This window comes from Canis aureus, chromosome 8 (genome assembly GCF_053574225.1).
Source record: "Canis aureus isolate CA01 chromosome 8, VMU_Caureus_v.1.0, whole genome shotgun sequence".
Lineage (NCBI taxonomy): Eukaryota > Metazoa > Chordata > Mammalia > Carnivora > Canidae > Canis > Canis aureus.
Genome location: NC_135618.1, coordinates 58,249,440 through 58,366,340, shown reverse-complemented (window position 1 = coordinate 58,366,340; position 116,901 = coordinate 58,249,440). Strand labels below are relative to the sequence as shown.

General features: G+C 48.1%; 1 protein-coding gene, 1 long non-coding RNA gene and 1 pseudogene across 7 annotated transcripts; 2 read left to right on the top strand and 1 right to left on the bottom strand.

The window, feature by feature from the left end:
• The first annotated feature begins 10,172 nt into the window (after positions 1-10,172).
• LOC144319253 (uncharacterized) lies at positions 10,173-85,832 on the top strand. 6 transcript variants are annotated; one of them, XR_013385138.1, is made up of 8 exons: positions 50,848-51,025; positions 51,704-51,922; positions 52,293-52,409; positions 52,654-52,781; positions 53,900-54,004; positions 77,534-77,846; positions 79,677-79,766; positions 81,084-85,832. It is a non-coding gene; the product is annotated as an uncharacterized LOC144319253 (long non-coding RNA). The 6 variants fall into 6 exon arrangements; XR_013385137.1 differs by having other exon boundaries at positions 50,849-51,025; positions 53,900-54,051; positions 77,534-77,644; XR_013385135.1 differs by having other exon boundaries at positions 50,851-51,025; positions 53,900-54,051.
• On the top strand, positions 32,967-34,118 carry LOC144318143 (proliferating cell nuclear antigen-like; annotated as a pseudogene).
• C8H16orf82 (chromosome 8 C16orf82 homolog) lies at positions 43,665-50,189 on the bottom strand. Its single transcript, XM_077904967.1, has 2 exons — positions 50,183-50,189; positions 43,665-45,716 (listed from the first exon to the last, which is right to left on the bottom strand). The coding sequence occupies exons 1-2, from the start codon at positions 50,187-50,189 to the stop codon at positions 45,181-45,183; spliced, it is 543 nt and encodes a 180-aa protein (XP_077761093.1). The 3' UTR covers positions 43,665-45,180.
• Positions 85,833-116,901: the final 31,069 nt, after the last annotated feature.

Sequence of the window (116,901 nt, the reverse complement as noted above, 5' to 3'; positions counted from 1 at the left end):
TGAGCATCCTGCTTCACTCCTGTTTTGCAGGCCTCAGGAAATAGGGGCGCAGCCAGGGGAGTGACTTGCTCAAGGTAACACGCCCACCTCTTCTTCCTTCCCTAACGCACTGAGTCTGAGGCCAGCTGGGTGTCGGTCGGACTGCAGAGTGCAGTCGTTAGAAGCGTGGAGCTGAAATCAGGGCGTCTTTGTTCAAGTCTTGGCTCTCCTCCAAGAGAGGTATGACCTTGGTTTCCATATCTGTGAAATGGAGGTAGTAATAGCATCTCTCTGAAAGGCTCTTGCATGGATTGACGGAGATGAGGTATGCAATGGAACAGAACAGGGTTCCGGGCACCTTGACCATCACTGTGATTTCTGTTCCAAAACCAGTGTCGAGTGCAAACCCCTGGCCGGAGACTCCCCAGCCCTCTCTGAGCTCCCTTAGTCAGCAAGTACCAGAGCTGTCACACCTGGCTGGGGCGACAGGTGCAGACGTAGGCAATAGATCTGCTGGTAAAGGTGAGTTAAAGAAGAGCAGTGACAACAAGTCCCCTATTCCACCCCGGAAATGAGTCACCTTGTTTCCATTTCATTTATTACAGCACTTCCAAGCATCTAGAATCCTCTTGCATTCCCTGGTCGGCAGGTTTGTTGCCTGCCTTCATCACTAAGTAACTGTCAGCCACCGTCCCCTCGCTGTCCAGCGCTGTGCCTGGCATCTGCAGACACTCTGTAAATTGTCTACTGATCTCAGGAATGGGTGGTGGGGTGAAATGAAACCCCACGTGTCCCTGCCATGCCTCTGGACATGGAGGAGGGAGGTAGGAGATGGGTGGGGAGGGATTGTGTGGGCTCAGGCCAGCCCCCTGATGCCCGGCACAGTGCCCTGCGCACAGCCTGTGTCATCAGGTTGGGACTGAACCCTTTTGGGTCATTTGGGGACACTGGATCCCAGCACTCCACCAGCTCTGAGGTTCTATGAGCTCCCAGAGTTCTGGGGAGGATTTCAGGTGTGAGGGTGGGATAAGGGTGTGGGCGGCACAGCGTAGACAAGTGGCCTCGGATAAGCCTCTCGGGGCCTCGGTGTCCTTATTTGTAGGATGGGAGCCGTCACAGCAGCCACTTGCAGCGGAGCCCTGTAGACAGTGAGCTCCGGATGGACCTTCATGGCTTTAACACCCGGGCATGGGCACGTCCTGGCTGTGTCCTCAGCTCCTCTGGGCTTCTGTTTCCTAACTGCCAGGTGGGGATAAATATTACCCACGTCGTGGCTTCCCGGGTGCCTGGCCAAGGGCAAGCCCTGTCAGTATTACCCATGTCCTTTCAAGGGGCCAGGCCCCAGCGCCCCCGCCTCCCCACCGCCAGGCCAGGCGCTGCTGCTCCCCGGGACCCCTTTCCCCGCGGTGCCTCCGCCTCGACTCTCCAAGGTCTACCAGCGGCCGCTGGGCTGCAGCAAAGAGCTTCCCTCCATACTCTGAAAAACAGGGAAAAACCTTCTCTGGATTGTTGCCCGCGGCAGACAGTTTAAATTAACTTAAACCATTTCCTGCTCCCACCCCCATCTCGTTATCCTTTTTTTCACGGAGGCGAGAGAGAGAAAACCTTTGCGGGAGAAGCCACGGGAGACGCTCCTCGCGCTCTTCCCTCCAGCGGATGCCAGAGCCGGGGATGCTAAAGTTTGCAGCCGGCGCGCGGCGGCGGGAGCGCGGGCTCCGGAGCGGGGCGGGTTGCTAGGGAACGCGGGGGCGGGGCCGGGGGCGGGGCCGGGCCGGGGGGCGGGGCCGGGGCCGGGGGGCGGGGCCGGGCCCCGGGGACCGTGCTGCAGTGCGCCGCGCCGCCGCCAGGGTGCAGCAAGGCCCCGCGGATGCCGAGCGCCCGCTCCCGTCGCGGATGCCGATGCCGAGCACGTCCCGGCCGGGCGTGGGGGCGGGCGGCGGCCAGAGCGGCGGCGGCAGGGGCTGGAGGGCGGCGGCCCGAGACCCTCTTCCCGCCCACCTCAGCTCGGGCGGCTCTGGTCCCCGGGGAACAGAGCTCGCCCAGGGCAGCAGCTCGCGGCCCCTTCGTCCCCGTTCGTCTCTCCCTCATTCATTGACTCCTCCTCTCTCCCTTCATTCCTTCAACCCCTTCAACCCCTTCCCACCCTACTATTCCGCGCGCTCTCTCTCCCCGACTTTTCTTCCCTTCCTCCCTTCTTCCTTCCTTCTTTCCGCCTGCCCACCCACCACCCATCTGTTCTTCTGTTCATCCATCCATCCACTCATCCATCCACCCACCCATCCATCCACCACCCACTCATCTATCTGCTCTTTCATCCATCCATCCACCTACTCATCCATCCATCCACTCATCCATCCATCCATCCATCCATCCATCCACCTACTCATCCATCCATCCATCCATCCATCCATCCATCCACTCATCCATCCATCCATCCATCCATCCATCCATCCATCCATCCATCCATCCACCTACTCATCCATCCATCCATCCATCCATCCATCCACTCATCCATCCATCCATCCATCCATCCATCCATCCATCCACTCATCCATCCATCCATCCATCCATCCATCCACCTACTCATCCATCCATCCATCCATCCATCCACTCATCCATCCACCCACCCATCCATCCACCACCCACTCATCTATCTGCTCTTTCATCCATCCATCCACCTACTCATCCATCCATCCACTCATCCATCCATCCATCCATCCATCCATCCACTCATCCATCCATCCATCCATCCATCCATCCATCCATCCACCTACTCATCCATCCATCCATCCATCCATCCATCCATCCATCCACTCATCCATCCATCCATCCATCCATCCATCCATCCATCCACCTACTCATCCATCCATCCATCCATCCATCCACTCATCCATCCACCCACCCATCCATCCACCACCCACTCATCTATCTGCTCTTTCATCCATCCATCCACCTACTCATCCATCCATCCACTCATCCATCCATCCATCCATCCATCCATCCATCCACCTACTCATCCATCCATCCATCCATCCATCCATCCATCCATCCACTCATCCATCCATCCATCCATCCATCCATCCATCCATCCACCTACTCATCCATCCATCCATCCATCCATCCATCCATCCACTCATCCATCCATCCATCCATCCATCCATCCATCCATCCACTCATCCATCCATCCATCCATCCATCCATCCACCTACTCATCCATCCATCCATCCATCCATCCACTCATCCATCCACCCACCCATCCATCCACCACCCACTCATCTATCTGCTCTTTCATCCATCCATCCACCTACTCATCCATCCATCCACTCATCCATCCATCCATCCATCCATCCACTCATCCATCCATCCATCCATCCATCCATCCATCCATCCATCCACCTACTCATCCATCCATCCATCCATCCATCCATCCATCCATCCACTCATCCATCCATCCATCCATCCATCCATCCATCCATCCATCCACCTACTCATCCATCCATCCATCCATCCATCCACTCATCCATCCACCCACCCATCCATCCACCACCCACTCATCTATCTGCTCTTTCATCCATCCATCCACCTACTCATCCATCCATCCACTCATCCATCCATCCATCCATCCACTCATCCATCCATCCATCCATCCATCCATCCATCCATCCACCTACTCATCCATCCATCCATCCATCCATCCATCCATCCATCCATCCATCCACTCATCCATCCATCCATCCATCCATCCATCCATCCATCCATCCACCTACTCATCCATCCATCCATCCATCCATCCATCCATCCATCCACCTACCGATCCATCCATCCATCCATCCATCCATCCATCCATCCATCCATCCACTCATCCATCCATCCATCCATCCATCCATCCATCCACTCATCCATCCATCCATCCATCCACCCATCCATCTCTCCAAATTCTTCCCTCTCTCCCTGTCTTCTTTCTGGATTCTGGAGTAGGACTAACTGCAGACTCCACCGCCAAACAACTTTTTCTGGGCAAGTTGATAACTTTTCTGTCTCGCCCCTCCTGCATCTGGGCAGTGGGGACGCCAGGGCCAGCTTCACTCACAGGGCCACTGTGAGGATGTAGTGACCATCCACAGAGGAATCTTGTGTGAAGCCTGGCACCCAGCGAGCACCCCATGTGGGGAGCAGCACCATGCTCTGCTTCTCTGCTCCTGCTGCGCCCTAGACACACCTGGGGGAGCTTTTATTTTATTTTTTATTTTTAAAAATATTTTATTTACTTATTTGAACAGAGAGAGAGAGAGCACAAGCAGGGGAACAGTACAGGGAGAAGGAGGAGCAGGCTCTCTGCTGAGCAAGGGGCCAGATGTGGGGCTAAATCCCAGGACTGTGGGATCATGACCTGAGCCAAAGACAGATGCTTAACCAACTAAGCCACCCAGGTGTTCCCTGAGGGATCTTTTAAAACACAGCCAAGAAGGCACCGGGCTGGCTAGTCTGGGGAGCATCCAACTCCTGGTCTCAGGGTTGTGAGTTTGAGCCCCACATTGGTTGTAGAGATTACTTACAAAAATAAATAAATAAATAAATAAATAAATAAATAAATAAATAAATAAATAAATAAATAAATAAATATACATTTAAAACAGTGCTGATTCCTGGGCCTCCGCACAAACTCTGGTGGAGCCCGGACACAGGTACATTCTACAAGCTCTGTAGGTGATTATAACAGGTAGCTGAGTGGAGACCTGCTGGGAAGACTGTTTGATGGATGCCAATTAGTGCCAGGCTCTGTGCCAGGTGAACGGGGGGTGAGGTTGGGGAGTGGGGGCTTAACTACCTTCCTCCTTCACCTGTCTCCCCTCCTCCTGCTTCCTGGTTCCCAAGAACTCCGGCCTCTCGACAGCACTGCTCTCCACTCAAGGAACCAAGCACAAGCATGCCTGCAGACCTTGTACACACTTGCACACACAGTCCCCCTGCCTGGAAGATGCGTTACTTCCTGGGCAGGTGCCCCTTCCCTGGGCAGCCTTCGCTGGCCACATTCTCCAGGCAGGCCACATCCCTTCCTCTGCATCCCCAAATCTGCTATGGCAGTGACCTGTTTTCCTGTCTGCTCTCTCATGTGTGGGAGCTCCTCTGGGGCAAAGCCTGGATTTGATTCTTTTGAGTGTCCCAAGCTTCGCCTAGAGTAGGCCCTGATATAGTCACTGATGTTTCTGTTGTTAGGGATTGTTTTGTTGTTGTTGTTTTTAAAGATTTTTTTTTATTTATTCAAGAGAGAGAGAGAGAGAGACAGCATGAGGGATGGGGAGGGGCAGAGGCAGAGGGAGAAGCAGACTCTCCACTGAGCAGGGAGCCTGATGGAGCACTCGATCCCAGGACCCTGGGATCATGACCTGAGCCAAAGGCGGATGCTTAACCGGCTGAGCCACCCAGGTGCCCCAGGACTTGGTTATGATAAAACCAGCTGCCATAGTCACCAGCAAATCCAATCCCCCAACCTCCTACTTCCCCAGGATCAGCTGTCCAGTGACCTTTCTGGGAAAGACCACGTCCTAGGTGTGGCATCTCCTCTCCTGAGAGGGGAAATAGTAAGGTGCATGGGCCCAAGAACACCTATTCAAAGGGAAAATGTACTACTTCCAGCCTCTCACAGACCCAACGTGTAGACAGACCCTGTAAGCTTGCCAAAGCTCCTCCACCACCAACACGTTGACACATTTTGTTTGGTGCACATAGAGTTAATTTTCTTCCTAAGAAATATCTGTCAACATTAAAAAGCTGGCAGATTTCACACAAAAAATGGGGATTTTCACCTTGTCTTGAAAAACAAGAGCTTGGCAACATGCCAACCCCCCAACTGCACCCCCCTCCCCCAACCTGTGTACCTGGCACCAGTGGGCCAGAATGAGAGTGAGGAGCTGTGCTATGACTCTTTACTTTATGGATGAGGAAACTAAGGCCCAGAGAGGGCTGCACACTTGGCAAGGGTCACACAGCAAGTGTTCAGAGGTGCCTTGATCAGATGGCAGAGATAGAGAGAAGTGATTAGTTCTTATGAAGGTTTCTTCTGGGGAGAGACCTGCATGGAGAGGAGTCTGAAAATCATGAGAAGGAGATGAGGTTGCTGGGACTCTTTCATCTGAGAGTAGAGATGCCATGGGGAGTGACATTAGTTGTTTCTAGGTGGGAAGGGAGTTTTGTGTGCCTTTAGGAGGTCATGATACATCACAGCCAGCATTCACCGAGTGCTTACCATGTGCCACGCAAAGCAAAGCAAAGCATGTCCCATGCATCATCCTTCATAGCAGCACAAAGAAATAGACACATTCATAACCCTCCTTTTGATAAGAAATGAAGGCTCAGAGGGTTTTAGCAAATTGCCTAGCGTCACTGTGCTGGACTTTGCTATTGCCATGCCTACTTTGGTTTTTTTCTCTTTCCTGAGTACACAGAAAAGCACATTTTTGAGCTCCTTGCCATTGAGCAGGGCCATCAGACTGGTTCTGGCCAGTGAAATGCGGGTGGAAGTGATGGGTGCCTGTTCCGGGCTGGAGCTGGGAAAGCCCTTCTGTAATCATGGAGTCTTCTTGTCCTACCCACCCACCCACCCAGGTGGCAGTGGACTGGCTTTTGTTGAGGTGGTGGTTAGCCTTTGTTGAGGGGGGACGGCCACCCTGCCAAGTCACCCTGACCTTGAGTAGTTTGGCATAAAACTAACTTTTATTGTGGTAAGCTACTGAGATTTGGGGGTTGTTTGTTACTATGGCAGATGCCAGCCCACCTTGGTGAATACATCGGAAAGCTAGGAAGTGGAGTGGCTGGGATTTGAACCCACACCTTTCTGACCAAAGACGCTTTTATCTATTACTTTAGAAGCAGGATCAGTAAGGGTGGGTGCAGATTCTGTTGATCCAAAGCCACACATTTCCCCCTCCACACACATTTTAGCCTTTCCGAAATCAGATTTTGTCTTATAATCAGCAATGTCTCACAATCATCGTTGGCTTCGTGACAGTGACACAGTTGCCTGATAACTTCTGGCAAGATTTAGAAAAGAAGTGCCAGCATCAAAACTTGAAGAGTGAGCATCTACTTGAAACAGAATCTCTGGGACAAAGTGGCATGCTCTTTTAAGAAATGTCACATCACCTACACTCTTGAAGTCCCAGAAGATGATATTGTGTGAAAAATGCAAACATCAATGAGTCTGAGTTGAAAAGAGATTCACAAGAGTTGAACTCTGAATGTGAAGATGTTTTAGGATAACTTAACCAATTTATTTTGCTAATATTTTCTATTTTATCTGTGCATGATAGTGATATAAGATAAAAATCTATGTCTAAATAAGTCTAAATGAGCCCTTTCAATAGATATAAAATAAAAATTCTAAGTGATAATAAAGCATCATGTCTTGGTTTAATTGGCTGTGTTTTTTCTTTCTTAGTGGTACATAAAGATGCACCCTTCAATCGATGGCATCTTATATTTACAGAAATATAGTCCCTGTGGATCCCAGCAGGCAGACTTGCCACCGCAGGAAGCCTGGGGCCCCTGCACAGCCTGCTCATGTTGGGTAACTGGCACCATCCTGGGGGTCCCATTCTCAGGGGTCCCTTCTGTGGCCCAGGAACCTGGCTTTGACTTTCTTCTCTGCAGATTCTCTTTCTGACAGCTTCTGGTTTATGGCTGCTCAGTGGAGCTGATAGAGTTCGGGATAAATGCAGCCTACAAGGAATGAATGAGGAATTCTCAAAATGTAGTAAAAAGCAAGAGAGAGGGCTCCCCAGGCCCCTTCCAGGGAAATCAAATGAAATTCCTGGAATGAAGATGAAGACTACTGGTGTCTTTTTTTGTCTGTCTTCCTTAGTGTTGGGGGCCTGGACTGTGGTCGTGGCTCAGACAGCAACACTGTGGGATCAGACCCAGAAAGGGAGACGCTGTAAAGGGGGTAGAATCTACTAATTCCAGTCCTTTCCTGTTCTCATCCCTGCTCCGGGTTGTCCCCGTCTCTGACTGTTTCAGTTAGGGCAGGCCATGTCATGCGGCAGTAACAAACATCCCCACATCTCAGTCTCAGTGGCTTGTGACCACAAAGGTTTCACTCTGCTCCTCACAAGCCCCCCTTCATGCAGGGACCTGGTGGACAGAGCACCCACCATCTGGGACACCCAAAATTGTCCACTCAATAGCAACATCTATCACTTTTGCTCATATATCATGGCTAACCCAAGTCCTGCGGCCACAGCTCATGTAAAAGGAAATGCAATCCTACCACATAACCAGAAGGTTGAGAGACAGATATATTTCTGAAAAACCCTATTGACTGTCACACTGACCACACCCCCATTTCTCGCCAGGACCTTGTCTGTAACCACTCTCATTGCTGGCCATGCTTTGTCCCTCACAGTCTCCATGTCCTTGATCACGTGCCCATGAGAGAAGCTGTACTTCTGAGACCATGAGTCCTGGCATTTGCTTCTGGAAATGTAGGCTGTATCTGTTGTTCTCCTCTGACACCTACCATATCATATGCTTATTTCCATGGCTGATTTCCCTGCTGGGCTGTGAGCTTTCATTCTACAGGATGGTGGCCATTCATTCTGTGCCCCCTATGCCCAACACAAAACCTAGCTCAGAGGAGGTTAGCATTTGGAAGAAGAATGGGTAATTACATGAAAACTATAATAAGACTGTGTAAAAATGAAGTTCTCATGTAGAAGAGTCCATACAACCTAAGCTGAATCCCATTCTCTGACTCTAGATTGACACTGTCTAAATGCCCAGGGATCTCAGAGAATATGTGTGTGTGTGTGTGTGTGTGTGTGTGTGTGTGTGTGCCACTTGTGGAGACTCTAGTACTTTGGACACATCCTTAGGAGCTGAGCTGTGGCCTGGCTGAAAAAAAGGCAGGTTTGGGTAGGTGGATCTCCCTGTGTCATTTCATTCCTGAGAGAGGGTGTCACCAGATCAACACAGTCTAGACCAATAGTTCTCAACCTCCCTGCCCCACCCCCATGGCAAACAGCATCCATGTAAGCACCTCATTTTGGAACACATCTGGCCTATGATCAGAAGCACAGATAAAGCAGACTGTGGGTGACATGCAATCCTCCATAACTGGCTGTGTATACACTGATTTCTTCCTCTGCAAGAAAGCTGATGTGAAAGCAAGGGAGAGGGAGAGAGAGAGAGAGAGAGAGAGAGAGAGAGAGGGAGAGAGAAACCTTTTAATCGTTATTTTTCTCAGGACACTTTTTGCCTGCAGGCGATATAGAACCAGTTAACACATCTTGTGCAAACAAAAGGGAGTTTATTTATCCAAAAAGTTCAAGGTAAATGACTTTAGGCAAACCTGCATCAAATAATGTGGCCAGGTGTCTGCTGATGAGGTTCCTCTGTTCAAAAGAGCACACTGCCATTTATTGAACATTTACTTTGTTCTGGGAGCTGTGCTAACGCTTTACATCGTGTCCCATCACACTGAATCCTGAATCCTGAATCCATCACACTGAATCCTCACAACCCTACAAAGTAGGTTCTATTATGAATCACATTACTCAGCTGAAGAAATGAAGGCTCAGAGACATTTATTTTGTTATTTTTAAAAAAGATTTTATTTATTTATTCATGAGACACACAGAGGCAGAGACACAGGCAGAGGGAGAAGCAGGCTCCCTGCAGGGAGCTGGATGCAGGACTCCATCCCAGGACCCTGGGATCACGATCTGAGCCAAAGGCAGAGGCTCAACCGCAGCCACCCAGGGGCCCCTCAGAGACATCTAGTAACGTGCCCAAGGTCACACAGCCAGCTGGTGCAGAGGCAGGATTGGATTGCTGACTCTCCGGTTTCACTGTTAGTTCTTGTCATGTCCCTGATTCTCTCGCTCAGACTCCAGCAGGCAGGTTCCTTAGGACCCTCGGGACTAGAGATGTTAACTGTCACCGGCCACGGGCCCCTTTCCTGCAAAAAGCTCCTCGCAGCCCTTGCCACACCTTCAACCTGCACCGCGTGCAGATGACTCCACCCCCTCTCTCACCCGCCGCGGCTGATTGGGCCCACCGCGACCACGTGACCCGAGAGCTGCGGGCCTATAGGCTGGCCCACCACCTATCACTAAGTGGCTTGGGCGGGAGTTGGCCAATCAGATCTTCTCCTGCGATTTGAATTCGGACTCGCGGCCGCTCGGGGTCGGCGGTGGCGGTCCTTCGCGGAGCCGGTGGGTTACCGGGAGGAGCCGCGCCGGGGACAGCCGAGCCCGCGGAGGTCTTGGCGCCTGCGGAAGGCGGGGTAGAGGCAGCGCGGAGGAGCGGACTTCCGAGGCGAGCGTCCTCCTCTACTTTGCGCTTCGGCACAGGGCAGCCCTCCCGGCGGCTCTGGGTGCTCCCCGCGCCCACCTGGGGACTGAAGCCTTTCCTGTCCTCCGCCTTTATCCAGAGGTTCACGGGGTTCAGTGGGTGGAGTCCAGGCGAGCGCAGCCAGTGGGCGCCGGGGCCGGCCTGTGTGTCGGGGACAGCGCCGGGCTCCGGGGAGGGGCTGGGATCTGGGGGGACACCTGGACCCTGGTCCCATTCCTGCCTTCTGAGGTTGGCTCAGGGGCTGCCCTCAGTCGGTGCTTCTCTGATCATGGGCTGGATATGTCCCTGGGTCCCAGGGCTCTGGTGTGGAGGGCACTGTGCAGGGCCCCGGTGTGGGGGTCACTGTGCAGGGCCCCGGTGTGGAGGTCACTTGCAGGGCCCCGGTGTGGGGGTCACTGTGCAGGGCCCCGGTGTGGAGGTCACTTGCAGGGCCCAGGTGTGGAGGGCACTGTGCAGGGCCCCGGTGTGGAGGTCACTGTGCAGGGCCCCGGTGTGGGGGTCACTGTGCAGGGCCCCGGTGTGGGGGTCACTGTGCAGGGCCCCGGTGTGGGGGGTCACTGTGCAGGGCCCCGGTGTGGAGGGCACTGTGCAGGGCCCCGGTGTGGGGGTCACTGTGCAGGGCCCCGGTGTGGAGGTCACTTGCAGGGCCCCGGTGTGGAGGGCACTGTGCAGGGCCCCGGTGTGGGGGGTCACTGTGCAGGGCCCCGGTGTGGAGGTCACTGTGCAGGGCCCCGGTGTGGGGGTCACTGTGCAGGGCCCCGGTGTGGGGGGTCACTGTGCAGGGCCCCGGTGTGGAGGGCACTGTGCAGGGCCCCGGTGTGGAGGGCACTGTGCAGGGCCCCAGTGTGGGGGTCACTTGCAGGGCCCAGATGTGGAGGTCACTGTGCAGGGCCCCGGTGTGGCGGTCACTGTGCAGGGCCCCGGTGTGGCGGTCACTGTGCAGGGCCCAGGTGTGGCGGTCACTGTGCAGGGCCCAGGTGTGGGGGTCACTGTGCAGGGCCCCGGTGTGGAGGTCACTTGCAGGGCCCAGATGTGGAGGTCACTGTGCAGGGCCCCGGTGTGGCGGTCACTGTGCAGGGCCCCGGTGTGGCGGTCACTGTGCAGGGCCCAGGTGTGGCGGTCACTGTGCAGGGCCCAGGTGTGGGGGTCACTGTGCAGGGCCCCGGTGTGGAGGTCACTTGCAGGGCCCCGGTGTGGAGGTCACTGTGCAGGGCCCCAGTGTGGAGGTCACTGTCCAAGGCACTCATAAGGAGGTCATCAGCCATGTGGGTGTTGGTGGTCAGAGCAGGCAGGGAGGTCCAGACCCATTGGCCTAGCCTGACCAGCGATGTTGATCTGCTGACACCCTCTCTCCAGTCTTTGTGAGGCACAGTGGTTGAGTCTGCTGGGTCCCCTATGTCTGCTGGCCTTTCAGAGCAATGGTGACTTGGGGGAGACAGTGGGCATCCTCCTTCCCTCCAAACTCACAATGGGCAAGGTTCGAGCAGAGAATGGAATAGGGGGTGCAGCCTGTCCTAGCTGGCCTCTGTGCGCATGGCCATGCCGACCCTTGGAGTGTTCAAGAGGAGAAGCCTGAGGTCTTCTCTACAGGGACCCAGGAGTGAGTCAGAAAAGCCTGTGACCTCTCCTGGGTGCAGGGACACACCTGGGATGGCCGTCCGAGGATGCTCTGTTCTCTCTCTTCTTTTCATAACTTTTTCTTATTTTCAATTACTGAAAAGAGCATATAAAGCACACACACAGGTTTAAAAAAATGACAGTAAAATAAACACCCAGGTTGAGAAACAACATTACGGATGGAACCTCCATGATGCTCTTTCTCAATGACACTTTCACCCTCTTTCCAAAAATTACCACCATCCTGAATTTTGTGCTAATGTTGTATTCATTTTTGCTGCTGCCTGGTGTACTGTTGCATGAACTGACCACAGATTCTTTAGTCTGTTAGATGGACATGTGGATGGCTTTTTGTTTGGGGGTATTATGAACATTCTGGCAGATGTGTTCACAGGTTTATTCAGGTATGTGCCTTGGGTTAAGACTGTTGGATCATGGGATTTTCTTACCTAAACCTTGAGAGCAGAACTCCAACCTGGTTTCAAAAGTGGTTGGACCAATTTACACCCTACCAGCAGTGTACCAGAACTCATGTTATTCCACTTGCCTGCATTTACTAATACTTTAAAATTTTTGCTCATCTGTTTGGTGGGGATTGACACCTCATTGTGGCTTGAATTTGCATTTTATGATGACAAATGAGATCAAGCATCTTTTATATGTTTATTGGTTGTTTGAATTTCCTTTTCTGGAAAATTCCTGTTGATGTCTCCTGCTTTTTTTTTTTTTTCCTGATGGGTTTTGTCTTATTACCAATTCATAGGAATTCTTAATATAATTTGAACAATAGTACTTTGTTGATTTGTTTTATATGATGTAGAAATCTTTTCTTACATGGATACAGTGTTGAAAAAAATTCAAGTATGGCTAATACTAAAGTTCTGCTTGAAATCCCCCTCCATCCATCCCCCTTTCTTTTCTTTAAGATTTTATTTATCTATTTTTTCATGAGAGACAGAAAGAGAGAGAGAGAGAGAGAGAGAGAGAGGGAGAAGCAGGCTCCATGCAGGGAGCCTGACGTGGGACTTGATCTTGGGTCTCCAGGATCACGCCTGAGGCTGAAGGTGGCGCTAAACTGTTGAACCACCAGGGCTGCCCTCCATCCCCCTTTCTTTCCAGATGTAACAACTCTTATCAGTTAAATGCCTTTTCTTTCAACCGTTTTCCATGTATTTGTGCACACACACCTATACACACATTCCTATAGGAATACTGTACATGTTTTCTTCAGTTTGTTCCAATACAAATAGGATTATACTGTGCTTATTATTCTGCAACACTCTGACGTCACTTAATGTCTTGGGTTTCCTCTGTCTATGGTCATTCATGTAGATCTAGCTCATTTTTTTTAATCTGCTCTATAGTATTCTATAATATGATTGTATTATTTTAAAGTAGTCATTTCTGAATCTATAGACATTTAGATTGCTTCCAGATTTTCAACAGGTGATACTTGCAGTGACCACCCCCATTTATGCCTCCTTGGCCTGAATATGAGTAGTTCTCCAGGATACTTAGCAGTGGCTAAAAGAATATAATCTTTTAAAATTGCAGTAGGCCAAAAGCAAACAAATACATAAATTAATTAAATAAATTTTAAAAATAAAATAAATAAAAGAGGCACCTAGGTGGCTCAGTCAGTTGAGCATCAGGCTCTTGATTCTGGCTCAGGTCGTGATCTCAGGGTCCTGAGGTTGGGCCCTGCCTTGGGCTGGGCTCAGCACTCAGCAGAGAGTCTGCTTGAAATTCTCCCTCCTTTTGCTGCCTCCAACTCATGTTCTCTCTCTCAAGAAAAAAAAAAATTGCAGTAGGCACTGTTAACTTGTACTCCCTAAATGTACCAGTTTTCATTTCTGGTAACACTACATGTAAATACCCATTTCTCCACACTCTTACCAAGCCTGGATACTTTCTTCTTTTTTAAAAATATTTTTAAAATTTTATTTATTCATTTGAGAGGGAGAGAGCTTGAGCAGCAGGGAGAAGCAGAGGGAGAGGGAGACACAGACTCCCTGCTGAGCAGGGAGCCAGATGCGGGGCTTGATCCCAGGACCCCGGAATCATGACCTGAGCTGAAGGCAGACACTTAACTGACTGAGCCACCCATGTGCCCCTGGATACTTTCAATCTGCAGGGTTTTCTTGCCCATTTGGTAGATCTGAAAGGGTTTGTCATGGTTTCAAATTCTAGTCCCATGATACTTTGCTGGGTTTTCATCTATTAGTCATCTTTACTCTTTTCTGTGGATGAGTTGCCTTTTCTCTGCTTTGTCCATTTTACTTCTTCTTGTTGATTGATATATATGAGTTTTTTGACAATTATGTCAAAATCATTTCTGTACCTGCTGGAATTTCAGTCAAGAACTTTTACCTAGTTTGGTTTAATGCAGTAATTTCCCAAGGGATCTGTTTCCAGACCAGGTCGGTCGGGAGTGATGAACAAACTGAGGCACCCCAGCCCGGATACATAGTGCCTCCCCGGTGAGCTTAAGCTGTTGGCAGCTGCAAGCCCCCGTCCACACACGGAAAACTCATGTTGCTTCTCCATCTATCCCCAAAGAAGGGGGTGGAGTGTCAGGTGTGTGGGGCTGAGTTACCTGGGATGGCATGCATATTGTCTCGAGAGCCACCATTTAGTGTGGGCCTCCTCTGTCCCAGTCACCACACCTATACCTCCCCTGTCCCTACAGCCTCCCTGGGAGACATACAGTGTTATCCCCATCATATAGACGTGAAAACTGAGGCTTAGGGAAAGGAGATCCAGCGGCTTCACAGCAACCATTTAGCTGGGCCAGGATTCAAGTGTAACTCTGCCTGGCTCAAAATCTTCTTTTCCATTGTGACACAGTGCCCTCACCAAGAGCGTTGCCCATGGCATGAATTGCTAATATTCTTTCTTTATTGCTACTGCTGCTAATATTACTACCCCTATGACTAATACTACTTAACAAATATTACTCTCACTGCTACTTCTATTACTATTAGTATTACAAATGAACTCAATAAACGCTTTTTATTTTATTGTGATAAGAACGCTTAACATGAGATCTATCCTTTTAATGAATTTTAAGGGTTCCGTGCATGATTGTTGACTGTAGATACAACTCTCAGCCAAACTGTCCTTCAAAATGAAGAAGAGGTGAAGACTTTAGCAGTGAGCAACACAATAACATGAGAAAATATGAAACTCGTTAATTTAGTCAACTCTTTGCATGTGCCAGGCACAATTCCTGCAAACTTAGACTTGCTCCTAGCTATAAAGGAGTGTACGTTTTAGTGGCTGATAATAAAGCCAATATTAGTTTGAGTTCTGCCTATGTGCTAGGCACTGTGCTAGGTGGATTAGGGACACTATTTTGTGTAGTTCTCACAACCCCCCGGGAGTTAGGCACTATTTTTCATCTTCTGGTCTTGGCTCAAATGTCACCTCCACCAAGAAGCCTTCCCTGATTCCTTATGTAAATAGATCCCCCCCCACCCCTTCTCTCAATCCTGACACGCTGTGTGTTTCCATCATTGTTCTAATCACATGTGATCATTGTCTGTGGGTTGATTGTCTGTCCTGCTAGGACTGAAAGTGACCTGTGTCTGTTGGGTTTATCACCAAATGACAGGCCACCCAGCACAGCACCTGCCACACAACAGGCAGCCAATCAGCATTTGGGGATAAATTCTCATTTTGTATTTGGAGAAGCTGAGGCTCAGAACGGTGAGCAACTTTCCTAAGTCATACTTCCAGAAGAGGCAGAAGCAGGACTCAAATCTGGGTCTTTCCGATTCCAGTGCCCAGATCTTTCTCACTGTACTGTATAGGAACTTCCCAACTCAGGACTGCATCTTGGAGTTGTGGGATGCCACTGAAGATGTGGTCACGTCAAAGTGCTGCCTCTTCCTTGGCTTTATAAAAGTCAATCAGCAGACCACACTCGCCCTTCAAAGCAGGTGTTTTGAGAGTCACCATAGGCTTCAAGAGGCCACCCGCAGGTTCAGATTAGCAAGGTCCTGTCTGGGAAGATTCCATCAACCTCTCTGATGTGAGAGGACACTGCTCATTCTAGTTGTCTTAACCTCTTGTGGCTAAAGGGGTGGGTGCCTACGAAGCCCTGGTGCCTTTGTGGGCTGAGAAGGAAGGACTTTGCTCTAGATGTGGTGACCTTTCTATACTTCTTTTTTTTTTTTTAAGATTTTATTTATTTATTCATGAGAGACACACACACACACACACACACACAGAGAGAGAGAGAGAGAGAGAGAGAGAGGCAGAGACATAGGCAGAGAGAGAAGCAGGCTCCATGCAGGGACCCGATGTCTGACTCAATCCTGGGACCCCAGGATCATGCCCTGGGCTGAGGCAGATGCTCAACCGCTGAGCCACCCAGGCGCCCCCCTTTCTATACTTCTGATGTGCCCTGGTCTCTTACCTCAAGGTCCCACTGCTGGGGAACACAGCCCCCCACTACCATCTTTACTTCCTTCACCTGGAAAAATGACCTGTAATCATTTATTGTCACTCAGCTGGAATGTTACTTCCTTGGAGAAGCCTTCTAGGGCTCTCCAGGTCCTGACTGGTGATGCTCTGATGTATTCACACGGTATCCAGTGCTTTCTCTTGGACCTTCTAGACTCTGAGAGCAGGAAGCTCTTGTTTACCACAAGAGCTGCAACACTGAGCTCAGTGTCTGGGATATAGTAGGTGCTCAGTAAACATTAGTCGCATAAGCTTGAGATGTCTGACTAAATAACTATCCTTCTAAAGAGAAGATTTGGATCACCTCTGTTTAGAAGAATGCATCTGTACAAGACTAGCCTTGGGTAGGCATGCAACCATACTTTCTGACACTTGGATCTTTTTGATCTCAGACTTCTAGCCCTCAGAACTTCTAGAAAATACATTTCCATGTTAAAGCCACTCAGTCTCTGGTGTTGTAGCAGCTATAGCAGACCAAAGACTGATTATTCCCCCCAGGGAAACTGAGCCAGCTCCCTAACTCCCTTTGCTGTAGCTCTGGCACCTTGGTTTATCAAGAGGCTCTTTCTCAGGGATGGCTGGCCTGGGGCCAGTGCCTGTGGCCAAGGAGAACCAAACCACCAGCAGTTTCCACCTTTGGAGCCCTTGCAGTCTGGAAAATGCATTTCCTATAAACCTCATTAGGGCCAAAATACACAGGAATGTGCCACTAATATATTTAGCTAACTATTTAATTGGGCTGTTGGCAACAGTTTCAGAGGAGTCAGACTGAGTAACAACTGAGTATGTCTGACTATCAAGAAAAAAATGATAATGTGTCAGCAGGTAGGCACTACAAGAGTACTGCTAAGTGTGTCATCAACATGGTCTACCTGAATCCCTGAATCACTTTCTTCAGGTGGGGACCTTTGCTTTTCTGAAAGAAATGCTGCTGTAATTATGTTCACTTTTAGAACACTGTGAAACAAATGAGAAACCCCAAATACACTAATATTTCTCATCTTAAACTGCCTCCTACAGAATTAGTTGCTTTACCATTTGCAAAGGAGGCTTAGTCTTGGAAGAGTAGTAAGGGGACCATTTGCTGCTCTTCTGGACCTTTGCTGGCAGCAGATGTAAGGGTCCAAACTGTGCCCCATGGCACTGGTTAGCTCAGTACCGCAAAATGTCACCTGTATAACCTATGGCCCTCTCCAGCACACCCTGCTTGGAGCCACTCACCCCCTATTCCTAATCTGATACCAGGTTCTGTTGATTCTCCCTCTGTGGTGGACACATTCAGTACAGCGACGGCAGACAGCTCTGCTCCCGCTAGCGCCTATATTGTGAGTGCACTGTGCTATATAGCAGCTGTGACCACATCTGACTATGTAATTTTTAATTTTTTAAAAAGATTTTATTTATTTGAGAGAGAGAGAGAGAGAGCATGTGAGTGAGAGAACACAAGAAGGGGGAGCAGCAGAAGGAGAAGGAGACGTGGACTCCTCACTGAGCAGGGAGCTCAAAGTGGAGCTCAATCCCAGGACCCTAGGATCATGATGATTAACCTCCTGAGCCACCCAGGCACCTCTGACTATGTAAATTTAAGGTCATTAAAATTAAGTAAAAATTGAATTTCTCAGTCATATTAGCTATATTTCAAGTGCCAAGTAGCCACATGGGGTGAGTGGGTACCAAATCAGACTGTAGAGATAACAGAATACTTCCATCATTGTAAAAGTCCTATGAGACAGCGCTGCTCCAAAGCTTCCAAAGGTCACTGAGCTGTGTGCACATACCACCCAGATGCACAGGGGAGCTACCACACCTGGGGGAGCTACTTCGTCCAGGGGGGATGGGAGTTCCTCAGGTTCCCTGTCCTCCAGTGGGCCAACTCTGTCTCCTGGAGCAGTTCTGTTTGGTTCCTCTGCTGGTCCCCAGTGGGACTGAGCTGGATCCAGGGGCCTACAGGGCTCATTTGTTCCTTGGCATACAGTTCATCTCCCTTTCCTGTCACATCTTCGCTATGGGTCTGTAGCATCAGTGAAATAGTAGCTTCATAAAGTGAATTGGAAGTGCCATCCTCTTCTATTTTCTGGAAGAGATTCTGTAGAATTGTTACTTTTCTTTAAATATTTGATAGAATTCTCCAGTGAAACCCTCCGGGCCTGGAGACTTTTGCGAGTTTCAAATTACAGATTCACTTTTCTTACCAGTTAGAGGACTATCCAAATTACTGGTTTCATATTGGGTGAGTTGGGGTCATTTGTGTTTTTCAAGGAGCTGGTTCATTTCATTTAAGTTATCAAATGTGTGTGTGTAGATTGTGTATGTTGTTTGTAGTATTCCTTTATTATTGTCCTTTGGATGCCTGCGGGGTCTGTAGTAATATCTCTGCTTCATTCCTGATATCAGAATTTGTGTCTTCCTCCTTTTTGTTTTTGTCAGTCTTCCAAGAAATCTGTCAATTTATTGATTTTTTTTCAAAGAACCAGATTTCTGTTTCATTGATTTTTTTTCTACTGTTTTTCTATTTTTAGTTTTGCTGATTTTTGTTTTTATCTTTCTTCTGCTTTCTTGTAGGCTTATTTTTTTCTAGGTTCTTGAGATGGTAGCTGAGATTATTATTTGAGAGTTTTACTCTTTTCTCATGTAAGCATTTATTTCAGCTATAAATTCTATGTCAACATTTATCTGTGTCCAAAAATTTGGTTATGTTGTATTTTCATTTTCATTCATTTCGATGTATTTTTTTTCATTTTGATGTATTTTTAATTTCCCTTGATACTTCCCCTTTGACTCATAAGTTATTTAAAAGTGTATTGGTTAGCTTCGAAATATTGAAGATTTTATTGTTCTCTTTCAGTTATCCATTTCTAGTTTGATAGAGAACACATACTATATGATTTAAATTCTTTTAAATTTATTGAAGTTTGTTTTCTATTCTAGGATGCAGTCTGTTTGGATATATGTTTTGTGAGCCCTTGAAAAGAATATGTATTATGCTGATATTGGGTGGAGTGTTCCGTAAATGTCAACTAAATCCTGCTGGTTGATGGTGTTGAGTTCTTCTATATCTTTCCTGATTTTCTGACCATTGTTTTATGAGTTGTTAAGAGGGGTGTTAATATCTCCAGCTGTGTTTATGTATTTGTCTCTTTCTTCTTTCAGTTCTGTCAGTTTTTGCTGCACATATTTTGCAGCTCTATTGTTTGCTACATACAAATTTGGGATTATAATGTCTTCTTGGTAAATGGATGGTGTTCCTTTCTGTCTCTGATAATTATTATTATTTTTTTTTCTGATAATTATTTTTGCTTTGGAGTCTATTTTATCTGACATTAATATATCTTGTTTTCTTGGTTAGGTTTTCAGGATACATATCTCTCCAACCTTTTACTTTTTTAAAAATTATTTATTTATTTGTGGGGGCACAGAGGGATAGGGAGAGAGAAACTCAAGCAGATGCTGCACTGAGCATGGAGCCTGATGTGGGGATTGATCTCAGGATGCTGAGATCATGACTTGAGCTGAAGCCAAGAGTCGATGCTTAACCAACTGCACCACCCAGGTGCCCCACCATCTTTTTATTTTTAATCTACATATATTGTTACATTTGAAGGGAGCTTCTTGTAAAGAGCATGTAGTTAGGCCACTCTGCCAATCTCAGTCTTTTAATTGATGTATTTTTGACTACTTATATTTAATGTAATTTTAGGGGTTAAGTTTGCCTTTTTATTTTTTTTTTGTTTTATGTTTGTTCTCTGTTTTCTTTTACTTGCCTTCCTGTGGGTTACTTGAATAATTTTTAGAGTTCCATTTTGATTAATTTATAGTGTTTTTGAGTTTATATTGTATGCCTTTTTTTAGTGGTTTTCCTGGATACATTATATATACATTATTTTAAACAGTCTACCAGCGCCAGTATTCATCAGTTTAAGTGAAGTATAGAAGCTTTTCCTTTCTTTACATCTCTTTACAATATTATTTTAAATATTTCTTCTACATACATTTAGAAACACATCAGATAGCATTATAGTTTTTTGAATAAACCATCAAACAGAATTGAGAAAACTCAAGGGGAGGTGTAAACATACTGCATTTACTCATATCTCTTTTATTTACTCTTTATTGTTCTTTCTTCCTCCTTGACATTCCATGGTTCCTTCTTTAATCATTTCCTTCTGTTTAAAGAATTTGCTTTCATTGTTCTTTTAAAGTAGGCCAGCTGGTGACAAATGCTTTTAGTTTTCCTTTATCTGAGGATGTCTTGATTTCCCCTCATTCCTGAAGGATATTTTTGCTGAATTTAGAATTTTGGGTTGATAGTTCTTTTCTTATGGCACTTGAAAAAATGCTACTCTCTCCTATCCTTTGTGGCTTCTGATGAGAAATCCACGGTCTTTCAAATTGTTTTCTCCATAGGTTAAGTATAGTTTCTCTCACTGACTTCCATTTTTTTCTTTTTCTTTGGTTTTTAGAAGTTCAATATGATAAGTTTTTGTGTGGATTTCTTTGGTTTTATCATATTTTGCTGAGCTTCACGCATCTGTGGGTTTCTGTCCTTTGTCAATTTTGTTAAGTTTCACATCTCTAAGCCCTTTTCAGTCCCACCCTCTTTCTCCTCTTCTGGGACTCCAATGTTAGAGCTTTGTTACAATCCCAGAGATTCTTGAGGCTCTTTTCAATGTTACTTATTTTTTAAGATTTTATTTTATTTAAGTAATCTCTATACCCAATGCAAGGCTCAAACTCAACGATCCTGAGATCAAGAGTGGCATGCTCCACTGACTGAGCCAGCCAGCATCCCTATTCAAGTTTATAAAGTCTGTTTTCTCTCTGTTGTTCAGATTGGATAATTTCTATTGTTCTGTCTGCAAGTTCACTGATTCTTTCCTCAATTTCCTCTTTTCTGCAGTTGAGCCCACCCATTGAGTTCTTTCATTTATAGTATTTTCAGTTCTAGAATTTCCAATTGGTTCTCCTTATATATTCTGTATCTTCTCTAAGACTTTATTTCTTTGCCAAGACTTTCTATTTACTCCTTCATTTTAAGTGATTTTTAAAAATTGCTCTTGGAAGCATTTTTGTGATTACTGCTCCAAAATCTTTGTCGGATAATCATACATGTCTGTCATATCAGTATTGGCATCTATTGATTGTCTTTTTTTTCTTTCAAGTTGAGCTCTTTCTTGGTATGATAAGTGGTTGTCCTTAAAGTAGGCTCTATGCCCAACTTGGGGCTTGAACTCACAATCCTGAGATCAAGAGTTACATGCTCTACTGACTGAGCCAGGCAGGTACTCCTACAAGTGATTTTTGATTGAACCCTGGACATTTTTGTATTATGTTCTGAGAATCTGAATCTTATTTAAACCTTCTGTTTTAGCTGGCTTCCTCTGACATTTCTCTGACAGGGGGTGAGAGGGTCCTAACCTCATTACTGCCAGGTGGGGATAGGAGTTCAGGTTACCCATTTGACATCTGTTGATACCCATGTGGGAGTCTCCTTGTTACTTCTGGGAAGAGTTGGGAGTCCACCTCCTCACTAGATCTCCATGGATGTCTTGCTAGATGAGAATGTTTGAAGTTCCTCATCTTTGGTGCCCACTTGGTCTTCATGACACCATGGGCATGGTGTCATCATTATTATTGGCCAGTAGTGAAATGTCTGACTCAGGGGTAATGAGAGGTGTCTAATTACTGTCTGGTTGAAGTTCAGATTCTCCACATGGTCTCCATTGATACTGATGTGATGCAGAGCTCTTCACCCCCTTGTGGGGTAAGTTTCCCCACTGGACCTTGGAAGACTTTGGCGTCTTGTTCCAGCCTGTTGAGTGTAGCAGTCTAGGCTCTCCAATAAGCCTTGCTGGCATGGGGTGGGGGGCAGGCCTAGAACTTTTCTGTGGTGCTTGGATGCACTAGAGTGGTTATTGTCCACACATTTTCTGCCTTGTTAGCTAACCCTTTTACATTCCTTTGGCTAGAAAGAACCATCTTCTGTTGGGGCTTTTGGTCTGTGACTGATGATGTTTCTGCATTCTTGGCTTCTTCAGCCCTAAGTCTGGGATATATGAGGCAAACCCAGAGAACTCACTGTCATGTTGCGCCTTGGGTTCCAATGTCCTTAGCCATTCTGCCTCCTCTTTTCCACCTTTCTGAGTCTCAAGATTGTTTTATATAAAATGGCTGGGGCTTTTCAATAGAGCTAAGTAGGAGGAATAGGGAAAAGGATACCTACTCCATCTTCCTGGAAGCATATGTTGATAATATTTCAATGTGTATTTTTATTTTTATTTTATTTTTTAAAAAAGATTTTATTTTTTATTCATGAGACACACACACACACACACACACAGAGGCAGAGACACAGGCAGAGGGAGAAGCAGGCTCTATGCAGGGAGCCCATGTGGGACTTGATGCCAGGACTACAGGATCACACCCTGGGCTGAAGGCAGTGCTAAACCGCTGAGCCACCCGGGCCGCCCTCAATGTATATTTTTAAAAATCAAAGTTATTGCAAAACAATATCCAGGATGAACAGAATTCAAACATTTTAAATAAAGATCATCTCAGTATTATTGACTTTTCCTTTTGTCTTATGCTCTGGTATGGCTTGCCGCAGCACTGTGACTGGCCTTATCTTCATCAAAAATGTTTATTTTGTTCCTCATATAATTTTTGATTTAATTTTGATTTTTGGAAATAATGCATTAAAATGTTTGTTATGGGGGCACCAAGTAGCTCAGTTTGTTAAGTGTCTGCCTTTGGCTCAGGTTATGATCCCAGGACCCCAGGACTGAGCCCCACATCAGGCTCCCTACTTAGTGAGGAGCCTCATCCTCCCTCCTCCTCTGCCCCTCCTCCAACTTGTACTCTCTGGCTCTCTCTATCTCTTTGTCAAATAAATGAATAAAATCTAAAAAAAAAAATGTTTGTTATGAGGGACCCCTGGGTGGCTCAGTTGGTTAAGCATCTGATTTTTGATTTTGGCTCAGGTCATGATCTCAGGGCTCTAGGATCAAGCTGCATTGGGCTCTCTGCTTATTGGGGAATCTGATTATCTTTCTCCCCCAGCCTCTCCCCCTGCTTGTGCTCTCTCTTTCTTAAATAAATAAATAAATACATAAATCTTTTAAAAAATGTTCATTGTGATTTTTGAAGGTTTTTTTGAGCCCCCTAAATATTATTCATGAGGCAAATGCCTCAGTTGCCTTACCCTGGTTCGAGTTCTGGTACATGTGGCCTTTTAAACCACCCCACCTGGGATGGCAAGTGGTCCTTTGGCTGGGGGACCATGTGTTTGTGAGTCCAGCTGCCTGAGTGTTGGTCAACAGGCCTCTTCCCTCTGGTGCCCTGCTCCAGGGATGTGGCCATAACAGCCCAGGGAGCACATTTTCAGCTGTTTTGAGGGCAGAAGCACTTGGGGCCGATGCAGGGATAGCTGCTCTTTCTGGCTACAGTAGGACTTTGAAAAATCCTCAAAGGCTGCCAAAACTGGTGACACAAATTGCTAAAAGTTCATAAATAGAACAGAAACAAAGATTTAGGGAATTAATTACCTTGTAAATTGATCATTTGGCAAATTGATTCTTCTATGAATTTGTGAGCATCCCTTGAGAGGTCACTGTTGCCTTAAGCCTGAGGTTGTCTCTAGTGACTTCCTTGCCTTCCAAACAGCGCCTTTCCTGGGTCTCCACCATTTTGCCTATACTGGAACAGGTAGGCAGAAGGTAGCTTCAGAATGTCCCATGGGAAGTGAAGGAAATGAAGGGAACAAAGTGACAATAGGTGATAAGCAGGAGGTAGCTGCTACATATAGGCAGGGTCCCTTTGAGAAGGTGATCATTGGGCTGGAGAGGGCGCTGGCCATGGGAAGAGCATTCCCAGCAGAGGGAACAGCAGGTGCCAGGGGATGTGGCAGGATGGAGAGAAACCAATGCTGTTTTGAACCCTTCCTCTGCCGCTTCTGAGCTGGGTGCTCTTGGCTTGGGCATATGGCTTCTTGGAGATTTACTTTCATCATCTGTAAAGTGAGGATAATACCCACCTCTGAGGGATGATACGAAGAGAAAAGAGATTAGAGCTGCTGTGGACTGAATTGGATCCCAGTCCTGCAAATGCATATGTTGAAGCCCTAAATCCAATATGACTGTATTTGGAGATAAGGCTTCTGGAAGGCATAAAATGAAGTCATAAGCATGGAACCTTAATCTGATAGGATTAGTGGCTTTACAGAAAGAGCAAGAGCACTGTGAGCACCCACCAAGAAAAGGCCATGTGAACACACAGCAAGAAGGTGGCCGTCTGTGGGCCAGGAAGAGGGCTCTCACCAGAACTGGCTATGCCAGCACCCTGATCTCAGACTTCCAGTATCCAGAACGGTGAGAAAGTACATTTCTGCTTTTAAGCCAACCACTCTGTGGTATTTTGTTATGGCAGCCTGAGCCTGAGACTAAGACAAGGGCTGAGCATGACCTGTTATTTATTTCTGCAATTCTGTAATCAACACCTATTGAGCTCTCCCACTAATTAGCACGAGGTAGCATTCTAGTCACTGAACAAAAATCCTAAATCTCTGCGCCTGCACAGTTAGTGGGAAAGACCACAATGGATAAAATAAATGAGGAAATTCTAGATGTCAGATGTCACTTCAGGAAGAGGAGAAACTGAACCAGGGCTACAGGATGGAAGAAGTGAAAGGATGTAGTTTAACATAGAGTGGTCACTGGGGCCCTGGCTGGCTTAGTCGGTGGAGCGCACGACTCTTGATTTTGGGTTGTGAGTTCAAGCCCCACGCTGGAGGTAGAGATTACTTAAAAATAAAATCTTAAAAAAAATAAAACAGAGTGGTCAGGGAGGGCCTCTTTGAGAAGGTGATACTTTTTTATTTTTTATTTATTTTTAAAATTATTGTTTGTATTGGAATTCAATTTGCCAACATACAGCATATCACCCAGGGCTCATCCCGTCAAGTGTCCCCCTCAGTGCCCATCACCCAGTCACCCCAATCCCCCTCCCACCTCCCTTCCACCACCCCGTGTTCATTTCCCAGAGTTAGGAGTCTCTCATGTTCCATCACCCTCACTGATATTTCCCACTCATTTTCTCTCTTTTCCCCTTTATTCCCTTTCACTATTTTTTACATGCTCTGAATGAATGAGACCATGTAATGTTTGTCCTTCTCCGATTGACTTAGTTCACTCAGCACAATACCCTCCAGTTCCATCCATGTCGAAGCAAATGGTGGGTATTTGTCATTTCTAATGACTGAGTAATATTCCATTGTATATATAGACCACATCTCCTTTATCCATTCATCTTTTGATGGATACCAAGGTTCCTTCCACAGTTTGGCTATTGTGGACATTGCTGCTATAAATACTGAGAGGTGGTGCAGGGAGCTTGGTTTTTCGAGTATCTGCATCTGTATCTTTGGGGTAAATCCCCAGCAGTGCCATTCCTGGGTTATAGGGCAGCTCTATTTTTAACTCTGAGGAACCTCCACACAGTTTTCCAGAATGACTGCACCAGTTCACATTCTCACCAACAGTGCAAGAGGGTTCCCCTTTCTCCACATCCTCTCCAACATTTGTGGTTTCCTGTCTTGTTAATTTTCCCCATTCTCACTGGTGTGAGGTGGTATCTCATTGTGGTTTTGATTTGTATTTCCCTGATGGCAAATGATGCAGAGCATTTTCTCATGTGCTTGTTGGCCATGTCTGTGTCTTCCTCTGTGAGATTTCTGTTCATGTCTTTTGCCCATTTCATGATTGGGTTTTTTTGTTTCTTTGCTGTTGAGTTTAATAAGTTCTTTACAGATCTTGGATACTAGCCCTTTATCTGATATGTCATTTGCAAATATCTTCAACCATTCTGTGGGTTGTCTTTTATTTTTGTTGACTGTTTCTTTTGCTGTGCAGAAGCTTTTTATCTTAAGTCCCAATAATTCATTTTTGCTTTTGTTTCCCTTGCCTTCATAGATGTATCTTGCAAGAAGTCGCTGTGGCCAAGTTCATAAAGGGTGTTGCCTGTGTTCTCCTCTAGGATTTTGATGGATTCTTATCTCACATTTAGATATTTCATCCATTTTGAGTTTATCTTTGTGTATAGTATAAGAGAATGGTCTAGTTTCATTCTTCTGCACATGGCTGTCCAATTTTCCCAACACCATTTATTGAAGAGACTGTCATTTTTCCAGTGGATGGTCTTTCCTGCTTTGTTGAATATTAATTGATCATAGAGATGAGGGCCCATTTCTATTTTCTATTCTGTTCCATTGATCTATGTGTCTGTTTTTGTGCCAGTACCACACTGTCTTGATGGTCACAGCTTTGTAGTACAACCTGAAATCTGGCATTGTGATGCCCCTGGCTCTGGTTTTTTTTTTTAATATTCCCCTGGCTATTCGGGGTCTTTTCTGATTCCACACAAATCTTAAGATTACTTGTTCCAACTCTCTGAAGAAAGGCCATGCTATTTTGATACGGATTGCATTAAATGTGTAAATTGCCCTGGGTAACATTGACATTTTCACAATATTCTTCCAATTCATGAGCATGGAATACCTTTCCATCTCTTTGCGTCTTCCTCAATTTCTTTCAGAAGTGTTCTGTAGTTTTTAGGGTATAGATCTTTTACCTCTTTGGTAAGGTTTATTCCTAGGTATCTTATGCTTTTGGGTGCAATTGTAAATGGGATTGACTCCTTAATTTCTCTTTCTTCAGTCTCATTGTTAGTGTATAGAAATGCCACTGATTTCTGGGCATTGATTTTGTATCCTGCCACACTGCCAAATTGCTGTATGAGTTCTAGCAATCTTGGGGTGGAGTCTTTGGGTTTTCTATGTACAGTATTGTGTCATCTGGGAAGAGGGAGAGTTTGACTTCTTCTTTGCCAATTTGAATGCCCTTTATTTCTTTTTGTTGCCTGATGGCTGAGGCTAGGACTTCTAGTACTATGTTGAATAGCAGTGGTGAGAGTGGACATCCCTGTTGCATTCCTGATCTTAGGGGAAAGGCTCCCAGTATTTCCCCATTGAGAATGATATTTGCTGTGGGCTTTTCATAGATGGCTTTTAAGATGCTGAGGAATATTCCCTCTATCCCTACACTCTGAAGAGTTTTGATCAGGAACGGATGCTGTATTTTGTCAAATGCTTTCTCTGCATCTAATGAGAGGATCATATGGTTCTTGTATTTTTCTCTTGTTGATATGATCTATCACACTGATTGCTTTACAAGTGTTGAACCAGCTTTGCATCCCGGGGATAAATCCCACTTGGTTATGGTGAATAATCTTCTTCATGGGATCCCTGGGTGGCGCAGCGGTTTGGTGCCTGCCTTTGGCCCAGGGCGCGATCCTGGAGACCCGGGATCGAATCCCACATCGGGCTCCCGGTGCATGGAGCCTGCTTCTCCCTCTGCCTGTGTCTCTGCTTCTCTCTCTCTCTCTGTGTGTGTGACTATCATAAATAAATAAATAAATAATATTTAAAAAAAATCTTCTTCATGTACCGTTGGATCCTATTGGCTAGTATCTTGTTGAGTATTTTTGCATCCGTGTTCATCAGGGATATTGGTCTATAATTCTCCTTTTTCGTGGGGTCTTTGTTTGGTTTTGGAACTAAGGTGATGCTGGATTCATAGAACAAGTTTGGAAGTATTCCATCTCTTTCTATCTTTCAGAACAGCTTTAGTAGAATAGGTATTGTTTCATCTTTAAATGTTTGATAGAATTCCCCTGGGAAGCCATCTGGTCCTGGACTTTTGTGTCTTGGGAGGTTTTTGATGACTGCTTCAATTTCCTCCCTGGTTATCGGCCTGTTCAGGTTTTCTGTTTCTTCCTGTTCCAGTTTTAGTAGTTTGTGGTTTTCCAGAAATGCATCCATTTCTTCTAGATTGCCTAATTTATTGGCATGCAGCTGCCATAAAACATATCATGATATGTTTTTAAATCGTTTGTATGTCCTTGGTATTGGTGGTGATTTCTCCTTTTTCATTTGTGATTTTATTAATTTGAGTCTTTTCTCTTTTGTTTTAATAAGGCTGGCTAATGGTTTATCTATCTTATTAATTCTTTTTTTTAATTTTTAAAATTTATTTATGATAATCACAGAGAGAGAGAGAGAGAGAGAGAGAGAGAGAGGCAGAGACACAGGCAGAGGGAGAAGCAGGCTCCATGCACCGGGAGCCCGATGTGGGATTCGATCCCGGGTCTCCAGGATCATGCTCTGGGCCAAAGGCAGGTGCCAAACCGCTGCGCCACCCAGGGATCCCTATTTTATTAATTCTTTCAAAGAACCAACTCCTGGTTTCGTTGATCTATTCCACAGTTCTTCTGGTCTCTATTTCATTGAGTTCTGCTCGAATCTTTATTAACTCTTCTTCTGCTGGGTGTAGGTTTTATTTGCTGTTCTTTCTCCCGTTCCTTTAGGTGCAAGGTTAGCTTTTGTATTTGAATTTTTTCCAGTTTTTGGATGGATGCTTGTATTGCAATGTATTTCCCTCTCAGGACTGCTTTAGCTGTATCCCAAAGATTTTGAACGGGTGTATCTTCATTCTTGTTAGTTTCCATGCATCTTTTTAATTCTTCTCTAATTTTCTGGTTGACCCATTCATCTTTTAGCAAGATGGTCTTTAACCTCCATGTGTTTGAATTTCTTCCAAATTTCTTCTTGTGATTTAGTTCTAGTTTCATAACATTATGGTCTGAAAATAGCAGGGGACAATCCCAGTCTTTTGGTATCAGCTAAGACCTGATTTGTGACCCAGTATGTGGTATATTCTGGAGAAAGTTCCATGTGCACTTGAGAAGAATGTGTATTCAGTTGTGTTTGCATGTAAAGTTCTGTAAATATCTGTAAAATCCATCCAGTGTATCATTTAAAGCTCTTGTTTCTTTGGAGATGTTGTGCTTAGAAAATCTGTCATTTATAGAAAGCACCGTGTTGAAGTCTCCTAGTATAAGTGTATTATTATCTAAGTATGTCTTTACTTTGGTTATTAATTGATTGATATACTTGGCAGCTCCCACATTAGGTGCATAAATATTCATGATTGTTAGGTCCTCTTGTTGGATAGATCCTTTAAGTATGATATAGTGTCCCTCTTCATCTTTTACTACATTCTTTGGGATAAACTTTAATTTATCTGATATGAGGATTGCTACCCCTGCTTTCTTTTGAGGACCATTTGTATGGTAAGTTGGTTCTCCAACCTTTTATTTTCAAGGTGTAGGTGTTCTTAGGTCAAAAATGAGTCTCTTGTAGACAGAAGATAGATGGGTCTTGCTTTTTTATTCAGTCTGAAACCCTGTGTCTTTTGATGGGATCATTAAGCCCATTCACATTCAGAGTTACTATTGAAAGATATGAATTTAGTGTCATCATAATACCTATTCAGTTCCTGTTTTTGTGGACTGTTTCTTTGGGCTTCCTCTTTCTTTTACAGAGTCCCCCTTAATATTTCTTGCAGAGCTGGTTTGGTGGTCACATATTCTTTCAGTGTCTGCCTATCTTGGAAGCTCTTTATCTCTCCTTCTATTCTGAATGAGAGCCTTGCTGGATAGAGTATTCTTGGTTGCATGTTCTTCTCATTTAGGACCCTGAATATATCCTGCCAGCCCTTTCTGGCCTGCCAGGTCTCCGTGGAGAGGTCTGCTGTTAATCTAATATTTCTCCTCATATAAGTTAGGGATCTCTTGTCTCTTGCTGCTTTAAGGATTTTCTCTTTATCTTTGGAATTTGCAAGTTTCACTATTAAATGTTGAGGTGTTGAACAGATTTTTATTGATTTTAGGGGGGCATCTCTCTATCTCCTGGATCTGAATGCCTTGTTTCCCTCCCCAAGTTAGGGAAGTTCTCAGCTATGATTTGTTGAAATGCACTTTCTGGTCCTCTGTCCCTCTCAGCGCCCTCTGGAATCCCAGTTAAACGTAGATTTTTCCTTCTGAGGCTGTCATTTATTTCCCTTAACCTTTCATCATGGTCTTTTAATTGTTTTTCTCTTTTTTCCTCAGCTTCCTTACTTGCTGTCAACTTGTCTTCTATGTCACTCACTCGTTCTTCTACCTTGTTAACCCTTGTCGTTAGGACCTCCAGTTTGGATTGCATCTCATTTAATTGATTTTTAATTTCGGCCTGATTAGATCTAAATTCTGCAGTCATGAAGTCTCTTGAATCCTTTATGCTTTTTTCCAGAGCCACCAGTAGCTTTATAATTGTGCTTCTGAATTGGCTTTCTGACATCAAATAGTAATCCAAATTTTGTAATTCTGTGGGAAAGAGTACTATTTCTGATTCTTTCTTTTGTGGTGAGTTCTTCTTTCTAGTCATTTTTGTCAGTGCAGAGTGGCTAAAAACTAGTTGTACTTGTTAGAAGCGCAAACTCTTCTCTTTTTAGCGTTCCAGCTGTTCTCTCTTTAAATTTCAGGTTGAATTCGTAGGTTTTCAGGATGATTTGAAATTTATCTAGGTAAGTTGGTGGGGAGAGGTGACTTGGGGACCCTACTCTTCCACCATCTTGCCCCGCCCCCCTCTGAGAAGGTGATATTTGTGTGATCTGAAAGAAGTAAGGATATAAAAAGTATCCCAGGATGGGGACGCCTGAGTGGCTCAGTTGGTTTAGTGTCTGCCTTTGGCTCAGGTCATGATCTCAGGGTCCTGGGATCAAGTTGCTCATCCAGCTCCCTGCTCCATGGGGAGTTTGCTACTCCTCTCCCTCTGCTTTTGCTCTCTTGAGCTCTCTCTGTCAAAGAAATAAAATCTTAAAAAAAAAAGGAAGTACCCTGGGGTGGGGGAACAGCAAGTGCAAAGGCCCTGAGACAGGAGTCCTGGGGAGGCGAATGTGACAGAGCATCATGAATAAGCAGGAGGGAAGTAGAAATGAGCTCAGAAAGGCCACCATATGGACTTTTTATCAGAGAGGTGGAAGAGCAAAGAGGAGTTAGAGCAGAGGGGGAATGTAGCAAAGTGGTTTAACATGTCAGTCTAGCTGCCATGCTGAGAAGACACTATGGAGGGGCCAGAGTTGGCTGGAAGTACAGAGACCAGAGGGGCTGCTGCAGTGAGTCGGGTGACAGATTCTGGTGGCTTGGACCAGGCTGGGAGAGGAGGCTGTGAGCAATGGCATCTTGGATGGACTTTGGAGATAGATCCAGCAGGGCTTGCTAATGAATCAGGTATGAAGGGTGAGAGATCCTTGCAGAAGTGAACTTGTCCAGCTCTTGGGAGACAGCCCCTGACCCTAGAAGGCCCTGAGTGCATGTCTATGGCCCTGGTGAAGAGGAGATCACCCCAAATGCCTTAGAGATTGGCCACTAAACAAGAATGGTGGTAACATGCAACTCTAATTGCTTTGCATATTTGCATCAGTGGAAAATCCAGCTCTTTTTATAAAAAATAGATTAGAAAGAGCTGCTCCATGGACACAGCAGGCAGGGCTGGGACGCAGGGAGCATGCTAGAGTGTCAGTGCTTATGGGACACAGGTGAGGTTATGAGAGCTAGGGTGTCTAATACTCATGGTCACAGTCTACAGCCTTCCTTGGAGCCACAACTGGACGCACACTGGAAAGGGGGCAGGGATATCACCTAGATCAATCTTCCGGGCCAATGCCCTGAACAAAAATCCCAAATCTCCGCTTGACCTCACCCGAGTGGATGCTCCTCCCAGAGGCAGCCATGGCCAGTAATAGGCTGGCTGGGGGTGTGAAGGTCTGGTCCCTTTGTTTCTATTCAGGGCAACTCTGAGGAGCCATTCAGCTCCAGAGCTCAGCGTGGGACAGTCAGCAGCCTCACTTGTAACCACACCATAGGCCAGCTTGTCCCTCCACCAGATCCTGCCTTCCTCACTTCCTTCTGGTGCCTCTCCCCGCAGAGAACTCCATCCGCCCCACTGAGCCTGCCTCCCAATCTGTGTCCAGGGGCCCCGATCTAGCACAGTGGGCCACCACGGTTTCTAACAGCTACATTGGGTGCTCCCCTGGCAATTAATACTTGGCTTGTCTGGGACTAAGTCCACCATCCTCCCTGCCTCCTCCATATCTGCCTTGGGATCTTCCTCATCTGAGGAATGGCATAGTCACCTACCCAGTTGCCCAAGCCAGAAATACAGATGTTGTCCCTGATACAGCTTCTCCATTCAGAATTTCTTCCCGTTCGTATCTCCCAGCCACGGCTTATTCCAAGTGCTCTTTGAGAATAACATCATTTACTTCCAGAAAGTTCTTCCTTGTATGCAACTAAAATCCCTGGTGGTGCCATACTGTCGAGGTGGAGAGTGTACTGGCTGTGAAGTCACATAGACTTGGGTCCAACTTCTGTTCTCCTCATTGAGGAGCTGAGGAAGCACAGGCAAAGACTGTGTCTCTCTGGGTCTTTTTCCTCATCATAAAATGGGACTGATGAGCCTTACTGCAGTGAGTTTTTGTAAGTTACATAAGTAGGTTGTGACCTTCCTGGGTCACAGGATCTCAGCACTGGGTTCCCCGTTTGCTGTCATCCTGTGACACCTCAGCTGGCTACCCCTTCCTCCTTTTCTCCACCCATAGCCTCATCCTTGTGACTCGGCCACCATGTTCCAAGTGTGCCTAGTCCAGGGCTCCATCCTGAAGAAGGTGCTGGAGTCTCTTAAGGACCTCAGCATCGAGGCCAGCTGGGACATCAGCTTGAGCAGCATGAACCTGCCCAGCGTTGACTCGTCCCATGCCTCCCTGGCGTAGCTCATCCTGCGGTCCCAAGGTTTCCACACGTCAGGCTGTGACAGTGACTTGGCCATGGGCGTGAACCCCACCACTCTGTGCAACATATAAAACTGTGTGGGCAATGAAGACATCATTATGCTAAGAGCTGAGGCTGATGCAGACACCTTGGCACTGGTATTGGAAGCTCCATTTCAAGAAAAGGTTTCAGGGGCTCCTGGTTAAGTGTCTCCCTTCAGCTCAGGTCATGATCTCAGGGTCCTGGGATACAGCCCCACATCAGGGCCCTGCTCTGACTCTGCGCCTCCCCCTGCTTGTGCTCTCTTTCTCAAATAAGTAAAAGCTTTACCAAAAAAAAAAAAAAAAGAAAGAAAGAAAGAAAAGTTTTCAGCCTATGACATGAAGTTAATGGATTTATTTATTTAATTTTTAAAGATTTTATTTATTTATTAATTTGAGACACACACAGAGAGGCAAAGACATAGGCAGAGGGAGAAACAGACTCCCTGCAGGGGATCCTAATGTGGGACTCAATCCCAGGACCCCAGGATCATGCTGAGCCAAAGGCAGGTGCTCAACCGCTGAGCCACCCAGGCATCCCAAAGTTAATGGATTTAGATGCTGAACTTCGAATTCCAGAATCCGAGTGAAGCTGTACAGGAAAGATGTCTTCTGCTCAATATGCACCTGTACGCCGAGATCTCAGTCATCCTGGGGACCCTGGTGTAACCAGTTGTGCAAAAGACCTAGTGAGATTTTCTCCAAGGGCAGAAACCTGGGAACAGAAATATTAAGTTGTGATGTTGGTAGAGAGGAAGAGGCTGTCACCATAGAGACGAGTGAGCCAAGTACAGCTAACTTTTCACGGAGGTCCCTGAACTTCTTCACAGAAGTGGCCCCACCCTCCCCTGTGATAACACTCAATATGCTGCGCACGGACCCCTTGTTGTAGGGCATCAGATTGCTGGTGCCAGACAAGGGATGCGCTATCTGGCTCCCAAGATCGAGGATGAAGAAGGATCTTAGGCCTCTTAAAATCCAAGAAAATAAGCTAAGCTCTCTGAGGATTGCTTCTGAGATGCTAGCATATACTTTTTAAAAAAGATTGCATTCATTCATTTGAGAGAGAGAGAGTGAGTGAGAGAATGAGAGAGAGCATGAGCAGGGGGAGAAGCAGAGGGAGGGGGAGGAGCAGAGGGAGAGGGAGAAGCAGTCTCCTCGTCAAGCAGAGAGCCCAATGAGGGGCTGGATCTCAGGACCCTGGGATCATGACCTGGGGCGAAGGCAGACGCTTAATCGGCTGAGCCACCCAGGTGCCCCTATATATACTTCAGTGTCTTCCGCAACTGAGTGTGTGCCTCTGAGTACATGTGCAGATAATAGTTTTCTGTAAATAACCATTTTTTCCTCCCATTCTCTATAATTTGGTTAGAGAATCAAGTCTAAGCAGATCTAGTCTTGTTCATCTGGAAATACTTCCGCCTTACCTAGAAATACTCCTCAGGATTTTTAGAACAGAAGGGGTTTGACTCTATGTGCAGTTTTAAGACTTGTTTTCAATTTAAAGGAGTTATTTGAATTTCAAAAGCAAACCAAGAGTTAAATAAGTAGAAGTAAATTGTTTAGCTTTACCCTTGGCGCATAAGATGCCAGTACATAGTAATCATAAAAAATTTTGCTATTTTTATCGTTTCTTTTGTTCTGGGAGTTCCTGATACCTGTCTCTGCATGGGCTTAATGGTCTTTGTCTGGCTGCGGTGCCGGTGCCCTGACACACTCCTGACCCCTCTGAAATGCTTCCTCAGCAAGACAAACCTCTCTGTGGGAATTTTAGGGGCAGGATCACTCGTAGGAGGCCTTGGTTGTTGCTAGATGCCGAGAAAACAAATATTGTTTTAGAAACATTAATAATTGAAAGGTTTTCAGCACAGAATTGGCCAGCATTAGGGGAATTGAAAATTAAGACTAAGACACTACCTCAAGCAGACTTTCTGATGAATAATTCACAGAGTTAATGCCCACAAAGATCTAGAAGAGAAAATACCTTCTGTGTCTGTGCTCCCCACCCCCGCCACTGGCTCCATCACCTTGACTTTTCCCTGAGCCCTTGGCAGAGGGGAAAGGGGCAACTGGGGAAGTAAATAAAAGGCAACAACACAACAGAGTTCTGATTTGAATTTGCATTGCAGTTTTGCCCACATGTTGCTGTGCGACCACAGATAAATTGTGTCCTTCTCTGAGAAGCAGTCCTACCAACCTTGAACAGACTAGGATTCTTTGAGGTCCAAGTGATGCAAGGGACTTTGAGTACCCACTGGAGGCCTCCATTCCCAGAAAGAGCAATCTCCCAAAGCATTTACAGGATCAGGTTTATTCCATTTCAGGTCTCCCTCCTTCCTTCCTTCACAGGTTTGCTGAGTGCCTGCTGGGTGCTAAACATAGGGGGTTTTGTTTCCCCAGTGGAGAAACTGCACAGGGAAGTGGAATTCACAGTGACCTGGACAAAGATAGAGTGAAGCAGAGGTAGTGGGTGCAGGAGTGACATCTAAATTCAGCCTGAGGTGTGATCAGGGAAGGCTTTCTGGAGGAGGCAACACCTGACCTGAGTCCTATGGAGAGAGTTGGGTAGGAAAAGAAGGGAAGGAGGAGGGTATTCCAGGTTAGAGAGGAAATTTGTGTAAATCTCCAGTAGAGAGAGAAGGAAAAGTACTTTTGTGGGGACAGCAAGGGGACATGGGGCATGTAGGGGAGGGGCCCGGATAAGAGGCTGGACCCTGTAAGGCATTAAGGTCAAGTTAAGGCACTTGCCTGGACTTGATTCTGAGGGCAAGGGAGAGCCAGCAAAGGTGTAAGCAGGGTGCTGGGAACTCCATTGATTTGTTTTAGAAAGATCCTGGGAGTGGCGGGCAGAGCACTTGGCGGTGCGTGTTTTTTGGTGTAAACCCTCAGACTGTTGGTGTAAACCCTTCTCAGCCTGATCAAACAGATTGCCTGTCACTATTTTTGAAAAAATTTATTCTTCCTGTTTCTATGGTCCATCCAATCTCAAGCTGCGTTCCTGTCTCAGTTCATACATTACATCTGATCTCTGTGGCAGGCGGAGGGAATTTGTTTGGGTTCCCAAGATGGACATCCCCCTGCCATGCCCCCCAGTTGCAGAGTTAGCTCAGACTTGATCTTGCCAAGTTCAGGGTAGGAAGGCAGTCAGTCCCCAAGGAACACTGGCTTCCTAGACCAGACTTAGAGTGGAAGTCTCAAACTGGTGGCTCCTGCGGCAAATCCGGAACTGTGGTATGTTTTGTTGGAGCAGTGTTTTGTTTGGGGGAAAAAAATCAATATTTAAAAATCAGATTTCTCATAAAAAAGTCTGAGATTCTTATTTTCTAGAGGTAGCAGACATGGTGATCCCCTTCCTTCAAGGCAGCCACTGGCGGACACTGAGCGGCCTCTGCCCTGTGGATGGTCCCCTCTACTCCCTGTCACCTCCCTGTTCTGGGGAGTGGCTTCCATCACTCTCTGCCAGTTGCAATGCTGGTTTTCTCCTCCAAAGTGAGGAAGAATGTAAACTATTTCTTGGTATCCACCTCTCCATCAAACACAGAAAAACGAGAGATGACAAAAAGAGCCACATATTTCAAGAAAAATGAGCACATATTTCTTTTTTTTCTAAAGATTTTATTTATTTATTCTTGAGAGACAGGCAGAGACATAGGCAGAGAGAGAAACAGGTTCCCCGTGGGGAGCCCGATGTGAGACTCAATCCCAGGACCCCAGGATCACTGCCTGAGCCCAAGGCAGATGCTCAACCACTGAGCCACCCAGGTGCCCCGAGAGCACACATTTCTTGATGGAAGTAAGAAAATCATTGTTTGATGTGTATACCACATGGGTCGGCTTGAAGGAGTACAGTCTAAGATGCTCTGACCAGTAAATCTGGCTCATGGGGCACTCATGCCTGTTACTCGTCTGGCCTGACCCTTGTGGGTTTGAGCCCTGGGGGACTTCAGAGTCCCAAATGTCAGAACCATCTTTTCTGTTGTTCTTCCCAGATTCCTGTGGCCTGGGTTCCCACCAAGGGGACACGTGTGGGATGTAGAGGTCTAGTTGGCTCAAGCCCTGCCTGGCTGCCCAGCCTTCTCCCAAGTGAGCTCTGCTCATACCTGTGCATGTGTCTACTTTCATTTGGGTTGCAGGAGGAATGGATTCAAGGACTTTTAAAAAAATGCATAAAAGCCATTTGTCTGCTAGAGCTCCTTCACGTACCTTCAGGGCAAACTAAAGCCAAGGAAGGGGACTGACCTACCCATTGTCGCCTGCATGGTCCTGTGTGGGAACAGAGTCTGTGCCCTGCTTCTTTGTTCCCCTGGCTGCAGGCTGAGTGAGGCCCCTGCCCTCTCGGGCTCTATCCTCTGCTCTGCTGTGCTGCTAAACTCTCTGCACAGTTCACCCAGTGTTGTAAACTCTACATGGACCAAGCCAGAAATGAGTTTGGAGCGGAGGTGGTCAGCCTCAGGGTGTGCTGGCAGGTGGGGATGGAGGCTGGGGCTGCCGGTCTCAGGGAGCCAGCAATTCGGGTCCTTAAGTGACATCTGTGGGCGGGCACTTCTGATTTCTGGCCCCAGCTCGGAGCAACTTGCAGGTGGAAGTGGTGCCCTGTTCTGCCCTGCTTCCCTGCCGCCTGGCGGACGCCTTAGCCAGTGAATGCGGAGTTCATTCATTCATTCATTCATTCATTCATTCATTCATCCCTCTTCAGTTTCTCCTGTCTTCAGCAAACATTCACCTCCATCCGCATTGTGCCAGGCCGTGGGTGGGTACCTGGGGCCAGGGCAGGGAGGGGCTGGGCAGAAAGAGCAGCCAAGTGACAGCAGTGCAGCTTGAGTGGGGAGGAAGCTGCCTGTGAGGAGAGTCACGCAGGCCCTTGGGCTCATTGCAATGACAACTGTCATTGAGGTTTATTGAGGGCCTACTGTGTGCGCCGGGCCCCACAGGGCTTTACACAAATGAGTTTACCCTTTACCATCCCTTGGAGGACCTGCTTTCATCCCTTTTACAGATGATGATGATGGATGACCCTGAGGATCCAGAAGGTGAAGGCACATGTTCCTTGCATGTGTCGGAGCGAAGACTGGTGCCCAGGGATTCTGCATCCAGAGTCTGTCCTCAAAATCACTGCCCAGTCTAGGATTGGCTTGAGGCCACCCTGTGCCCACACTGGGGTTAATGTGTTATGGAAGCGAAGGATTTTCATCAGGAAGAAAAGGATTCTAGGCAAGTTTTCACAAAGTCCAACTGACATCCATTGAGGAGAGACTCAGATGAGCCCACAAGGTAACTCTTGTCAACAGTCACATTTATGACCTTGACAAACTTGATGAATGTGCGACTTTCAACCTCTGTTGCTTCCCGTATTGTCACCTTTCATATTTTGAGAACTAATATTACAACCAAGGTTTGACCAGTTTCCCCAGCAATGCTGATTCAACCCATTCATTGTGAAGTAGGTATTGAGCACCTACTGTGTGCAGAGCATGCTTCTAAAGATGCTGGAGACACAATGATACACCCACTGTGAAAAGCAATTATTCTAGGCTCCAAGGACACAGCAGTGAGCAAAATCGACCCAGTCCCTGCTCCTATGGAGTGGGAGACTTATAGGCGAGGCAGATTTTAATCCCAGAATCACACAAGGAAGTGTAAGTGACAACCAGCACTACGTGCTGTAAAAGAGAGGGACGTGGTGGCCTGAGAGTGTGTCCTGGGGAGACTGGTGGGGTGGTGGGAGCAGGACAGCCTTCCCCAGGGAAGTGACATGGGAGCTGAGCTCTGCAGGAAGAGTAGTCAGTAACCAGGTGAAGGGGCAGAGCATGTTCTAGATAGAGGACTTGCTGCTGCAAAGGTCCTGGGTCGGTGGGTCTGTGGAACTGAAGGCCTCACAGAGAGGAATGAGTTTTGTGATGAGGCTGGAATGGTGAGCAAAGGTCAGACCCTTGATGGTGGTGGCGGGAATTTTGTTCTTTACCCTGAGAGCAGGGGAAGGTCAGCAGAGCATTATCAGTTAGCTTTGGCTGTGTAACAAACTATCCCCAAACGTAATAATTTTAAGCAACTACATCTTATTTAGCTGGGGCTGGCCTGTAGGGCAAAAATTTGTTCTGGGCTCAGTTGGTGGCTCCTCTGGTCTGAGTCAGGCCCGGCTAATCGTAGGTGGACTTGTTCAAGCGTCTGTGCTCAGCTGGTGGGTCATGTGGGGCTGGCTGGTTTATGATGGCCTCGGTAAGGATGGCGGGGGGGGTTGCTGGAGACTCTCCTCAGGTGACAGGGTAGCCCAGGCCTGGTGATAGGATGGTTGGAGAGTGTAAAGTGTGTGAACAAAAGCCACAGGCCTCCTAGGGCCTAGACCCAAAAGTGCAGAGCATCACTTCCTGTTGGTCAGAGCAAATCACGAGATCAGCCCAGGTTGAGGGGATGAAAAAGTAGACTCTTCCTCTCCATGCAAGGAGTTGCTAAACATTAGGGTCATTTTTGCCCACTACCATGAAGATTTTAGGTAAAAGAGTGATTCTTTTTAGAGGTTTAAAAAGATCCCTTTAGCTTCTGAGGGGAGAATGGATGGGAGGCAGTACTTACCTAATATCTGTTCCTTCCGCCATTATTAGTAACAGAAAGCCAGTTTTTATTCCTACACATTGCTTCCTAGAATAAAGACTGGACTTCCTCAGCTCCATGTAGCTGTGTTGTATGAGACTTTTGGGGAGTCTCCTCACAAAAGAAGGTCAAGCCTTTCTTCTCTCCTTCTTCCCCCTGCTCTCCTTGATGTGTTGAATGGAGATGTATTGGTGGAGTTTGGGCAGCCACATTGGACCATGAGGATGCAGACTTCATCCTATGGAGGGTGGAATGGAGATCCAGAGGAGCTGGGGTCCTGATCACTCTTTGGAGACACTGTACCAGTTTGGACCGCCGGCCCCACATGGCCACTAATGGCTCACAGCTTTCCCTTCTCTGGAGAGTTGCCTGTTTGGACTGGAGCTGTTCCACCCAGGAGGTTATGTTTGGTGAGGGTGTGGAGGTACAAAGGGCCTGCCTCCCTTTGGCTGATGGTAGGACCTACTCCAAGCTTCAGTAGATGCTCCAGAGCCCCCCACGGGGTCTGTCTGAGGCCAATCTCCAGCCCCATCCTGTGTCTCTTACTGTGCTTCTCCTTGGAACACCCTTTCCATAAACCTTACAAGAACCCCCATCTCAGGCTCTGTTTCTAGACACCCTGCTCTGCTCTCTCCCCACAATGAGCCACAGACTAAGAGTCTGGCTTACCCACCAGGCTCCTGGCTCAGAATGAACCTTAATCACTAGACTCAATTCATTTCGCTCACAGTTTTGCAGTGGACAGGGGAGGAGAGGTCCAGTGCTTGACTCCAACAGGGCAGGCCCCATGGTGTGAAAAACTCAAGAAAAATAAACTTCTTCCAGGCTGGGCCGGGAGATGGAGGCCAAGGGAGTGCTCAGGAAGGGAGGCTTCAGATCTGGTCAGTGTGTGAGGCCCACCAGCCGAGCGAGGCCCTCCCCTTCCCGCCTCCCTGCTCCAGGACTGTTTGAAGTCTGTGAGTTGCCTGGGCTGCTGGATGGACAGCATTTGTAAGCAACTCTCTCCCCGGCCCAGTTAATAATTCAGGAGCCAGCGCCTGCAGCCAACCCATCATTCCAACCCCGCTGCACCCTGAACGCCAAGCTAGTGGACAGGAAAGAAAAAATCACCATACCCACTTGAAAAATGGTCCTTGCTTCAAGTGCTTGCTGTGTCCCCCGTGCTGGGGTGGGAGAGAGCTGAGTTGAGACATAGCTGCTGGGCAGACAGTGAGAGAAGGCTGGAGCTGTGCCGAGGGTGCAGGCGTGCACATGGAACGGTGTTTAATTTTTGAATCCTGAGCCACATTTGTTTTCGGACAGTGGGATGTAGTTGCTAGAGTGCAGACCTTGGAGGACCCAGCTTTCTTCTTCTGATTCGGCTGTTTATCCTTCACTCACTGTCTCTACCATTCATTCATTCATTATGCAACCATTGTTGCCACTGATGAGCAAGGGGCATTGATGATAAAGGAAGAGTAAGGGAGTGACACCTGTCAGGGAGGCAGACACATACAATGAGAGCTGCCATGCTTAAGGGGCTCGAAGCACAGCTGGCTGGGGGCTCTGCATGTGGGGGAGGCCTGTCGCCTGGGTATGCCATGGCCCTAAATGCCCAAAGCAAGGAGGGCAAGGTAGAGCAATTAATGGTTAAGATCATGGACTCTGGGGCTAGACTGCCTGGGTTCAAATCCCAGCCCCACCACACATGTACACAGAATTGGCCTCTGTGTGCCTCAGTTTCCCCATGTATAAAACTGAGTTAATAATGGGAGACTGAGACAAACTACTCCTTATTGTTAAGACAATGAATAGAGACTGAGAGCAAAATGAAAAACCCAAACCCTGACAAAGACAAAGTGCTGACAACTGTAAGTAAAGCTACTTTCAGAAAGTGACTTGGCAGGTTCTTACAATGTGGTACGCACTTACGTACCAGCCAGCAGTCCCACCTGTGGGTATTCACCCAAATGAAATGCTAAACTTATGTTCATACAGAAACCTGTACGTTAATGTTTATTACTCGCTTCGTAACCTCCTCGATTGGGAAACAACCCAAATGCCTCTCAACCAGAGAACTGATGGACTGTGGAACATTATTCAGCACTAAACAGACAATGTGGCTGTTTAAATGGCTAAGTGAAGGTGGCAGGCTTATAAGGCTCCTATGTACTGTGTGATTCCACGTGTGTGACATTCTGGAAAACCATATGGACAGGAAACTAGTCAGCAGTGCTGGGGTGGGAGGAACTGGCCAAAAGGGGCAAGAGGGAGATTTTGGGGGTGTGATGAAACTTATTTGGTATTCAGGGTGTGGTGGCAGATGCCTGACCATCATGTGCATGCTTGTCAAAAATCATAGAACCGTATGCAAAAAAGGGTAAATTTACTGCGTGTGAATTCCAACAGGTTTGAGGTGGTATATATCGAGGTTTTGAAGGAAGTAGCAGGAGTCCAGGAAGGGAAATGTATTTAGGTCAGTTTGTTGAAGATCCTTGAATACTGTGTCAGACCCTTTGGACAGTAGGAGGATTCATAAGTTTTTAAGCAGTTAAGGAATATAGGTAGATTTTTGTGTCAGAAAGATCTCTGCGTTCTCTGTTCAGGAGCAGAAGCCTTTGAGTGTGTGGTCCTGCAACTACCTTCAGAAATGTTCATTGACTCCTCCCTCTTTTTGAAAAGAATTAGAATTAGTGACTAATATTGAAAAATCAGGAGATTTTACATAGAATTCTGGATTTCTGGCTTGTGTTTAGACAGGGTGCATGTTCTCCAGTGTGCCAGAGCTCCATACCTATGTCAGTTTTAGGCTCCAGGGGGCTAAAGGGCATTTGAGGGGGAATAGAGCAAGGGCAACGGTGCTTCCCAGCCCTGGCTACACATTATCATCACCTGGGGAGCTTTAAACACTTCTGATGCCCGGGCATCTGTATCTTGTAATTGTTCCCAAGGTGGTCCTGCTGTGCAGCTGGGGCTGGGAACCACTGGTCTGGGGGGCAGGGAAGAGGACAGCCTGGATTAGGGGGTCAGCAGTGGGGGAGGGGAGATGCTAGGGACTGATGGGACCAGGGGCTGAGGCAGGGGCAGGCTCCATTGTGACAAGGGTCCCTGCTTGAACAATGGAGGGGGATGATGCCGTTTGCTGAGAAGGGAGGCAGGAGGCAGCGGTCAGGGGAAGGTGGTGAGCTCGTTTTGGCCACGCTATGTCCAAGGAGTCTGTGGCCTCCAGGCTGAGGGCTCCAGTGTGCAGTGCTCAGCTTTGCTGTCCCTACAGCTTTGCCTCTGTGCACCCTCTGCCCACCTCTGAGAAAGGAGAGCAGGGCAGCGATGGGGATGTGAGGAGGTGAGGCAGCCCCAGAGCCTGCCGGGAGCTTCTCTGGTCTGCCTAGGTCATGAGTGCTCTGCTCCTGCTGAACGACTTGGCCTAGACGAGGAGGACACGTGGTGCTCTCCAACCGAGAGAGCTGGGTTGATGGCTGAAACCTATCGAACCATCTGCCGATCCATCCTGACTCCTAAGCAGATGCTATGGTTCTATTGCTTTTTGTGTTTGTTTTGTTTTGTTTTGTTTTTTGGTTTTTTTGTTTTGGTCAATACATTGTCCATGTTAGCAGTCCTGATCCTTGTGTGCCTGTGAGTGAAGCAAGGCAGAAACTGCCATGCCCATTTTATAAACGAGGAAAGGGAAGGGTCTAAACATTTAGTACGGCATAGAAGATACTTAATATACATTTTCACATAACCATCCTACCTATGCATGAAATAGGGGTTATTGTTCCCATATTCTAGGTGAGGAAACCAAGCTCATAAATGTTAAGCATTTTGCCCCAGATCACCAGCTGGAAGGTAGCAAAGCTGGCAGCTAAGCCCTCCTCTCAACATAGTTCTTTGGTGTGTTTGCAATTCGCTGCTGACTCGGCCGGGAACACACACACATACACACACTCAGCCTCTCCAGACACCTTTTATTGTCTTTGGTGCCCCCTCTGCTTTCTTTCTGGAACCTAGTGGACGTTTTTGTTGACTGTTCTGACTTCCAGTCCTCAGTGGACACCCTCACTCCCCAGGGTCTGTGTGGTCAGCCCCCAGGGAAGGGTTTCATTGTCCTGAGAAAGGGCAGACAGAGGCCTCAGTCTTCCCACCCAACTAGGACACGTTCGCTAAATGGTCCAGAGCTGACTCATCCCGGCCATTCTTGGCTGGGTTGGTTTCTGTCACCATTTAGGATTGATCATGGCATTGTCTTGCCATAGGAAGCACTGTCCAACCGTCTCCACAAAGACGATCTCTGGCCTCCCTTCTTGTCTCTTCCTCCTCTGAGATGCACATAGAGATAGATAAGGGGCACTGGGGAGCGTTTGCTTCTGGGAAGTTTCTGGGCTGAAGCTACCTGGAAACACTGCTCAAAATGAAAGGGAAAAGCTCTCTTGGAGGATGCTCTTCAGGGATGGGGTTCCCGGAACACAGCCGTCATGAGTGTCCTCTCCGAATGCTGCTGGCTCTTGTGGGCAGCACATCTGACCGAGCTTGACAGGGATCCAGCAACCCCAAGGCTGCGGTTCCCCGCGGTTGGTGCTTCCTTCAGCTGGCTCTCGACATGGACAGTTCCGGCTGTGGCTGGTGCTTGCTTCTTCGGAGCTGATCACGGTTGCTATTGGTTATAGATGGTGTTCATCACTTAGCATGGTTTCTTCATGGGAGTTTCTAACTTCAGATGGTTCTAAATAGAGTTGGTTTGCTGCTGATCACAATTGTCCCCACCAATGAGTTTTGGCACCGGTGGTCCCACCTCGATGTTTCTCAATACAGATGGTTTTGTCATTGATGGTTTCTGTCAGGGATGGTTGGTCACTGGGGCTCACAATGGTATGGCCAAGGGAGGTTGATGCACGTAGGCCTAGCATCAATGGCTCTTCATACAGATGTCCTCAACAGTGCTTCTCAGTAGAGATGGTCTCACCGTCGATTGCTGATTGTCAGTGTGGATGGTGCTCATCATCAATAGTTCTCGCTACACGGGACCCTGCTACAAATGAGGCTTCTCCATGGTTCCGAACTGTCAGTGTATACTTTTTTAAAGGCATTTGTATTGGCAATAACCACTCTGGGTGAAGTCTAGGTTGGCTGGGTCCTCACGTCTGTATTTTTCAAGAACCTGGTGGCCAGTGGGCCTGCTCATAAAGGCATACACATCTGGGCAGGCTGCTCCCCCTTGGCAACCTGGTCGCCAGCTTTGACCTTGCCCCCAGCCTTGTCCTCCTGAGGACTGGTGTTACTTTGCACACCACTTTGCACATTGCCGTCCACTGGGATGTTCTGGCAGCTGCTGGCCTGGCTGGTGGGAAGGCTGCTGACGGAGCTGAGCAGCCCACTACTCACCCGGTAGTTTAGGGCACTGCTGCCCAGGCTGATGAAGCTCATGCTGGTCAGGCTGCTGTCCCTGCTGCTGGGCAGGCTGGTCTCACTTTTCCCCTCCAGTCTGCTTGACGCTGTGGGCTTGGCTGGCTAGCCGGTTCCCTATCTGGCTGGGCGAGTAAATAGCGCACAGCTGGCTGGTCAGGGTGCTGCCGGCCTGGGTGAGGAGCCTTCTCTGCAACCTCAAGATTGGAGTGCTGCCCAACAGGCTGACCTCACTGTTCTCCTCATCCCCTGCATATCCGCTGCTCAACAGGCTGATGTCACTGTCACTGCATTTCCCCAAGCTGGACTGTTGCAGGCTCAGCAAGCCGCTCTCACTGCTCCATGGGTTTCTTAGGCTACCCCCTGAAACTCTCAGGGGCTTCTGAGTTGCTCCTGTGTCATGGTGTGGCCAAGTGGGTGGCTGGGACTCTACGCTGGGGGGCAAGAGGCTTGGAGCTTGGCCCTGAGCATTCCAGGCAGCAGACTCCTCGTTTCTACCCTGGAGGAAGGTGGGGGGCAACTGATCTGGTTTATCCAGGGGGAGGAGGCCCTGGGAGGCCTGTGAGTGGTGTGTCTGGCTTATCTGGGGAGAGGAGGCTCAATTTATAGGGTGGCCTTTCAAAGGGGAGTGTTCTGATTGGCTGGCCCGGTTCCCATGGTGATGGGTTTATGAGGCGGGGTGGGGTGGGAGGGAGAACAATGCTGACCTGGCACCAGTTACATCAGTGGCTGGGGCTGGAGGTGGGCAGGAAGGGGCTTAGGGCCAGAGAGTGTGGCGAGAACCACCTTGCTGGGGACACTGCATGCAAGGCCTATGACCTCGGCTTTGTCATGTCAGGAGGCCTGGGTGTGCATCCCAGCTGAGCCCCTTCTGAGCTGTATTTCTTTAGGATGCCACTTCTTCCGAGCCTCTTGTTCCATGCTGAGAACTTTGGGAGGACAGAGAGAATATGACAGTCAGGAGTTTATCCTATACTCTGTGCCAGACCACCAAGGCCCCGGCTTGTCTGGCTCCTCTCTCTCAGCCTGGTCCCACATCACACCCTACTCCTTCCTCACCTCAATGGGGGTCACACTGGCTGTTTTCTTATTCTGAGCTCTGGCTGGCTATAGGGCCTTTGCACTGGCTATTCCTACCACCTGGAATGCTCTTCCCTCAGCCCCTTGGCCTTCAAGCTTCACCTCAAGTGTCCCCCAGGAAGTTTCCCTGGCCTCTACAACAAGGTCCCTCTATAATTTTTTTGTGTCACTTCCTAATTTATGTGCCTCGTGGCATCAAACGCAGTTTGCAAGTCTTTTTATGTGTCGGTTACATCCTGCCAGTTCCCTCTGCTAGATATCTTAGTGAGGGCAAAGATTTTGATCTCTTATTGTCTGCTGTGACTCCGATGCCCAGCATACTGCCTGACACATAGTAGATGCTCATTAGACATTTGCTGAATGGGTGAATGAATGAACTGCTCTGGGGTGTGCATCCCAACCACCTAGGGAACTTTTAAAAAACACGTTTGGATTTTCTAGGACCATGGTTCTCTACCCTGGCTCTACATCAGGATGGTCCACAAATGCCTGGATCCCACTTACAGAGGTTCTGAGTTAATTGATCTGGGTGAGGCTTTGCACCAGAATTTTAAAATGCTCTCTAGGTGATTCCAATGTGCAGCCAGCACGGAGCACTACCGTGCCAGGAGGCTAGGTTCTGCCTGGTGTGCTTCTCGTTGGTGATTCTGTGTGCTACTCTGGCTAAGTAGCATTGTAGATGAGAACACCTGACAGGGTACTTATTAGTAGATGCTGAATAGATTTCTGCTGAATTACTGGATGAGTCAAAACAAAATTCATTGTCCCCTAAAGGGTTCATAGTTGGGTTTTAAGGGCTTGGGGAATTCATTGAAATTGTAAGCAGAATTTGTGATGAGCTACATATATGCTTTCCCACCAGGAAGGAGTCACAGCTTTTGTCAGATTCTTAAGGGTAGCCATGATCCGCAAAAGAGCAAGAAGCATAACAACTGAACTGTTGTCTTAGCATTTGGGAGACAGCTGGCCCTGGTGCTTAGCCTGACTGTATAGGTCTAGAGAGGGCTGGCTGGCTCTGTTTGGGATGCAGTGTGTGGGGAGGAGGAAGGCCCTCCTTGGAGAGTGTGCCACTCAGCCCCTTGGCAGTCATCAGTGCGTCTGTGTTAATTATCACTGTCGTCTTTATTATGAATTCCTTTCCTGTTGCCTGGGGCCATTCAGCTTCCCTCTGCTGTACACGGAGGCATCTCTTTTGCTGTGGAAATCCTGATCCTTCTGGGAGATATGAGGGGCTTCTCATAGCTGCTAGGGGTCAGAAGGGAAGGGACAGACATGGTGGCTTAGCAGTGATGCCAGAGGAGGTAGTGTGGTGGGACTGAACTGTTGTGAGAAGCAGGGACCAGGTCTAGCTTTAGGGGGCTGGCAGGAGAGAGGCAGGGTTGGGTACCAGGCACGTAGGCTGAGGCTCAGGACTGGCTCTGCCCCTACATGAATACAAAGCAGGGCAGGTGCCCCAGTGCTGGGAATTAATGGGGAGTATACTGTGACTCACTCCTGTCCCCATCCCACCTGCCCCAGTCACAGTGCACAGTGGGCCAGGGGAGTGGAGTGAACACCTGGGGGTTTGTGCCGAGACCAGAACCCCACCCCTACTCTCTGGCTTATGTAACACCAGAGTCAGTAGTAGCCCATGGATATGGCCGGACTGTGTCAATAGCTGTGGCTTGGACCCTGAACTTTATGGTCAACTAATATTCGATAAAGGAGGAAAGACTATCCATTGGAAGAAAGACAGTCTCTTCAATAAATGGTGCTGGGAAAATTGGACATCCACATGCAGAAGAATGAAACTAGACCACTCCCTTGCACCATACACAAAGATAAACTCAAAATGGATGAAAGATCTAAATGTGAGACAAGATTCCATCAAAATCCTAGAGGAGAACACAGGCAACACCCTTTTTGAACTCGGCCATAGTAACTTCTTGCAAGATACATCCACGAAGGCAAAAGAAACAAAAGCAAAAATGAACTATTGGGACTTCATCAAGATAAGAAGCTTTTGCACAGCAAAGGATACAGTCAACAAAACTCAAAGACAACCTACAGAATGGGAGAAGATATTTGCAAATGACATATCAGATAAAGGGCTAGTTTCCAAGATCTATAAAGAACTTATTAAACTCAACACCAAAGAAACAAACAAACAATCCAGTCATGAAATGGGCAGAAGACATGAAGAGAAATCTCACAGAGGAAGACATAGACATGGCCAACATGCATATGAGAAAATGCTCTGCATCACTTGCCATCAGGGAAATACAAATCAAAACCACAATGAGATACCACCTCACACCAGTGAGAATGGGGAAAATTAACAAGGCAGGAAACCACAAATGTTGGAGAGGATGCGGAGAAAAGGGAACCCTCTTACACTGTTGGTGGGAATGTGAACTGGTGCAGCCACTCTGGAAAACTGTGTGGAGGTTCCTCAAACAGTTAAAAATATACCTGCCCTACGACCCAGCAATTGCATTGCTGGGGATTTACCCCAAAGATGCAGATGCAATGAAACGCTGGGACACCTGCACCCCGATGTTTATAACAGCAATGTCCACAATAGCCAAACTGTGGAAGGAGCCTCGGTGTCCATCGAAAGATGAATGGATAAAGAAGATGTGGTTTATGTATACAATGGAATATTCCTCAGCCATTAGAAACGACAAATACCCACCATTTGCTTCAACGTGGATGGAACTGGAGGGTATTATGCTGAGTGAAGTAAGTCAGTCGGAGAAAGACAAACATTATATGTTCTCATTCATTTGGGGAATATAAATAATAGTGAAAGGGAATATAAGGGAAGGGAGAAGAAATGTGTGGGAAATATCAGAAAGGGAGACAGAACGTAAAGACTGCTAACTCTGGGAAACGAACTAGAGGTGGTAGAAGGGGAGGAGGGTGGGGGGTGGGAGTGAATGGGTGACGGCACTGGGGGTTATTCTGTATGTTAGTAAATTGAACACCAATAAAAAATAAATTAAAAAAAAATAGCTGTGGCTTGACCCAACACTCTCCTTCTGGAAGTCTCTCTTGGTTGCTTGTGAAGTCTTGGGAAGGCATATTAGGTGAGCTTTTCATTCTTGGGTCCAGTCCTCTCATTCCTATGTACACCTGAAGCCACCTGAGGGCGGTGCCCTTGTCCCTGTCCAGGCTAGGGGTCAGACCAGAGCTGACCTGCCGAGACGCTGTTTCAAGATACCCTCAGGGAGCAAGTGCTTGAGGGCCAAACAGAGCAGCACCCTTCTAAGTGCATGGTCCCAGAGCCTCAACACTCCCATGTCTGGGGAGAAGTGGGTTGGAGGGTGCTTCTCCACAAGGCCCTTTCTCTTTCTGTGGGCCAGGTATCAGCTACCTCTCTGATTTCCAGTCTTTCTTGCTGTTTGCCCCACCTCGAAACCTCTCCTGTGCCCACACACACATTCCAACCTCTTTCTCCAAATTCCCTTTCCCTCAAGACTTTCAGATACTTCATACAGATGATGGACCCACAGGACCTCAGCCTTCATCCCGGGCAAGGCTCAGACAGGAAACCTGGTGACAGACCCCGTGATCTGTACATTCCGGAGACTGGCCCTTTCCTGATATGACAGACAATGCTCTGTGTTCAGCAAACCATCCCATTTCTCCTAGGCCTGTAGAAACACATGTCACCCTTCTAGGCCTGAGATAGAAACACCTCATGTACATCTGCCTCTCTCTCCCCTTTCTTCTTCTTTCTTCTTCTTCTTCTTCTTCTTCTTCTTCTTCTTCTTCTTCTTCTTCTTCTTCTTCTTCTTCTTTTTTATTTATTCATGAGAGAAAGAGAGAGAGAGAGAGAGAGAGACAGGCAGAGGGAGAAGCAGGCTCCATGCAGGGAACCTGACATGGGACTTGATCCCGGGTGTCCAGGATCATGCCCTGGGCCGAAGGCAATGCCAAACTGCTGAGCCACCCGGGCTGCCCTCTCTTCCCTTTCTGCAGGGCCCTGGGAAGCCCAGCACCGAACATGGCGGGGCCTCCCAATGGCTGGAGCCTGAGTCCCCGAGTAGCTGTGTACATAGAGAACCCCTGCGCCCCACCAAATGTATTTGTAATGTCAGTGGGCAAGAAAAGATGTCTGTGCTAAGCCACCAAGATGGGGGATTTGTTACCACAGCAGAGTGAGCTTTACACACCTATGTGCCACGTGCTCAGACACTGCCAATGCATTTCATTGGACTGAGCTTTATTTCTGAAGGTGTCTGCCGGGGCTTCTGGGCTGCCTTCCTGCCCCAGCGTCTACCCTCAGCATCTCAGCATCCGTGTGCCCTGATGGGGATGAGAAAGAGCTTCAGTAGCCCAGAAATGCAACCCCCTTTATATTTATCCCTAATATTCCAGCAGAAGCCCTGGCTAAGTCAGGCATTAGTTCTCTGAGTATGACACACTGGGATGACTTCTAACTCAGATGTTTTTCTGATTTTCATTCATTCATTCAACAAATATTTCCTGACATCCTGTTTCTCCTTCCCTTCCACCAATACTTACTGAGTGCCTGCTCTGTGTCAGGCAGTGGGTGAGGCTCTGACCTCAGAGATGGGTAGACAGATGTAAACAAGTATCTGTTGTGTGATCATAAATGTGAGAAGGCAAGTAGAGCAGGGGCACAAGGACAGAGATTGAGGCTGTGTGTGTACATGTGTGTGATGTATGTGTCTTTATGTGCCTGTGACCATCCCGGGCCACTGTCCCTCAGGCAGAGCCAGCTGGCCCCAGGAGAAGAGGTCATAGAGGCAGCCATGGGGAGGCTGGGATCTGTGGCTCCAGTGAGTTGGAAGACAGTGGAGACTTTTCAGCATTGATAGGTGAACTGGAGTTTGAACAGGCTGCTGTGGTGGTGGTGGGGTAGTTGGGACAGGCATGGTGCGTCTGAGAGCTAGTCAGGCTATAGCACAGGAGTCCCAGGAACAACAGGAAGGGCCCAGACCAGAGCGGTAGGAGAGCTGGGCAGCAGTGCTGGGATCTGGGGTGTATTTGAAAGGCAAGTATCAGGGCTCATTGAGGGACGGGATGTGGGGGTTAGAGGAAAAGCAGGGTCAAGGCCAGGTGTGGAGTCCAGGAGCCTCTGGATTATGGGGCAAGATGGTCTTCTAGAAACAGCTCAGCTTCCTTCTGAAGCACATGGAGTGATGTGTAGCTTGGTAATGACCCAGACAGGGGCAGAGCCTAGTGACTTAGAAGTCAGATGAACATGAGCTTGAGTCTCAGCTTCCCCACTTTAGAGTCATGCTTAAAGATGTCCCAAATGAATGGTGAAGGTTACATCCTCCACAAACATGAACTGCGAGGAAATAAATGCAAAGTGCCCTGTGAGACCCTCCAGAGACAGCCAGGAAGAAGTCTCTCCCTGGTAGACCCCACAGTCCAAGTGTGGGTTGGGGCCACAGGCCCCTGGGGCAGGAAGTGGATGGGAGGGTAGCCTGGACAGGGCTCTGTGAATAGCAGAACATCCCTCTCCATCTTGGGGCTCTGGCATCCTGCAGATCACATCCCGTGTCCTCCATCTGCGGCATCCTGTGGCCAACCTAACCTCTCTGAACCCCAGCTTCCTGGCCTGGGAAATGGAGCAACACTGGTTAAAGCACTCCCCGGAGGGACGCTCTGAGGACAGGAAGCACCTGGACAGGGTCTGCCCAGAGCTTCCAGCACACATCGCTGCTGCCCAGCACTCATGGAACCTTCTACTTCAAGATGGAATATAGGTGTTGTTGTGAAAAAATACATAAATGCATACACAAGTATATATAAACACATATATGAATATATATGTAAGTACGGATGTATATGTGTGCAAATACATTCACAGTATATGTGTTTATATATGAATACATAGGAATATGTGTAGATGAATTCATAATATATATCTGTATGTATATATACATAGGTAAGTATAGCCACATGAAGACACATCTAAGTGTAGTAAATGTGCACACTTTTGAAACCACAAAACCCTCTGGCCCTCAGCATCACCCTCCAGGAGCATCCACTCTCCCCTGAGGTTCTTCACGCAGAGGGCTCTTATCCCAGAGCCTCCCCTGTGATCCTCTGATAGATGCCTTGTTCTCTTTCCAGGAGCCCCCATCATCTGGCTCCATGTGGATGAAGACCTGCATTTATTGCCTTTACAGTCATGTGCTCCCTGGACAGTGAGATGAGTGCTCCACCAAGAGACAGAGTCAGCGCAGGCAGGTAAGCACAGGGACCTCCCTGGACCAGTGCTAGGGCCGTAGAAGGACCACAGAGGGAGGACATGTTGCACATTGGGCACTGAGCTGGATGTTGGCGTGCATGGTCTCATTTCACCTCACTCCATTCTCCATCTGCCCCAAAGCTCAGCTCCCGACTATCTGACTTGGCTGCTGGGCAGTGCTTGTCATGGGGAGAGGGGGAGGCATTTCTGGGGGCCTGACATGGTGGGCATCTCCCTACTCAGGTGCAACTTGGCCCTTGAACAGTGGATTCCCGATGGCAGGATCTTGGACTTTTCTACTTTCTCTGGAGAGCAAGACAGGGAGAGCCAGCTTAACCATGGCCTGGAGAGGTGATCTGCCAGGAAGAAAGGTAATTCTTCCTCTGGGTGGGTCACATGATTGATTCCCCCCTCCCCAAGCTGTTAAAATTATTTAAGACATACAAAAATGAAAAGGGAAGAATAGGATGAAAACATCCTTGTCATCCTTGTGCTCATCACTCAAGAAAGAAGACAATACTGATAAACTCCAAACCCATTTACTGCTCCCCATGGCATTTCTCTGTGGCAATCCAGAATCTCATGCTCACCATTGAACTTGGTGTGCACTGAAAAGGATGTACCCCTGAACCAACATGGAATTGTTCTACATGCTATCAATCTTGATATAAATGGCATTCTTTAGGTACGCTTCAACAATTTATTTATTTTATTTTTTTTAAATTTTTTAAATTTATTTATGATAGTCAGAGAGAGAGAGAGAGAGAGAGAGAGAGAGAGAGAGAGAGGCAGAGACACAGGCAGAGGGAGAAGCAGGCTCCATGCACCGGGAGTCTGATGTGGGATTTGATCCCGGGTCTCCAGGATCGCGCCCTGGGCCAAAGGCAGGCGCCAAACCGCTGCGCCACCCAGGGATCCCTACAATTTATGTTCAATATTGTGTGTGATTCATCTGTGCTACCTGCGTGGCTTAAGTTCATTTTCACTACCATAGAGTATCCTATTGATGAGTGTCATAATTCATCCATTCTAACTGTTGAACATTTAGGTCATTTCCCCCTTTTCCCTCACAATAAGCGTGCCTCTGTGTGTGTCTCTCACATGATATTTCCCTTACGGATTTCTGAGAAGTCTCCTCCCAAACAGACTGTGAAAGCTTCAGCTTGTTTTAATTGCACATAATGAATAGAGCAGACACCTCTCCCCAACCCCTGGGCCTCATCGTCTATCTGAATGTTTCTGTGAGGTTCAGCTTAGGGATGGGCCGAACCACTGGGATATCTTCAGCGTGCATTACTTGGTCATAAAACATGGCCATTCAGAATGTTCAGCTTTAGCCGAAGATGAGGTCACAGAGTTGCCCCACATGGGTGGGGTGGGGGGTGGGGGCAGGAAATGGGGGGAGGCTGGGGGCACTGAAAGCCCAGGGCTCTTCACCCAGTTCCTGGGATCTGTGGCAAAAAAATTGTCTTGTGTTCTTGGTGTGAAGGGGGAGAGGCTGCCTAAGGATGAAGAGGGGCACACGCATATTCCCAAGAACAAACGTGAGAACTGTACAGCACCTGAACCGAGCACTCAGTGTCTGAAGCCAGAGGTGGGAGTTCAAATCCAAGATGTGCCGCTTATCAGCTGTGATCCTGGGCAAGTGACCTAACCTTCCTGCCTTGGTTTGAGTTCCCTCCAAAGCAGCCCTAAGGCATGGACTTGGATCCAGTAGTCCATTTGGGAAGTGGTCCCAGGAAGCCCCGTGAAGAGATGGGGCAGCAAGACAGAGAAGGAAGGAAGGAAAGCCAGTGAAGGCGGTGTCATAGAGAAGGTGCCAGTAGGCTTGGGTCTCTGTTTCTGGGTCCATCAGATGCTGCGTGGAGCACATCTCAGGCTCAGCCTGGAGGTTTAGCCATTGGCTCCCTGAGCAAGCCTCTGGGGTGCCTGAGGAAGCCCTGAGGCAGAGAGGGACAGAGGGAGGAGGGTGGCAGACGCAGTGCTTGGATAAGAAGCCGTCACTCAGCACTGTCTGTACCTGAGGCTGACCCCAGAGGGTCAAGAGGACATGGATGGGAGCATGTCTGCCAGAGTTGTCTTGTCTGCAGGGTGATTGTTCCGTAGGTTGTAGTGATGATTCTGCGAGGCAAGTCAGCACTCAGGAAGCACTAAGTATCAGTACTCCTTATGCTCCCTTGTACGCCTCCAAGGTCGTGGTAGGACCTGCTTGGAAATGGAAGCCCAGAGAGATGAGGTAAAATAGGCCCTGGCCACCAGAATCTTGGATAGCAGGGCCACGATTTGGGCCTGAAAGCCTTCTTAGAGGATGCCGTGCCTCATTCTCTGGGGGCTTCAGGCTGCAGGACATGGAGAGGTCAGCACCCCCAGAGCTGGATGCCAGGCGGATGTTTGCCTCGTCAGCCTCAGGTGGCACATAAGTACCGACTGGAGTGGGTCTCAGGAGACCATCAAGGAGACAGCAGGGTCCCCTGCACCAGGTAGGGAGTGGGGGGGGGGTCCCCTCTCTGGCTAGCAGAGGCCACTGAGCACAGAACACAGTGCAGTAACCAGTCTGTGCGAATCAATGTCTCCATTCAGCACTTTACTGAGAGGGTTTCTGGGATGTGGGACTTTCTGTTTTAAACTCAACAGTACTGAGAAACCTGGGACGAGTTGGCCATCCTAACCTGAAGTCACATATAGTCGAAATGACCCCAGAAAACCTATTTGATCTGTCAGGCCCACAGTTTTGTGAAGAGATTCCTCCTCAGATATTCTCAGGCACGCTCAGGCTCGATAACTGTCTGGCGAGATGTAAGGTGGTGGGAAGTCTGTTCTCAGATGCCCTGGCATGCCAGCCCCCAGGCTCTGAACTACCCACAAGTCCTTGCTGGTGTGGTGGCTCTGGCGAGGGCTCTGTGGTGTGGGCTCTGGGGTCACACAGACATGGATTCCACCCAGGCCCTGTCTCCTACACGCTGTGCCACCTGATCAAGTTATCCAAACCTCCTCAGCCTGGGTTCCTCTTTCATGCAAGAGGGCCAGTAAATGCTCTTGATATTCTTGAGGTCAGGGAGTGTGTGTTCGGACACTGCTGAGTTCCCAGAGCCTGCAAGAGGCTCTTGTGTTCCAGAAAGTTTTGCTGAATGGGTAAAGGTAAAGCATCTAGAGCAGTGATGGATACTTGGAGAGTTCATTATGTTTAATTACTATTCTTATTCTGTTCTGTTAAAAAAACCTCTTTGTCATCAACAGAAGGCAAGGTAGACTTGCTCATATCGGGGGTGAATGAAATGACAGGGCGGGGCGGGGGGCGTTATACCTTAAGCAGGTGCTGTGTCCTAAAGCCAGAGGGATTTGAATGCGTGTTGGGTGGGATTCTGGTTGCTGGAGTGGGGTGTCAGGATGGAGGAAGCTTTGGGGAGCAGCCCGGGCTTATGAAGTCCCAAGTTACAGATAAGGAAACTGAGTCTCAGGGGAGAAGGAGATGTCCTAAGGCCACATGGCTGGCATATAGCAGAGCTGGGATTTGACCCAGTCTTCTGGATCCCAGTCTACTGTGAGAGGCACCCAGGAATTACAGGTTTGCAGGAGAAGCAGTGCCTGAGCCATGAAGCAAGTGGAGGGCAGAGCTTGAGGGAGAGGCCACTTATATCATGGGAGGATGGGTGTAGAAAGTGTGTGTGGCTGCATGCCCAGGGATATAGGGAGTGGCAGATGGCACTGGCACGGAGCCATTGCCTCTGGGCATGCTGGATTCTGGTGCCTCGGTTTCCCTAATGGTAAAGGGAGGCAATGCTGCCAACTGCCTCTCTCCCTGGGCTTTTGGGGTACAGATGGGGAGCCCCCTGAACTCCTGGAGGAGAAAACATCACCTAGTCTGAAGATGGGCCCTGGCTGCCTGCCCTCTGGCTCCCTGGTTCTTCTCAATTAACAGCCCCCCTGCCCAACATTGGGTGGCTCACAGGCAGAGTGCACCAGCAAGGGGTTGGCCCCAAGTTAGCACAGCCGGGGCTGTCCTTGGAAAGGGGCCACCACTGAAGGGCCAGCTTCATTTTCATCAAATTATTCCTCCACGTTCGCAGAAAGGAGGAATTATTGGCAGAAAATGAGGATAGAAAGCCCCGCTAGAGCTGAGCACCTTCTAGGGGCACTGAACACTGAGCACTTGGAAGCATTCCAGCAGATTGGTTCATTTTTAATGGTCGAGGACTATAGTGCATCTGTTAATTCAAACGAGGTGACATAATATCTTTCATTTGGACTTACTACCAGCACGGTGGTGATTCGGCTCCCAGCATTCTCTGGGAAGGATCCTCTGTCATTACTGCCCATTTTCTGTTTCTGGCCAAATTGAAAGTCCACGGGAAGGGCTGCAGCCTTGGAAAGGAGAGATCAACCGAGAATAGGTCACATTGGGTATTAAGGAATGAAAATGAATTCATTCTTTCCTCCTTGAATAAGCAGCTGTGCTTGCGTCTCTGTGATCCATGAAATAGGCTGTCAGGAAAAGAGGAAATGGGCTGCATTTGAACTTCACCTGCTGATGCTGCCCCGTCGCCCTGGAGACGGGCACTGCAGCCCGGGCAGGGGCAGGGCCGAGGGGCACTCAGCCTTGAGGGGCACCCACCCCATGCCAGATGCCTGGCTTCAGTAGTCCTGGGAGGGGAGCTGCCCGAGTATCCCCAGTTTGTGGATGAGGACAGCAAGGCTCCAAAAGATCCAGAGACTTGCTCCGGGTCACTTAGGCACAGGACCTGGCTTCCGTCTGAGGTGCCCAGCGTTACAGCTGTGAACTTGGCCTGGAGAACCTCGAACCGTCACTCTCCCGTGGTCAGGCTGCTCAGCGTCAGGTGTCAATGGGCCACATGATAGAAATCCCCACTGTTGCTGCCCTGAGGTGAGGGCGACAAGAGGGAATGGACATGATGGGCTTGACACTGGGCTCCCTGTAGAGTGACTGCTCACAAATGTCTTTGTTGTTACAAACTTCTGCTTTTCCATGTGTGAGATAATGGAGTGCAAGAAGGAAGCCCAGAAAGCAAGTGACTTCCCCTAAGACCTAGTGCAAGTGGGTCACGGGACTGGGAGCCCTCCTTGGAGTGACCCAGGAGTCCCTGTTCCTTCTTCTACACTGGGTAGTAGAGAGCTTGGGGTGGGGAGGGGGTTTTGAGATGTTGATAATGGAATTACCCCTTGTCTGCTCTTTGCCTCCCTAAGACCGTTCACCAGCCCTGTGTATTTGACTCGGTTACTTGGTTCATTGTTTGTCTCCCACTCATCCTGGCACTGATGTGAGGGAGAGTTTTGATCAATTTTGCTATTTTGTTCATTATAGATACTTTTGCATTCATTTTTTATTTTTAATAATGTTGCATAAAATACTGGTTATCCTGATTGCTGAGGGTTTTTTTTAATCACTCTCTTAAATTTTTCACTTGAGTTGAGTACCTCACTTGCCTTACTCTAGTCCCAGTTCTGCCCTAGAACAGCACCTGTCACCTACTTAAATTTAGTAAAGATTTGTAGAATGAATGATGCCCTATTATGTATCAAGACATTTCCTGGATCCCCAGGGAAGTCTTCCAAAGGGAATTCAAAGTTCTTTGCATCTGAAGAAAGAAAGCCAGAGTCCCACACTGAGCTGCTTTTACTCAGCTCCATAATCTGGGAGTGACTGAGTATTTCTGCTGGTGGTAAGCTCAAGAGTAAGGGCGTGTCCCTTCCAGGATTTGATTGCGGAACCAGTGAGAACTCAGACCTCTAGGACTGCCTAATGGAAGAATGGAATGCAGGAAACCCATGAGGCTCTGAAAACCAATGTGGAATTTCCTGCTGTCATTAGAGACCACTGCACCTGTCCCTCTCCTGGATGTTTCTTGCAATTAAAAGCCACATCAGGTTGTACTGACAATCATTAGTGTAATGAGACCCGGCTCTGCAGTGCCATGAAGCCCCTTCGCCCAGGTTGAGCACCTAGGCGGAGTCAGTTTGAGGTCTGCTGTGATACCTGATGCTCCATTTTGATGAAGTATCAGATCTTGCCTCTACCTTTGGCTTTATTTCCCTCCAAATCTGAGATTCCATCGAGATGCATTTTTCTAATTAAGGCGGGAGTAAGAAATAACCTCCTATATAATTTAAAATGGTAAAATCATCGATACCTTTTCCAGCCTCAGCTTTAAATCTTAGCTACCAATGACTCCCCTATTAACGGACCTAATTAAATCCATTTTTCAGGACGTCTTTGGCAAATTTCATTTTAGTAAAACTGTAGGAAGTTCAGTCTGATTTGTCTCTGCTCCCCAGAGCTCTCCTGTGAAAATGAGGACAGGGTGGATGCTTGTCTCTTGTGTCTTATACTCACTGGTTCACTTGACAAATATTTACTGAGCATGTGCTATATGCTTTGGCATCGAACTAGGAGAGGACGAGGGAAGAGTGAAATGAAAATAAATTTCCTGTCCCAATGGCCAGAAGGGAATGGGGCCCATTCATAAATTTATTCAACCAACATGTTTTGAGTCTACTAATAGTCTACTAACTGCTAAGTCCTGGTGTTGGGGTGATGGGGTGCTGGAGACAGTTCATACTCAATGTAGTAAATACTCAATGTGGACAGGCTAAAGCAGAGGGTACTGTGAGAGCTCAGAGGACAGCTCCTAGCTCAGACTGGGAACCTAGAGGTCAGGAAGCTTCCCTGGAGCTGAGCTTTAAGGGATAAGTAGGTGTCAGCCATGTGAAGCAGAGAGAGAGGAAGATGATGCAGATGGGCAAAAGGCTTGGGAGAATACAGGAAGTGTGGAGAACTTTAAGCCATTCATTGTGGTTAGGACACTGCTTCTCAGCTCTGGGTGCATGTTAGAATCATGTGGAGGCTTTGAAAAATACCAATGCCTGCACCTCATCTCTGACCATGTCAATCAGTTTCTGGGGGGTAGGGTCAGGCTTTGGCAACTTTTTTAAAGCTCTTCAGGTGATGGTAGTGTTCAGTCAGGGTTGGGAGTCACTAGGCTAAAGCATGCAAAGCAGTGGGAGGTGAGGCTGGAGAGGTAGGCAGGGGCTAGATCCTGGAGGGAGCTGGAAACCTGTGAAGGGGTTTGAACCTTACTTGTGAGCACTGACATCACTGAAGGGTTGAAGGCAAGGGAAGAAGGAGCTCATATTTGTACTTCAGAAGGAATTACTCTGCCAGCAGTGTAGATGATGGGTGGGGCTGGAATCACTGGAGCCAGAGAAGCTGGTAAAGAGGCTATGACAGTGACCTGAACAGGAGATGATGTGGCCTGGGCCTAGGGGATCATGACCTGGGCATGGAGAAGGGAGATATTCAGGAGGGGTTGGGTTGTGTAGTGACAGGATTGGGTGGTGAAACGTGCACCCTGGGTGAAGGAGGGGAAGCAGTTTAGGATGGCTCCAAGTGACTTGGGTGACTGGGTGGGTAGTTGTGACATTAATCAGGGAGGGGTAAGGAAAGGATGATTTGTGTTCAGGACATTGTGGAGGGATTTGATTGGTAGTTGGAGCTGAGATCTGACACTTGGAATTGTGCCCTATGTGGACAGAGCAACTGGGAAGTCAACTGTGATTCCTATTGGAAGGTGTCATCCAAGGAGAGTGTGTAACCTCACAATAAGAGAAGAAAGTGAAGAGTGGTGGAGTCTTTAGGAATCTCAACGTTTAGAGGGTAGTTGAAGTTTCGAGGAGCTGAGAAAGAACTTGATGGAGAATGGTGGAGAGGGTGATGTCATGAAGCCAAGAAGAGAGAATTCTAAGAAGAGTGGGGCAACACGTGGAAAGTTGTACTGGGGCCAAATAAAATGGAAGGCAGTTCTATACATTCAAGAAAAAACAGTTTTGATGAGACACTGAGGGTGGAAACCAGACTGGAATGCATTGCAGATTAAATGGCAGAGAGATGAGTATATATACATGCTGATCCGAGACAGAGAAGCAAGAGATCCAGTAGCACCCAGAGGAGATGTTGGATTGAGCAGACACAAGACAGGATTAAGTGTAAGAAGTTTATTTTGGAGGTGATCCCAGGAAACACTAGTAGGGGAGTGAAGAAGTGAGACATAAAAGGTAAGGAAGTCAATAAAGGGTGTGTCCAGTGAACAAGTAATCACTGAGAGAAAATGGAGCTTAATCTCACTGGGTAACTCTGGAAGACGGTACAGAACATGCACTGAATTATTGTCTGAATGGTGAGGGAGCTGGGGTATTTATCCTCCAGTTCTCATCAGTCATTGGTTGAGGGCTGAACCTCATGGGTTGAGGAAGCCTCAGTTCCCAGGCAGGTGGCCTGACAGGTGCATGAGGAGCATGGGCTCTGGCAACCAGATAAAGTTCTTGTGTGAAAAGACAAGGGTGATGGTATTGGACGTTGGATCGACGACTTAATGCCAACAATAAAAACTGAAGGGATATGGGTAGGGTACCAAAGCATCTGCTACTGAGGGATTTCATTTTTTCCAGACTGAAAATAGTTTGTCATGACTGAATGGAAGGAAGAGAGGAAGAGAGGAGATCAGTGATGGAGAGTGGGCCAGGAAGAGATGGAAGGGGTTATGAATACGAATATAAGTGGAGGACTTGGCTGAAATGATAGGAAGTTGTGGTTTATAAGGAGGAGGTTGGAGTTCAAGCTCAAGCTTGAGCACATCATAATCATGGATGTGGATCGCTGAAGCAGATAGAAAGGGAGATCCATTGGACTTTACCTCCAAGGAGGTGAAAATGGAAACTGGTTCATTCACACTGGATGTCAAAGTCCCGAAGGGCTTGGGGATGGAGAGGAAGACTAAATCAGCTGCCAAGTTATTAATGAGTATTAAACATCACCATGGACCCCCCCCCCACACACACCAGGCCCACTCACAGGGTAGGGTGAACCATTTGTCAACCACTGGGTCCTGGATCTGAGAGGAGCCATGTCAGTCAGAGGAACAGATCAGTCTGAAGAGGCCTTGTCTAACTGGTGTGTCTGGCTGGAGATTTTGGAAAGAAGTCAGAGGACAGAGATGAAAGGTGGTGGTGGTACAGAGAGTCTCAAATTCAAGGGCTAAGCAGAAGGCCTTGGACAGGAACCAGGGTTGGGAACCAGGGAAGTCAATAAGAGGTTGATAGCCAAGTTCAAGATTAGTTGAAGTGCATGGTTCTGGATGAAGGCTGTGGATAAGGAGAGGAAATAAGGGCTCCTGACTCCTGGGGGAACACATGCAGTCAAGGAGATAAACCAAAAGTACAGGGTGCTGACTCTGCTTAGCTTTTCCTTGTTCCCTGATGCTTTGTACCCACCAAACCCCAGAGCTCCTGAGAATCTAGTTAGCCAACCATTGGTGAAAGGCAGTGAGTTCCAACTCTGGAGTCAGATCAAACAGGGAATGGAGAGAAGAAGCCAGAGAACCACATGACTCTGGTGTCATAAAAGCCAAGGGGAAGAAGTTTCAGAAAAAGGGGGTGAACTGCACTGCTGAATATTGCTGAAAGTCAAGTAAGGGAAGGAGTAAAATTTTTATGATGCTTTCATGTTCCTGATGAATAACTTGGAGGACCAATGCTCGTATTATTGGTACAGCAAGTTGGCGGCATGGGCTCTGTGCTAGTTAGCTATTGGTGTGTAAGGAGGAGCTCCAAAATGAAGACATGGCAAAAAGCTGTGAACACTTGTTATTTCTTATGTCCACAGTTTGGTTGTGTCATTCTGGTCTGGACCAGGTGTGGCTGACCTTGAACAGACTCATTCATGGTCAGCTGGTAGGTTGGCCCGGGGCTAGCCAGTCTAGCATGGCCTCAGCTGAGACAGCTTCTCAGTGTTCCCTATGTCTGATCCTCCAGCAGCCTAGCCCAGTGGTTGTGGTCCAGGCAGAGGGAACAGCAAGTGCAAAGACCCTGAGGTGAGAGCAAACTTGGATGTTTGAGGAAGAGCAAGGAGGCCAGTGTGGCCAATACCAGCCTGCACAGACAGGGAGGAGGGTGGCAGGAGAGGAGACCAGAGGCTAGTGCTCAGGAGAGAATATCACGAGCACTCTGCAGACTGCTGTAAGGACTTAGGGTTTTTATTTTATTATTACCATGAGACTTGTTTTCTGCTCTGTTACCCTGGCTGACTCTGGCTTGGCTTCCACTCCACAAAAGAGGTTTTGCATCTCATCTGGCCACGTTGCTCCTCCCCTCCTCGTGCTGACAGGTCCTACTTCATGGTCCCACTGCATGATGCAAGGCAGGTCAACATCACGGGTCTAGAAATCACACCACTCTTGCTCCTAAAAACCCCATCCTCCAGGACAGGAGGTTATGGCCCGCAGGCTACATCTGGTCTGCTGCCTCTTTTTGTGAATAAAATGTGATTGGAATGCAGCCATGCCCATTCATCTACCTATTGTCTGTGGCCACTTTTGTGCTACAGTGGCAGAGCCCGAGACATTGTCAAAGAGCTGGATGGCCCGCAAATCCTAAAATATTTATTGTCTGCTCCTTCGGAGATAAAGTTAAACCTTCTGGAACTTAAGAGGGAATGCATTCAATTCTCTCCTGCTTTGAGGGTTGAGAAAGTTCATGTGGGTGGACTCGCATCAGGGCAGTGGAAGGGAGCGCTTGCAGACCCACAGGGCACTCTGATTTTCCAGCATCTTGCCCCTTGACCTTCCTGCCTCCCTGGGCTGACCTGTCGCCTCACTCCCTCACAGAGTGGCGCTTCTGATGATGTCTTAGTCTCCTCTTACTGCTATAACAAAATTCCGTAGACTGAGTGGCTTCAACACCGATTTGTTTCTCCCAGTTTTGGCAGCTGGGAAGTCCAAGCTCAAGGTGGCAGCATAGTCAGGTTCTTGGGGAGGCTCGCCTCCTGGCTTGCAGATGGCCAGCTTCTCACAGCGTCCTCATGTAGTTGGGGAGAGGGGGATGGAGAGCACATGCTCTGGTGGCTTCTTCTTCTTATAAGGACACTGATCTACCATTTGCTTCAACGTGGATGGACCTGGAGGGTATTATGCTGAGTGAAATAAGTCAATCGGAGAAGGACAAACATTATATGGTCTCATTCATTTGGGGAATATAAATAATAGTGAAAGGGAATAGAAGGGAAGGGAGAAGAAGTGGGTAGGAAATATCAGAAATGTTTATGTCTCAGAACATAAAGACTCCTAACTCTGGGAAACAAACTAGGGGTGGTGGAAGGGAGGAGGGCAGGGGGTGGGGGTGAATGGGTGACGGGCACTGAGGGGGGCACTTGACGGTATGAGCACTGGGTGTTATTCTGTATGTTGGCAAATTGAACACCAACAAAAACAAATTTATTATTAAAAAAAAAGAAAACTCAAACAGAAAAAAATAAAAAGGACACTGATCTCATTCGTTGTCTCTAATTTTCATGATCCATCTGTCCTAATGACCACCCCAAGGCCCAGCTTTCCAATACCATCATGTTAGGGCTTAGGGCTTTGACACATGAATTTGGGGATGGGGAGGACACAAACATTCCATCCATCCCACTGAACATCTATTCTCTTTGTACCTGTGGCTTCTCTTGGAGCAGGGCAGGGTGGGTGCTGTCAAGAGCACAGCCACCCGAATTAGACACACCTGATTTCAAGTCCCTGTAATCTGAGGGAGATTCCAGAACCCCAGAGAAAGAGCTAATGGTAATTTCCCCCTCTTCGGGGTGCTGGGAGGCCCAGTGAGCATTGCTTGGACAATGCTTAGCAGGGGTCAGCAAAGAGTAAATGGTCAACTTTGAACTGTATCTACAGAAGGAATGTGAAGAGACCACCTTTTCCCCCTTTGTGGGAAGACCAGAAAAGTCGGTGGCAAACAGAGCCGGTGGCACCATCAAGTCCATATTCATCCCCCATCTCAATAATTTCTGCAACTCTGGGCAGGGCACCTGATTTCAGAAAAGCAGGGGAAGGAAAAAATCAATAACTCCAAGCTTGCAGCCAATAAAATCTCAGGAGTGGCAATTTCATCTTTACCGTGCCTGCCGTATCACTAACAGGGTACTCAACACGAGGGTGGTGAGGAGTTTGGGGTAAGGGAGGCTCGTAAAAATGACCGATGCAGATATTAATGATTTAATCTGCTAATGTGGCGTGGCTGCCTCCGAGAATCCTATTCGTCAGCATCTAGGAACCCATCAGGAGGAGGCTGGGTGAAAAGCGCCGGGGATAGCACGCAGGGATGTGGTACGAATGAAGATGAATCACGGAGCACAGTATTGATTTGCCTTGCCTGGAACGGCTGCTTTCTGTTTGGAAATATGGAAAGCAAATTAATGAATAAATGAGCTGGCTCCGTGAACTGCGCCCCACTGGGAGCCCTGGTGTTTAAGCCACATATGCCAACAGGCTCTGAGCGCAGACTGGGAAAGGCGGGGTTTGCGCAGAGGGACAGCACGGCTCGGCGTGGTGGTCTGAGAAACCGCACCCGGAAAGGCTTTGGAAAGTAGTGGCAGGTGTCCTGGTGTCAGACAGATTCTTGATTGAATTTTGGCTCTGCTAAAATTCCCACTCCTGCTAGCTGTGCGGCTTCTAAAATCTATGCCTTCTCTGTGAACTTTTCTTCCATTGGCAGAAAGGGGGCAGTAGGGGATCAATGGAGGATCACATTAAATCATGAATGTTCTGTATTGGCTCTACCTCTTATATGCGGTGAGTTATAGGACAAGTTTTCTGATCTCTCGGTGCTTCACATATCCCTCCAAAGTTATCATACAGAGATAACAACACCTGTCCCTGGAATACAGTGCTTTTATAACTATTCATCATTTGGCAAATAGTAAGGACTTACTATGTGTCAAATACTCCTCCAGGTGCCTGGCATAGAGCTGTGTACAAAACAGAGTGAGGTGGGCCTGGATGGCTCAGTCAGTTAAGTGTCTGACTCTCGGTTTTGGCTCAGGTTGTGATCTTGGGGTTGTGAGATCAAGCCCCATTTAGGGCTCCATGCTCGGTACCAAGTCTACTTGAGACTGTCTCTCCCTTTGCCCCCACCCCCATGCTATCTCTCTCTCAAATAAATAAATAAATAAATAAATCTTAAAAAAAAAAACCAGAGCAACAGAGCAATCCCTTCTATCATTAAATTCATTATTATTTTTCTTTTTTTAATAATAAATTTATTTTTTATTGGTTTTCAATTTGCCAACATACAGAATAACACCCAGTGCTCATCCCGTCAAGTGCCCCCCTCAGTGCTCGTCACCCATTCACCCCCACCCCCCGCCCTCCTCCCCGTCCACCACCCCTAGTTCGTTTCCCAGAGTTAGGAGTCTTTATGTTCTGTCTCCCTTTCTGATATTTCCCACACATTTCTTCTCCCTTCCCTTCTATTCCCTTTCACTATTATTTATATTCCCCAAATGAATGAGAAATATAATGTTATTTTTCATTATGACTATCCAAATGCTCCTGCTCCATTTATTGAAAAAAACCATCCTTCCTCCATTGAACTGCTTTTGCATCTTTGTCAAAAACCAGTTGGCCATACTTGCGTGTGGCTATTTCTGGATTTTCTATTCCATTGATCTCTCCGTCTGTCCCTCTAGTAATCACACACTGTCTTGATTTCTGTATAGTAAGTCTTGAAAATGGGGAGTATGGCTCCTCCTACTTTGTTCTTTTTCAAAATGTTCAAATTCTACTTTCTTTGCCTTTTTGTATGCATTTTAGAATAAGCTTGCTTATATCTACAAAAAAAATCTTGCTGAGATTTTGATAGGAATTATGCTAAACCTGTATATCAACTTGGGGAGAGTGGATATCTTTACTATGTTGAGTCTTCCAATCCATGAACACGGTATATTTCTCCATTTATTTAGATCTTCTTTGATTTCTTTCATCAACATTTTGTAGTTTTCAGCATAGAATCCTCATAATATTTTGCTGGATTTATGCGTAGTGTTTTATTTTTCTAAGCAATTGTAGATGGTATTTAATTTCAGATTCTACTTGTTTATTGCTAGTATATAGAGATGCAATTGATCTTTGTATGTTGGTCTTATAAACCCATGACCTTGCTGAACTCATTTTTAAGTTCTTAGAAAGAGAGAAAGAGAGAGAGAGAGAGAGAGAGAGAGAGAGAGAGAGAGAAAATGTGTATAGATTCCTTAGAATTTTCCACATGGATAATTATGTCATCTGCAAACAGGGAGTTAGTTTCATTTCTTCCTTTCTAATTTATATGTTGGAATTTATTATTATTATATCAGAAATCCTACCCCAAATGCTTGAAAGGACCCCTGTAGCAGAGACTGGAAAATGGGAGTCCATGCCAGTCATACCCAGCTATGTGGGTCCAGATGTCTAGATTGTGTTAAAAGAGATTTTGATGTCGGATTTTCTGTTATTTAGATATTGGTAAATTATTCAAATATTTAAACACCTGTCAGGCCAAACAGAACACATCTGTGGGCTGGAGTGAGTTTGTACCAGTTTGCAACCTGGCATAAAATAGGTGTTCTGTAAACAAAAGCACCTGCTCCTGCTGCCTGATGTCTCAGGTGGGTGATGCTCAAGAGATGTGCCAGGCTGCACGTGCAGCTGATCTGCTCCAGATTTCCAGGATGGACAAGGAGAAGGCCTATGGCAAAGCTGCATCTGAAGGTTTGCTCTGGGATTCTTGTGGCTTGGAACCACCAGGCTGGATGCTTCACTTTCTCTCTGGCAGCAGTATAGCTGTGGCTCTGGTAGGTGAGCTGGGGGGTGTGGCTGCAGAGTAATCTATGACAAGGGCTGATGGCTACAAGTGTGGAGTCAGGACTGGACCAGACAATATCGGGGAATACTATAGGAAGTGGTTGGGTTGTTAGGGGGCAAAATGGGAGATAGAGTAGGAGGGGATGAGAGAGGGCTGAGCATCTGTAATATGCTAAATCTAATGCTAGTTTGGTCCCTCTCTCCCTCCTGCACTTCTTCCTTCTATCCTGCCTTCCTTCCTTCTATGCAACATGAATTTACTCAGAGCCCACTCTACACAAGGCCCTGGGCTAGGTGTGTTTCTCCCACTTATTCCTTACATACTCCTACAAGATAGACATCACTTCTCCATTTCACAAATGAGGGAGCTAAGTGTCAGGGAGAGTGAATGACTTGCCTGGGGTCCCAGATCTGACTTCAAAGCTTGTACTGAGGGGGGGGCACTTAACGGGATGAGCACTGGCTGTTACTATATGTTGGCCAATTGAACTCCAATAAAAAAATATGTGGAAAAAAAAAAAAAGCTTGTGCTCTTTGCATCACATTCACCTTGCTACCTCAACGAAGGGCACAACAGACACTCTCGTTTACTCTAGCAGTCTGGTTCCCAGAGCTCCCATGGGGAGCAAGGAATGCAGCAGGAGCAGAGTTCAGATGGCTGCTGGGCCCATGAGTCAGGCCGACCATGAGCTGGGTTTGGGTTGTCTATGGAATGTCACATGGCACCAGCAGGAGGAGAACCTGGGACCACTATCCTTCTGTAACTCCTCTACAAAGAGACAGGAATCAGGCAGTGCCCTAGGGTCTTAACCCTGTCCTCACTCATGGAGTGATTGAAAAAAGGAGACCTGAGTACCAGGCCCAAGGAGGCTTTGTCCAGGGCCATGGGTGGGAGATTTCTCTCCAAAGCCCACCGGATGGGCCAGGCAGAGCTGTAGGGCCATGTTGTATCTCGGGCAGATTTGCCTGGGATGGGTTAGGTTGGATCTTATAGATAAGCTGGTGGCACTTAGGACCTGCCACTGAGGCTCTCCTGGGAGACACCTTCCTCAGGCTCCTACTGCTCCATCTGATTTCTATTTGCTTCCTCCTGGGTAACTAAGCGAACAGTAGGTACTGAAGGGAGGAGGTTGGCCTGAGGGAGAGTCCATTAATCAGCACCCTCTGGATTACCAGTGCCAGAGAGTCCAATTTTAAAGTATGAAGCAAGAAAGGGGTATTCATTGCTCTGCATAGCCAAAAGCTCCAGGGGATGGAGTCTGTCTGCAGGCATAGCTGGATCTAGAAGCTTGAGCAATGTCTTCAGAATATGTTTCCACCTGCCTCGTCTGGTTCCCTCTCTGCTGGCTTCTCCTTCAGGCTCCCTCATGGCTTTAAGGTGACACCAGCCCTCATCCCAGCCGTCCTTCCTAGAGAGACCATCCTTGCCCCAGAGATTCCAACAAAGGTCCTAGAAATGGAGTCCTAGGGGCTTGACTTTGCTCGTGTGCCTGTCTCTGAACCAATCACTCCCCCAGAAGAGACATGGAGTGAGATGGTTGGCTAGGCTGGGTCATGTGTTCCCTGTTGGCTTTGGTGGGACGGAGGGAGGGCCAGCCTAAGTTGAACCCCATGAACCAGGAGGGGCAGAAGTGCTTCCACAAAGGGAAAGGGATTGTTGCTCCTTGAAGAAAAACATGTGCTGGCCACAATCTCTTTCCTCCTGGACTTAAAGGGAATGTTAGCAGTCTAACCTCACAAGGGACTGAGGAGTTGGAAATATTCACTGAGCTAGGGAGGACTTGGTTTCTTGTCTCTTTGCTCCCTACTTCCTTTTTCATTTTTCCTGCTCTCTGTGGACGGATCATTGCCTTACAGATTCCTGTCTTATATCTCTATCCATGCGATGAGCCTGCATTGATGGATGTGGAGTCCCCGTCCCTGAGAGACGTCCAGAATGTCTGTTGGGGTCTGTTCAGCATCTACCCACTCTTCTAGTAGCAGCTCCTTGATTTGCTATTGGAGAATGCCTCCCTGACCCCTCGTCCCTGAGTCCATGCGACTGAGGCAGGACTCTTCCCCTTCCCCCATGCCCCAGCTCCAGGAGTGAGCCTGTGACCCAGGCATAGTCAGTCACCACCTTCTAGCCCCTGGCCACTGTGATTTTATTTTCTAGGATGGTCATATAAGCTAGGTAAGGATGAGCTAGGTAAGGTCCTCACCTTGGAGCTTTTGCTAGGACTTTTGAGAGAGAGACTTTTGGGAGAGAGGCATTCTTTTTGTGCTCAGTTGCAATGGTGGTAGGATAGCCAAGCAGTGCTAGAGGTCATCCACGACACTGAAGAATAAAGCCGATCTAGGGGGAAGCAGAGTTAAGATGGAGTCTTGATAAATTTTTGTTTTTTGAGCCTCTGGATTCAGCTTAAGCCTCAGCTCTACTCTCCTAGGATTTTTGTCCCCATGAACTCATACACTTGCATTTTGCTTCAGCCAGTTTGAGTAGGAGGTCTGTCTTTGGAGCCCAGGATTTCACCTGAGTGCACAGAGTCCCAAGTAACCCACTTCAGTTGGCTTGTGGGTGTGCCTATCAGGGTCATGTGGTACGACATGGCTCTGGGCAGAGGACTGTTTCTGGGGAAGAGATTTGTTGGTAGGCTTGCTGGTTTTGGGGATCATTCCAGGCTTGCTGATTTTGGGAATCATGAGTGGCTCATGGCATAGCTGTGTTGAGAAAGCCAGGGAATGGCCAAGGAGGTGCCAGAAAAGGATCCTGGGCAGCTCCTCAGAGAGAAGCACAGCTTGGTGGATTAGGCCAGGGTTTAGAGAGGTGGGGGCCCTGGGTGTAAGCTGTCGGAGCCTCCTCCAGGCACATCTCACCTGTGAGATGGAGACATGCACACTTTCCTTACATAGATGTGAAGGTTAGAGCCTAGGTATGCCACCCACCTAGCACATGGTAGGCTCTCCACGGAAGTAGAGACAGTCCCCCACAGGCAGTATGTGCCAGGGAGCAAGGGTCTCCTTCCAGATAACTATGTCTGTTCCTCTACACCCTGCTCTCTGCTCGCCACCTCTCCAAAAACGTCACAGTTGGCCCACAGCTGGAGAGGACCGAGTCAACAGTCAACAGTGCCCGTTTTCTGAGATTCTGGGGCAGCAAGTCTCCTTCTATCTCTGTCCACCGTGAGATGCACTTCCAATGTGATCAGGCCTGGCTCAGGACCTCGATCGGAGATGTGCCTGCAGCTTGAGCACTTGAGGCACAGAGTAGGATGCCATAGCCGTAGGATCTGATACTTCCCTACAGATGCAGGGGGAAGCTCAGAGAACCGTGGGCAGGTGGGCCAATACGTGGACATGCCCATGCACGTGAGAGCCCTGAAATTTCCTCAGCCCAAGTGCCACGTTGATGGGCCCCAGCCTGGTTTCCAGTGCAAAGAGGGGACTGCTTGGAGTTTACCCTCAGAACACCCCATCACTGGCCAAGGAGTGCCATTAATAGCCTTTCATTCTGTCCCTTTCTCTTTCTGCCTACCTGGGTGTTCATATGGACAGTCAGGAAAAGACAATTTAATGCAGAAAAAATTAATTGCATTTGTCAAATGGACTTGAAATGCTCCGCTGGCTGTTTCTCTGTCTGCTTAACAGACAAGGGTCTCAGGAAATGGGCACTGTTGACTGTTGGCACAGTCCTCTCCAGCTGTGGGTCAACTGTGACGTTTTTGGAGAGGTGGCGAGCAGAGAGCAGGGTGTAGAGGCAACAGACATAGTTATCTGGAAGGAGATCTTTGCCTCCCTGGCACATACTGCCTGTGGGGCACTGTCTCCTACTTCCGTGGAGAGCCTACCATGTGCTAGGTGTGTGGCATACCTAGGCTCTAACCTTCACATCTATGTAAGCAAAGTGTGCGTGTGTCCATCTCACAGGTGAGGAGGCTGAGTGGGAAGTGATTTGCCTAAATGCAGTCAGCTGAAAGCCACACTTCCCCTTCTGGGGTGTGTGGACTCTGGATCATCCAAGGTGAATCCCAACTTGTGCCTCAGGTCTAGGGAGGCAAAGAGCATGGTTAGTTAAGATGCCAGACTCTGGAGTTGGCCTTTAGGGTTCTGATACTTCCTGGCTTACTTGGATGAACTGTGTTACCATTCTGAACCTGTTTCTCATCTGTAAAATGGAGAAAGACCAATGTCCTTTCTTCCTAGAATGGCTGTGAGGATTAAGACAGATACTCTACAGAAAGCATATATCACAGAAGTGCTTAGCATTTGGTACTCCCTGAGCAGGAAGGTCTGGTTGCTTCGGGAAGGGACCACCTGGAGCAGGATAGTGAGGAGTGGAGAGTAGCTAGAGCACCAAGGAGTATCTGCAGGATGGTGGTGGATTAGTTGGTTGTTCAGAAGATATTCCCACCCCGCCCCTCCATGTCAGGCTTGCTCAAAGGCTTGGCTTGTTTTGGTCACTAGATTGTAAGTTGATGGGACCACATGGGAGTTCTGAGCCCAGGCCTTAAGCAGCAGCAGGGATTCTGTTTGCCACTCTGGGAGCTTCTGCCTTATGACATGGGAGAAGCTTTCCTCACCCAGTCACATGCCCTTGAATTTGGGCCTCAGTCTGAGATGCAAGGAGCAGAGCTTCTGTGGGCAACCTGCAACCCTGTGAGTGAGAGAAGTGATCATATTAAGCCACTGGTATAAGTGAGGCTTGTTACACAACACTCTCCTGGCAGCCGCTAACCAATACACGGAGATACAGTGAGACCAGTGGACCTGTGATCTTGTCTGCTCAGCATCTTCTGGGTGTACCACCCCTCTCCCCTCTCCCATCCTTGGTTCATGTGGACACTGCAATAGCCTTCTAGCTAGTGTTCCTGACTCCACCTCTTCTCCCCTCCAGTCTATTTACCATCCAACAGAAAGACATCCATTAAAACATAAGTGCACCTAGGACACTCTGCTGATAATACTCCCATGGCTTCCCGTGGTGCTAGGAATACAATCTGAACTCCTTACCATGGTCTACAGGACCCCACATGATTTGGCCCTTGGCTAACTCCAAGACCTCATTTCCTTCAGCAGTTCCCTAGCTTGGCTTAGAAACAGTGGGGTAAGGGGCACCTGGATGGCTCAGTCAGTTAAGCATCTGCTTTTGGCTTAGGTCTTGATCCTGGGGTCCTGGGATTGAGCCCCATGTTGGATTCCCTGCCCAGTAGGGGTCTGCTTCTCCCTCTCCCTCTGTGTTCTCTCTCTCTCTCTCTCTCTCTCACAAACAAATAAATAAGTAAATAAATAAATCTTAAAAAACAAAACAAAACACTTGGGGGACCTGAGGAGGAGGTGGTCTCGGCAAGGCAAAGTCCTGGTGATATTTTTCTGACTGGGTTCAGCTGGTCACTTGTGAGGTTAAGATGATCAGTTCATGATCAATTTAGCTCTCATCCCTGAGCTAGTTTCTTCATCTGGCGGTGGGAGGGTGAACCCAGGAGCCCCCACCCCCTTTATTCCTGAGCCCTGCCCCCACTTCCTCAACCTGAGTATTCTGTTGAAGGAACCCAGTGGGTTCTTTGTTGGGCGGTGATGGGCAGCATAGGGATAGGGATTTGGGGTTGAATATGGTGTCCCACTGCATCCATCAGCACAGGATAATGGGCGGGGCCCAGAGAGGTCACCTCCCCATCCCCTGGGGAGCTCTGGGGAGGGAGAGTCCTGGACATGGCCCAGGGGTTCCAAGACTCATTTGCTAAATGATCCTGGGCCAGGCATGATCTCTTCGGGAAACAGTTTCTTCTTCTGTAAAATGGGTATGAGGAGAAGTGAGCTACATTAGATCAGTGTGTGACCTTTCTTTGAGCAATAAACCTCTCAGAGGTTTATTCTCTCAGAGAATCTGATACAAGATGTAGACTGCTGCCCCAGGTATAGGCATATGTGCAGGTACACCTCTGCAGGTCACTGTGATTTTATATGTAACTTTGGAGGATGTGAACCTATTGAAAGCTTTTTATGGGCTGTGGGTTAAGAACTTCTGGGCTTCACAAGGAACAGCATTGTTGTGTCACCTTGTGACAGCAATGCAGTTCCTTGTGAAGTCCAAGCAAGGTATCTGGAGCCAATCTGCCTAGGATTGAATATCCCTCCAGCACTTATTGGCTGTGTGACCTTGGCCAGGTTACTTAACATTTCTGTCCTTCCTGTCCTCATCTGTAAAAGGGCAGTGATAAGAGTACTTCCCACCCCACAGGGTTGTTGAGAGGAATAAAGGAGATTTTATGTATATAGCAGGCACATAGCACAACACCCAGTGTACCTAGTGAGTGTTCACAAATCATAGGATCTTTCATATGGGGCAAATCTAGGACCTAGAAGCTTCTCTCTTTTTGCCTCTAGCTGACAGCCTTTCAGCCTCTCCCTCCCCAGTATCAAGCCCTGCAGGAGATCTCTGTCTCTGCTTGCCCCTTCCTGCTTCTAGGATGGGGGTCTTATCTGAACAAATTATTCCTGACTTGCTGACTCTGCCTCCAGGCAGTCACCTTGCTGAGTGGATGATGTGAGAGACCAGGTGAGCTGGTCTCCTGCTTCTTTCCCTCACCTTCTCCACTGTTTCTGCTCCACCTTCTGCTGCTTGGAGGCCTCTGTTGGTCCATCTGTCTGCTGTCTGTTGGTCTCTCCCTGCCCCAGCTAGTAATGATCCAGGCTGACAGGTGGAGGCCCCTGCCCTCAGTCCTGGCGCTGTGCACTCGGTGTCATTGATCTTTTGAAATCCTCATGACGGCCTTATGCAGTAGGTACTGTTTCTTATTTAGTAAGTCTCTATTAGGCCCCGGATGTGATGCCAGACTCTCCTAGGCACTGGTGATCCCCGGGCAAACATAACTGACAAAGGGCAAAGCCTGTAGGAGCTAGCATTCTGGCCTCCGGATGAGGAAACTGCTTGGAAAGGTTATGTGACATGTTAGTAAGAGGCTGTGTCGAGCTCTGTGTGCACAGTCTCTACGACTGGATTCTGGGTAAGGTCTCAACCAGGGTAAATGCTCGAAGATGGGTGTACCAGACAGAGTGACAGCCCCCTGCCCCCGCCAGGACATCCATATTCCAATCTGTGTTTCCTCATGTGGCAGGAAGGCAGGCGTCATTGAGCTGAGGACCTTGAGTTGGGGAGATCATCCTGAGTATCTGGGCGGGCCGGGTGCAGTCACAAGGTCCTTCCAGGAGGAGGCGGGATGGTGGGTGGCAGAGTTAGGGACGATGTGATGATGGGAGGTGGAGAAGTCAGAGAGAGAGGCACTGGAAGCTGCTGCGCCACCAAGAGCAGGTCGACTCTAGGAACCTCAAAGGCAAGGACTTGGAGGAAGCGGATTCTCCCCCAGAGAGTGCACGCCTGCCGAGGCCGTGATGTTAGCCCAGTGAGACCCATGTTAGCCTCTGATCTCCAGAACCAGAGGTAATAAATTTGCATCCTTTAAGCCGCTAAGTTTGTGGTGAATCGTGATGGCAGCAATAGGCAGGGACGTCATTGGCAGGCCCGTCGTGCGGGGCACCGTGAGAGAAGGCGCTGTGGCACTTCACTAGAGCAGCAGGTGGAAGCCAGGGGGCGCCTTCTGAAGCTCTGCCCAGCACCCCGGTCATGGGCCCACTTCCCACTTTCCGTGTTCCCCCGGGCAGGGATGCTGCCCGGTGTTCTGTGACCCCTTCCGATCCCATGCTCATGTCCTCCTGACCCCTCGCTGTGTCCTCCCTGTCCAGACTTCCGAGGCCCGTCCAAGGCAACGTAGGCTCCCTCCAACACACCCCGCAGTGCCCGCTCAGCACCCGCCTTCTGCTTGTCCCCCCGCCCCCACCGGCCATTCCCACACGCCTGTTACAGCGGAACTCCGCTCCCAGGTACCAAAGTCTACGTCAGCTACTGGTGGCTGCAGAACAAATTACTGCCCCTTCCACCCACCGCAGAGGCTGCAAACAACAAGCACCTTAGTTTGTGGGTCAGGAATCAGAGTCCAACTGAGCTGAGGGTGCCTCCAGGGCCACAGTCTGGGATCCCCACCTGAGCTCACTCCTGTGGCTGCTGGCAGCTTCGGGTCCTTGCCACGGGGCCTCTCCCTAGGGCTACATAGGGTGGTCTTCTCTGCTGCAGTCAGAGCTCCGGGGATGGGATTAGTCCAGGCCTTGGTGACCGAATTTCAGAAGTGACATCCCAGCAGGTTTGCCATATCTAGTTTGGTAGAAGCTGGTTACCAGCCCTGGGGTCCACGAAGGTCCTCAGGGTTTCACACGAGGGCGTGAACCCCACAGAAGAGGGGTCCCAGAGGCGTGCTGAGGGGCTTGGGGACCACTGGTGAGGGCTGAGTGGGTGCCCCAGGTTACAGATGGGGAAACTGAGGCACAGAAAGGCTGAGTAGCATGCCCGAGGTGGTACAACCAGGCTTGGGGCCAGGCTGCCTGACTCCAACCCTCAGGCTGTCCCCACTCTGCCTGGCCAGGGAGCTCCCCTGCCGCCCGCCCGGTTTGCCTGCAGTCTGCTTTCCCTCCTCCCCTCCTCCGCCACCTCTGAAATCTGCTGCCTACTTCTGCCTGTCAGCGTGGCTTCCCCATGCCTTCTGATCCATCACCCTGTGTCGCTTCCTCCTGCTCACTGTTCTCCACTTCTTTCACCTCTGCCCCCATCTCCCCGTCTGTGCTGACCTTGCTTCTCTGCCTCGACATCTCATCTGTTTCTTGTCTCCAAGTCTGCTCGTGTCTCTGCCTCTGTGTGTGTGTCTGCTGTGTCTGGGGTGCTCTGTGTCCCTGTGTCAGCCCTGGGCTTTTGTCCACGGGTCTCCCTGTGTCCCTATTCCCACTATTCCCCCGTGTCCCTGTGTCCCTGCCTCTTTCTGAACTCATTGCTTCGTCCCTCCCCCACCCCCAGCATGTCCTTCTGTGTGTATCTGTGTTTTTCTCTCTGCACTTCTTCTGGATGCTGTTCATCTCCCTCCTTCTCTGGCCACAGTGAGCCACTTCTGGGTGGATCCAATCTGGGAGGCAGTTTTGATTATTTATGATGCTATCACTTATTAATCATCATCTTTATAACAACCTCAAAATAACCAGCTTCGAACCCCGGCCCACCGGTGGACAGTGGCCTATCAGCCTCATCCTGCTGCCGCACAGACAGATGGAAGCTCCCCACTTCTATTCATCAGGCTTCGATACGCATCTCCTTTGGAGACTGTCGGCTCCAATGTTACAATCACAGCAATATTAGAATAACAACTTAAAACCAATCATTTTTATGGGGACACACACAGTATAAAAAGACCTGCCTATCTGAGGACACATATAACATCAGTGGCTATTGTCCCATAAAGCTGTCAGTTAGAGAAACATCTCGGGGAGTCCTTGAACACCGTCACCCAACTTTAACGAGAGAGAGAGAGAGAGAGAGAGAGAGAGAAAGAAAAAGAGGGAGAGAGAGAGAGGAAGGAGAGAGAGAGCTTTGCAAATCATTTTTCAGGGAGGTCTGGGGAAAAAATGTGAGCAATCGATTCCATAGGGGACCATCGGATTTAGGTAAATGGCTCAGGCCTGGCCCCAAGTGGTACTTGACATACATCTCCTGAAATTCTGGAGCAAGCTTTGAAAGGGGCAGGGACAAAGGGGGGCCCAGCATGCATGGCCTGGGCCATTTCTAGGTTCAATTTCCCTGAATCATATCCCCAGACGAAGCTTTGTGTGTTAAGATTTTTACTGGGAAGCATTCCCAGGGAAAGTCAGAAGGGGAGAGAAATGACACAGAAAGGTAGAAGGCCGGGGCCAAAGTGGTCAGGCAAGGTCCACCCCACGCAGTGGACCTCAGGCTCAGTTCCACAGGGTGGCCCTAGAGACATGTGGGTGACACCTTCTCACTGGAGCCAGCCAGGAGAGTATTTATTCCCCCACCACAAGTCATTGGTTAAGGGCTTCCGAGGGGCAGGTGGGATATAGCCCCCAGCCACTTCTGGCCCTTCATGCATGCAGACAGAGTGGTTCCAGCAGCCTGCAGGCGGGCCTCCTGAGAACAGGGCAGGTGCTGGCTGTCGGGATGAAGCACGTCAGGAGCCGGGGTGCCTGGAAATGGTGAAGGCAGCTGAAAGCAGACATGTGCAGGGTTGACAGCCCCTGCCATGGGGCCCTGGGCAGTGCTTGCATCCAGTGGCAACACTGGTCTCTGCTGCTTCAACTCTGCTTGGGATTGGGGTGGACGTAGACAGGCCTGGGATTCTCTGGGCTGATGGATACTCAATTGTAGTTACAGGGGAAGAGTTTTTTTAATAATAAATTTATTTTTTATTGGTGTTCAATTTGCCAACATACAGAATAACACCCAGTGCTCATCCCGTCAAGTGCCCCCCTCAGTGCCCGTCACCCATTCACCCCCACCCCCCGCCTCCTCCCCTTCCACCACCCCTAGTTCGTTTCCCAGAGTTAGGAGTCTTTATGTTCTGTCTCCCTCTCAGGGGAAGAGTTTTGTACCTCCGAAGTGGGTGTCCCTGGTTCGCCCTGAGGCTCCTGAGTGAGTGATGGGCATCTTAAGATGCAAAACCTCATGAAGAAGAGTTCACAACCAGGTACGCCGCGAGAGGACCAGCCCTTTGGAGATGAAATGCAGCACATGTTAAGTCATGGGTTCAAGTCAAACATGCTCTAACGGACACATAGTGGAACCAAAGGCATAGTTTAGCAGCAGGTCTTCCGGAAAACAAGCAACCAACACAAGCAAAACCCTGACTTGCTAAGACAGAAGGTGGGAGTGGGAGCAGCTTTGACAAGGTCAGGTTATTCTACATATTGCGTTTGTGTAAATTAGAGCAAGAGCCCCCTGCTGGGTGGATGTGGCATTGCTAGACCATGGCTTGGCAGGTCCAAGGCAACTTTCTTGACAGAAAAAATGCCTTTGGGGATGGATTCCGCTGAGTGCCAGAGCACACGATTTGGTGAGGTGAGGATTTCAGCCCTCATTCACCCCATCTGCTGGGTGCCATTGTGCAGTGTGCACGCCGTACAACTCTACATGACAGTCCTGAGCTTTTAGCTGACTGTGTGCTCGGCACTACCAGCAAGAAAATGTAGATTGTGCATTTCATGAAGGTGAGGGCTAGGTCAGGGCTCTTTACCCCTGTGTCTCCTGGCACTAAATACAGTGCTTGGTACAGAGCAGGCATTCAGAAATGCTTGTTGAAAAAGTGGATGAATGAATTGTAAATGTATCATAGATGGTCTGGCATGCCACAGTCAATAAGTGTTTGCCAAACGAATGAATGACTACTCCTGTCAAGTCTTCTGTGAACTTCCGTGGCACCACAGAAGGAGAGGCAGTAGAGCATACAAGCTTGAACAAGCCTATTTGGATTAAATCCCAGTCTTCTACTGATTAGCTGTGTAATCTTGGGCAAGTTACTGCTACTTTCTGTGCCTCTGTTTCATCTTCTGTAAAATGGGGGCAATTAATAGGGCTTACTGTCAGAGGGCTCTTATGTAGATCAATGTACCCCTCAATCATGTTAGCTACCTGTTGTTATCATGACCAGAGATGATAGGTCCCCAATGCTCTGTGCTGGTCAGACCTCCTGGAGAGCTGTGTTGCCTTCTGGGTGCCGTCTTCTAGAAGAGACAATGACAGCTGCCTTGACCATGAAAGCCCCACAGGAACTTCCTTATAAAGAACTAGTGAATGAATAAAGTGTGTCCCACAAAAGTTGTTCAGAGTAGGGGTAATTTAGGATGGATAATATAATATCTAGTAAGCTCTTTTTTTTTTCTAGTCTAGGCCCTGTAGCGTAAACTTTTTTACATAAACTCACTAATTAAAAAGCTCCACTTTGACCCCAGTAGCTCCTCAGTGATTGGAGGGGAGAGACCCACAGTCCCAGGGATGAGCTCTCCTTGGATTTATCCAATCTCATACAGATTGGGAGCCATTCCCCCAGGGATTGGTTCAGAGGTGGACAGGTGACCCGTTTTGGACCAATGAGATGAGAGATGTTGGCTGGAGGGTTGTGGGAGAAGCTACCTGGACATGATGCCTGCCTGCCTCCTTGTGAGAAGGCCGTCCTGGAAGCCTCCCAATAGCTGCCTTGTCTCCATGGAAGGTTCCAGCCTTGGTTTGGAGCAGCTCCCCTCGACGACAGGGAGGGCAGTTGGCCATCTGGGATGATGCTGCCACCTCTGACACAGCTCTCCTGCTGGCCTCGTCCATCACCTGGACCATTGAAGTCCCGCTGAGGTTTTAGCTAGCTCGAGCTCAGTTTTCTGTTATCTTCTGGAGGATGGATGGCTCCTCACTGGTACCCTGGCTCTTCATTTCTTCCTTTTCCAGTCTGCTCCTTATGGTATGAACCTTATACCTTGAATTTGGCAGGGCTCAGTGTTTGGAAGCTTTAAAGCCTCTCTCATTTCTTGCATCTCATTTCTTCCTCAGAGCCACCTGTCCCCTGAGTCTGTGCATGCGTACCTAAGTAGCAGGGCTGAGGAATGCAGAGACAAAGGGCTCCAGAAGATAGAAGGGGAAAGCATGGGTTAAGATCTTTAAATGTAGTAGCTGCTGCACTGTGTGAGGCACAGTACTAAGAGTTTTACCTGTGTTGCTTTTCACTTTTCCAGCCCTGTGGCAAATACTGTGGCTATTGCCATTCACAGATGAGGAAACCGAGACCCCAGGTTGGTCTGTCACCCCTCGGAGTCACACATGTGGTAAGCAGCCTCATTTTGTGTTGACCCCACAGAGCTGATGGCTCCTAATCAGGAGCTGTGCCCCCGCCTGGGAGAGAGCACTGGCTGAGAAGCAGGCCAGGCCCTGAAGATCCATATGGGAATTGCACACAGAGTAATTTTATAGACAATTAAATCTGTAAAGATTGGCCGGTATGTGTACTTAAAGCTGTGTGCAGAGGTAATTGCCAAGTTTCCTTCCATCTGTCGAAGAGATTTTAAACAGAGGGGATGGTCTACCAGGCTGAATGCTCAGCAGACCAGTTAGGGCAAGGAAGAGAGGGGCTGGGTGCTAGGAAGTGGCATGGAGAGAGGACAGGGCTGGGGGTGTCCTGCTCCATGGGCCTTCTGTCTCAGGAGCCCGTGTGCTGGAAGCCGCCTGGACTGGCCAATGCCTGCTTTCCCACTCAAGAACTGTGGGACTCCAGGCGAGCAGCATCTCCTTCTGAGCCTCAGTTACCCCATCTGTACAATGGGGACAAAACATCTACCACCTGAGGTTGCTGCTGGGATTAGATGGGATGATGTCCCAACTGTCTTCCTGTCACATTGTCCAGAGCCTTTGTTGTCTGTTCTCTCACCAGCCAAACCTGGGGTTTATGGACCATAGTTGGGGAGATCTGCCTGAACTGAACTCTGTATTCATAGAGTTTTCCACCAGCCTCAAACACTTGGGGCCAGTCTTTTCTAAGCCTTTGGGTGACCTTCTCTGAGTGATACAGTAGAAAGTGGTGGTATGACATTACTTAGGGTCATCCACTCACTTGGCCAATAGTCTTAGTTACTTCATGGCCTTGTCCTTATGCCGTACCCTCTATCAGTTACATATTGTCCTTATAATGCCACACAACAAACCGACCCAAAGTTTATGACTTAAAACAACAACCCTCTATGGCTCCTTATGAGTCTGTGGGCCAGTTGGTGAGGTTGGCCGTCCTGGGCGGGGGTCGGAGCTCATGCATCTCCAGTCAGCTGGTGGATCCGCTGGGGACTGGTTGATCTAGGATGGCCTTAGCTAGGCTGGACATGTTGTCATGGCAGAAGCAGAGCGGCAAGAGAGGGAATCAAAATATACAAACATTTAAAAAATTCTCAGCTTGTGCCGAGTTTGCTGGAATCCTATTGGCCAAAGCAAGTCCAGGGGTCAATCTCAGTGTCCAGTGGGAGGGCAGTGCCAAAGGGCGTGGATAGAAGGAGGCAGAGATGACTGGAGTCATGACAGCAATCCATCTATCATGTATCTTCCTGGAGATCTGATTGCAGGATCTCAGACTTTCCTTCTTATTTTTCATTGTACAGGCAGGGAGAAGAACCCACAGACGCTGTTTGAACGATGTGGCTACAATCTCACAGTCTCCAGCCTCAGCTGCATCCTTCATATTTCCTAGATACGCCCAATGACCTCTTTAGCTTCTCTTTCCCTGTAACAGATGACATCTCCCTCCCTCCTAGCAAATGATCTGATCTCCTAGCTCATAGAGATGATAGAAATTGTCAGGAGAGTCTTTCAACTTCCTACCTCCTTTCATTCATTCATACTTAATTTATTTTTTTAAATGAGCACCTACTGTGTTCCTGGCACTGTGTTAGATGCTGCTGCTCAGTGATGAGTAGGATAGAGTCCTTGACACCATACAGCTTGTGTGTGAATGGAGGGGGCCATAATGAACAAGTGAGCAAGTGAATTCATTTACATGGTGATTCAGGCAGTGATGAGTGCTGGAAAGACAATGGAACAGAGAAGAGAGAGAGGCATGCCTGGTTGTGTACACGTGTGTGCTCACTCTGGGAAAGTCCATTTACAGAGATGTGACTATGACAGTGAGCTCTGAACACCACTGAAAGGCCAACCTTGAGAAGAGCTGGGGAAGGGTGTTCTAAGGAAGGAAGCAGCCAGTGCAAAGGCCCTGGGGCTGGAATAAAGGGGGCCTGTGTGGCCAGAGCACAGTCAGTGAGGAGAGTTGGGGAGAAGAGATCAGAGGGGCAGGAGCAGACTGCACTGTGCCTTGAAGACAGTAGTGAGAACTCTGGGTTTTCTCTAGGGACAGTAGAGGGTCTTGAGCAGGAAAGTCATATGATCTAGTTGATACTTCTAAAAGGGCACACTGGCTGCTGCGTGGAGAATGAGCTTTCCTGTGCCTATACCCATTCCTTCATGCATTCTTCCTCATGATGTCCTTTGGGCTGCCCCATGCTCTCCAGCCGGGCTCTGGATGCATCCGCTCCCCCTCTCAGGCCTCTACTTCTAGAGGATCTCTTCTTGGGTGTGGTCAGGCCCCTCTACTCTCTCTGTTGGTTCCTCTTCATTGGTACTAGAGTGTGTGTGTGTGTGTGCCTTTGCCTACATATCATCTTTTGCCATTTAAAAAATACATATTTTTGGACAGGTAATATATCTTTGTGGGACCTCTTCCTATGCCTGTGCCCTTTGCCAGGCACCTCAGAAGCTCATTGCCCTGGGGATAGAGTGTGCATCTCTGCCCTTTGACTCTGGGGCTCGCTTTGGCAGAAGTGACAAGTCAGTTCTGAGCATAAGTCTCGAGAGTAGCTGTGTGTGTGCTGTCCTTTTTTTTTTTTTTCCTTTTGTTCTTTATTTGTCATCATGCCTAGGGAGCCAGGAGACAGAGATGTGTGGAGCAGACCCAGCCCACCACCCATATCCAACCTGTAGCCCACAGTCCAGCCTGGCAAAGCCCAGTCTGAGATTTTGTGATCTTTGACTTTACAGCAATAGTTGATTAATATTAATAAAGCAGAAGGTTCAAAAGTGCAAGTCCTCCTCTTACCCTGTCATTACAACCCAATTTCCCTCCAGGAGACTCCCAAACTTGCCATGTATGTCTCCAGAGAACCTTCGGCACACAAACCAGTCCTTACGTTTGTGATCCCATTACACACTGTTGGGTATCTTCCCTTTCTTCACTTCGTGTGTCTTGGGAGATCATTTCATATCAGCACACAAAGAAGTTCCCCAGCCCTTTTACGGCCATATGGCATCACATTAGATGGATTTTCCATAGTTGATGGAACCAGTACCCTACTGATGGACACTTGGGTTGTCCAATCTTCCACAGGTTCAGAGGAGGCTGCTGTGCCTATGTTGGGGCATACACATCATTTCTCACACGTGCCGGGCACCTCTGTTGTATGCATTCCTGGAAGTATAATTGCTTGGTGCCTGAGCACATGCACTTATAATGCTTCCAGCTGAAACCACATTGGTCTTCATAGGGGTTGTCCAATCCACTCTCAGGGATCCTCAAGTCTCTCCTTAAAAAACAAACATAAGAATAAAAAAGCAATGGCAAGAGGTCTCAAATGACCCTATCACTACTTCTTTTTTCAACCTTGCCTGGTCACTTTTGCTTCTGGAAAAGGGCTCTGCATTCTCTGCTTTGTTCCCACACAGCCTGTCTGCTTTCTACCTCCACCATCTTATTTCTTTTTCAAAGATCATGGGTGACTGTTGGAAAGACCATTGGGCACACATTCACTGGATTGGTTTCATATCACTGAACGCAATTTCCTCTTCTTTGAATGCTCTCTTGTCTCTCATCCTGGAAGATATAAGGAATTTCTTCAGCGGTCCCCATAGGAAATGTAAAAAAACCTGACATACTCCACAGGAGGGTTTAGAGAGACCATTGGGTGGTCTTGATTGCTGTCAACACTTTATTCACAAATAGGCCAAATTGTTTGAATGGTGTATTGGGGAAATAGTTTGAATATTCAAGCGTAGTGAGGCTAATGGATAATGAGATGGGATTTCTCTGAGGATGGTGTCAAATCCCTGGATTGAGCCTGAGGTCCAAAGTGTGGCCTAGACTAGTGTTTCTCAAACTTTGATGTGCGGACAGTCACTTGGGAATCTTGTTTAAAATGCAGATTCCACTTGAGTAGGTCTGGAGTGGGGCCTAGATTCTGCATTTCTAACAAGATCTCAGAACCATACTTTGAGTATCAATGTGAATGACATTGGTTAGTGAAAGCAGTGTTATTAATAAGTAAAGGGATTGTTTCTGTCTGTAACTTTTTTTAAAAAAAGATTTTATTTATTTATTCATGACAGACACACACACACACACAGGCAGAGACACAGGCAGAGGGAGAAGCAGGCTCCATTCAGGGAGCCCGACGTGGGACTCGATCCCAGGTCTCCAGGATCAGGCCCTGGGCCGAAGGCAGGCGCTAAACCACTGGGCCACCGGGGCTGCTCTCTATCTGTAACTCTTGATGGCAATTTTAGTCTCAGGGACAAGTAGTTATGGGTTAGCACCATGGAGCTTCCCCAAGGAGTTAAGCACATTAACTCCAAGACCTTCCACTTTGTCCTGCCTGGAAGTAGCCATCGCCTTAAACCCTTAAGCAGACAGCAAAAATAGTGGTGGTCTGCATCTAGGCCAGATCAAGGCCAACCTCAGGTGTCCTGGATCCTGGGATGTCTTGGACACTTTGCTGGAGCAGAGAAAATAGGCAAGGATGATTCCCATTGGCTTGCCTTCCTTTCGCTCCTTCTCAACCTATCTGGGGTAGACAGATCTGGGATTGGGAAAGAGAAGTTCTCTGAGTGTATGTAGTGTTATCCATGGCTATGTGGCACGTGGGATCTGCAGCCACAGCACTTACCAAGCTGGTGGCCTTGGGCAAGTCACTCAGCCTTATTTTTCTGTGTGTTGGCACAACAGTGGTATAGGCCGAGAGGCTTCCCGAGAGTAAATTAACTCAGTAAATGAGTTAACACAGGACAGTACCTGACACATAGCAAGTGTTACATATTTGCTAGTAATAATAACAATAATAGGACAAGTTACCCCCGCCACATTGTCACTTCATACTTGTCCTCCTCTATATACAGTCAATCCCCAAATACCTCTGGTCTACCTACTAAATTTTAGTAACTCTTTTCACATATTTCCAGTTCTTTAAATACCACTTTCATTTAGATCACAGGGGAATATATATACATATATGTATATTTTTACACAGTGCTCATCACAAGTGCCCTCCTTAATCACCATCACTCATTTAACCTGTACCCTCACCCACCTCCCCTCCAGCAACCCTCAGTTTGTTCTCTATAGTTAAGAATCCATTTTATGGTTTCTCTCTCTTTTTTCCCCTGTGTTCATTTGTTTTGTTTCTTAAATTCCACATATGAGTGAGATCATGCGGTATTTGTCTTTCTCTGGCTGATTTATTTTGCTTAGCATAATATACTTTAGCTCCATTCATGTCAACCGCATATGGCACGATTTCATTCTTCTTTATGGCTGAATAATATTCCATTGTGTGTTGTGTGTATCACATTTTCTTTATCCATTCATCAGTTGATGGACATCTGGACTCTTTCCATGTTTTGCCTATTGTGGACATTGCTGCTATAAACACTGGGGAGCAAGTACCGCTTCAGATCACTGCATTTTTATCCTTTGGGCAAATACCTAGTAGTGCCATTGCTGAGTCTTAGGGTAGTTCTATTTTTAATTTTTTGAGGAAGCTCCATACTGTTCTCCAGAGTGGCTGCACCAGTTTGCATTCCCACAACAGTGTAAGAGGGTTCTCCTTTCTTCACATCCTCACCCACACTTGTTTCCCGTGGTGTTAATTTTAGCCATTTGGACAGGTGTGAGGTAGTATCTCACAGTGGCTTTGATTTGTATTTCTCCGATGCTGAGTGATGTTGCACATCTTTTCCTGTATCTGTTAGCGATTTGTTTGTCTTCTTTGGAAATATGTATATTCATGTCTTCTGCCCATTTCTTAACTATATTATTTGTCTTTTGGGTGTTGAGTTTGAGAAGTTATTTATAGATTTTGGATACTAACCCTTTATCAGATATATCATTTGTAAACATCTTTTCCCATTCTGAAGACGGCCTTAAGGAATATTCTTTTTTGTTCAATATTTTGTTCTATGAGCCACCACAGAGCCTGAAACATAGTCGGTGCTCAGCAAGTATTAGAAGCAAAAAAAAAAAAAACCAAATGAATGAATGAATGAATGAATGAATGAATGAATAAAAGATCTGGTTTCCAAACTGGCACCTGCTTCCTGCTAGCTGTGTGTTCTCTGACAAGTGAATAAACTTCTCTGATCCTTCACACAGAGTTGTGAAGATTAAATGAGATAACAAATATAAAGCCCTTGCTTTATCATAGTTGACATTTACTTAATGCTGATGACAAGGTGTGTGTGCCCACAGGCTTTTGTCTTGTCTGCTTCTGATTGTCCAAAACACAGATATTCACTGAGTGCCCTTTGTGTTTTCAGGCCCCATGCAATGCCAAGCAGATCAGCTCCTGCCTTTTGGGACCTACTCTTCAGGGTTTGGGCTCTAATTAAAACTTTGGTTACCTCCAATAACAGCACACGGGTTCTTTTTCCGAGGGCAGGAGAGCATACAGTTCTCTGGACCATGGTTTTCGTGAAAACCTTTCTCTAGACGCCTCTAGTGTTATCTGCTTTCCCTTCCTTGACTGCTCCCTTTGTTTTTGTTTTCTGAAAGGACAAAGCAGTCTGCCTTTTATCTGTTTATCCTGCCAAATCTGCCCCCCCATCCCACCCCCAAGAGGCCAGGCTTTGAAGGGGTGGGCGGGCTGGAGGCAGCTTGATTCGTTTTGCCAGCTAAGCTGGAAGCTTTGTGGGCACATTCTCATGAGGGAAGTATGGGACTTCCAGAGCAAATCTGGGTATGGGCCTGAGCTGGACAAGACATTTTAACAGGGAAAAACCAGTGGATAAAAAATGCAGTTTGCCTTTGGAAGTGGGGGCTTTCCATTGCCCAGGGAGGGGTGTGTGTGGATGCTTCCGGGGAAGGTCCAGGTGATGCGGGAGCAGGGGTCAGGCTGGAGTTAGTTGACAGTGAATGGAAGCTGGAGCCCTGTGCCTTTGTGGGGTGCAGGCCTCTGCGTGTGTGCACATCTGGGCACATTTGATGTGTGCTTCCATGTCATTAGTGTGTGTCGTGTGGCCTGGCTCTGTGATGTGCTTTCTGAGTGTACATGTTGTCTGATCTGTGTGACACAAGCCAGTGTGACTCTGGTGTGCATGCATATGGCTCTGAAGACTGGATTTCTCATGAACGTCTTGACTCACTCAGCCATGCAGTCTGCAATCTGCAGAGTACCAAATGCTACATCAGGTGTTGGGATATAAGCAGGGGGTGGGGCAAGAAGGGAGAGAGGAAATGTATTTGTTGCTGTCCTAAAGCCAGAATGGAATGGAGGAGACAGAGACGGACTAGGAATGACGAGAATAAATGGGAAATGGTCCTGGGCATGGATGTGCAGAGGGAGAGGTGCTGGACGCTCTTGGGGGCACATAGTGAAGATGCTGTCTGAGTCGGGTAGGTCATGCCCTGGGCTCTGAAGCTGTTATGAATGGAAGCTGTTTAGGTGAAGAGAGGATGGATTTGGGGTGACATGATTTTTTATTTGTATTTTTGGACCTCAGTTGAACCGAAGTGAATAAACCACACTTCTCAGGTTGCGTGGTGCTGACACACAATGTATGTTGAAGTGCCATAGACGTTTTCTCCTATTTCTTGTTCCATGTCACTGCTCCCCCAGAGGCAGCCACTCTAATGCATTTTAAATGTGTTCTTAAATAAGTATGTATTTTGGAGAAATATATCATGCTGGTTTTAAGTCAGTATGTGTGTGTGTGTGTGTGTTTGTGTCTGTGTGTTTAAGATTTTATTTGAGAGAGAGAGAGAGACTGAGAGTGTGTGTGTTCAGGAGAGAGAACACAGTGTGGGGAGGGGCAGAGGGAGAAGCAGGCTCCCACTGAGCAGGGAGCCTGATGCTTGACTAGGACCCTGTGATCATGACCTGAGTCAAAGGCAGACCCTTGACTGATGAAGCCACCCAGGCACCCCTCTTTTTTTTTTTAAGATTTTATTCATATATTTAGAGACAGAAAGAGAGCAGGAGGAAGGAGGGGCAAAGGAGAGGGAAGGAGAGAATCTGAAGCAGACTCAACGCTGACTGTGAAGCCCAATGTAGAGCTTAATCTCATGACCCCGAGATCATGACCTGAGCCAAAACCAAGAGTCAGATGCTTAACTGACTAAGCCCCTGTTTTCTTTTTTTAATTATGACAGCAATATCCCATTATATTTTCCTTTAACTTTATGTATCAGAACCTTCCCCTGTGGCTTTTCCTTTATTTTACAACATCTGACTCCCTCATAGTATCTGTTCCCTTGGTGTTGGGCACCTACCTTAGCTCCTGTCCCAAGTTGCCATGAGCAAGGCTGTGATGAACATTTCTACATGTATTTGGGTGGAACTGGCTAAGTCTGTCTTCATTTAGGTGGCCTTGAACACAGGGCCTTAGACAAAGATTTGGGTGCAGTTACTCAGTTGAGGAGGTGATTCCAGGAAGCAGGAATGAGGGAGCAGAAAAATAAGAGAGGGAATGGGGATGTTAAGCGTGCTGATGAGCTGATTCCCTGCGTGGCCACCAGGGACCTTGGAATCCCTGGAGGTTGCTTAGGGGGTCTCCAGGGGATAGAAAGTCCTCGTGGATGGCAGTTCCCGATCCTAGCTTTTGGTATCTGTCCCTTGTTTCTATTTTCTCTCTATTGCTTCTTTCTTTACTTGGTTCCTTCTACCAGGCAGTAATCAGTACTCCAAGGATATATCAGTGAACGCAACAGATGGAGTCATAGCTCTCATGGAGATTACATTCTATCTGGGAGATGTAGATAATTAACAAGAGAAATTTCAGGTAATTTCAGACTAAAAATGCTATGAAAGAAATAAGACATGGGAATGGTTCAGAGAGTCCCTGGCACAAGGGTAGGGGTAAGCAATTTAGATTTGACAATCAGGGATGACTGAACTTCTCTGAAGAGGGGACCTCTTCTGAGCTGAGCTGAGAAGGAACTAGCCATGGAAAGGTCTGGAGGAGGAACATTTCAGGCAGAGGGAACATGTGCAAAGGCCCTGAGGTAGGAACATGCTTCTGTTTAAGGAGTGATGAGGAGGAGAGGGAGTTTTGGGTAGAGTGGGATGAGGTGAGGTCAGAGAGATGAGCAATGGCCAGATCACACAGGACGTTGCAGTCCATAGTGAGGAGTCACCAGACAGGATCTCAGAGAAGGGCCTAGATAAGCCAGTGATCACTGGGCTGATTCATCCTTCTGGTTAATTTTGGCATTAGGCCTAACTACTTAACAAAGAGTCCTAGAACTTCACCAAGAAGGTCCCTTGAATAGGAAAGTACCTTAGAGAGGACCTGTTGTCCAACCTCCTGTTAAGGCTGAAATGCTGCTATCATATCCTACCCAGACTACCATTCCACCTCTGCTTGCACATCTGCAGTGCGTGAGGAGCTCATGTAACACCTGTTTCTGTCAGTTAGGACCTTGGTTGCCAGATGCAAAAAACAAAGAAGCCAAAGCAACTTAAATGTAAAAGGAGTTTGTTAATTCAGGTAGTAGAAGAGACAGAATAGCTTCAGATTTGGCTTGATCCAGGTCCTAAAGGCTGTCACTCAATTCAGTCTCTCTCCATCACTGAGCTCTGTTTTCTCCGTGTTGGTTCCATCTCAGACTGACTTTCTTTCCCTGGAGCGGCATAAAACTTCTGCTCTAAAGCTGGAAGGAAAGTCTTTGACCTGTTCCTGGACCGTGTGGCCTGTATGCATATCCCTGAACCAATCACCTTAGCCTCCTGATTGCTTGGGATCTTTGGGTTCTTTCTGCTGTTTACTATCAGATATTAGTATTTTTTGTTGTTCAGTCACCAGGCAGATGTACCTTGCTTATATTGTAGCAATTTTAATTTAGGCACAAATGCTATGCTTAATGAGTGTGCTTTATCTTCAACAATATTTTAGAAAGTAGAATACTGAGGTCGACTTAGCAGCTTGGTTGTTCCCTGTTCTGACTTCTCTGATCTCACTCCAATGGGAGGCTTGGTGTGAGATCAGAGGCTTGTTACTGCCTCACAAGCATGGAGAGGTGGGCTCTCCCCTTGGTATTTGCTGGTGTGGGTGGTGGTATGGCCACGGGTTTTTGTTCTGTAGTGTTTGGCTGCAGTAGCCTGGTTACTGCCTGGAAGTTTCCTGTTGTGCTAGGCTGCCCCTTCCCTTGTCTTCTAACTGGACAGATTAGGCTTTTGTCAGTGCTTATTTTTGTTTGTGGTTGTTGGTTTTTCCAGATTGCTGCATTCTCAGGTTCCAAGCAAGGAAGAGATCTGTGCAGGGTGGGGTGAGAGGGAAGGAAAACCCAACAAACTCACCCTCGTGTTTCCCCTTGGGTCCCAAGTTTTCTGACTAGTCCTTATCTCTACCTTACAGGCTTCTGAGGTTTGTCGTCTGAACCATATCCAGGGTTCTGCTTGTGCTTCACTGAAGGAAAGGGGACAGCATGTCTATCACATCTTTCCAGAAAAAGATATCTGGCTACTGTGACTTTTGAATATTTGTCCCTGTCTTCTGCCTCCATGGGAGAGTGAGCTGTTGGTCCCAGCCTTGCCCCTGGAATGATCCCAAACCAATTCAATGACAGCCTTTTGGAAACTGGGAGACTGTGGCCATGCCCCGCCCCTCTTTGTTAGTCCAGAGACCGTGAGATTTTGTGTTAGCTGCTTGGAGCTCATCAGTGTTGCCAAGTTGACGAACCCCGAGTTGTGTAGGTCACTTGATGTTTGTCTGGGAATGTGGAGAAGAACATGGGGATCGTCCCTGTCTCTTGTCACTTCTTTCACATGCTCATCCATCTGTTAGCCACCCCCATCTGTGCCCCATGTCCTCATCATCTTCACTCCCAGAACTAGACCCACTCGACGCCAGCATCCAAGCATGTTTCCACCTCAGGGCCTTTCCATTTGGCATTTGCCTCTGCCCGAAAAGCTCTTTCCACAGAAATTTTCACACCCCATCCCATCCATCTTACTAATAGAGAACTTCTCTGCATGCTCCATAAAATAATGCCCCTTCCCCACCCTGGTGTGGTTCTTCCCTCACTTCCACCCCTTGTTATAACAGAATGTCATATCCCCACAGATTTGTATGTTGAGATATTAACCTTCAATGGGATGGTATTAAGAGGTGAGGCCTTTGGGAAGTAGTTAGGCCGTGAGGGTGGGGTCTTCATCGTGGGATTAATGCCCTTATACACAGAGGAGGAGACATAGGGTCTCTCTCCTTCTTGCTCTCTGCCGTGTGGGGGATACACTGAAAAGACAGTCATTTGCAAACCAGGCAGAGGGGGCTCCGAAGACACCAGATCTGCTGGTACTTTGAGCTTGGACACCCAGCCTCCAGAGTGATGACAAGTAAATGTTTGTTCTTTAAACCACTAAGTCAACAATATTTTCTGGTTGCAGCCCAGACGGGCTAGGCCAGCACTGATATACCAAGTCCTCACTAGTTTGCTTACTTACTGTCTGGATGCCCTCTCTGGACTCAAGAAGGGGGGGGGCTTGTTTCCAGTGCCTAGAACGCTGCCTGGCAGATGGCAAACACCTGACTGACATTGTCGAATGGGTGAATGAATACTCATACTGGGTGCTGTGCTAGATGCTGTGGATGTGAGTGGGAGACACCTGTTGCCATGATTTTGGGACTCATGGGGCTGGAGCAGAAGTTGCGTAGGAACCAGCTGATCACACGAATAATTAATTGCATTAAAATGCCACAAAGGAAAAATACAGGGTGCTATAAGAACATCAAATAAGGGGCATCTGACTGATTTGGGGGTTTTGCTGTAGGTGCTCTGGACATATGATAAATGGGAATTAGGCTTATCTACTGATAAGATTATTGGCACAACTTCCTTATACAAACATATGTATTTGATTACAAATACAATTCTAAAAAAAATTTATGCATTTGAGAGAGTGCACACACACACACACACACACACACGAGCCACCGGAAGGAGGGGCAGAGGGAGACTCAGCACTGAGCTCAGAGCCTGACATGGGGCTCCATCCTATGACCCGTGAGATCATGACCCAAGCCGAAATCAAGAGTCAGACACTTAACTGAGCCACCCAGGTGCCCCTATAAAAACAAATTTATACAAATTGTTTATCCAGCATTTATTGAGCACCACAACATGCTAATGAGCACTGTCTTGAGCAATTTATGTTCATTATTTTTACTTACCCTGCAGAGCAGTTCTGTCCCTGAAGCCACAGCCGGATATCGGGCCACTTTTCCCTGCAGAGGCAAGTCACGGGGCATCTCTGTGCCTTGTTTTGTCCACTTCAGAAATGGTGATAAAAACCAGTACTAACTTCATAATTGAATGAGTTATAGATATATTTGTCGTTTTATATATGAGGCGATTGAGGCTCAGAGGGAAGAAATGATTTCCCGAGATCCCAGGCACCGGATTCAGTCCCTCACCTGCCTGCTCCGTGACTTTTCGTCTGGCCAGTCAGTGTATTATTCCACAGAAACACACCTCAGCCCTAATCTATTGCTCTAATATTTATAACAACGCGGCTACAATTCATTTTTCTGCTGCTTCAATGAATCACCTCCTGATACTTTTGATTTGTAAGAGCAAAATGCCACCTCGATTTCTATTATCTGCCTGAGCCCAGGAAGCAATCCCCAGGTATACTCTTTGCCTGGATATTTTTTTTTTTCCATGCCTTATGGCCCATGCTGCCTGATATACAGCAAAATGGGTTTGTGATTTAGCAGCAGAAAAGGTTAACTCTAAATAATGATCAGAAAGTTAAAATATAGAGCCAGAATGTTGCTTTAGTTTTTATAGGTTTTAAATAATTTCGCCTCCTTCCCTGAAGGATTTAGCATAATTCAATGAGAAAATTGCATTCAGGTCCTGTGGGCTGCTCTGACGTGACTGAATTGCAATGAGCAGAAGAGATGCAAAGTGTCTTTCCGGAGATGAACCTGCCTGAGCCATGAGCTCAGGGAGGAGTGACCCTGGGGAGCATCCTGGCTCCCCTGGGCTCCGCTGCCTAATCATGGGGGCAGCCCAGCTGGCCCAGCTGGAGCCAGTGATGGCCACGACAGGTGTTTGTGCCAGGCAATGAGGAGAGCAGGGATCATCTGCCTGGAGAAGAATTCAGTGGATCAGTGCAGCCCAGAGAGAAGTCTGATCTCACATGTTCTCTACTTTTGACTCTGTACTGCCACCTTTGCAGGGCGTGGTTAGATCCCATCCTTGCCATTGACAGATTGTATGAATTAGGATTGTGTCTGGCTGCAATGAACAGAAAACCTCACTGACTCTGGCTTAGGAAGGTTGGGGTTTGTCTGTTTATTTGGAACAAGGAAACTATATAGGCATTCTGGGGCTAGTGCACAGCTCAAAGAACCCATCAGGGACCTAGACTCTGCTTTTCACTGGTAGGCGTTATCATCATGCAGTTTCTGGGTCTCGGGGTTAGTGTGAGGATTAAAGTGGGTTAATATATGTAAAGTCTTTGGTATAGTTCTTGGTACATGGCAGAGGCTCTGTGCTTTTTTAATCAGGAAGCTTATTTCAGTCTGATTTTCCACTAAATGAGGCATCAGGAATGTTTTCCCATCTCAATAAAAATCTGCCCCATCCTTTTTAATGGATGCTGTGGGCTTCCCATTTGTTGTATAATGTTGTATAATGGATCCCCTGTTGTTGGATAGCTAGGTTGTTTCCAGTTTTCCATCCTTATCAGTATCCCTCTTCATAAATATTTGTGCACCAATCCAGTGATTTCCTGTGGGAAAATTTCCAGAAGTGCAGCTGATACAACAGGGCTTGTAGCATGTGTGTATGTGTGTGTGCATGTGTGTGCACGCACCCCTGCACAATTGTGTGTGGTCAGAAGGGGCTGGCACAGGTGCATAAGTTACGATGGTTCTTCTCCTACGTGGCCTATAGGCTCAGTGCTTAGTTCGGGTCCTGCAGAGTCTTGTCCCTGCCCTGTCCTCACGCGAAGGCTAGTACAGACCCCACTGAGGTCAAGATGACCATTTCGCACTGCCAGGTGATTGGGCTCCTTAGAGTGGGCCACTGGCAGCCTCAGGGCCCCCTGGCCTTTCTCACTCCAGGACTTCCAAAATCGAATCACCTAGTGCTCCCAAAAGGTGCATCCTCCAACACATCCTGAACCAACGTGTTCCAAAGCCAGGGAGTTTAAATCAGTAGACATTACTCCTTCCTAAGGTGAAGCTCAGTAACAGCTAATAGTTATTGAATGCTTGCTATGTGGCAGGCCCTGTGCCAAACACTGTAAAGGCATTGGGTGATCACAATACTCTTGGGAGATAGGTAATATTGTTATTCTAATCTTTCAGATGAGGAACCAGAAGCTCAAAGTGGCTGGGTAATATGTTCAAGGTCACAGACTGAATAGGAGGTAGATCCAATTGGCATTGTCTGATCATTATGTGTGGGCACAATCTTGCTTCATCCCCACTGGGCAATCTGTGTAAATATACTAAAAAATGTCACTTTTTACCAGATTTTCTAAGGGGGAGACTGGGTTTGGGGAGTTTTAAAGGGATATTATGGATGCTGACTTATGTCAAATAAAGCCTCTTGTGTGCCATGTAAAATCTAAATCCCTTATGACCCAGCATCACTGTGAGAATCCTTTCCTGTGGCTATGCCTCAGGATCTAACCATTCTGAATCTCAACAAGCTTCCAACAAGTTGAAACTTGGCAATGCCCTGATTTGCTGCAGGCCACACATTTTTGGTTAACACAGTGATCATAACTGAGGAACCGAAATGTGGATGTTAATACATGGAGACTCCACACAACATAAATCAATTTAAAAAGCAATTTACCTGCGGTTAGCAACTAATGATAAAATGATAAGATTATGCTGTGGCAGAGATAGCCAGATACCTTGCAGAATTGTTTGTTCCCTAATGTGGGGACTGTCACCACAGCTGCTTCATTTCCAAGTCTCCCTTGCTCCCAAGTGTGATCACATGACTAGAGTCACCAATGGAATGTGAGCGGACCCATTAATGGTCACTTTTGGTCTGGGACCTCTAGGAAGTAAGTTGAACTCACTGTCTAGGGAGATGTAGAAGGCTCTGAGGACCAAAGGGGTGCTGGAGCCACAAAATGGAGCCACAAGGTGGAAGGAGCCTGGGTTACTGATTCTCTGAAAGCAATGTCAGCAATTGGCTGGGAACATGCACATTTGGGAGAAAAAAGTTCAGTGTATAGTGAGCCACTGAAGTTTTGAGGTTTATTTGTTCCATCACCTAGCTTTATTGTAATGAATACATATGCCTGTCAGAAACATTTCTATAGTTGGGTGAGGATGTCTCAAGTGGCAAAGGGAAAAAGGCAAAAAGTAATGACTTAGAGCTGTCTCTGTTTAAGTGTGTTTCCTGGAGTCTGGGAGCAGCTGAACTTATTCTGGTCACCAGGGGCTAACATAGATCTGGGAACCAGTTTCACCATGTGTAGGGAGTGCCCCATACCTCCAACAAGCAATTCTCGGGACACTAGCTGGGTGACTGACAATCCAACTCAATTCTGACACTATTTGGAAATAGCATCAGATCCCATACGTTAAGAGATTATTATAAAAGAATATAACTTGGGGTGCCTGGGTGGCTCAGTTGGTTAAGCATCTGACTCTTGATTTTGACTCAGGTCTGATCTCAGGGTCATGAGAATGTGCCCCATGTTGGGCTCCCTGCTCAGCACCAAATCTGCTTGAGGTTTTCTCTCCCTCTTCCCCTTCCCTTCCCGCCTTCTCACTCTCTCACTGAAATCAATCAATCAATTTTAAAAGTAAAATAAAAGGGCATATAACTTTGGGGGCACCTGGGTGGCCCAATTGATTAAGGGTCTGCCTTCGGCTCAGGTGATGATCCCTGAGTCCTGGGATTGAGCCCCTCATTGTGCTCCCTGCTCAGCAGGGAACCTGCTTCTCCCTCTGCCCCTCACCTGACTTATGTTCTCTCTCTCTCAAATAAATTAAAAAAATATATATATATTTTAACGATGTAACTCAGGAACAGCCAGATGGAAGGGGCACATAGGGCAAGGCATGGGAGAAGGGACATAGGTTCCATGCCCTCCTCAGGAGGACCAATCTCCCCAAATCTCCACATGGTCACCAACCTTGAAGCTCTCTGAGCCAGTCTTTTTGGATTTTCATGGAAGCTTCATTGTATAGTCACTTGATTAAATCATTGGCCATTGGTGATCATTTCAACCTCCAGTTTTTCTGGGCTCCCAGGAAGCAGGGGCTATGCCTAAAAGTTCCAGCCCCCTAGTCACAGGATTGATTGTCCTGGCAACCAACCCCTATCCTTAGGTGAGGTTCAAAAGCCACCTCACAAACATAACAAAAGACACCTTTAATGCCCTTTGTCATAGGAAATTCCAAGAGTTTTAGGAGCTCTGTGTCTGGAACCAGGGCAGAGACCAATCTATATGTTTTCTGTTATCTCACAGGAGCTCTTCCTCTCTGGGAGTGGGTGAGGGTGTCATGTCTGGTAGACCTGGGGTCTCTGTGCCTGTTTGGGAGAAATGATTTTCCATGTGGTCAGGAAGTGCCATAGGGGAGAGTCCAGGTCACATTTTAGAGAATGCCAAGGTCAAACATCATCCAGTCTGAAGAACCAGCTTCAGTCTGAAGTGGAGGGAAGAGCAAGAAGAGCTTCAGAAGCACAGTCCCAGAGCTAAACCAGATGAAGCCAGAGGGCCCAAGATTAACAATGGGGGCAGGGGTGACAAGCATTGAATTAGTTTATATAAGCCATTGGCTATGTGATGGGCAATGGGGGAACTTGTCTTCCAGACACAGAAGGGGAGACTGATGAGTGTCTCCTCCACACGTGGATGGGAGGTGGGCGAGCAGCTTGGATCCCCCAGGTCAGAGCTGGTGTTATATGGCTCGAGATGGAAATGAAAGCAGGTAGTGGTGGGATCGAGTCAGGACCAAGCAAACCATCCCCACTGCATCCCCAGAAGCCTTCTGCCATTGTTGCCTGCCCAGCGGCCAGGTCTCCATCTTCTGAAACAGTACCCTGATCTTCCTGTGGGAAATTGTCCTTTCCACTCTTGATCCTACTGGTTCCCGGGGTGGGGGGCTGCTGCGATCTTCTAGCCTCAAAGTTGATGAATGACCCATACTTGAACAGTTAGCATGTGCCACCCATCCTGGCTACAGTGATTGGTTCAGGGATGGGCATACGAGCTGAGATGGGCCAGTTAAAGCCAGCACTGGGACTTCTGCTGGACCTATTGGAAAAGAGGTTCTCTTTACACTGGAGCTGTCCACTGCAGCTACATTGGGAGGGGAGAAGCTTGCCCAAGTGTAACAATAGCACTGAGACACTTCCTGACACCACTCTTTGGTATCTGGATACAGCTATGCTTGAAGCCGGACCTCAAAGTTACCTGAGTCAATCCATTCCCCTCAAAGAAATTGTTTTAAGTTGATTTCTCCAAAGGACAGCGAAAAGAATCCTAACTGATTTCTGGGTTTCTCTTTCTACTCTTTGCCCTTTCTTAGAGGCTCCCTTTTGACCTCCCTCCCTCACAAAAGACAAATGGGTCTTTATGGGAAAGGCTTCCGTCGCCTGCCTGTTTTCAAGTTGAGCCAGTTTCTCCAGGTTTGCCCCCAACCAACTTTCATTCCTTTATTTTGTTAAAAAAAAAAAAGGGACGTTGTGCCCAAAATGAAGTCACTCGTGCTAAACTCACATCACCCAATCAGACTTAATCCCTAACCCAACTAAACTTTAAGCCTCTCTCGGGAGTGTACCCCTAAGGGGTCAGTCTCGAATTTTACAGTCAGCACTAGGGGGTATTCCCCTGATAGGCCCCGTGATCCCCCAAAGGAAGGTGACCTGACTTGGAACAATCAGCTCTTCGCCAGAACAACTTTCTCGCCCCACCTCCTTCTGCCTACTAAAGCCTGCCAGCCTGTCCAGCTCATCTTCAGGGCTCCTTCCTACCTGCTAGATGGGATTCCACCCAATTCATGAATCACCAAATAAAGCCAATTAGATCTTTAAATTTATTCTATTGAATTTTTTTAAAAACAACTTAATCCTTCTTATTCTCTCCTTGGTGACGAGAGTCGCCTTCACACCTCTGAGAACCCTTTAACTCGTGCTTTGGACCTAATTTGAGGCTGGATCTGTGCCACACATGCCACGGGTATCTCATTTAATCCTTATAGAAGTCCTGGGAGGCACATTCTCTTATTCCCATTTTATGGATGAGAAAGAGACTTGCCCAAGATCCCAGAGTGGGTTGGAGGTAGCAGGTACCTGGTCTGAGGCAGATCACATAGTCAGAGGCACCATGCACTCAACAGACTGTTACTTGCAAACAGTGAAGCAGCAAGAGGGGGTAGAGGAGCTCCCCCAGGAGACTGTTTTCCTTCCCCTGGGGCCCCAGGGCCAGGCCTGGGGAAGGGCAGGCAGGGGGTCATTCCACCCCCATTGAGCATTAAGACCTTGTGGCTGCAAACAGGGAGTTCCCACTGCCAGGAAGAAAGCCAAAGGGAGTCATGCATGATTCACCACCAGTCTCCCAGGCTTTCAGGATTGTCCTCTTTAAAAGAAGCCAATTTATTTTTTATTCAAAATCCATACGAAACAATTGAACAATAAAACTGTCAGCTTCACTGTCTCTTTCAGCAGAAAACATGATCACCTCTGAAATTAAGCCTCCTCCCTTCTTCCCTCTTTCCCTTCCTTGGACCCTTCCTTCTGTAAATATTTTCTTGAGCACCTACTATGGGCCAGGACTCTTGCCGAGTTCAGATGTCCCCTCCTGAGATTTACATTCAAGGCATCTTTCTGGTTTCCAGACATGGCTGTCATCCATTATGGGGGTTTCAAGTCAGGAAACTTTAAAAGAAAACAACCAGCTCTGTGACTCAAACTGTGACCTTGAATGGGGGTGCCCCATCTCTGCTCCTCAATGCCACATATGGGAATCGGCACGAAGCTCTTCATGCTGTGTACTTCATTTCTCGAATGTTCTCTAAGAGGAAGTCTCTGTCTTGGTTGCCATTCCTTGCCAGCACCTAGAGCAGGGTCTGGCACCAAGCAGTTGCTCGATGCATTTTTGGGGAATGAACAAATGAAGAAGTGAATGAATAAATGAAGGTAAGTATGGGTTAGGACCTGCATTCTGAATGTCCAAGGATCCCCATTCAGTCCCCGAGGGATCCTTAAATCTAGAGTCACGGGGCTCCACCTCAGAGACTGAAGCCTCTTGGGCAGAGATTTAAATCACGGGAGGGGGTGGTGTAGGACCCAGCTGGAGCAACTCCCATGGCCCTGAGCTGGGCTCCGCTGAGCTGGGTGGGAGGAGGACATAGGGGGGATGCTGCTGACATGTCACTGGCAGTGCCAGCCCCAGCGCCCGGGGTGGGGGACTGTCTCTGGAGATAAATGTAACCTTTGCAGGTCACATCTTTATGCTGGCCCAAGGCAAGGCAGGAACTGCCTTCATCCGAGCTGGGAAACATAAAACCCCCATGCACCATTGATGAGCTTCTGCCAGCAGCATTTATGGACACGCTTTATCTCTCGGATGTCATACATTATTGACGCTGCCTCCCCCGCCCCTGGGCCACTGCTGAAGGGCAAAGCGGGCTCTGGGCAGGGAGGTGATGGCTCCACAGACCCGCTGGACTGGGGGGAGGGGGCCTGTCTGGAGGCTTGGCATCCTCCTCCCACCCTGCCACCATCCCCAGCTGTAGAGGGCTCCGTGGTGGTAACAGCCTGGATTTGAAAGTTCAAGGGTTCGATTTTGTCTTTCTCACCCTTTTCACCCCTCTGGTCCTCTTATTATCCTGGCACTACAAAGCAGGGAGGTCTCTATCCAGGATTGTTTGAGGATTCGGAGAGAATGTGCTCAAGGGACTTTAGAGCCCCAGAGCCTGGCACATCATAAGTCCTCAAGAAACGGAAGCTGAGTCATGTCAGGAAGGAGTTCCTAAAAGTTGGATGCTGTATGCAGGTGGCGGTGGTGGGGAGGAGGAGCCAGGACCTGGCTGAGGATCCTGCTGCAAGGCAGAGTGCTCAAGATGCTGGGCCTGGGTTGGAAGCTCAGCCCCACCACTTACCAGCTGGGTTGGGCAAGACGCTTGGCTGCTTTGCACCTCAGTTCCCCTCGTCTATAAAGCAGTGTAAAGACAGGGCTTACCTGAGAAAGCCGTTCTGGCCGTTCGGTGAGTTAACCATAGAGAGGTAGAGAGAGCTTGGACTGGCCCTTCGCCCCTTGCACACACCGTGTAAGCACCGCACGAGGCTCCCCCCGTAGCTGCCCTCAGCACTTCATCTGACTCTCGGGCGCAGATACTTTTTCTCATATTATAGGATCAACATTTGCCCCCCTCTTCATGATGGGGATCGGGGGGACAGATCTTCCAAGTCATTGTGGCAGATGGCATGATGGTCCTCCACAGGTGCACACATCCTAACCCTGGGAACACATGAAGGATTTTGTGTTGAGATTAAGGATTTTGAGATGGGAAATTATCCTGGACTATCTGCTGGGTCCAGTGTCATCCCAGGATCCTTATAAGAAAGAGGCAGAGCAAGAGGCTCTTCTAGGACCTCCCGTGGGAATACAGCCACCTCTGTTTCAGGACTTCAGACCTGCAGAACTATAAAATAACAATATTGTGTTTGAAGTCATTCAGTTTGTGGTAATTGTTCTAGCAGAGATAGGAAATGAATACAATCACATAGCAAGAAGGGAGCACTAAACCAGCCTGCACCCATCCCTGCCACGTGATGAAGCTTTGGGGCACCAGGCAGGCCTGAGTCACTCATCTCCTTTGCTGTGAACATTGGGTGCATTATAGGGTCTCTCTGAGCTTGCTTTTCTCATCTGTACAACAGGCATTATAATTGTTATGGAGATAAAACCCCGAGGTCCTGAAGACACAGACCTCTGAACTAAAAAGCCTGGCACACATTAGGTGTTCAGGGGAGAGCAGCTTCCTCTCCTACGACTCTTTTGGAGCAGCAAAAGTGGTGGCCCTCCCTTCCCTTTGCTCTTTGGTGCCCTCCCACTGCTGGGTATGTGGGCAAAAGTCCAGCCTGGGCCAGCCTGAGGATAGCGGGAGACAGCAGGGACCTGGGCTTAGGCTATTATTTGGTGGGGAGTGAGCAAATGGACCACTCTCTCATAGTCTGACCGCTTCTAGTTCAATCTGTGTGAAGCAGACCCACTCCTATGTCCATACTGATTGCTCTACCAGCTTTTTGTGCCGAGGTCTTAATAATAGTTGTATCCACATGGTAACTTACAACTTGTTGGAGAATGTTAACTTATAGAATAACCATCTCCTCCTCTTCCCCGGAAATGTTGCTGAGGCTGGGTCCTCAGTCTTCTCTTCTTCAACAAACATTTATCGAGCCCTCAAGAAACAGAATGTGCCAACCATTAGGTGCTAGGGATGTAGCTTTTTTACTTTGAATTTAACTTCTGCTGGATGGAGACTGACTGTCAGTGTGCCAAGAGGTAATTGAATAGATTGGGACATTTTAGATTCAGTATCATGGAGAAAATTAAACAGGATGATAGTGAACATAACCAGGGGAGAAAGAGCTCTCTGGGGAAGGTATTTGAGCTAGGCATGTGAAGAAAGGTGGGGAGGCCAGTGGGGACCCTGTGAGTGGAGCCCAAGCTGGGAGGCGCTGTCACAGACCTGATTAGTTCTTTTTTTTCTTTTTAAGTTTGTTAGTTTATGTACGTAATCTCTGTGCCCAACATGGGGCTGAATTCATGACCCAGAGATTAAGAATTGCATGCTCTTCCGACTGAGCTAGCCAGGCGCCCCAGCCCCCATTAGTTTTTGTCAGTGCTAATGTCAAAAGACGGATCCAGTGGGTGAACAGGAATGCACGGTTCTTGGTTCAGCACGGTGAATCCCCTGGAAGCAAACAGCCAGAGCTTTTGGGGTGAGGGGCGTATTGCAGGAGTGGGGAGCCCTGGTGAAGCTTGAGATGCACTGTCTCCAGGCCTAGGGACCGGGCAGTGCTCAGCTGAGGAGGGCAGACAGGTGTTGCAGGGTCTGCTGCTGATGGACATGCCAAAATAATGCAGCCATGCTCTGGGGGAATAGTTTTGGTTTTATTTATTTATTTATTTATTTATTTATTTATTTATTTATTTATTTATAGTTCAATTTGCCAACATTTAGCATAACACCCAGTGCTCATCCCATCAAGTGCCCCCCCCTCAGTGCCCATCACCCCCACCCCCTGCCCACCTCCCTTTCCACCACCTCTTGTTCGTTTCCCAGAGTTAGGAGTCTCTCATGTTCTGTCTCCCTTTCTGATATCTCCCACTCATTTCCCCTCCTTTCCCCTTTATTCTGGGGGAATAGTTTTGACCTGCAGGACCTCTGTGTTCCTCTGGTGGAGGAGGAAGATCAGGAGGTCCCTGTGGCCCACACCCCACCTTTTCCGAAGACTTAGAGATGCACCTATCGTGGCGGTTACAAACACGCACTCTCTAGCCAGATGCCCCCAGCTCAAATCCCAGCTGTGCCACTCAGTAGCTGTGTAAACTTGGGCGAGTCATCAGCCCTTCTTTGCCTCCGTATCCTCATCTGGAAAATAGGGTTGATAGCAGTACCTACTCCTAAGGTTTTTGAGAGTTAAATGCATGACTGTCGACTGTCTCTATCGTGTGCCCTACCTGGCGTATAAGTGCTGCGCATGCATGTGTGTAGAGTCACAAATGTACACACATGTACACACAGTTTAGATTCCTGACATCACATCCAAATAAGACTTACATACCATTATGTTCAGAGATCCACCAACAGGTTCGAAAGAAGCCATTTATTCTCAAACTTTAAATTTCTGTCCCAAACCCGGACCCCACTGCCCATAGGGAACACGGAATTGATAATATTTTAGAACTCCCATAATTATCTTATGAAAAGTATAATTACATTGCTTTGCCTTTTTTTTTTCTCCTGAGGGTTTTAAAATGTTAATATGTTCACTAGAGATGTGCCGTGACTCGTGAGGTTTTTTGGGGGCATTCTTTTATTTTTTAATATGTCAGGAGCCTCAAAGAATGGCAGGGGCTCAGGCACCCCCAGGCTGTAAGAGGTGCCTGTGGATGAGGAGGAGGAGGAGGGGTGGTATGTGTTCCAGCTACAGTGTGTGGGCGTGACTTCTCTTCTTCTCTCACTTCAGGAAGTAATTACTTCTGGGCACTGAGCTTCCTCCACTGTGCTTCTCAATCTTCATTCTCCGACTTGTCACACCACCTGCAGCCCTGTTAGTCATGTTGCAGCCCAGCAAGCAGTGTGGCGGAAGCGATTACTGTTGACATGGTCACACTGCCATGGTGTTTGTTACCCCACCTGTCGCCAGCGGTCAGGGCCCCATATGTGGCCACTCACTGGTTTTCCTCCCCCTCCTCCCATCTGGTCTGAGACCCTGGGAGAGATGGACAACCAGCCTCCAGGTGTGGGCACAGACACCAGGGCCACCAGCCTCACCCTGCCTGGCCTGCTCCTGCCCAGCTACCCAGTGGGCAGCCCATACCTTGAAGCAGACCAGCCCCAGTGAAGGAAGATTTTAGAATTTCATGGGGCAGCATGGGTGTAGGAGTCACAGAGACTTGGATCTCCATCTTGGCTTTTCTACTTGACTTTTTTTTTTTTGATGGTGTCTAAACATTTATTGAACAGGATGTCACCTTTTGGATTACATCATGTATTCTACTTGGCCTTGAACAAGTTAATGTTTATTCCACATCCTCAATTTTCTGTGTCTGTGAAATGGACTTTGGTTTACAGGGCTTTGGCAAGACCCGACTGAGATGAGGTTGAGCTACTCGTGACTGCAGACCAGCTAGCTCAGCACCTGCACCTAGTAGGTGCTTGTAAGTCATTATCAAGAAAGGGGGCTGGCCCAGCCCTGCAGCCCCAACACCCAATCTTGAGGATCTGAGGAACTCCAGCTGGCTTCCCCTAAACATCTGTCTCCCCATTCTTGGCCAAGGTCTCAGCTGTCCTGGCCTGTGTTCTTTATTCTGGCTTGACCTCAGCCTACCAAATCCAGCCCTGCGACTCCCAGAGTGAGTCCCCATCACATCATCAGGCCCCCTTGGGGAGCCTCGCTGGAACCTGAGGTCCCTAGACCCTGGTGGTGCTGGGTGAGGTCAGTGGATATGCTCTTGTGGGGTCCAGGCACACTGTCCGTAGGGCTGGTCTGTCCACCCAAGAGACCACTCCTTACCCCAGCTCCTCCTGGTTATGACAGGTGTGTCAGCAACACAGCAGCCAGGAGGCACAGGTAAGTTGTCAACTGTAACTGTCCCCTAGTGACCACAACTACAGTCAAGACTCCTAATAGGCAGTAGAGGTAGGACCCCCTCAACCACCAGTACTGAGACCTTTCCCTGTGCAAATTCTCTGAACTCTCAGAAAAAAGTCTAAGATTTTAGAAATGAAGAAACAGGGGACCAGGAAGTCAGGCTACCTGAGGCCACATGGAGTTATGGGTAAGGAGTAAGGGGACAGGATGAGGATCTCAATATTTATTACTGGCCTGAATGTCTCCGTCCTCCCAGGACAACGGCGGCTGGAAGACTGTGTCAGGAAGCCCTGTGGATTGGAGGAGAGCTGGAGGGTCTTGTTGGGGACAGGCTGGCTGGGGGCCACTTGGGGCAGCTGTTCACCAACTATTAGGGAAGGTTGTCAATGTTTTCATGACCTGTATAGCTGGTCCTGGGCGGGACTCAAACACAGGGCTCCTCTTCTTTTTTTTCTGGAAACTTCTCTTGTTTCCCTTTCATTGCCTTCATCTCCTTCTCTGCTTCTTCCCTCTCTTCCTCCTGACCCCTCCTCTTCCTCTTTTTCTCCCCTTTCCTTCAGGAGCCCTCGTGGGCAGGAGGATGCCTAGGAAGCTGTACTAGTCTGCCAGCCTGCCAGATGAGGTACCACAGCCTGAGGGGACGTGAAGAGCAGGGATTTGTGTTCTCAGGCTTCTGGAGGCTGGAAGTCCAAGAACAGGGTGCTGGCCGGGTTGGTTTCTCCCGAGGCCCCTCCCCGTGGCCTGTGATGGCCTTCTCTCAGAGAGTGCACATCCCTAATGTCTTTCCCTGTGTCCTCTTCTCTTCTTGTAAGGATGCCAGTCAAATGGGGTTAGGGCCACCCTAATACCTCAGTTTAGTCGAATCACCTCCTCGATGACCCCACCTCCAAATACAGTCACATTCTGAGGTGCAGGGGGTTGGGGGCTTCAGCATGATTTCCTGGGGGATGTGGTTGTGATGTTCACGTCTTATCTTACCGTGGTGTGTTTATCAAAACAGATGTTAACCTTGGGATGTTGTTATTAAATAACCTATAGACTTTATGTAGATTTCATTACTAATGTTCTTTTTCCTGTTCCAGAATCCTCCATTGCATATACCCTTTCACTTGGCTAGATTTCAAAACTGACACACAGAGCAGGGAGGGCCTGGCCTGGCTCGGGTTCCAGGGCAAAGGCAGATGAAAGCCAGCTCTTTGTTTTCCTCCCTGGGCTGCACAGTGGAAATCCCTGGGAGCTCTTGTAATGCCATGTGCCTCCACTGAAGCTGCTGTTACCAACAGGGAGCTCCTGGCCACCTGGATGGTGGCCACCATGTGATTCCTGCACAAATGCCATGTGTTCCATCACATAGCCACTGTTGGGGCAGGCTTTAGCGTCCTTGTTTCTGAAATGACAATCACTAAGTCTATCCGTTATGTCTCTTCTCCACTCTGTGCCTCAGTTTCCTTCTAGAGTAAATGAGGGCAGATTCACATCTGTCTCCAAAATCTGTTGAAGGCTTTGATGATTTATATATGCAAATCGGCCGGCAGGAACAACATGTCAATAACGATTCTCAGCGCACCCTGGACACCTCAAGGACTTACACTCTGAGGCTTGGGTCCCACTTCCCATCTGGGTATAAGGATTCACAAAGCTCCCTGGGTAATTCTAAGTGTGCAACCAGTGGAGAGTCTCTGGTTTAAATAAATATTTCCTCCTGATCCCACCAATCTACAGCTTCAGTAAAGAAGCAAGAGTCAGAAATACAAGCATTTGGTAGGAGGGGGACTGGGTGGTCATGGCTCAGTGTTCCTCTAAAATAATGCCACCAATAGCAATACAACAATGATCAGTATTAAAGCTACAGCCACAGTGCTAAGTGGTTTCTCTAACTTATTCTCACAAAGACCTTATGACCCATTTCTTATTCTCTGAGAGTTTGAGCTCAGAGAGTTTGAGTTACTTGTCTAAGGTTGCACAGTTATTCATGGTCAGAGGTGGGCTACAACCCAGGTGCATTTGATGCTAGAGAGGACAATTTTATTTGAAGCCCTGGATCCAGCTATACCTGGAGTCAGTTCTATGTTGAACTTCCCAGTTGCATGAACCAAATAGTTTCTCCTTCCATTTTAAACTAGCTTGAGTACAGTTAGTATCACTTGAATCCCAGCATCTGCAGTCTCACTCTGCAGCTGGACTGACTTCTAGATTTCCAGATTATACTCTCACCTCCAGCGCCACCTGTGGCTTCCCTCTGCCTGAGACTCTTCCAAATCTACTTTCAGCTCTCATCTAGTAGTTGTCTCCTCCTCCTCCTCCTCCTCCTCCTCCTCCTCCTCCTCCTCCTCCTCTGTAGCCCTTGGCTCCTTGACTACTCACCAGTCTCCCTTCTGGACAAGGAGCTTTCCTCTTGTGTTTATTTGTGGCTACATCACAGCAGCTCCGCACAGTGCCCGTAAATGGCATGGCTTGGTAAAGATTTGTTGGAAAATGTCTTGCTCCAAGACATCCTGTATCCTTGAGCAGAGGAGTCATGGGCCTTCAAGGTACAGCCCAGTGTTACTCCAAGTGCTGCCAGGAAGCACACTGTACACTACAAGAGGCACTTGAGGGCAGTTTATAGAAGGGACTCCATACAGTGGCCTGGGCAAGGTTAAGAGCAAGCAGCCCAAGATGGCAATGTTCTCTGAGTCTAGCAGCAAGCGGAGCCATCACCACCTGTTGGCCTGACAGGGCAGAGTCCAGAAGGAGCTGGAGGCAAGCAGGAGAGCCACCCAGAGGACCTGTGGGTTTGATTAGAAGAAGCAAAACTACTTCAATCTGTGGCCTCCTGGGAAGAAGGAACTCTCTGACCTCTCCCTCCTGATCTCTCAGCAACTATCGGCACCACACTAAGCCTAAAGCTGGATTGCGAAGGAGCTAACTGATGCAACTGAGGCTAGAAGTTGCAGGCTAACTGAGGATGTAACTGAGGCTAGAAGTTAGCCTCCTGGGCCCAGAGAAGGTAGAAACAGGTAGAGTGAATCTTGAGAGACAAACAGAACATTGGGCACAAACCCGGCAACAGTGACCTGCTACCCCCAGGTGGGCTTGTGCTGCATGGGCCTGAGCACCTTCCACAGCACCGCCCTGGAAGATGTCACTTTGGGGAGGAGCAGACTGGACACGAGGTGTGCACTTCTGAAGTGCGGGAGCCAGGAGAAGGACTGCCATCAGCAGCACAGGTAGACAGAGCCGAGCCCTGCGCACATGCCCAGGGCCCAGTGACCCGACCACAGCTAGCCACCTCTCCCGGGTGTGAGCAATGATCGGACATGCTTTGTCACTTGTCACTTGTCTAACCTCCTTGACACCAACGTCCTGGGGACAAGGGACTGGCGTTTATAACACAGTGGATAATTATCCTTCAAATGAATCAAGCTACCAGGGGGCAGCCCGGCTGAATAAATCAAAGCAGATGGGGCAGATTTCATCAAGCCGAGTGGCCACAGCTACTGTCTGTGATGGATTCCTAAGAGGTTTCTTTTGCCGCCACCCAACATTCATAAGCAATGCCCTCCCCCGCCCCCACCCTCCATGTCTTTCAACCATTCCCACGCCAAATGAAGATAAATGTCAGATGAGCAAAACAGCCTTCAAGTTGCTATTGAAAATATTTTGAAAAAGTCACGAAATGCCAGGCCTTTCTCCTGTCCATAGAGATTCTATTTTTCTCCCGAGAAATGTTTCTTCTCCTAGGAGCTAAATACTACCTGGTGAGGTGGGCGGCATGGTTTTGCAGTCCATAGTCGGAGATTTAAATTATTTTACCCTGAGTGTAATAGAATTCACCAGGGGGATTTTAAACAAGGGTGGCACGATCAGAGTAAGACCGTTGTGGGTCTGTGGGAAGAAGAGATTGTAGGAAGAGGAGTAGGAGAGAAGACTAGGAGACCCCAGGTGTGGGACAGAAGGCAGAGAGGTAGCTTCAGGCTATCCTTGGAGGTAGACCCAGGAGGGTTTGCTGATGGGCAGTTGTGACAGAGAGAGCAATCAAAGGTTCTCTCAAGGTCTTTGGATTGAATATCTGGGTGAGAAATGGTTACCTTGACTTATATGTGGTAGGAGTAGTTTTGGCAGATATTGTGAATCAGAACTTCACTTTGGATGTATCATACTGCAGACACCTCTGAGAAATCCAGGCAATTCAAATAGACCATTGGGCATGTTGATTACAGCCACAGAGCTCCTGCAATGTCCCCAGTTTTCGTGTCCCCCTGTGGACACTTGGCTCCCTCTTCAGGGCAATGTCACCCCAATCCAACCCATTCTCCTGTGTCATCAGAAGCAAGTATACTAATAGTATAAGTATCTGACCCCTTCCTTAAATTTTAAATTCTATCCATTTCATCTTATAGATGCAGAAACTGAGGCTCAGAGAGGAAAGGGCTTGCTCAAAATCACACAGCATGTAAGTGGCAGATCCGTCATCCACTTTCTCTGTGCTGAGATGATTTCATAGATCCCTTTGGCCGTAGGAGAAGGGACTTCATCCCAGAGATGGCTCTATCGGTTGGACCCTGTCACTAAAAAGCAGACCCTTAGTTAGCCATTTCTCTGATTCTGCCTTTTTACCATCCAGCTCACTGATGACTTTCACGAGCTCCTAGATTTTCCAAAGTGGAAGCCCCTTGGAGGCAAACTCAACCAGGGATGGCATTACGTGTCCCCTGTTCCACCAATGCCCACGGCAGGCATTGCCAGTTGATCTCAGATCTCCTCCTCACCACATCTTAAAATCACCCTCCACCTAACATCCCAGGGAGTTGCCATTACAGATTTGGCAGGTGAGTGAAACATGGACCATTGCTTTCTGTGTGGAGATTAGATTCCCTAGCCAGCATGTGAACAGGAAATAGTGGAGAGCCCACATTTTGGAAAAGGATTTTGAATTACTCATGAAGTCCCCTGCCTGTTATTTTGTGTGCACTGTGCTTTTCCTCAATGAGTATGACAGAGCCAAACGTTGACCTAATTTTGGTACAGGTGATTCTTGCTTCGTTGAGTACTGGATGAAGGAAGTGACCGGCGCTTAGGAGCCATTCTGTGATATGTGCTTTGAATTCCAAGTTGAAAGCATAGGAATAGCTGTCCGCGGGGCTGGCTGTATCCCTCCCAGAACAACCAGCCTCTCCACCTGCTCTTTGTTATTGATAACATTAGCTAATATTTATTGGGTGCTTGCTGTGCACCTGACACTCTTCCCAATGCTTTCCACTTACTGATTTATTTAATCCTCACAAAGGTCCCATGACACAAGTACTATGCCTAACCCCCACTTTTTCAGAGGAAACACATGAAAACCAGAGAAGGGAAGTGATTTTTCCCAATGTCACACTGCTGGTAAGCGGTAGAGCCAGGATTTGAAACTAGAGCTTTGGTTCCAGAGCCTGAACTCTGTCCAGAGATGGGGAATTAGTGGTGACCTCACACTGGAACCCACGTCCTGTTGTTCCCAGCCCAAGGTTCTTTATTGTCCTCCTGATCCCCCCTCTTGGCTGGCTTCCCTGCCCTCTCTCCTGGGGCTGCCACAATGCCAACTGCGGCATTCATCACCTGTTATCCATCCTGGTCTCCAGGGCTTTGGCTAAGCATGTACGCTAAATCTCAAACCTCATTTCTCCAATCCATTCTGAGCTTTATTGATCTTGCCTGACATTCTCCTCTCTCGGATTCTCAGCCCCATGCATCTGGACAAATGGCCTCTGCATCTCTGGGTCTCACAGGAGCCGTGGCTGTTTAACCTATCAGGGCTCTGGGTTCATGGAGGAGGCATGGGGTGGATAAGGAGACTGCCGTGGTGGATGGGAAAGGGGCACTGACTTTCTGGGGACTCCAGAGTATTCTCCCTAGAGGCTCCTAAAAGGCATTGATCTCAGCACTTTATAGTTTTAGGGCAGTTCTCCAAGGTCCTGGAAGACCCATGAAGTATACTTCCTTCAGGGCTGCAGCATAAGGGACCATGGGTGGACCTTCTTGTCTGTTGGGATGAAGATGGGAAAGCAGACTCCTGGGGATTTGTCTAGACTGCCCAGAAGTTGACATTTTGGAGCTGGGATCTCAATGTTTTATCCTGTGCTGTCTCTGTGGCTTCTCAAAGCAGGTTTGTGGCAGGAGCTGGAGCATTTTGTGGCCCTGGATGAATGAACGGTATTTCATTGCCAAGCAGAAAAAAAAAAAAAATGGCCATTTTCAGCTAGGTTTTCTGAAGTCAGATTTTTGATAGTCAAAAACACATCCGCATAATTTTTTCATTTCCTGGGTACCGTTCTAAACATTTAACTCACATTTAATATGAACTCACCTAATATTTATGGCAACTGCATGAGGCAGATACCGTCATTCCCTCCCCCCACCCCCCACACACTTTATGAATGAGGAGATGGGGAAAAAGGAGTGTTATCTGGCCCTTAGGATTTACACGCAAGCCTCTGGCTCCTGACATATTCAAAACCCTCTTCTGCCACTAACCTGTCACTCATGTCTACTTGGTTTGATGAGTTCTTTTCATTTAGAATCCCTGATCAAGACCACTTAGATGTGCTGAGGGAGTAAAGGTGCTTAGAAGCTGTTTGTTGGGGCCAGAGGGTCTCTATCTGGTGCTGGAGACACATTCAGCCCACCTCAACACAGGCTTGCAGAGAAGAGGCAGCTTATATATTCTACATGCTGATCACTCGTTCCTTTATTCAGTTATTTGCCACTGTTTCCAGTAGGAAGATTTTCTTAAATATGTATTTATTGAGCACCTACCATATGCATGGCTAACAGGTCTATTAGCTTAGCCGTTAATACATCTTTGTCCACTCAAGGAGTGGGGAGTCAGGAACTCTATAGAAGATGTGACGTAGCTCCAGAAAGCTCCACCTGAAGCTGGGGTCTCCTGGTTTGAGACAAACAGCCTTTAATATGCTCCAAGATGGGATTTCTGCACATGGTCTTGGGCATACATCCCTGATCAAGCCCTTGTCCAAATCTTGTTGTTTCGCAAGCCTCTCAAAACTTTGCATTGTGCTCCATGGTTGGAAAGCTTAAGGGCAAACAGGACATCTCCTTGCTCTGGGGTAGGGGTGCCTCAGGCCTTGACACGCATCCATTTGGGAGACCACTGGCTATCCCCCATCACATGCAGCCCCATATGCTGGTAGAGCCGATCGCCCCAACCAGACCAAACAAACACAACAGAACCTTACTAGAGGTTGACACTAATGCAGTAATTAGGGGCAGGAGCTCTGGGCTGGGCTGTTCCAGCTCTGCCACTTACTGGCTGTTTGACTTTGAAACAGCTACTTTACCAGCATCAGACTGTGTGATGTGTGGGAGAAATGATCGTGTGGTTGTGTTAGCCCTCTGATACTTTAGGGTTGTCACAGCAGTTAGTGAGTACTCCTGTCACTGGTACAGAGAAAGTAGGGTGTTGGAAATTTGAGAAATGCAGTCGGGGAGCAAGTTAAAGGGTGGGGGATGGGGGCTTTGTGACTGCCAGGGCTTGAGAGGGATTCTGCATGTGAAGGCAGTTCTGATGAGAATTCTTGGCCTGATTCTGGCTGACACTGACACTGCCCATCCCTCTTAGGTGGAAGGGTTATTCTTTGCTCCCTTCCCTGGTGGAGGAGGACAGAGGGTCCTCACTTGGGCCCTGGGAGGCAGAGGGTTTGCTGTCCCTCCCCCTATGCCTTAGGGCTTTCACTCTGTGTGGGTGGAGGATCTGAGCATGGAAGGTGGGGATTGGGGTGGGGGTGTTTCCAGCCTTCCCACAGGGTGTAGGTCCTTCTCTCCAGGCCTGCCCTGCTGAGCTTGAAGCTCCTTTCTCATTTCCACCTTGTCTGCTGCCCTTCCTGTGAGCTTGGGGGGAAAGAGCCTCTCAGTGGGGCCAAACTCTTTTCGCTCTGGGGCTTCTAGGGAGTCCTGGGGATCAGAGCCCACATTTGACCTTGAGCAGCTCTTTAAACTGAGCTGAGTCCCTCAGTCTCACTGGGATGGAGGCCACCACTTCCCCTTGAACCAGGGGCTTCCTGTCCTTCTTCCTGACCTCCCCTGTCCCTGGAGTGGCCTCTCTTTCCTCAGATTTCAAGCTACTTGAATGCGGGGCAGCCTCAGCTCTAATAGTTTCAACCAAGATGACGATTTTGTGGCTTATCCAGAGCTTTCTCCTTTTTTGGGGGTGAGAGACTCCTTGTTTTGGCTGACTGCTCTGAAAGCAGAAGCCTAACAAGTAAATCTTAATGTGAAACTTTCCAATTTTTAAACAGTTGGCGACTAGTTAAAAAGATTTGAAAACACAGTGCAAGCAGATGTAAAAGCACTGCCGTTGGCCCAATCTAACTTGTGGATGATCGGTGACCCCTCTCTCTGCTTGGAACTGTTGTGTTTCCATCTCTCTGAGGAGTGGTCTGGTTGCCCCAGGGCCCACTGTGCCTCAGACAGACAGTGACACAGCGGGCAGCCACGAGGTGCCTTGGGTAAATCCTGGGCCCAACACACTCACCCAGCCCAACGCCTTCCTCTCAGCAGAGAAGGAGGTTAAAGAAATGGTGAGAAGGGGTTGCCAGTTGTTCTTGGTGAGAGAGAAGCGATGGGCAAACTAGAGAACCAGGTGGGGGGAAATCCTTCCAGGGAATAGGGCTTTAGATTTGTAAATAGTTTGGGGACGCCTGGGTGGCTCAGCAGTTAAGCGCCTGCATTCAGCTCAGGGCGTGATCCTGGAGTCTCAGGATTAAGTCCCCCATCCGGCTCCCTGCATGGAGCCTGCTTCTCCCTATGCCTGTGTCTCTGCCTCTCCCTCTCTGTGTCTCTTATGAATAAATAAATAAAATCTTAATAAAAAATTGTAAATAGTCATGGTAATGCATGCCTGAGACTTTGTGAGTCCAGAAATGTGGAGGGCAGCCCAGACCACAGCTGAGAGTGAAATTAACAGCCGGGATCTTTTCGAGGTCCCAGATTTGATCAGTGCATGCCTCAGTGTCCCCACAGGCTCCATGAACACTGTTTATTTGTGACTGGGCTGAGCTGAGCAGAAGGTGCTGGGAAGGAAATGTGAAAAGAGCTACAGAGGCCCCTCAGCCCAGGGTTGGGGTCCCTGGTGCCCCAGTCCCTGCCCCCGTCCTGTATTTGTGCATTCCCAGCCACCGAGACCTGCTAAGGCAGGTCTGTCTCTGCAGGGATTTACAGCCATTCTGCAGAGAAATAATACACTATCTTCTGCCCTGGCCACTGAGCTCCTCCCCTCCATTCCCCCAGAGATGGGATTTTGAGTGATGAGGGAGGGGTGGAGGATGGGTGGGGGGAGTGGGGGAGGGCAGGGATCCAGGGAAAGAAGATGCACACACACGGAGAGGTGACCTGTGAAGGCCACAGAGGGGCGAGGGGCATGGGGGGTAGGGGCGGGGGCCACCGGGAGCCACACAGAGAGGAGGACAGAGAGGGATTTGAGGGGGTTAAGAACAAGGAAGACACAGAGACAGAGATAAAGAGAGAGATGAAAAGAAAGCCAGTGACAGAGAGACGAGAGAAGCAGAGGGAGGGAATGGTGATAGAGACAGATGGACAGGCAGACACTTTCTAGGGCCAAGATGAAACCAGGCAGAAAGGAAGCTGTGAGCCAGCTGAAGGGACAAGAACATGACCCAGAATGACCCAGAGAGATGGCAGCATAAGGCTCAGGGCTGAGAGGGGCACCAGAGAAGCCCAGCTGTGGGATCAGTGGGCCTGAAGCAGGCCTGGACGCAGGATGCAGGATGTGGGATGTGGGGAGAATGCCTAGAGACAGGGACAGGGGTACACAGGGAGGTTGATATTTCTCCAGAGCCTCCCATGTCAAGGTGGTTTGCACACATCTGCGCTGACCACATTTATCTGTTTCCTCCTCCAACCCTTGTAACTGTCTTCTGGGTTAGAGACATCGCTGATTTTATTTTAAAGATGGAGAAACTGAGGTGTCATGTGGCCAAGAAGTCACTGTGCTGGGACTCCCCTGACCCACCTGGCTCCAAAGCCTCTGCTGTCTCCAGTCCTCAGGCAGGAGGGAAACTGGGGCTGATGAAGTGCCCCAGGGCCCCTGGGTCTTGGTCCTCCCTGGCCCTTCCTGAGCTCTGCATGACAAATTGGTGTTAGAGAAGATGAGAGGTCCAGAGAATGGTTCTGGTGGGACCTGGGGGTCATTCCTCTGGAAAGGGAGGGCTAGAAGGATCTTTTCTTGATCAGGGCAGCAGGATGGTAGGACACGTTCAAAATCTCTGAGCACCTTCAGAAAATAAAAAGTCTATACTCCTCATTCTGGAGGTTAAAGTTCATCCCCACAGTCTAGATCCAACCTACTTCTAGAGCTAAGCTGTCTCTTATAGGACTGACCTGCTGGGGTCAGCTGCTCTTCGCCTGGAATCCTTCTTTGCTTGGGTCTCCAGGTTCTTGCTTGATTGCACTCTGCTTGCTGATGGCACAAAGCACTATCCCCTTGGGGTGTCTCTTCACCCTCATAGAGGCCAAGGCAATTGAAGGGAAGGTGAGTCCCTTAGAGGTTTTGCTGTTTGAGTTACCCTACAAGGGCAAGGTCTCTACAAAAGTGTTTTTTTGGCCAAGGATCACTTGAGAATCTTTGTCGTCCTGTTAAGCAAATACCTAAAAGAAGACATGTCTGCTTCTCTCCTGAGGCCTGGTTTGTCAGAGACATTGGAAACTGAGGTCCCAGGGATAAGCTGGGTGAATTAGTGAATTCTTCACCCATCATGGAGGTGGCTTTGCATTTGCTGGCTCTTGGGATCCATTCTGGGAAGCACTGTAAGGTCTCAGGGCTGGAATAGGCCTGGGATATTTTCCAGGGTGGCTAAAAGCAGATGAAGAGGATAGTGAAGCACTGGGCAAGAAGACCTTAAGTTAGGTCTGAGGGGGAAGGTGATGCCACAATTGGACAGAATCTGGGTAGGGACCAAGAAAGATGATCACCGAGTCACTTTCTGAGAGCTAGGATGGGTGGAGGCTGGTAAGCAATTCAAGGTGGCCCAAGGCAAGTAGTTCTGGATGGGTGCTTTGTGGCGTAGGACAAGTCTGACGGACTGAGGGTGCAGCGCTCTCCTTCTATCCACTGGGCGTATGTTCTGTGCCATTCCCTGGACAAGACTCCCCCCATTCTTGGAATGACAGCCTGGACATGAATTTAGTCTCTCACTTCCTCTCTGGGGCCCCATTGATGACCAGAGTTCTTCTAGATCCTCTTTTACTCTGCTCCCTTTTGGGGCTGGCCTGCATGAAAGAGGGGAGAGGTGGTCCCATTTGGGTTGGGATGATGATATGGAGGTAGCATAGATGTTGGGCTTCCCCAGCTGGGCATTTCCAGTCTTTGCCTCCAGTTCTGAGGCCCTCAGGATGAGTCTCAGGTGGGGAGTGCCACCTGCCATCTGCCCTGAATGGGGCCTATTCCCAGGGATTTCCCTAAGGAGAGATGAAGTTATTCATCCAAGTCAGACACATTCACCCTTGGGTCAATAGTGATGCTCCTGCAAAGTGCATCAGAGCATATTTATTTCCTTGGAAGTGAAGAGGTTGAGAAAACCCAGCTGTTAGCACAGGGACAACCCCAGATTGCGAAATTTAATGGCAATCCCTCCTTGGTTAGAGGAGGAATGGGGTCAAGGATTAGCCCCTGAAGGAGGGAAAGCTCAGGGTAGCCTTCAGGTTAGAAATGAGATTCAGGACTTTGCAATTTGAGGCTAAGAGCAACAGAGTCAGTGTTTCTGGCTTGCCTCCTGGGTCCTGACCCATGTTAGCCAGGAAAGTGGCTCTATGAAGGCTAATCCAAGGTGAATGCTTCTATCTTCTAACGTCGGGGAGCGGCTGCATCTCCCTTTTTGGCGGGTGGATCCGTATTCAAGGAATCGACAGAAGATGGCTTTCCCACACTGGGAGGCTGCACCTGTGGAGCTCAGCACGGGGCAGAAGAGAAGATCTTCAGAAAACTGTCTACTCCCCTCGCTTTGGTAAGAGAGACAAATGGGTATGTTCGACTGGATAGGCAGGCTGTGGTAAGAGTTTCCAAATGCCAGTGGCTTTAATGCAACAGAAAGATTTCTTTCTCACATCATGGGCCAGTATGGGGCTAGCACAGGGCCTCTGCTCCATTCCATTTTCAGGAACCCACATCTCGTCCACTTTAAGGCTCTGCACTCCTCTGGGTTCTCAGCTTAGGTGAACGAAGAGCGAGAGCATGGCATGGGGACCTTTGGTCAGGCTGGGAGGTGGCACACAGCAGGGTGCCCACATTCCTCTGGTGGAGGGTTTCGTCCCAGGAAGAATTGGCCTGGTTACTGGGGAAGGGATTGGCACCTAGGACCCACTGGTCAGAACTGGGTCCAGTTGGCATTCATACAAAGGAGGCACTGGGATAACGGTTTAGCCGAGGACATTGCTGCCGTGGACAAAATCTGGGTTTAGGATGTGTGTGCGCGCGCATATATGTATGTACGCACATGTGTGTATGCACACGTGTATCATGTATGCATTCACATGCACATATATGTGCACGTACATATGTGAATGTGTGCGTGTATATGTGAGCATATGTGTGTATGCACGTGTATGTATGTGTACGTATACATATGCATGTGTGTATATGTGTACACACGTGCACATGTGTATATGTGTATTATATGTATGAATGTATATGAATTCATGTCTATATGCGCATGTGTGTATGTATATGTGCGTGTATGTGTGTATACACGTGTATTTGTGCGTGTATGTGTGTGTGTGTGTAGATATGAGGGAGGCATCTAGCTGTTCTAGGCCATGGAGATGTGATTAATGGCACTGGGTTTTGATCCAGACACCCTTGG